The 138934-nt window shown below is 48.0% G+C and overlaps 6 protein-coding genes and 16 non-coding genes across 26 annotated transcripts; 15 read left to right on the top strand and 7 right to left on the bottom strand.

Moving 5' to 3' along the window:
* The first annotated feature begins 6938 nt into the window (after window positions 1–6938).
* LOC101556410 (butyrophilin subfamily 2 member A2-like) lies at window positions 6939–18782 on the top strand. Of its 4 annotated transcripts, XM_055128892.1 has the most exons (8): window positions 6939–7133; window positions 7539–7660; window positions 9498–9845; window positions 11628–11909; window positions 14100–14285; window positions 14675–14695; window positions 14791–14817; window positions 16924–18782. In XM_055128892.1, the coding sequence occupies exons 2-8, from the start codon at window positions 7582–7584 to the stop codon at window positions 17544–17546; spliced, it is 1566 nt and encodes a 521-aa protein (XP_054984867.1). In that variant the 5' UTR covers window positions 6939–7133; window positions 7539–7581; the 3' UTR covers window positions 17547–18782. The 4 variants fall into 4 exon arrangements, with proteins under 4 accessions (XP_054984867.1, XP_054984868.1, XP_054984866.1 ...); XM_055128893.1 differs by lacking the exons at window positions 6939–7133; window positions 7539–7660 and adding an exon at window positions 7756–7837; XM_055128891.1 differs by lacking the exons at window positions 6939–7133; window positions 7539–7660 and having other exon boundaries at window positions 9267–9845; window positions 14124–14285.
* A 13923-nt stretch (window positions 18783–32705) lies between these two features.
* Window positions 32706–38614, top strand: BTN1A1 (butyrophilin subfamily 1 member A1). The gene is made up of 7 exons (XM_004621879.3): window positions 32706–32781; window positions 33031–33378; window positions 34795–35076; window positions 36290–36439; window positions 36899–36919; window positions 37018–37044; window positions 37799–38614. Exons 1-7 carry the CDS (start codon window positions 32706–32708, stop codon window positions 38470–38472), a joined length of 1578 nt encoding a protein of 525 aa, XP_004621936.3. The 3' UTR covers window positions 38473–38614.
* Window positions 34189–34295, bottom strand: LOC129402875 (U6 spliceosomal RNA). The gene has a single exon (XR_008628908.1). It is a non-coding gene; the product is annotated as a U6 spliceosomal RNA (small nuclear RNA).
* Window positions 38615–40647: 2033 nt separating the features above from the next.
* On the top strand, window positions 40648–40730 carry TRNAL-CAG (transfer RNA leucine (anticodon CAG)). Its single transcript has one exon. It is a non-coding gene; the product is annotated as a tRNA-Leu (tRNA).
* A 2794-nt stretch (window positions 40731–43524) lies between these two features.
* On the bottom strand, window positions 43525–43598 carry TRNAT-AGU (transfer RNA threonine (anticodon AGU)). The gene has a single exon. It is a non-coding gene; the product is annotated as a tRNA-Thr (tRNA).
* A 4404-nt stretch (window positions 43599–48002) lies between these two features.
* Window positions 48003–48075, top strand: TRNAR-ACG (transfer RNA arginine (anticodon ACG)). Its single transcript has one exon. It is a non-coding gene; the product is annotated as a tRNA-Arg (tRNA).
* Window positions 48076–48664: 589 nt separating this feature from the next.
* Window positions 48665–48737, top strand: TRNAV-CAC (transfer RNA valine (anticodon CAC)). The gene has a single exon. It is a non-coding gene; the product is annotated as a tRNA-Val (tRNA).
* Window positions 48679–56754, top strand: LOC105943479 (high mobility group nucleosome-binding domain-containing protein 4-like). The gene is made up of 3 exons (XM_055128927.1): window positions 48679–49029; window positions 53900–53945; window positions 55479–56754. Exon 3 carries the CDS (start codon window positions 55540–55542, stop codon window positions 55807–55809), a length of 270 nt encoding a protein of 89 aa, XP_054984902.1. The 5' UTR covers window positions 48679–49029; window positions 53900–53945; window positions 55479–55539; the 3' UTR covers window positions 55810–56754.
* Window positions 56755–62568: 5814 nt separating this feature from the next.
* On the bottom strand, window positions 62569–62641 carry TRNAK-UUU (transfer RNA lysine (anticodon UUU)). Its single transcript has one exon. It is a non-coding gene; the product is annotated as a tRNA-Lys (tRNA).
* An 840-nt stretch (window positions 62642–63481) lies between these two features.
* TRNAA-CGC (transfer RNA alanine (anticodon CGC)) lies at window positions 63482–63553 on the top strand. Its single transcript has one exon. It is a non-coding gene; the product is annotated as a tRNA-Ala (tRNA).
* A 567-nt stretch (window positions 63554–64120) lies between these two features.
* On the top strand, window positions 64121–64194 carry TRNAI-AAU (transfer RNA isoleucine (anticodon AAU)). The gene has a single exon. It is a non-coding gene; the product is annotated as a tRNA-Ile (tRNA).
* A 1428-nt stretch (window positions 64195–65622) lies between these two features.
* TRNAP-AGG (transfer RNA proline (anticodon AGG)) lies at window positions 65623–65694 on the top strand. The gene has a single exon. It is a non-coding gene; the product is annotated as a tRNA-Pro (tRNA).
* Window positions 65695–66797: 1103 nt separating this feature from the next.
* Window positions 66798–66870, top strand: TRNAK-CUU (transfer RNA lysine (anticodon CUU)). Its single transcript has one exon. It is a non-coding gene; the product is annotated as a tRNA-Lys (tRNA).
* Window positions 66871–69843: 2973 nt separating this feature from the next.
* Window positions 69844–69931, top strand: TRNAY-GUA (transfer RNA tyrosine (anticodon GUA)). Its single transcript is given in 2 exon segments — window positions 69844–69880; window positions 69896–69931. It is a non-coding gene; the product is annotated as a tRNA-Tyr (tRNA).
* A 2380-nt stretch (window positions 69932–72311) lies between these two features.
* On the bottom strand, window positions 72312–72384 carry TRNAA-AGC (transfer RNA alanine (anticodon AGC)). Its single transcript has one exon. It is a non-coding gene; the product is annotated as a tRNA-Ala (tRNA).
* A 1328-nt stretch (window positions 72385–73712) lies between these two features.
* Window positions 73713–73802, top strand: TRNAY-GUA (transfer RNA tyrosine (anticodon GUA)). Its single transcript is given in 2 exon segments — window positions 73713–73749; window positions 73767–73802. It is a non-coding gene; the product is annotated as a tRNA-Tyr (tRNA).
* A 1472-nt stretch (window positions 73803–75274) lies between these two features.
* On the top strand, window positions 75275–83509 carry LOC101558661 (uncharacterized). Its single transcript, XM_055128928.1, has 2 exons — window positions 75275–75423; window positions 80945–83509. Exon 2 carries the CDS (start codon window positions 80950–80952, stop codon window positions 81550–81552), a length of 603 nt encoding a protein of 200 aa, XP_054984903.1. The 5' UTR covers window positions 75275–75423; window positions 80945–80949; the 3' UTR covers window positions 81553–83509.
* A 591-nt stretch (window positions 83510–84100) lies between these two features.
* On the top strand, window positions 84101–87055 carry ABT1 (activator of basal transcription 1). Its single transcript, XM_055128907.1, has 3 exons — window positions 84101–84379; window positions 84969–85174; window positions 85265–87055. Exons 1-3 carry the CDS (start codon window positions 84118–84120, stop codon window positions 85640–85642), a joined length of 846 nt encoding a protein of 281 aa, XP_054984882.1. The 5' UTR covers window positions 84101–84117; the 3' UTR covers window positions 85643–87055.
* Window positions 87056–90031: 2976 nt separating this feature from the next.
* Window positions 90032–105033, bottom strand: ZNF322 (zinc finger protein 322). 2 transcript variants are annotated; one of them, XM_055128896.1, is made up of 3 exons: window positions 104755–105033; window positions 96926–96981; window positions 90032–94262 (listed from the first exon to the last, which is right to left on the bottom strand). In XM_055128896.1, exon 3 carries the CDS (start codon window positions 94077–94079, stop codon window positions 92877–92879), a length of 1203 nt encoding a protein of 400 aa, XP_054984871.1. In that variant the 5' UTR covers window positions 94080–94262; window positions 96926–96981; window positions 104755–105033; the 3' UTR covers window positions 90032–92876. The 2 variants fall into 2 exon arrangements, with proteins under 2 accessions (XP_054984871.1, XP_054984872.1); XM_055128897.1 differs by lacking the exon at window positions 104755–105033 and adding an exon at window positions 104564–104685.
* Window positions 105034–112936: 7903 nt separating this feature from the next.
* On the top strand, window positions 112937–113009 carry TRNAM-CAU (transfer RNA methionine (anticodon CAU)). Its single transcript has one exon. It is a non-coding gene; the product is annotated as a tRNA-Met (tRNA).
* Window positions 113010–125618: 12609 nt separating this feature from the next.
* TRNAM-CAU (transfer RNA methionine (anticodon CAU)) lies at window positions 125619–125691 on the bottom strand. Its single transcript has one exon. It is a non-coding gene; the product is annotated as a tRNA-Met (tRNA).
* Window positions 125692–126065: 374 nt separating this feature from the next.
* On the bottom strand, window positions 126066–126138 carry TRNAA-AGC (transfer RNA alanine (anticodon AGC)). The gene has a single exon. It is a non-coding gene; the product is annotated as a tRNA-Ala (tRNA).
* Window positions 126139–138934: the final 12796 nt, after the last annotated feature.

Raw genomic sequence — 138934 nt, 5'->3', positions numbered from 1 at the left:
GCCTAGGAAAAGAGAAACAGGAAATTAACAAATCATCACAGGCAGTGGGTGACACAAGCGAGTTCCAGAGGGAGGGTGGGGAGAGGGACACATCTCACTAGCACCCCCGTCCCTGACCTCCGGATTTCAAGAATTGGAACCAACTGCAGGTCAAGTATTTGGAGCTCTGTTTTTTGGGGGTGTCACACCCAACAATGCACAGGGGTTACTCCTGGGAATTACTGAGGACCATATGAGATGCTGGGAATCGAACCTGGGTCAACCGCGTGCAAGGCAAATGCCCTACCCACTGTGCTATCGCTCCAGCCCCCAAAGGCTCTTTGGAGCATGCTCTTGGGGACATTTGGGGGGTTTCTTGTCGTGCCTATTCTTTTGGGCAGGAAGGAAAGGGACATCCTGGCCTAGCATTAACTTCTCCTCCTCCTTGAGACTCCGGCCACCGTCAGGGTCGTTTTCTTCTCCCCCTTCTTTCCACAGTCAGCGTGACTCTGGATCCAGACACAGCTCACTGTGAACTCTTCATCTCTGAGGATCAGAGGAGTGTGAGGCGCAAAGCCAGCCAGCAGAATCTCCCAAAAATTCCTGGCAGGTTTTTCCTCGACCCCTGCGTGCTGGGCCGGGAGGCCTTCTCTTCCGGGAGATGTTACTGGGAGGTAGACGCGGGCGACAGGACTTACTGGGAGCTGGGGGTTTGTGAGGAAAATATGGAAAGAACGTGGGCCATCAAAGGGTCACCCCAACATGGAGTCTGGTCCCTGGACAGGTACATTGATGAGTGCCATGCCCTCACTTCCCCTCGAACCCTCCTCCCCCTCAGCGAGCCCCCCCGCCGGGTGGGGATCTTCCTGGACTATGAGGCAGGGGAAGTCTCCTTCTTTAGTGTGCCAGATGGGTCCCACATCTACACTTTCCCCCAGGCTTCTTTCTCTGGGCGCCTGAGGCCTTTCTTCTGCCTCTGGCTCGATGACCCGACTCCTCTAACCATCTGCCACTGAGGCCACCAGCCTCCAGACTTGCTCTCAGCTGAACTTGAGGGGAGAACCGGGTACCGGGATTCGGAAATAGCTGCTTGTGGCAATTCCCTCAGAGGCCCCCCCCCCCCCAGAGTCTCAGAGCTGCAGTGTCCGTCCTCTGTCGCCTTCCTCCTCAGCACTAGACAAAGACTGGGGACCACTGGCGATGTTCCTAGACTGATTTGTGCGAAGGGTCAAGAAAGAACGATGTCCGGGGGCTGGAGCAACAACATAGGGGGTAGGGCGGTTGCCATGCACGGGACCCATATGGTCCCCCGAGCACCGCCTGGAGCAGTTCCTGAGTGCAGAGCCAGGAGTAACCCCTGTGCATCGCTGGGTGTGACCCCCCCCAAAAAATAGCCAAAAAAAAAAGAAACAACAGTGTCCTTTGAAGAGAGTGTGCCTGGTATTGACAACCCCGTTGGACATGGAAAAAGAAATCTCAAGAGAGGGGAAAGCTAAGAAGCACCGCGGGAGAGCGTCGCCTGTGGAGAGTGACCTCTGACCTGGATCTCTTTGAAATGTCAGGAGGAAAGGCTGACGGGGCAGCTGTCTGGGACACAGCTATTTTCAATCTTTTTCATGCAAGGGCTCTGCTGGCTCACCCCCAGGAGGTCCTGGGAGTAAGAAGCAAGTGCTGGGGGGACGCCCTGCTTCCGGCCGGGCCTGGACGCTCCACGGTCTTGACCATCCACCGTCTGACACCTCCCACCCCGTCGGAAGCCAGTCTCCCTTGCCCGGCAGTGGCCAAACCTCTTTCAATGACACTCTGACTAAACGGTTTTGAGGTTTCTTTTCCAGTTTGTGAATTTCTCCATTTCTTTCTCTAAATTTCTTGCCATCTTGAGATATGTTAAAGTATTTTAAAATATTTCTTTTATTTGTGGCTTTCAAGCTCAGAAGGCTCAGGCGTCAGTCTATATGTGGGTGATTAAAGGCCAGGGCACAAGAATGCACTGTCAGGGGTTACTGGGCATCCCAGGGATCTTGGGGTCTCCAGGCTCGAACCCGGGAAAGCTGTATTTCTCTGTCCACTTAAAATATTTTAAAGTATTTTAAATACTTCAAGTATTTAACAGATTTTACTTCATCAGCACTGGAGTGCATTTTCTTTTCCTTTACTTGTACAAATACAGTTTTTTCTAATGAAAATTGTACACATATACATAGATTTCTACAAAGCTTCCTTTGCTTATAGTAAACATTTTATGCACTGTCTTTGATTCATAATCAAAATGGCTTTCTTTTTCTCTCTCTCTTACAAATGATGTTGCCACAAGCATCTCTGTATAAAATAATTTTGAATACTTTTTGTTACTTCTCTTTTATCAATTTGTTGTTGTTGTTGTTGTTTGGGGGTCACATTCCAGGGCTTACTCCTGGGCTCAGGGAACCATATAATGTCCTGGAGATTGACCCTGGCTTGGCCGTGTGCAAAGCCCTACCCGCTATACTATCGCTCCAGCCCCTAGTTCTGGTCAGTTCTGTAAAATCAATTCTCAAGTTGCGTTTGTCATTTGAACAAATTGTCATCCTATTCACTACATGCCCATTTCTACGCACTGCTCGCCCCACAGCGGGGCTGGGGGTTACAGGGACATTGGAACAACTCTGGCTGGGCTCAGCGATTACTGCTGGTTCTGGGATCAGGGGTAACTTCTTGGCAATTCTGGGGGAGACCCTATGTGGTAATAGGTCAACTGCATGCAACAAGTGCTTTAACTCTTGTACTATCTCTCCAGCCGCCAGATTTCTGATTAGCCACAGCCCACAATCCCTGAAGAATCTTAATACTTTGCAAAGAAAAAAATGTGAAAAGTATCAGTGTTTGGGGGGGGGGAAAGGAAATATAAAAGCCACAGAATCTCAAAGAATCGATTCGCAGTGGGTCATTTCTTCCTTCTTCTTTCTTTCTTTCTTTCTTTCTTTCTTTCTTTCTTTCTTTCTTTCTTTCTTTCTTTCTTTCTTCCTTCCTTCCTTCCTTCCTTCCTTCCTTCCTTCTTTCCTTCCTTCCTTTCTTTCTTTCTTTCTTTCTTTCTTTCTTTCTTTCTTTCTTTCTTTCTTTCTTTCTTTCTTTCTTTCTTTCTTTCTTTCTTTCTTTCTTTCTTTCTTTCTTGTCACACCCAGTGATGTACAGAGGTTATTCCTGGATCATGCACTCAGGAATTACTCCTGGCGGTGCTCAGGGGACAAATGGGAAGCTGGAAATTGAATCCAGGTTGGCCGTGTGCAAGGCAAACACCCTACCCGCTGTGCTATTGCTCCAGCCCCAGCAGTGTGTAATTTTTATTTTTCTTGTCTGTTGAGGTGTAATGCAATTCACCACCTGATTTAAATCTTCAAAATCATGTTCCTTCTGCATTTTGAGTACAAAAAAATGCCTCAGGTGTACCACCGTTGGAAGAGAAATTGAACTCCCGTATTAGACAATAATACTGTCAAATGTCACCTGGACAGAAGACAAAATGTAGAAGAACTGAAATTATAAGATAGATAAAATTTCAGAAAACAAACATTAATGATTCCTAAAACTATTTTATTACGTTTTTAGGCTATACCTGGCAATGCTCACATATTATTCCAGGCTCTCAGTGCTCAGAGTTATCACTTTAACTAAAAAATCAACAAAACCCAGGATGCTAGCACACAAAACATGTGCTCCAGCCCTTGAAGCTATCTACTGACCCCCTGAAATATTCTTAACCTGAATGATATTTTATTTGATTCAAGTCATCTGGTCATGAATCATTCTCAATACAACAGTTGAGGTCTTTGGGGAAGACATAGACAGCTGCATTAGATCCTTGGATAACAAGTGGTAATCAGTTTTTTGTTTTTTTTTTTTAATCTGAGATGAGGACTTCATTTGGTTCAAAGGCCATGTGGCCTTTGAAATGCATTTTTGCCCTTCATATTTTAACAAACGGTTGTTTAAAGTACAGTTTGCATTGATAGCGATAGCTTGTGTCCAAACAAGCTCCGTGTTTATGCAACCAAAGCAAATTTGGATTTGGTTTCTGTATGAAAGGAAAACAGTGAGGAGGGGTCAGAAGACACCCTGTTTTTGCCAGAGGAGAGCTAAGAGCACAAGCAGTGATATCTGCAATCGGGGCCCAGAGGAATTTCAGAGAATCCTTGTAGAAAACTTGTTAAGAGGACAAGTGAGAGGAAATGAATCTGGCTGGCTCTCTGTCCTAATTATCATTTCAGAGAATGGAAGACTAGGGTGGAGGGGGGGACATGGGGCAAAGGATGGAAATGTAAAAGGAGACAATGAAGCAAGTTGATCTCACTTACAGCAAGTGCTAGAAATCAAAGACTTAAAAGAGACTAATGATGAATAATTTGGCCACTTTTATTCTTAGGTTAAACTTTAATTCTAGGGGCCGGAGCGATAGTACAGCAGGTAGGACATTTGGCTTGCACGTGGCCGACCCTGGTTCGATCTCTGGCATCCCATATGGCCGCCCCAGCACTGCTAGGAGTAATTCCTGAGTGCAGAGCCAGGAGTAACCCCCGTGTATTGCTGGGTGTGACCCAAAAAGCAAAAAAAAAAAAAAAAAAGAAAAGAAAAGAAAAAGACTTTAATTCTAAGATTAAAATTCTCCCCAAACCCCAATTTGGCCACTTTAATTTTTAGGTTAAACTTTTTTTTTCTTTTTGGGTCATACCCGGTGATGCACAGGGGTCACTCCTGGCTCATGCACTCAGGAATCACTCCTGGCAGTGCTCAGGGTACCATATGGGATTCTGGGAATCGAACCCGGGTTGACTGCGTGCAAGGTAAATGCCCTAACTATCACTCCAGCCCATCTTAGGTTAAACTTTAATTCTAAGATTAAAATTCCCCAAAAACCCAATTTGACTGTATTGCTTTGGTATGGTGAAAGAGTTAAAGAAAGAGCCTCAGGCCTACTTCATCCACATGCATTTTATGAATACCCATCCCTCAAAATGTCTTTTTTTAAAAATATATATGTATATATATTTTATACTGACTATCCATGAGATAGATCATTACAAAGGTGTTCATGATTGAGTTTCAGTCATACAATGATACAACACCCGTCCCTCTACCAGTGTGTCTTTCCACCCCAATGTCCCCGTTTCCCTCCCACCATCCCCCAACACCCCACCCCAGCCTGCCTCTATGTGACGCACTTTTCTTCTTTCTCTGTCTCTCTCCTTTTCCTTTTGTGCATTATGGTTTGCAATACAGACACTAAGAGGTATCAAGTTTGTTCAGGACACTCAATGCTTTTATCAGACAGTAAGACTGGAGTAGCTTTTTAACTGAGTGGCAGCTCTGGTTGTATGGATGTGACTGCCAAAGCTTCTGAAAGTACAGGAAGGTGTGGGGGAGATAGCCCATCCTGATACAGAGAAAGTTTGGAGATTTTAGTCACAAAATCCACCTACCCGAATTTTCAGAAGATTATATCTCAGTGAGGCCTGTTTGGAGATGGTGGAGTCTGGCAGCAGTATGGTGGTGATTTTGGATTGCTGAAGCAAGCAGCTGCCAGGGACAGGCACCAGGCTGACCCGCCCCCCTCCAATTTACCCTGCTATGTTCAGCCTTACACAAATCTGAGATTAACTATGACTTTTGATCTCTTTCAATATTTACTTATTTATTTATTTGCTTTTTGGGTCACACCCGGCGATGCACAGGGGTTACTCCTGGCTCTGTACTCAGGAATTACTCCTGGCGGTGCTCAGGGGACCATATGGGATGCTGGGAATCGAACCCGGGTCAACCGCATGCAAGGCAAACGCCCTACCCGCTGTGCTATCGCTCCAGCCCCTCAAGATTTATTTAAGGGTTTCAGATGCAAGACCAATAAATGAGCTTGTATAGTTGAGCCGGAGGTAGTTTGTAGGCATGGCTCCCACATACCTAACTTTTGGCCTTTTCATTTCTCAAAAACCTTGGTCCCAAGTTGTTGGGATCCGGCCAGAGGTAATTTTGTGGTATCAGGAAGTCTGAAGGTACCATCAGTCTGCTAATGCACTCCCCTGCAGGTATAGATTGACCTGCTGGCCGCACTGCAACCCTTACCTCAAGATGTTTGGAGGCAGAATTGGTTATCTCCTGCTTCTGTGAAGGTTCTGGGGCCATATGGGATACCAAGGATCAAATCCAGGTCAGCTGGGTAAGCAAACACCCTACCTTGCTGTACTATGGCTCCAGCCCCATATGCTTTCTTACTAAGTATAAAAAGTGCCTGGATGTCTTGGCACCAGAAAACAAAAAACAAAAAACAAAAAAACAAACAAACAAACCCAACCACGTGGTGTGGGCTGCAAACCCAGGTTTACATGATGAAAGCAGCGACCGTGTGAGACGAGTTAAGACTGTATGATCTGTGGCTTTTGGTTCTTGACCAGATACCGCAGCCATCAAGAAGTTTCTCTGAGTCTCCAGAATCCCTGCAAGACCCGCAGGCTGAACTGCAATCAGCAGAGGGATGCGGCCTGTTGCCTCCCGCGGTCCTGGCTGCCCTCTTCCACCGGCACCGTGGAACCAGCCCTGGGATTGACAGAACTGTATCTAAATTTTGCGAATTGTGCTAAGGTCCCACCAGCCAGACTGAGCCGCGGTTAGGGACCCGTCGCCGGGAAATTCTGTTGGCAACTGGGCGTCTCTGGATGCACCAAATTGGAATGAGAACTCAGGGCTCGGTGGAGCTGCGGAAGATGAGGCGTCTCGAGCTCCAGGGATTCCCGGGAGGTTGCGCGGGGAGGAGGCCCGCGTGGGTCTGGTGGAAGAGGGTCGGGTCGCCGGGCAGTTTCCTCGACGTTGAGCCTGCGACGGGCGTTTTCTGCCAGTAACTGATGAGGAAGCCAGCTCAGGGCTCCTATTGGCTGGGTCACCTGCCGCCGGCCAGTCCCGGCTCTCACCCAGGCATCGACAATCTGGGGACTTCGGGGTCAGGGAGGCGCCGCGGTCCCGCGTCTCTGACATCCATGGGAGGCGAGGACAAGTTCCTTCTGCCGGTTCGGGACGGCTGCGACCGCGCCCCGGGCAGGTTGGAGGAAAAAAGGGGCAGCATCAAAGTCCGCAGCGGCGCGTGGGAGGCGGGGAGCAAGCCGAGAGCGGGCAGAGGGGAATCCTCGCAGGTAGGAAAGCGGAGGTGCAAAGGGACTGCAGCCCCCGGGGGACCCAGACGGGTCGGGGGGTGGGGGCGGCGGGGGCGAGGCCTATACAAGACGGGGTGCCCGGGGGAGAGGGTCTGCGGGATGGGCAGGCGCCTCCCGACAGGCTTCCTCGGGGCGCACCGCTTGTTCGAGGGGAGGAGGGAGAGAACGGAGGGAGGCGATGGAAAAAATATCGGGTGACAAAGCGGAGAAACTCAACGCTGACCTGAGCACTGAGCCAACGAGGGCGGAAAGCGACCTCCCGGGTCTCCCCGAGGCTGGAACTGCCGACCTAAAAGCGGGCGGTCCAAGACAAAAGTTGGGGTCCTGACCTAGATGAGAAAGGCAAGCACTGGTCCGTAGTGACCGCCCGCGTCTGTCCCGTAGGAGTGCGGTCCCCGCCTCGGCCGGGAGCTTGACTTCGGTGCTGATGGAGCCCGCTGGTCCCCCGCGTGGCTACCCGCCACACTCCCTCCTCCTCCTCCTCTGCTCGCTCCTGCAGTCGTCAGGTAGGGGTGCATGCCCTGAACCCCGTCAGCTTCTCAGAAAGGACACTCACCCCTTCATTCCGCAGAGCAGAAGAGCGAAGAGAAGTGCCCTAAACGGGTGCTCGCCCTTTCACTCTGCCCGCGTGCATTGAAATAAGACCCCTGCGGTCCAGTAGGAAAACCCTGAGGGCCGCGCGGGTGAGTGCACTGGCTATTCTCAATATTCTCAGCACTTCTTATTACATTTTAGAAAAAAAGATAGAAGGAAATATTATAAATATATATTTTTTTCTTTTTGGGTCAGACCCGGCGTTGCACAGGGGTTACTCCTGGCTCAAGCACTCAGGAATCACTCCTGGCAGTGCTCGGGGGACCATATGGGATGCTGGAGATCGAACCTGGGTGGGCCACGTGCAAGGCAAACGCCCTACCCGCTATGCTATCACTCCAGCCCCACTTTTTTTTTTTTTTTTTGCTTTTTGGGTAACACCTGGTGATGCACAGGGGTTACTCCTGGCTGGCTCTGCACTCAGGAATTGCCCCTGGCCGTGCTCAGGGGACCATATGGGATGCTGGGGTTTGAACCCAGGTCAGCCGCGTGCAAGGCAAACGCCCTACCCGCTGTGCTATCTCTCCAGCCCCCCACATTTTGTTATTTTTTAAATTATTTTTATTTGAGGTTTTGGGTCATACCCGACTGTGCTCAGGGCTTACTCCTGGCTCTGTGCTCAGGGATCATTACTGCCCATGCTCCAGGAACTCTATGGGATTGAACCCTGGTGGACCATGTGCAAGGCAGCATGTGTGGTTGCTGTAATATTTCTCCAGCCCCAGAAGTAAATGTTGCTCGTACATTTTGTTTAACCTCCAATTACTATTATTTTATACTTTTAATCAGTGTAAAAGAATGCCAGAGAAACATTTAATATTTTTTCTTTGTTTGTTTGTTTGTTTTGGGGTCACACTCAATGATGGTCAGGAACTACTTCTGGCTCTGCATTCAAGAGTTACTCCTGGTTGGGGCCGGAGCGATAGCATAGCGGGTAGGGCGTTTGCCTTGCATGCGGCCGACCCGGGTTCGATCCCCGGCATCCCATATGGTCCCCCAAGCACTGCCAGGAGTAATTCCTGAGTGCAGAGCCAGGAGTAACCCCTGAGCATCGCTGGGTGTGACCCAAAACGCAAAAAAAAAAAAAAAAAAAAAAAAAAAGAGTTACTCCTGGCAGGCTCTGGGGACCATTTGGGATGCTGGGGATTGAACTCGGGTCAGCCACATGCAAGGCAAGCATGCTACCTGCTATGCTATTGTTCCGGCCCATATTTGATATTTAACATTATTTGTCCCCCAAAATTTCGAAATTGTGTGTGGGATCTGGAGAGATAGGACCTGGGTATGATCCCCAGCATCCCTTGTGCTTCCCTGAGCACAGCTAGGTGTGCCACAAACACACACACACATGCTTACACAAATTGTGTGTGTATCTTGAATTTGCAGCACCAGAAGTAGTTGGTGGCCACCATGTTGGACTGCTCGTGTTTATAGCACCTGTTAGGCCGTGTATTGATGGGGGAACTGATGAAAATGTTTCTAAACATAAGGCCCGTTGGAGGGCTCAGTGTGTGCGCCTCAGTGTTCCCTCCTGAAACAGCAGCAGCCTCAGTAGTTCATCATCAACAGCCTCAATAATTTCTTCCGAGCCTCTGTTTGTGCCAACCAATCACAGCTGCTGGTCCTTGATGCTCAGCGCACCAGCCTTTGTGACCTTAGGAAGACTAAGTCTGTCCCCTGGAAGAGCCACCTCTGTCCTGATACTTGGTGGCTGGGGTCCTTGTCTGATTCTACCACTCTGTCGAACAGCCCAGTTTACAGTGGTGGGACCCGCGGATCCAATCCTGGTCCTGGTGGGAGAAAACATCACATTACGCTGCCACCTGTTCCCAGAGAAAAATGCCCAGGACATGGAGGTGCGCTGGTTCCGGTCTCAGTTCTCCCCCGCAGTGCTGGTGTATAAGGGCGGGCAGGAGCGGAATGAGGAGCAGATGGCAGCGTACCGAGGGAGAACCACCTTCGTGAGCGAAGACATCCAGCGCGGCCGTGTGGCACTGGTCATACATAACGTCACTGCCCATGAGAACGGCATCTACCGCTGTTATTTCCAAGAAGGCAGATCCTATGATGAGGCCGTCATGCGGGTGACGGTGGCAGGTGCGTCGTCTTATCAGGTGGGGTTCTCGGGGATAGTGACTCTCCCAACTTCAGGCTCACTGTGGATTAGCACCTATCTGCCCAAACCACCACCCCCGCCTTTTAAATTTATTTTTAATTTAATTTGAAGCACCATGAGTTACAGTTATGTTAAAGTTTCATGTGTCCAGAGTTCCGACACCACACTCAGAAAACCTCAAACATTGTTCCAACCACCCTCCCCCACCTTGTTAAGTCTAGTTCTGTGGGGCTGGAGTGATAGTACAGCAGGTAGGGTGTTTGCCTTGCATGTGGCCAACCCGGGTTCAGCCCCTGGCATCCCATATGGTCCCCCAAGCACAGCCCTGGGTAATTCCTGAGCATCTCTGGGTGTGACCCAAAAAGCAAAAAAAAAAAAAAAAAAGAAGTCCAGTTCTGTAAGCCAGTTCTGTGGAACTCCCTTTAAAGAGGGATGTGGCTTCTTTCCACCCAGGAATCAAGGCATTTTTGCTCTGTGTTCATGGAGAAGCCAGTGGTGAAACCCAGACCTTCCATATGCAAAACACACACTCAGCCATTGACTGATCTCTCTGGTCTTCATTCAACACATTTGATAAGCATTTCAAGTCACTGTTTTAGGAACTGAGAATAAATCAGTGAGTGAAATGTATCCCGTGGGGTGCTCACATTCTGGAAAGGCAGAATATCAGCAAATATCACCTTAAGGAAACTGACTTGTGTGTCAGTGTAGAGTACTATAGGGGAGACACAGCAGGAGAGGGCTGGAGGGAGCTTGGAGGGGGGGCTATGATAAATAGAATGGGAAGGAAGGCTTCTTGGAAAAGATGGCGGTTGATCAAAAACCAGGATGAGGGTATGCGTGAACCTTGTACCTCTGGGCACACTGAGGATCTAGAGGGAAATCCCATCTGACATGGGGCCTGGCATATGGGTACTTGAGAGGGCACCATGTACTTTCTCGTTCAAACTGTCCAATATGAGAGAGAAGGGCATGGTCAAGCATTGCAGAAGGCCAGCTGGAATAAATAAGGGTTGCCCAGCATAGTACAGCAGCGGCATCTTATTTCTCGATAAGCATTAATTTTACCTTTTTTTTCCAATCCCTAAATACTGATTATAGTGACAGTGACTCACTTGAATAGATAATTTCATTAAAGCATCAAGATTTTTCTAATACATTATGTTGTCAAGAGAGTACCAGGGCTGGAGCAAAAGTCCGGCAGGTAGGGCACTAGCTTGGACATGGCCAACCCAGGTTTGATCCCCTGATCCCTGCCAGTAGTCATCTTGAATGCAGAAGAACCAGGAGTAAATCTTGAGCATCGCTGGGTTTGGCCCAATCATCAGCAACTTAGGATGGTCAGAGAGCTGTGGTGTGAAACTCTAAACAGGATCCAGCATCTGGAGGTCAGAAGTTTCTTAAGATCTTGCCAGCCTGACAGGTTTCTGTCTTGGTTATTAACCCTAGAGCTTCAGGAAACTAAAGCAACTCTCTTCCCTTGGGGTGACCCTTTAAGAATGAGTTTTCTGGGGCCAGAGAGATATCACAGGGGTTAAGGGACTTGCCTTGCATTTGTCAACCCCAGCTTGAACACAGTCCTCTGAGTACCTCCAGGGCTCAGTCAGTCCTGAGTTAAGAGCCAAAAATAGTCCCTGACCATCTGTGGTCAGGCCCAGCCCCTCCTCCCGCCACCACACACACAGAGAGAACGGTTTCTGCAAGATCCTTTGGCTAAGACACCATTGCTGTTCCTTCTAACTCAGCCCTGGTCTCTGCTGCAGGGCTGGGCTCCCCGCCCCTCATTGAGATGCAGGTGCTGGAGGATGGGGGCATCTGGCTGGAGTGCACATCTGGAGGCTGGTACCCGGAGCCCCGCGCAGTGTGGCGGGACCCCTATGGGGAAGTCGTGCAGGCCCTGGAGGAGGCTTACGTTGTGGACACAGATGGCCTCTTCACCGTCACCCTGGCCGTGATCATCAGAGACTGCACTGTGAGGAACATGTCCTGCGCGGTCAACAACACCCTGCTCGGCCAGGAGGAGGAAAGTGTGATCTTCATTCCCGGTGAGTTCTCTGTGCTCCGGAGCCTCCTGTGTGGGGTTGGTCCTCGGCAGGTACCAGAACTGGAGTGAGAACGAGGAGGAAGGGGTGTGGGTGGAAGGGTCCCAGACTCAGCAGAGCTGAAGCTTCTATCCTGTCACTGGAGAAATCAAATGCACTTGACCCAGGACCATGGACCCCTGAGCTGCTGAAAATCTGCAGCCCCACCCACACTACATCCAGTGGCCATACAAATCCCCAGATGTACAGATTATAGCTGACCCTGTCTCTGAGGGTGGTACCAGTTGACTAGCCAACAGTGGATTCAACAGACACCCATGGTTGGTTAAATCCATGACTATGAAATAAATTGGAATCAGATCCAGAATCCACATATAGGAAACCTAAAGCTTTGCCTGTAAGTGGAACTTCTCAGTGCTTCAAACTCATGTTCAAAGGATAAATTACAGCCCAGAACACACAATAAGCCTGGAGTAATAGTACAGCGTCTGCTTTGGAGCAAGTAGAGCGCGTGTCTTGCGTGCAGCTGACCTGGGTTCAATCCCCGGCATCCCATAAGGTCCTCTGAGCACCTCCAGGAGTATTTATTGAGTGCAGAGCCAGGAGTAACCCCCAAGCACTGCCTGGTCATGGCCCTGACCACTGCTGGGTGTGACCTAAAAACAAAAAACAAAACAAACAAAAAACCAACTCCAAACCTAGTAGGCACCTATTCTTTGAGGGTGAATCTGATAGTTTTTCCTCCCCCACTCCCCCTATGGGTCTTACCCTGTAGCAATTCTTAAGCATTTAGAATATTCATAAAACGTGAAGTGTGGTACGGATGAGTGACTTTCCACACCCCCGGTGCTCCCTCTGAAGCCTGTTCCTACCCCGGGACCTTCCAAGGGGCTCAACTGTGGCAGTTTCTTTCCATTGACTCTCATCAATTCATTGAACAGACACTGAACAAGCATCGCCTAGGTCCAAGGCACCATTGCAGAAACCAAAGGCAAATGGCTAAGCAAAGTACCCAAGGGACCCCCCCTTCCTGGGGCTTCTGTTCTAGAGTGACCAGAGCCATCGATGAAGGAATGAAAATGAAGAGTGATTAATGACATGGCAGAGTAGATTCATGGGGATGAGCACTATGGAAATGATTGATGAGGGGAGGAGAGAGGAAGAACCAGTGGCCTGGAGGGGTTGAACAGGTGTTGGGGAACAGTTTTCCCCAACATGCCCAGACACATTGCACGCCGGGTTTGGGCAGACGCAGGGCGAAGGATGCCAAGTGCACAGAGAAACTTCTGAAGACGGCTGATGGCCACTCACTTCATTGCCAACTAGACACCTGTATTATAGAGGATGGTCTTAAGAGGTTAAGAGGGCTTAAGAGGATGGTCCAATCACATAAAGTTTAGCATCACTGACCTATCACCTTTCCCACTCTGCCCCTGCCCAATCCCAATTAAGGCTAGATGCTGCAGTTAGGAATGCAGTTAGGTGACAGTTCTTGGGGGATGAGACCAAACATCAGATTCCTGGTGCTTGTAAAATGCGCTACTGGGTCACTGTGCAGGGACAGGTCTTATCTGCTATGCAGGGACAGATCTTATCAGCTCTGGTGCCTGTTGCATGCTCCACAAACAGGAGGGTCAGGGAAGGACTCACTAAAAAGATGGGGATGAGGGAGCAGGCTGGGGAGCAGGAGCAGCACGTGCAAAGGGCCTGCAGAGGAGCGTGTCTGGCAGTTTCACGGAACCCCAAGAGGCAGGGACGGCTGGGATGGATGGAGTGCGGGAAGAGTGGAGGAAATAAGTTCTGAGAGCGTGGGTCCGTTCAGAAGGGCACTGTTGCCCCTTGGCTGTGCTTCTGAGTGAGGCAGAAGACACTGAGGGTTTGGAGCCAACGCCATGGTCTGGTGTAGGCAGCTCTGCTGAGCGTCTGGGCAGAAAGACTTGCAGGCGGAGCGGTGACAGCTGTGCTGTGGTGACTGCAGCTAACCGGCGAGCTTTCCTCCCCCCCATTCCTCTCCAGGCGGATTCCAGTGTTTCTGCTTTTCTCTCTCCCGGGCCTCCATCCCGCCCCCAACCTGGACAATCTCTGTGAGGCACACCAGGTAGAAGCAAACTCTTTTGCTCTACTAGGGGCTTCTGGGGGAGAAGCGGAGAGGACCCCCAGAGCTCTTCATTCTGACTCAGTTCCTCCCTCAAGGGGCTTCCCTGGCTCCCCTTCCAGAGCCTGTGGTTCCCAGCACCTCCTCCTGGACGCCCGCCCTGCTGGCCGCCCTACCGGCTCTGCTGCTGCTCAGCGCCGCCAGCATCTGCCTCATCAAGAAACTCCACAAGGACAAAGAGCCCATGGAAAAGGAGGGGGAAAGTGAAGAGACGGATGATGCAGGTAAGGACCCGAGGGGGCGACGGTGTGGAGAGAAAGAGAGAACAAACATCAAGGCAGAAGAGTAGGACAGTTCCCTGTCATCCCAGGGGACACAGCTGGGACAGCTGGAAGCCTGGAAGCAGCAGCCAGGCCCTGGCCCCCTCCTGGCTTAGCAGCTCTGCCTGGGGGCTTGCCTTCAGAGCAACCCAGACAAGGACTGAGCGTCCCAGCCGCTGGCCACTTGTCACTCCTGGTATCATGACAGTTCCCTAGACGCAGGGGAGAGGGGTGGGCTTCACAGGAAAGGCCAGGTCTTCATCCTCTGATACAAGCTCAGGTTCTCTGCTATTGAGGACATTCATTCATTTCTGGGTTTTAGTTTTTGTCTTTTTTTTTTTTTTTCCCTGCAGAGCAACTTCAAGAGGAACTGCGTAAGTTGACCGTTTCCTGAGTGAGTCCACGCACAGTTTGTGCCCTGCTCCGCTGGCCGTTTTCTGACGAAGCCCCCCTCTCTGTCTCATTGCAGGCTGGAGAAGAACCCTCTTAAACGCTGGTGAGTGCCCCCGACACGCCCTCAGTCCTGAGCTTTCTCCCTAGCCAGCCAACGGGACTATTAGCATGGATGGCAAAGGGTGCCAGCTGGCAGGGGGCCGCAAGGGATGGTTCATCCGCAGAAACTTTCCCAGTGGTGAATCTTAGCGCTTCAGGCAGGGAATCGCTGAGGCTTCCAGTCAGCTGAGAGGCTTCCTTTCCACCAGCCTTTCGTTTCTCAGAATAATTGAATCTCAGGTCTACCTTACACAGTGACTTCTCCCAAAGGTCACATTTTTGTAGTTGTTGCTCTTGGGATCCTGGATTATTTGAAAGAAGACAATAAAGGCTTGGCTGTTTGTGACCTGGGAGATGTTAGACCCCACACAGCTGAAGAGCCTAGTGCAGGGAGAAGCAAGTAGCTTCCCGAAGGCTGTCTCGGGATGTCCCGCTAGGTGAGGGGAACTGCACTGACCTGACAGGATCACAAGTATACTCTGTGTCTGAGCCAGAACCGGAAGGGCTTGTGCAAACAGGAGAGCACAGGAGCCTCTGGTCTCTCCTGCTAAGCACATTCTAGCATCAGATTCATCATCTATCATCAGGGCTGGAGCAATAGGACAGTGGGTAGGGCATTTGCCTTGCATGTGGCCGACCCAGGTTCGATCCACAGCATCCCATATAGTCCCCCCCATAATTCCTGAGTGCAGAGCCAGGAGTAACCCCTGAGCATCACTGGGTGTGACCCCAAAAGAAAAAGAATATGATTTCAACACAATACAATGTAGATTGGGTAGTAATAACTGCAGCGGAAAGGGGTTCGAGCAGCATACCCTCTGCAGGGAGCCCAGGGCTGTGGGTGCTAGACTAGGTTGTTGAGGCAAACCCAGATGGAGATGGTTCTTTCCACCTTGTTCCCGGAAATCCTCTCTCACATCAGGTTGGCTTTAGGGGACAACTATCCTTTTTATATTTTTTAGATTTATTTTTATATTAATTATAATAGGACCTACTTATGCAACCTTCATTGTGTCACAGGAACTAGAAATTTTGCACTGATTATTTCAATATTCTTTTTAAACATTTTTACAGTTGAATCACTATAAGATACGCAGTTACAAAGTTGGTCATGTTTGGGGTTCAGTCATAAGATGTTCCGATACCTGTCCTTTCACCAGTGTACATTTCCCACCACCAATGTCCAGTTTCTCCCCCACTACCATGACAACTGTCCTTTTAATATTAAAACAATTTTTATTTGGTTGGTTTGGGGACGGACTGGAGCGATAGCACAGCAGGTAGGGTATTTATTTGCCTTGCACATGGCTGGCCCAGGTTCGATTCCTCTGTCCCTCTCGGAGAGCCCGGCAAGCTACTGAGAGTATCCCGCCCACACGGCAGAGCCTGGCAAGCTACCCGTGGCGTATTCAACATGCCCAAAACAGTAACAACAAGTCTCATAATGGAGATGTTACTGGTGCCCGCTCGAACAAATAAATGAACAACGGGATGACAGTGCTACAGTGCTACAGTGGTTTGGGGACCACACCTGGCTTGCTGAGGGCTTACTCCTGATTCTGCTTGGGGGCCATTCCTGAAAATGTTCAGGGCACCACATCAAACAGGGGTCAGCTGCATGCAAGGCAAGCACCTTAACCCCTGTCCTATCTCTTTGGCCCTGTGCTTTTAAAAGATCTTTTGAAGAGTGCCCTTAGTTATTTAAGCCCATTGTCACCTGGTTCAAGCAGAGCCCAGAGGACCAGTGAAAGTAACCTGGAATCTGGAAAATGAGCAATTAGCCTTCATGCTTCCTTGGGAGAATAGGAAGCTTAAACCAAACTTAGTGTGTTTCTAACTAAAAAAGAGAAAAAAGAGAAGGTGGGAAGAAAATTGAGAGAAAGTGGGAGCCATTTATTTCAGCTCATTTGCTAAGCTGGCTCCGTCCCCTAGAACCTGGCTTATCCCGACCTGCGACCACGCTCTTGGCACACAGTGTAGCCTCGGTGATTCTGACGGGCCTGCCGGGGATCTGTGGAAAGGTCACCCCGCTGGTGTTCCGGGGCCTCTGCGGGCACTGGAATGGCACTTTCTCCCGAGACTCCAGTCTAAACCCGAGACTTCTCCGCAGCTGATGTGCTCCTGGACCCAGACACGGCGCACCCCGAGCTCTTCCTGTCAGAGGACCGGAGAAGCGTGAGACGGGGCCCCGGCAGGCAGAGCGTCCCTGACAACCCGGAGAGATTCGACTGCAGGCCTTGCGTCCTGGGCCGGGAGAGCTTCTCCTCAGGGAGGCATTACTGGGAGGTGGAGGTGGAGAATGTGATGGTGTGGGCCGTGGGGGTTTGCAGAGACGGCGTCGAGAGGAAAGGAGAGGCCCTGCTGGTCCCTCAGAACGGCTTCTGGACCCTGGAGATGTTCGAAGGTCAGTACCGGGTCCTGTCCTCTCCCGAGAGGATTCTCCCGCTGAGAGAGCGCCTCCGCCGGGTGGCCGTCTTCCTCGACTACGAGTCTGGAGATGTCTCCTTCTACAACATGCGGGACCGGTCGCACCTCTACACGTGTCCCCGCGCGCGCTTCTCTGGGCCCCTGAGGCCCTTCTTCCGGCTGGGGTCTGATGACAGTCCCCTCTTCATCTGTCCGGCCTTCACTGGGGCCCAGGGCGTCACCGTGCCGGAGACGGGCCTGATCCTTTATAGAACTGGGACTCAGCACGAATCTCAGGCCCAGTTCCTCAGTCCGAGAGTCCGGTAGGGTCTCCCCGACGGCGGCACGACAGGGCACAGCACCCCTGGAAGCAACCGGCCCTCCCCTCTGGTCACATCAGAGACCCTCCCCCAGAGGTCTCCCCGATGCGGGCGCCAGCCCCGGTCTCCCTCATTAGGCTGCTGTGAGTCTGTCATTTGCCTGAGCTGGGGGCAGGATCGGGACCCGGGAACAAGAGGGCGGCCACCCACCGCCAGCCTTGAGGAAAGTGTGAGAAGTGACACAGTCAACCTGACGTCAGAGAGATGGCAACAGGAAACACTGGTATGGATGGAGGGGTGGGAAGATGGAAGTCGGCGGGATAAGCACAGTGGAGGTCAGAGATAGAAGCAGCTAGAATAGTGGGCAAGGCTACGGCTGTGGTCAAGCTCCTTCTTGACTGAGCCACGTGGGGGTCCCGGGAGCTGAGGATCATTTCTAGTCACCACCCCGGGATTTGCAGGCCACAGGCAAGCTTCCAGACTGAGAACTGAGCTGGAGAAAGGGCGAGGACGGAGCTGGGCCTGGTGGGGCCCATCTGGACCCACAACCAAGCATCAGGCAAGGCCAAACTCAGGTACTGGGCTTCACGTGGGGTTAAGGTCCCAGCTGGGCAGTGAGTCCTCAACCACGTGGACTCCCCAAGGTTGGGGTTCAGTGGGAACAACAGCAGTTCCCAGCTTTGGGGACTTAGGATGCCCTTAGATACTTAAGGAGTTAAATATCCTAAGTGAAATGCTGGGATACTATTATAAGTATTATATTCTTATACTGTTATAAGCTGAGGACCCAGAGACCTTTTGTTTCTTTGGGTCATATCTGTCAATATTTATGCTCTAGGAGATTAAGAGGGAGATATTTAGATTTTACTATATTTATATTTAAATAAATAATATACCATTTACAGATATATTCATAATATATATTATATATTATATGTTTTGTGAAAAATCACCATTGTTTTCACATGCAAAATAAATCTTGTGAAGAACTGGGACATTTTAAACATTTAGATCCTCATTGCTACCTCCACGTGTCATGCTAGTGTGCATGCTTTGGTGCAGGAAGACCAGGTTCAATCCTTGATTCAAAATCCCACCCCTCACCTCCACCACCCCTGCCATCCTCCACTCCCACCCCGTCCCCGATGTCCCTAAGCGATGAACCGAGAGTAGTATCACTGGGTTAGCCTCCAAAACAAACTGAAAATCCAAAGTTTTGTTACCATAGGGTATGGAAGAACACATTCTGCAAAGCTTTAGGACACTGAAGTAGTTTATTTAATAGTATGGGAGGTCAGGTTTTGTTTTGTTTTTTTTTTTTTTTGCTTTTTGGGTCACACCCAGCGATGCTCAGGGGTTACTCCTGGCTTTGCACTCAGGAACTACTCCTGGCGGTGCTTGGGGGACCATATGGGATGCCGGGGATCGAACCCGGGTCGGCCGCGTGCAAGGCAAACGCCCTACCCGCTGTGCTATCGCTCCGGCCCAGGTCAGGTTTTGAGTGTGTGTGTGTGTGTGTGTGTGTGTGTGTGTGTGTGTGTGCGCTTGTGTCTGTGTCTGTGTCTGTGCGTGTGTGCGCGTGTGGGGGGGTGTATGTGTATGTGCTGTTGTTTTTGGAACTGTTGTTAGGATATGATTTGGCTGGCTCTTAATGAAAAGCACCAGACAGCAAGTGACAAAGCAGTGTGTCCAGCTTTGACAAGTGGCAACTCCAGTGTTTCAGAGAATTCCATCAATGCTTGAGTTTGTCTTTTAATTTCCAAAAACACTTTCACGTAAAGCGGAAATGAATGGATTCAAGTACCATGAAGAGGCCCCTGCATTCAGAGCAAAATTGGGGAATGGACAGGCAGGAGACCTACGTGGGAGCCGGTCAGCCCGGACAGCGTATCACAGTACTGAGACTCAACAGGAACCAGGAACCAACCTTACTGAAAACCAAGCTCCAATGAGCAAAAAGTCACAAGTATGCGTGTGTGTGTGTGTGTGTGTGTGTGTGTGTTTATGTTAATTCCGTCTTCACAGAAGTATTTCTCATTAGCATTGAAAACTATTTAGTTTTTACTTTATTTATTTGGTGCAGGAAGTTGGACCACACCTGATAGTGCTCAGGGGCTACTCCTTGCTCTGTGCTGGGGACTGAACTGGAATCAGTCACATGCATGACAAGCACATTAATTTCTGTACCTTCTCTCAGGCCCATAAAAATTTAATTCGGGGGGGCTGGAGCGATAGCACAGCGGGTAAGGCGTTTGCCTTGCATACGGCCGACCAGAGTTTGATTCCCAACATCCCACATGGTCCCCCAAGCACCTCCAGGGGTAATTCTTGAGTGCAGAGCCAGGAGTGACCCCTGTGCATTGGCAGGAGTGACCCAAAAAGCAAAAAAAAAATTAATTTGATTTCCCAGGGTTTCTTTCTCTTTTCTGCCCTTAGAAGCTGAAGCGTGAGGAGGAGCACAGTGAGAAGAAAGGGAATCCAAACCTAGGAACTCCTCTCCCTTTCTTTGGGGTCACTCTTAGGTTTGGAATAGTGATCCCAGCTATCATGTTAGCAATCCCATTTTTGCTCTGACTGTGCCTTCCTTACAGCCACTCCAACAGGAGAAAATCCAGAATCAAGGTCTTCTATGGAGGGGCCATAGTACCGTGGGTAGGCACTTGCCTTGCACGCCGCCAATGCAGGTTTGTTCCCTGCTATCCCATATGATGTTCCAAGCACTGCCAGGAGTGATTGCTGAGTTCAGAGCCAGGAGTAACCCCTGAGCATCGCCGATCCCAAAACAACAACAGCAACAACAAAAAGACCTTCCATGGAAGTTTATCTAATTCTAGGAATTCTGAATAAAAATGATACTTAATTTTTCACTTTGGATGGGCGGAAGTTGCTGGACATGGCTTTCTTGATGACTCACCTCGTCACCCCTGTGTGTGAGAGCAGGCAGGGCAAGAATGGGAGGTAGGTTTCTTGGCACATTCTACCATAAGAACAAGTTTTCCCAAGTGAGGGAAAGTGAGATGAACCTCTTCATGGACTCCCAAAGGCCCTTCCCTCATCACACGCCCATTTTATTGACTTGACAGGGAACAGTTAAGCTCATTTTTGGGAGACGGGTCTACAGAGTCATTTTTTCTGCCCAACCTCCATAATGCTTTGCCTCAAACCAACCCTTTGCTACCACCAGGCTCAAGACACATGCCTAAGTATCCCAGACATTTCAATTTACCATGCTTCAATCTTATGAGCTATTGGTTTCCAGTGTAGAGGTTGAGAGAAAATTTCCCCCTCCCTCTCTGCAATCAAGCAACCAAATTACTACCACTCAGAGTCGGGAAGACGTATATATACCCTGAGTCTAGAAATGCAGCAGGGGCCGAGGGCTTCAAAGAGAGAAGAAAACTTGCATGACAAGGAGAATGACTCATAAGACCTGGTGATGTGTAGTGAAATATTTGCCTTGCCATTTAACTTTCTCTGACTGAAAGTAATTTCTGATTTAAAAAAAATCCCAATTCTGAAGTATATCCCCAGTTTTTATTATTTTCAGTAGTAAAGGAGCAGCAAAAATAAAAAATAAAAAAATATATTTTCATGATTCTGCAATGTGTCTTTGACCTCATCTCCAAAAATTTTACTTTCCAAAGGGATATTAGAATTTAGGAATTTAGGATATTAGAATTTAGGAATTTAGGGGCCGGAGCGATAGCATAGCGGGTAGGGCGTTTGCCTTGCACGCGGCCGACCCGGGTTCGATCCCCGGCATCCCATATGGTCCCCCAAGCACCGCCAGGAGTAATTCCTGAGTGCAAAGCCAGGAATAACCCCTGAGCATCGCTGGGTGTGACCCAAAAAGAAAAAAAAAAGAATTTAGGAATTTAGATATTAAATTCCAAAGGGATATTAGAGTTTAGGATGACTTGTTCTGGACATCGTGGGCGAGATTTAACCTTCAATGTAAACAGACAATGTCATTCTGTAATTGGAGTGAAGTTAGATCAAGAACATTCTGTAACCATATCAGTGTTCATACAAAATAAATTTTGACACTGTTCAAAGTACAGAATGACTAGTTCTGTCTCTCTCACAAAAATTGTCCCTTCAGTACAATTTCAGTCCATCTCTGCCACCACTTCCTAGCAAAAAATGTTGGAATATCCGGTCATCCTTCCTTCTCTGAATCTGCAAATTACCCAATACAATTCCTCTTCCATTCCCTCCCTGAGCCATATCCCATCTCCCACCCTCCCACTACATAGAAAAATCACGCTATAGTGACAAGTGTGAAAATTCATACTACTGGACAAATTCAACTGGGCTTGACTACAGGTGACCTTCAGCCTGGTCAGATGAGTCAGAACCTCACCTGTAGCCTCTAATACTCTCTCCCACCCACCCCCAACTTGCCAAACAGACTTTTAGTTACCCAGATACAGGAAAAATGCCTTGGTATCTACAGCCAAAAGGAATTTCCTACAGATTTCTAAGAACAAGAAATGAAACAAAAGGCATCTTTATTTATTGCTTTAGTGATCAGTTTTCAGTAATCACATATTCACAGAAAGTAACACTCACCCCATTGTGTGCTCCATGAACGCATTCCAACTCCTGCCCACACTTTTAACTCAAAAATCTTCATTGGTTTACTTCTGTTTATTTTTCATTGAAATTTGTAAAGGGCTCGGAGAATTCTGGGATTCTCTCCTGGTGTTCTACCAAGGTTTTTGCATCAATTATAAAACTTCTGTTTGTGCTGAGTGGAAAAAAACCAGTCATGTACTGATTAGTGACCCTTCAATTCTTTGCTACTCTGAGCTCATACCACCAATGGATTGAAAACCTTGAGATACCAAAAATGAAAACATGTTTTCATGATAAGTTGGAGAGAAGAGAGACAATGGTAAGTTGCCTCAAGATTTCCCTTGGAAGACATACAGGCCTATTGGAAATGACTAAAATTTTTGTTAACCCATTTCTCCTCTCCCAAGTAACTGGAAGACATAGGAATCTGTGTCTGATAATTAGAAAAGTCAGTGCAGGATGGAATGGGAAGAAAAGGAGTGAGAGCTAGGAGTGGAGTCCAGTGAATGATTGGAAGGGTTTTCTGATAGCACCTGACATCCTTTGGAGAAAAAGAGATGCCGTCTAAATTTCTCAATACACTGTCTCTGTCTCTCTTCCTCCTTCCTCCCCTCCCTCTCCCACACTTCCTTTTTTTATGTGTGTGTGTGTGTGTGTGTGTGTGTGTCCATTTTGATGTTCTCAAATGCTCTCTCGCTCTCTCTCTCTCTCTCTCTCTCTCATTCTCTTTGTCTCTGTCTCTCTGTCTCTCTCTTTCTGCAAACACTTCTTGTTGATATTCATCCTAGAAGATTCTTTGCCAAGGTGGATCTGGGTTGTGTATAAATTCTGGTTTCCCATCTCTCATGACAATTCTGAAAATTGGATCATTTCAAGTTCCACTCAATTGCTCAGATTGTGAGACTGAGAGCAGGTGCTCAGAGACAACCCAGGTTCAATCAAACCCCTTATTGGCTCTTCCCTCTTCACTTTGTAACTTCCCCCACGGTGTTTTTGGCGATCACTTCCCAAATATGTTGCTTGCATCCAAATCTAGGTTTCAAGGTCTCCTTTGGGGGCAAGACTTGAGCAAGACTTGGGGACACAGAGTAATAGGGCAAGAGGGAAACAACAGGAAGTCAAGCCAATAATAAATGGATGCATTACTCCTAAAACCTTCAGTGTTTTCATGTTTTCTGTAGCCTGTTGTCCAGAAGGTGAATGCATTACTCAAGTTAACCGGAACAATGTGTAATGGGGTGGATTCTGCAGTGGTCCACACAACCCTTTCTGAATCCTTCTATCCCTCCCTCAATCCACCCTCACATTGGCTCCATTAAGGTCCCTTTTCATTGCTCTCTTTTATTCTAGGAACAAAAAAGCACTCCCTTTTAAATACACTTCCAGGAATGTGACTCAGAGATGTTACTAGGCAACCAGGCCTCACTCTCCTGCTCCCTGGATCACATTTAACTCCCTTTCGCCCCCACTAAGCCTCCCTCCACTCAGACATCAGTGCTTTGACTTAGCAAAGTTTGACCACATGCAAACGCAGCAAGTTCAAGAATCTGAGCCAGAGCCAGCCTTCAGAAGAGTCTCCAGAGGTCATGGCAAGCCTGCGGCTGACCCTTCACTCAGAGCTTCTGAGCCTCCTAAGGACCAACAAGGAGAGAGCTGGTCCTGCTTCATTCTGCTGACTCGGAATATGTATATGGACACATATATCTGCACTGTAGCACTATCGTCCCGTTATTCATCAATTTGTTTGAGCAAGCACCAGTAATGTCTCCATTGTGAGACTTGTTGTTACTGTTTTTGGCATATCGAATATGCCACGGGTAGCTTACCAGGCTCTGCCATGCGGGCAGGATACTCTCGGTAGCTTGCCGGGCTCCCTGAGAGGGACAGAGAAATCAAACCCGGGTTGGCTGAGTGTAAGGCAAATGCTCTACCTGCTGTGTGCTATCGCTCCATCTCTCTCTCTCTCTCTCTATATATATATATATATATGTATATATATGTATGTATATATATATCCATATACCGTGCTGAGGATTGAACTCAGGGCCTCACATGCACGCACAAGAACTCTATTGCTGATCTACATGCTTGCCCTACATGCAACCAACCCTGGTTCGATCCCCAGCATCCTATATGGCCCCTTGAGCACTGCCAGGAATAATTCCTGATTATTCCTGAGCCATGATATAATTGCTGAGCTATGAATAACCACTGAGCATTGCTGGGTGTGTCCCAATCCCTGCCTCCAGCGACATCCTCAATAAAGTATATGCACTCTTGTTTCATAAGTGCTGGTATGGTAGGGGAAGGAATTGTGCCAGCAAGTTTATCTAATGTTTGACTATGGAGACTGTGCTTGGAGGTTTGGGTGAAATAAGAACATCTGATCCTTTCCCTCTCTGACCTCTGAAAAATGAGACTGTACAGAAAAAAAAACATCCTATATGATACTTGGTTCCATAAAATTGGACTACAAAGAAAGAGTAAAGGGGTAAATGAGCTTGTCTTATCTGTGGACAAGCCCAGTTTCTAGCACAACATATGGTTCCCTCAGCACTGCCAAGAGTGATCCCTGAGCACAGAGCAGGAATAAACTTTGAACACTGTCGAATGTGATAGTAATAATAGAATTATGGTCATATACCTATAGGATATTGGAAATACTGCACAAAAGTGATATGTTACTATTGATGACATGAGAATTATATTAGTTCCTTTCAAAGGAGCAGAACCATAGGACACATACCGTATAGGATATTGGAAATACTGCACAAAAGTGATATGTTGCTATTGATGACATGAGAATTATATTAGTTCCTTTCAAAGGAGCAGAACCATAGGACACATACCGTATAGGATATTGGAAATACTGCACAAAAGTGATATGTTGCTATTGATGACATGAGAATTATATTAGTTCCTTTCAAAGGAGCAGAACCATAGGACACATACCGTATAGGATATTGGAAATACTGCACAAAAGTGATATGTTGCTATTGATGACATGAGAATTATATTAGTTCCTTTCAAAGGAGCAGAACCATAGGACACAGACCAATACATAGAAAGACATGGTTTATGATGGATTGGTTTATGTGATCACAGGAGCTGAGAAGTCCCACAATCTGCCCTCTGTAAGCTGGAGGCCCAGGAAAAGTGATGGCACAGTTTCAATTCAAATGTAAAGGTCTGAGAACAAGGGAAGCTAATGGTAGAAGTCCTGGTGAGCGTCTAAACTATGCAGAACCAGGAGCATCAATGAGTGAGGGGAGAAAATGGGTGTCCCGGATCAGGCAGAAAGCAAATGTGGCCACCTCCAATTTCATTCTAGTCAGACCCTCAACAGATGGTAGTGCCTACCAGCATCATTATCTTCTTTACTCAGTCTACCAAGTCAAATATCATTTGGAAACATCTTCACGGCACCACCCAGAAATAATCTTTTGCCAGCTATCTGGATATCCCTTGACCCAGTCAAACTGACATATAAAGTTAATAGTCACAAAATCATCACTGATCAGAACTAGGCATCTATGAGAAAGGGCTATATCAAGAAAAAGACACATAAGGGCTGGAGTGATAGTTCCATAGGTGGGGTGCTTGCCTTGCACACGGCTGACTCAAATTCTATCCCCAACATCCCATATGGGCTCTTGAGCACCGCCAGGAGTAATTCCTGTAGTGCCAGGAGTAAGCCCTGAGTTTGCTGGGTATGACCCCAAACCAAAAAGAAATGGCCACATAAACAGAAAAGAGTGATTTTGGAGAATTACAGGAAGGCTAGGGTGGAAGTAGGATTGATGTTATCCTGGTGGTTCTCAGCCAACCGGGCAGGCAGTTCAGAGCAAGGCCAGAGGATGTGATGCTGTCAGGCTCTGCACATCTGGGATTCCCTGAGCCACCCAAGATGTTCTTTGAGGCTGGACCAATAGACAGCACTTGCCTTGCATGCAGGTTTGATCACTGGCACCCCATATAGTCCCCTGAGCCCTTCCAGTAGTGATCCCTGAGCTCAGAGCCAGGAATAAGGTCTGAGAATCATTTGATATGGCCAAAAAAAGAAAAAATATATCAGGTTATATATCAAGTTATGCTCTGGGGGCCTCCACAACTTTAGCCAACAGTATTCAGTACTCAGGGTTTCTCCAGGGCCCACCCGACAATGCTGGGTTACTCTGCAGTATTAGGAATAAAACCAGGTACTAGGTTGGCTATCTGCACCTTAACCCCCATATTATCTCACCAAATCCCCCAAAATAATTTTATTTTATTTATATTTTTGATTATTTGCCGCATCCACAGTGCTCATGGCTTACTTCTGATTCTGTACCCAGTGATCACTCCTGGCAGGCCCATGGGACCCTATGGGGTACCAGAGAGAAAATTCAGGTTGGCTGCATGCAAGGCAAACGCCCTATCCACCGTACTATCACTTCAGCCCCTACCAAAACTAATTTGAAAGAAGAATATGTTGCCGACTCAATAAAACAAATATCACATAAAATGAGAACAAGAGCATACTTGCCTCCAGTACTAGAAATTAAATTAAATTGAGGGGGCTGGAGTGATAGCACAGCGGGTAGGGCGTTTGCCTTGCACGAGGCCGACCTGGGTTCTAATCCCAGCATCCCATATGGTCCCCTGAGCAACGCCAGGGGTAATTCCTGAGTGAAGAGCCAGGAGTAACCCCTGTGCATCGCTGGGTGTGACCCAAAAACAAAACAAAACAAAAAAACAAATAAATTAAATTGAGTGCAGTGGAAAGGGAGAGAGGGATCCCTGATATTTTGCCATTAGATTTGCTCTCATTCAGAGCACATCATGTTCCTCTGACCAAATGGCTTTCAAGTCTAAGAAGAAAATGGAAGAAAATGTGTGCGCTTTTACTCTCCTATGGCCCAGGAATAATAGCAGGAATACAGGCCCACATCACAAAGGCATCACACAGAGTGCCGGGCAGGAGTGGTATCTAGAGGCTCTGCTCTTGATTGAATTGAAAACTTTCTGCTTTTGGGGTCCAAGACTGTTGGTTCTGTAGAAGTGGCTCATGTGTTGGTCAATCATAGCCATGGCTGCCATGTAAGAGCCTGAATCCTACATACCCTTCAGGTGCCTGCCACTCAAAAGCCAACTCTTCAGGAGACAAGGGTTGATATGAGTCAAATGAAGCTTATTCAAGGCAAGCAACTTGAGAACATGATGTACTTCTTGTCAAAAAAAAAAAATTACTTTTTTTTAGGTTAGAGTTTTCATAGCACAGCGGGTAGGGCGTTTGCCTTGCATGCGACCCAGGTTTGATTCCTCCATCCCTCTTGGAGAGCCCGGCAAGCTACCAAGAGTATCCCGCCCGCAGAGCAGAGCCTGGCAAGCAACCCGTGGCATATTCGATACGCCAAAAACAGTAACAAGAAGTCTCACAATGGAGACATTACTGGTGCCCGCTTGAGCAAATCGATGAACAATAGGATGACAGTGATACAGTGATACAGAGTTTTCAATAGGTCTGTTTGGGAAAGGAAGTTAGAGAGATGTATGGATGCTGCTCAGAGGGCCATGTCTCAAGCCCCTCAAGCTGGATCAGTGCTTAAGGGATGCTTGGAAGATGGCAGCCTCTCCTTCGACACAGTCAGGCTCTCCTCCTTCTCCAGCATCTGTACAGTAATCTGGAAGGGTCTTTCCAGAGGGCCCCTGGCTGCCTTTCCTCTAAGGGAGAGAGGAGTCGTTGGGCATATTAAGACTATCATGTTCTCAGAGGATCTTTGGTTTCCTCTCCCTGCCTCCATTTATAACTAAACCTGGTTCAAGGTCAGACACAGCGAACATGAGAACATCTCCTCGACTGAGAGATAAAGACCAAGTGGGAAGGAGGATCTAAGAAATTACGTATGTGAGGAGTGAGAGGGAGTCTCCCATGCTTGCTCGCTCACAATATACTATTTGCTCTTGTTTCTCTGTCCCTTCTCTTTTTCCATACTACTCCCTTGGTACAAATAAAGTTTCTCCACCAAATGATTGATTTTACCTGTGACACTTTTTTTTTTTTTTTTGCCAATGACAGAGCAGGAGTCAGAAGAAATATTTCAAAATTTAGAGATGACATGGGGCTGGAGTTATAGCACAGCAGGTAGGGCGTTTGCTTTGCACGTGGCCAACCCGGGTTCGATTCCCAGCACCCCATATGGTCACCTGAGCACCGCCAGGAGTAATTCCTGAGTGCAAAGCCAGGAGTAACCCCTGAGGATTGCTGGGTGTGACCCAAAAAGCAAAAAAAAAAAAAAAAAAAAAAAAGGTTAGAGATGACATAAAGCTGAGTATGTGACAAGAGCTTTTCAATATAAGAAGACCAAGGACCATTGATGTAAGCTACAAATTCTACTCTGGTTTCTACAAGGGGAAGACGTTGAAGCTTAAAGCTTCCATTTGGGAGAGGCTAATAGACTTGGAAACAGAAGACAGAAAAGAAATCCCTCTGTTTCTGGAAGTAGGGCTCAGGCAAGTATATGCCAGCAAAGAGGGACCAGGAAGTAGTTCAAGTCACAGGACATACCCGTCCCAGCTTCCTGGAGAGATCATTTCATTTGGAGGGCAAAGGTTATCTAAGGTCATACTTATACTTATCTCACATATAGTGAAATGAAGTGCCCTTTTTTTGATGGGAGCACACCTGTCTGCTCAGGAGTCACTTCTGGCAGTGTGGGGGGACCATATGTGGTGTCTGGAATTGAACTGGGATTGCCACATGCTTGACAAGTGCCTTTATCTCCTATACGTCTCCAGCCCAAATGCCTTCATTACTTTACTGTAGCACTGCACTGTCGTCCCATCCTGTTGTTCATTGATTTGCTGGAACGGGCACCAGTAATATCTCTATTGTGAAACTTGTTGTTACTGTTTTTGGCATATTGAATACGCCACATGTAGCTTGCCAGGCTCTCCGAGAGGGAAGGAGAAATCAAACCCGGGTCAGCCACATGCAAGGCAAATGCCCTACCTGCTTGACAGTTTTTCCATATGCATCAGACAGCACTAGTGGCCCCTTCTTACAGCACCCCTAGTCTGGGCATTTGAATGGGGTGACGGTGAGTGGGAGAAGTTGAACCAAGAGAACCTCTGGAATTGAGGTGGTGTCTGCTCACTTCTGGAAGAGGCTGCTCTTAAATGAGCTTTGGCCGAAAGAACAGGAATTTGTCTTACAGAAAAGACGAAACAGACTCTTCTAGGAAGAGGGAATCGTTCTACTACCAGGAGACCCGAAGGGGTCTGTGAAAGGAAGCCACCATCTCTCCTTCCACATTCTGCCAGTGGGGAGGGAAGAGGGACCGGAGAAAGCAGAGACCACTAGATTCTTACCGCATTTTTTCAGCAGATTGAGGGGTTTGAACTTAGTGCTGGGGTCACTGTCCTGTGACATGCCAGAGGTTTTAAGCCAAAAGCACCATCACGCTTGCACTTAAGAAAAGTCATTTTTTTTTTTTAACAGTCTGTGGAGTCAACTGCATTGCTGACCTTTTGTGGGTCTTAATAATAGTCCCAGTCAAAAGGTGAAGAACGAAATGGAGTCAGTGAAGGACTTTTGTCAAAATAATAATGAAGGTTGAAAATTTAAATTTATAAATAAGAAGTTATCATAAGAATGCTAAGAAACAGTACCCGGATCTGTCTCGGGGACAAAACCTGAGGAGTAATTAATTAACAAGGAAATTACACTGAATGATAAACATAAAAAAAAGGAATAGTCTGAACTTTCATCTAAATTAAGGGGAAGACAATGATTTGGTCAATTTCCTCTATTCTATTAGTGACACTGAGAGACAGAATCTCTTAGCGCTGGCAGGCATTAGGAGAGAGAACATTTCCATTGATGGAGTGATAATTTTGACATTCCAGGAAGAAACACTGGCAGTGTACTCCAACCCTTTAACCTGATGACTATACTTATCAGGAAATTATCAACAATGTGGGCTTAGACGTAAAGTGCACTGTTTATAATGGCAAGACTCACAGTTCTGTGCTTCTGGTTTGCTCCAGGTGATAACTGCAAAAACATGAGATGTCAGGGATGAGCCCAGGTCTCCCTCATGCAAAGTCTGTGTTCAACTCATTGAGCTATCTCTCTGTTCCTGATGTATATAAGCACAGAATAAACACCGGAAGAACTCTGCTAAAATGTGAATAGATGGCAACAATTGCTGATGACTTTATTGGTGATTTCTAGTTCTCAAAAATGTTTTTCTCTATTTTAAAGACATTTTCCCATAACAATAAGATGGTAGCCCAAAATAACAGACTATAGATCTAATGAACTGGTTTTGCGGGTGGAGTTCTGACAGGGAAGCAGCTTTGAGACCCTGGAAACCTTTATACACATTGCCAGACTCCCTGTCCATTTTTGTTTTATTTTGTTTTTTAACCCCCAGAAGTGCAAATTAAATACCAATTTTCTCTCTTCTAAATTCCTACGATACTCTAAGTTCTGGTCATGTTCAATCTCATTTAATCCTCCTAGCACCTCCCTGAAGAAGATATAATTAACAATCGCCGCCTTCCACCTAGACGAGACCCGAGCGGCCGCACATGAATGGCTCCTCCGTTCCTGAGTGACCATGATCCCAGAGGCCCAATGACTACTTTCAGCACCCAGCGGCTTCTTGCAGAAATGCCTCTAGACTGTGAACTAAGCTACAGCCCCATGCTGCCCTGGGAGGGGAAAGGTTTTTCTCTGCCTTTCCTTTCGGCAGCAGCGTGGCGACCACCATCTTGTAGACCCCACTAAACAGAGGTACGAATGCAGTGATGCAACTTCTGGCAGAAACTTCTCTGGACTTAATTACTAAAATACCAGAAATCCAAAGCTGCGTGGCTGTTGTTGTGGCCGCGCAACCTCATATGCTCTTCATTCTCAGCAATGGAAAACATATTATCAAATGATGCCTTTTCGGCAGGTCTGATTATTGAGGGGAAATTCCAAATAATCATAGCGAGTTTTCTGTTGAAGTATTGAATGTAATCAAAGTAAAGAGAGATTAAAGTGAAAATCATCAGCTACACAGGCAGGGGGGTGGGGTGGGATGGAAGGTATACTGGGGTTCTTGGTGGTGGAACATGTGCACTGGTGAAGGGATGGGTGTTTAATCATTGTATGACTGAGACTTAAACCTGAAAGCTTTGTAACTTTTCTCACGGTGATTCAATTAAAAAATAGAGGAAAAAAAGAAGATATAATTAACAAGACTCCATCTTATTTGATTTTATCTATCTTGTTAGATACTATAATTCCCAAAGCTGTTGAGAACAGAGCTTCAGGCATTCAGTGTTCCAGCTCCAAACCCAGCACCAATGGCAATATCCATGCACCATAGGCCAAGATTCCCTTCCTCTCCCCATCCGCCTCCTTAGCAAACTCATTTTCATTTTCAATTTTCCCACGATGGTCTGAGTCACATGCTTCCCCTGCGTTGACTCCTCATGGTTTTGCTGTATGTAGTTACACCCGTTTTAGAGTCAGACTGAGGCATCTGAGAGGTGGATGAACTGCCCCTGGGTTACGCCAGTCTTCTCTTGAGCAGCTTCCTTTTTGGCTTTGTCCCTTTTGATTGATGTGGAGCCTGATCTGGACCTGAAAGCCACCAAGTGACAGGCCTCTCTGGGAGACTTTTTCAAACTGGTGGCTGGGGGCAGGCTTTCGGGGAGTGCTTCCTCCTTCCTTCTCTGGGTTTAACTTTTGCCCCTGGGGCCACCAGCAGCTTTCTCACTTGGTAGCAGGGGCTCCTGGGCACCTTGTCCTCCAAGAACAGAGGTCAGTGTCCGCGCCTACTCTCACCCCCCAGAGGGAACTGGCAGCCAGGACGGTGAGCTTTCTCCCCGGACCCCTGCCTCCCAACGCCAGGCCTTCTGTTTTGCAAACCCTCCAGCTCTCTCCAGTCCCCTTTCTGTTCCCTGTCTCTGAACTTCAGACCTTTCTCTTGTTCCACCTCTCTCCTCCAGCTCACGCGCGGACAGCCATTTCTGTTTTCATTGCTTTATCTTGCTTATGATTATTAAAAGCCAATGACTGTCTTTGAAAGAAGACTACTTTCTTTCTTTCTGGGCAGGGAAGATATCATAGCAGGTACAGATGCTTGTTTGCCTTGCATGCTGCTGACCCGGCTTTGATCTCTGGCACCACCCTGGGGGCCCTTGAGCCCCACAGGAGTCATCCCTGAGCCAGGAGTAAGCCCTGAGCACAGCCAGGTGTGACCCTCCAAGCTTCCCCAAAAAACTGCTTTTAATGGGGGTAGTTTCTAAGCTGTGTTTCCAATGTGCAGCTCGCTAGAGAGTGCTACGCTTCCCAACTCCCTTCTTTCTAGTCTCTTTGGGACTTGGGGGCCAACTTTGTTCATTTTGCCCAAATGTATTCTCATGGGCGCTAGGAGGTGCTGCTGGCAGATAGCTGAAGCGCAGAGGGGGAAGTTCAGGTGCAAAAACCCAGCACCCATTGGGCAGAACAGTAGAGAAATTGGGGAACAGTTTAGGGAATCCAGTTCTCTCCCAACCATTCATCTCCCAGGCTGGAGTGCTCGGACCCCGTCAGTGTCTCGGGGCAGTGAGGATGAAGATGGTGAGCTCCCGCCTCCCCACATGTCTCCTCACCCTCATCCTCCTTCAGCTGCCCAAGCTGGATTCTGGTAAGTTCCTGCTCCTTCTGTCTGTCTGTCTGTCTGTCTCTGACCTACAGCGATGAAATCACTCAGTTAATGCCAACACCCCGATTGGGTTCTCCCAATGGACCCCTGCTAGAGTCCCCCACTCTCCTTCCGGCTGTCCTAGGAAGGAGAGAAAGAGGGGGACCACTCTGTCCTTTGCGGGTGGGATCCCTGCCCACCTCCACTCCCCTGGCCACATCTGGTGCCCCCCCACCCCCGGTGTGTTGGCAGCTCACTTTGATGTGGTGGGACCCGAGGAGCCCATCCTGGCCATGGTGGGCGAAGACGTCGAGCTGCCCTGCCACCTGTCCCCAAACATGAGCGCCAGGAACATGGAACTGCGCTGGTTCCGGAAGAAGGTCTCGGAGGCTGTGTTGGTGCATCGGGACGGGCAACTGCAGGACAAGGACCAGGTGGCCGAGTACCGGGGCAGAGCCACGCTGGTGCGGGACAACCTCAGCCAGGGCCGCATGGCTGTCAGGATCCACGGGATCAAGGCCAAGGATGCCGGGGAGTACCGGTGCTTCTTCAGGGAGAAGGAAGACTTCGAGGAGGCGGTGGTGCAGCTGCAGGTGGCTGGTAGGTAGAAAGGTTTGGATGCTCGCCCGTGACACCCAGGAGGTCCCTCTTTCCCCACCCTGGCTCTGTTTCTTGGGAAACCATCATATTCCTTCTGCCCCAGTCCCTTTTCCTTTAGAAGGTGTGCAAGATGCATGGGGAATGGTTTGAAAAGAGTATGGCCAGAGGGCAGCAAATAGTCATTTCTAGGGAATGTGCCTTCTCGCCTCTCCTGCCTGGTCCTGCAGTCAGGGGCAAGTGTCGCCCACTAGTGTTCATGAAGTGAAGGCACCACTGTGGCTGTCCATTCTTTTGTACTTGCGGAGTCAAGTTCCAGAGTTGAGCATGTAAATTGTAAATTGTGACTGGTTTTCCTCCTTCCAGTGAGGCTGACTTGGAAGCTGGCTGATTCTTTAAGATTTAGGGTATGGGGGCTGGAGCAATAGCACAGCGGGTAGGGCGTTTACCTTGCACGCGGCCGACCCGGGTTCGAATCCCAGCATCCCATATGGTCCCCTAGCACTGCCAGGGATAATTCCTGAGTGCAAAGCCAGGAGTAACCCCTGTGCATCGCCAGGTGTGATGATGCAAGATTTAGGGTATGCTTGCTCCTTGGCATCAGATGGAACTTTTATTTATTTATTTAATTATTTATTTATTTATTTATTTATTTATTTTCTGTGTGTTCTTTGGGTCACACCCAGCGATGCACAGGTCTGGCTCTGCACTCAGGAATTACTCTTGGTGGTGCTCAGGGGACCATACAAGATGCTGGGAATTGAACCCCAGTCAGCCGCAAACACCCTACCCGCTGTGCTATCGCTCCAGCCCCCTCAGATGAAATATTTCACAGATGTTCATGTCATCTTTGTGCGGGGGCCATCCTAATCTTCTCTGGAACCTTCCAATGTCAGTGTATGTGCTTCCGAAGTGAGCACTCCTTAGCATTCTTGGTCGACCTAGAATAGGCTTGGTGTTTGTTTCCATTTGGTTTTATGCCAATGTTCTGGAAGGACCAGTAATAGTAGCAACTTTCAGAAGGAAAGAGAGCTCAGACCTGGTTTTCTTAGAAGTCAATGGCCTCAAGCAAGTCTTTTCTTAGTTTTTTTTTTTGTGGTGATGGTTTTGGTTTTGGGGTCAGACCCAGTGCTGCTGGGGTTTACTCCTGACTCTGAGATCACTCCTGGTGGGACTCAGGGGGACCATATGGGGTGCTGGGGATTGAAACCTGGTCATCTGTGCTCAAGGCAAGCACCTTACCCACTGGATTATCCCTCTGGTCCCAATATCCTGTTTCTGTGGGTGAGGCAATATGGAGGTGGGTCTTCCTCATCCCAGCTGCCTTGCGCCTCTGTTTCTCCAATGCCACGACCCTAGGATTATAAGGCTCTCAGGAGCATGTCCACCAGGGTGTAAGGCTCGCTTCTCTCTCCATAGCTCTGGGCTCTGATCCTCATGTCCACATGGAAGTGCAAGAGAATGGAGAGATCCGGCTGAAGTGTACCTCCGAGGGATGGTACCCGGAGCCGCAGGTGCAGTGGAGAACTGCCGGGGGACAGAAGTTTCCATCCATGACAGAATCCAGGACTCCTGATGAAGAAGGCCTGTTCACTGTGGCAGCTTCAGTGACCATCAGGAACGCCAGTCCAGTGAATGTGTCTTGCAGCATCCAGAATCCCCTTCTTGGCCAGGAAAAGGAAGTCGAGATTTCCATACCGGGTCAGTGAACTTGGTGCTGGGTTCCGGTGCCGGCCCGGCTTCAGGCCACGCCACCTGAAACATCGACCCACCTATCATCTCGTGGCACTTTTGTCCACTTTTCCCGAATGCCCTCTTTCCCAGAAACCTCAGGGAGCCCTACCAACTTTACTGTAAGGATTCTGGCTTTTTTGGCAGGGGGTCATAACCAGCGACGCTCAGGGATTAATCCTGGCTCTGCACTCAGGAATTATTCCTGGCAGTGCTTGGGGGACCCTATGGGATGCCGGGGATGAAACCAGGGTTTAACACATGCAAGACAAATGCCCTCCCCACTGTACTATCGCTCCAGTTCCACTGTAAGGATTCTGAAGGCATACATCCTACCTCAGAGAAATTTCATATTTACCACTTTACATATTAGGTAGGTAAGCTGTATCCCTGGGGGTCTTCCTTATGCAGAGCTCTTTCCCCTGGAGTAAATAAGGAGACTAAATTCGGGCCGGAGCGATAGCACAGCGGGTAGGGCGTTTGCCTTGCACGCGGCTGACCTGGGTTCAATCCCCGGCATCCCATATGGTCCCCCAAGCACTGCCAGGAGTAATTTCTGAGTGCAAAGCCAGGAGTAACCCCTGAGCATCGCTGGGTGTGACCCAAAAAGCAAAAAAAAAAAAAAAAAAAAAAGAAGACTAAATTCTTTTTCTGCTGTTATTGCTTCTCCCTTTGCCCCCTCTCTCATTCCCATTCTACCCTAGAACTGACCAGGTTTCAGGATTTTCCAGGAAGCAAACTCATGATTCCCCTGACAATCCTGAAAGGTTCAGACAGGAACATTGACTTATCTGGTGGTCAGTGAGTCGCATTCTATTGCACAAGGAATGACCTATCTGGTTCCTTGTTCACATCCGTCATCCTTTCGCCTCTCATATTGCACTGAGAGTTAAGGAGGAATTCTCTTATTAACAGGCATTGATCCATTATATTCTTTATGTCCCAGGTCCTGCTCCCAAAAGGCTCTTCTTATTTTCATTCCTCTCATTCTCTGCTCGTCCACCTAAGAGAGAAATTTCTTTTCTGAAAAGTTTAGAAGGGCTCTGGGCGGGGTGATGCCTTTTGCCTTCTCTGTGAGGAATGGGAACAGTGTAGGTGCGTTTCCAATTCCTTAGAATCAGGAGAAGAGCCTAGACTTGCTCAGGGTCTCTTAACACATGTTGTTTTGGGGGCTTTGTTTTAGCTCCCTTATTCCCAAGGCTGACTTCCTGGATGGTGGTCACAATTGTGGTCGTCACCGTTCTTGGACTTCTTTCCATCGCCTCCATATTTTTCACTTGGAGACTCTACAAGGAAAGATGCAGAGAAAGGAAGGAAAAATTTAGCTCTAAAGGTAAGTCACAGAATCCCAGGCCATTATTTATCTAAGCCCAATTCCAAGTGTCTTTTGGGAAGATGGCCAATGGGGAGGTAGGATTTGAATTCAGAAGGAATGGTCAGACTCCCAACGTCGCTGATACCCAATATGAATAAAACAGGGGCATGGGGTACACGAGGCATAAAAGCCAATTCTAAGTAAGATATGAGACCCAGTGTTCACTCCCCACTTGTACTCAGATGCTGTTGTCACTTTTAACTCCATTTCCCAGTAAGAACTAGAAAAGATCTGTTCCCAAGCCAGTAGGAACTTCCTGTATATTTCTTAGAAGCCAAACCAAAGCAATATCCTTGTTCTTCATTTACTGATAACATTCAAGTAAGCCAGTAGCCATGGTGAATTCAACAAGTTCTCTTTGAAGTGGTGTGTGACCCAGGACAGAAAGTCACTAAAGTGTTTCTCTTTGCTTTCTAGAGAACCTCCTGGAGGATCTCAGTAAGTTCTAACTTCTTGCTCTTATTTCCCCCATAAGGTTTTCTCTCTGTTATCATATAAGGCTTATCGTGACTCTCTCTGTCTCTCTTTCACTGCAGAATGGAAGAAGGCCTCACTGCATGCAGGTGAGTGTTGGTGAACTTCTCCAAGGCTCCAAGGCTTACCACACCCCTCACCCACCCCAGGGATTTAAAGCCCTACAACACTTGGAAATAAAAACCCACCGAGGGGCTGGAGTGATAGCACAGCGGGTAGGGCGTTTGCCTTGCGCGTAGCCAACCCGGGTTTGAATCCCAGCATCCCATATGGTCCCCTGAGCACCGTCAGGAGTAATTCCTGAGTGCAGAGCCAGGAGTAACCCCTGTGCATTGTCAGGTGTGACCGAAAAAAACACCACCAAGTGATAAGATTAGATAGATTAGAGAGGGAAGGTTTGATAGCAAATATCTGCCCGATATCTTCCTTGAGGCACATTTGATGACTGACCCCTGGAACATGATCAGGACAATCATCCCTCTGAGGGCCCCAGGGGCACGGGACAGTTAGCTCATACATTAGTCTTTTGGGGTCACACCTGGCAATGCTCAGGGGTTATTCAGGAATCACTCCTGGCAGTGCTGGGGACCATATAGGATGCTGGGGATTGAACCTGGGTCGGCCACGTGCAAGGCAAACACCCTACCCCTGTACCATCGCTCTGGCCCCTAGCCTGCGGATCTTGATGGGAGAAATAAAAGCAGCTGAACAGGCCAACATCTCCCCCAAACACACAGACCCCAACCCATCACATTCTAGAACAGTGCTCTCTGTTTCTTGAGGGACAGATGGCATTACCTCCAGCATTCACAGACGCTCATGATCTGCTCTCTCTGTCTCTAGTCGATGTGACTCTGGACCCGGACACGGCCCACCCGCACCTCTTCCTGTACGAGGACTCCAAATCTGTCCGACTGGAGGATTCACGTCAGAAAGCTCTTGAGAAACCAGAGAGATTCGATTCCTGGCCTTGCGTGCTGGGCCGGGAGACCTTCACGTCAGGGAAACATTACTGGGAGGTTGAAGTGGGGGACAGGACCGACTGGGCTATCGGGGTGTGCAAGGAGAATGTGATGAAGAAAGGTTTTGACCCCATGACTCCCGAAAACGGGTTCTGGGCTGTGGAGTTGTACGGAAACGGCTACTGGGCCCTCACCTCAGTCCGGACCCCTCTCCCATTGCCAGGACCCCCCCGCCGGGTTGGAATTTTCCTGGACTATGAGTCAGGAGACGTCTCCTTCTACAATATGACGGACGGGTCCCTAATCTACTCTTTCCCCAAGACCTCCTTCTCCGGCCCCCTCCGGCCCTTCTTCTGCTTGTGGACCTGTGGGAACAGGCCCCTGTCTATCTGCCCCGTCACAGATGGACCTGACGGAGTGACAGTCCTTGCCGATACCAAGGACATGTCTAAGGAGATCCCACTGTCCCCCCTGGGCGACGATCCGGCCACTGGGGATGCAGACACCCCCCACTCTAAACTCATTCCCACCCAGCCCGGCCAAGCGGCCTCTTAAGGGGTCCCAGCTCCACTTTCCTCCTGCCCCCCGCGCCCCCTCTGTTGCTGCACCCTCAGCTCTGCTTCTTCTGCTGGGTGGGAATTCATCTCGAGAAGGTTGTGTTGCTGCGGCTCCAGAGCGTGGTGTCCGCGGCCTAGCTGGCCCGTTTCTGTGCCAATTCTCAGGGGGCAGGGAGGTGACCCCGGCAGAACGACTAGTAATTTCCTATTCCTTGAAGCCAAAACCTCTAGGGAGAGACTGGGAACCAACTCAAAGGGCAGCTGGGCTGGGGAGGGTGTTCAGTAGGCGCTGCGGAGCGTTGCTGCTGACGCCTCTGTGACTAGGGCCAGGATAGGGAGAGGAACGGGTTTGAGGCCCGCAAGAGACGCAGGGGACTCTAGGAAGGGGAAATCGAGGCAGAAATCTATAAAGGCGCTTGAAGGGAACTGCTTGGTAGAAGGAAGGGAGGTGAAGCGAGGACAGTGACGAATATCTGCCCAGCTTACAGTTCCAACTTCCCCCGTCACGCCCCGTGGGTTAAAAGCGTTGGGCCATATTCTGTGGGGTCACAGCAATTGGCCCCGGGAGGTTCAGAGAAGAGCGGAAATGAGGTCGTCGGACTAGTGGGAGAGAGGAGAGAATTTAGACATGGTTCAAAGGTGGCGTGCACAGCTGTGGCCTGAAGCCCTACCCCCTCTCTGCCCCCCTCCCCCCTTGCTTGAGAATCCCGACTCCACCAGTTTCCAGCTTTTTCCCTCCTTCTGATTCTGAGTCTCCACTTCAGGAACAAGTCCAGGAATCCTCCCGCAGAGGCCGCACCCCTTTATCAGCTCCTCTTGCTACCACTTGCCCCCATAGCCCCCAAACAGGGTGGGGTACTTTCTACCCCAAAGTAGAAACCCCACTGTGCATGCATGGACTTCAGCTGCTATTTAGTTTCCACAAGCGTCAGCCCCTGACTGTGCCCGCACCCCCCACCCCCTCCCCCTGCTAATGTGCCCCCCCTGCTGGCACTTACATTTCCCTGGAAGCAGCCCAGGCTTGTCTTGCGGGTGGGCTGCCGTGTCCCTTGTACGTTTCCCCGTTTCTGGAATAGGGGTTGCTCATGCTCTTAACCTAATAAACCTGACTGCTGAAAGCCGCACTCAACGCCTGCTCTGCTTTCACCCAAGTGGAACTGACGCAAAACCACAGGAAAGAAACCCCGCGGGTCAGCAGCTGGCCAAAGCAGCACGGTTCCGTAGCTACGGGCCCTCAGACATTGCCACAGCAGCAAGAAACGAAACTCAACTTCATACATACGCATGTGCCCACAGACACAGAAGCCTGAGCACGGCTGAAAAGACAGTCCGCTTGCCTTGCACGTGGATCCTCTGCCCCATATATGAGCACAGAAACAGGAGTAACCTGGTGCCTAGATTTAATAATAATAATAATAATAATAATAATAATAATAATAATAATAATACAGCTAAACCCTAAAACAATGATTTGAGTCTGGCTGCACATTCGAGTCACCCAAGGGAAAGGGGCAAACTTAGCAAACACAGTTCCCTGCAGGACCCCCAGTTTCTGGGGGGTCCGGGCGCGGGCGAGGACTCGCTTCTCATTGGCTTCCTGGGCGTAACGTGATCCTCAAGTTGAGGCGTGATGACTCGGACTCAGGGTGACCCCGGAAGGGGCCTAGGAAAGCGGTTTCTCGGGACGACAGGGGACATTTGGCATCTAAACCCCTGCAGGCACCCGAGCAGTGTTTGAAACGTGGCGACAAACTCTGAAGGTTCCATCTGATCTTTAAGTAAATGTGGAAAACTTGGCTGCCGGGGAGGCCTGATGCCAGGTGTTCCCTAGACCGACTTAGTTGACCGATACAGAAACGGCCGTTTTCGTGCAGAGTAACCCACGAACCCTCCGTTTATAGCGATTAAGCTGCAAAGAGCCCTCCTCCTGGGCCCTGATTCCCGGGGGGCACATCGCGGCCCGAACCCGCAGGGGGAACGGGATCCGAGGTCCCCGGGCGACGCCGCCTTGCGCCGGGTCGTGCGGGCCACCGGAGTCGGTTTGCGAGCCGACGGTTTCACTTTTCAGCCAAAAGGTTCTCAGCTCCTGAAAAAAGAAGGAACAAGGGAGAAAGGAAGGTAGCGTCGAGATAGACCCTAGAAATAAGTTTAGAACAACTACAGCACTCAGCAAGTCAGGATGGCCGAGCGGTCTAAGGCGCTGCGTTCAGGTCGCAGTCTCCCCTGGAGGCGTGGGTTCGAATCCCACTCCTGACAGCTAACTTATTTTGCTTGAAAAGTCCACTTTTTTCCCCCTGTTTTATTGATCGCTTTTTTGTTTTTTATGTTTTTTTAAAAGGGAAAGTAAATTCCTTCCATTTCCTTCCGTTGATCTCTCCTTTCTATTATCTACCCCCATGAGAAATCATTGGAAAAGGGCATCCTTTCTCTTCCCTGTGATATTGTAGAACAGGTATATTTGCTTTGAGTGAAAGTGTCTTTTTTAATTTATTCAAATGACTCCACATCAGATATCTCATTCTATTTTCCTTTTATTCCTTTCAACCATGGTTTTTAGATTTCACCGTGCAGGCCACGTCTTGACCTACACAGGTCTTTGCTATTCTCCACGAGATGACATGTTAAGAATTGCTATGTTTTAACATGAGGCTGACACTTAAGGACAGTAGATAGATACAAGGGCCAGGACAATTGTCCTTTAGTTGGAAGCCTGCTTCATGACCGGAAGGGAGAAGGCAGATGGAATAGAGAAGGGATCACTAAGAAAATGATGGCTGGAGGAATCAGTCAGGATGGGAGATGTGTGCTGAAAGTAGATAATGGACCAAACATGATGACCTCTCAGTGTCTGTGTTGCAAGTCATAATGCCCAAAAGTAGAGAGAGAGTATGGGGAATATTGTCTGCCACGGAGGCAGGGGGAGGGTGGGAAAAGGGGGTATACCGGGGATATTGGTGGTGGGGAATGTGCAATGGTGGAGGGATGGGTGTTTGATCATTGTGTGATTGTAACCCAACCATGAAAGCTTGTAACTATCTTACGGTGATTCAATAAAATGTTTAAAAAATTGTTATGTTTTAGAAAGATTGTCATCACACACAGCTGAGAAAAAAGAATCAAAGGAGGTTTCCTTGTATTGCCCAAGAGATCCCATCATCAATCTATTTCTGCCTAATTGAAATCTCCACTTGAGCTCTGGTAATCTAGACCACGAGGGAAATGGAAAATAGGTCTGATCCCTCGACTCATAGAACTACTTAGAGATGCTTGGAAATACAAATACTGATGCAACATCATTTAGGCGACTAGGGCTTACTCCCCATTCTGCCCAAGTAGGCGAGTGACTATCTTTCCTTGTGCCTTCGTGTCTTCCACTTCAAAATGGAGGACATAATTTAATTTTATCTGCTAAGTATGTTTTGAGAATTACCAGACTTGGCAAATAACAAACACCCAGGAAAGGCGTGGGAAAGAGTAATTGGCTCTGGTAAATGGTATTATTTATTGTAATGAGGCACTTGCTATTTGTTGGAGCCTGTGCCGGACTCTGGAGATCCAACAGGAGACAGATTTCCTTCTAGCTCAGTCACTTCATAACAGAACCTCAGCCAACCCACGAGAGACCCAGCGTCATCCCCAACTTGCAAATAAAATGCTACTGCTATTGTCCTCTGAAAAGACATTTAGGTATTTAGAAGACACAAAAGACACAGTAAGTCTCCCCAGCTGGAATATTCGATCACTTCACGAGCCAGTCTGACTGCCTCAGAGGGACAGATCAGGCATCCTGGGAAGGGCCACTTGCTGGAAAGCTCCTTCTAAAGTGTTTCTGGTGTCGCTGGAGCAGGAAGATTGGAGTTATGGTACTTTTGGCAACGAATAATATAACGGTCTAATCTGTGTAGTAACTAGCATCACCAATACAGGCAGGTCTCTGGGCCTAGGGAAAAAGTTGGGCAGAAGCTAGAAAGATACAGCGAAGGAGAAGGTCTGCATTTCCATTGAGACCCAGGGCCTACAAACAAAAAAATGAAGAATTCAGCCTCCTCAACACTAAAGCTGCTCTCGAACTTAAAGCATCTGGGATCTCTTGCAGAGTAGCCGAGAGATCATATTTCAACCCTTGACCACCTACACAAAATAATGACCTCTGAAGAAACCAGGCTGAAAGAACTTTCTGCACCAGGTGGTTGGGGCAGGGCCTGGGGCACAGATAGGATACAGGCACAGAGAATGTCTATTTATTTTTCCTGGTGATGTGTTTCAAAGGCCAGCTAAGAGACAAACAACAGACTTCAACACTTTGGGTTTTCTCTTCCTCCTTGGAAAGTTTAGGAAAGGGACCTTAAGCCCTTCTAACCCTTCCTCAAATCCGTGTGGCTGCTACCAGCGGCAGCCTGTACTAATAGACCCTGCTCTCTGGAATGGACAAGCAGAGGGACTTTTGTCCCTCACAGCTTCTTTCTGAAGTCATGGTAATAGAAACTTGTTGGCTCTTAGATTTTCTTACTCAGAAATCTCTGCGCCCAAGACTATCTGTTTCACTCGTTAATTATAGCTTGTATATATGGTTGGATTTTAGTAACTGCTATGAATTGAGAAGTAGCAATGACTCATCATTTCTCAATCATCTCAGAGGCTGACCTTTCTGAAAAATCTTGCCCACAGATTGTGGAGTGCATCTGTTTGGGATGCTCTGGGAAGGAGAATAGGTCCACCAAACACCCTAATATTGCTTGTAATTTCAATTTGGCCAGTTCGGGTAGCTGTCTTCTGTTCTCCCTGATTTATTTTATACCGGGGTGGGATGTGTGTGTGGGGGGGAAGGGGGGGTGTTGGGGTGGTAGTGAGGAATAAAATCACATGTGGAATAAAAAAGCTACAATTTTTTTCTTCTGAGAGGTGAATTACTTTTTTTATCTGTAAAGTTATGAGTCCTCACGTTCGTTGCCATATAAAACACTCACGGTATTTTCCTGGTGAAAATTCACCCCAGGGATCACTCTTTGACCACCCATCTCTTCATTTGGAGCAAGAAAGAAACCTCAAAAGGCCCCGCTGGGATTCGAACCCAGGATCTCCTGTTTACTAGACAGGCGCTTTAACCAGCTAAGCCACGGAGCCACCACGCATGCTAGGATTCGAATCGACAAGGAAAAGGAATGATGTGCTTTTCCGTTCTGTGCGTTTTCAAATGCTTTTGTTCCTGAGGGTCAGCAAAACACCAGATGCTTCCACCGCGCCTAAAATGAACCTCAACTCCACCCCCAACTCCCGCAAGCCGGAAGGAATCCAGCAGCTGTGGGAAAACGGAGTCCGCTTCCCTGGGGGATGGAGAAAGGAAAATGCAGGCACTGGCCTGAGCCCTCGGGGCGCGCCGGAGGCGCCCGTTGGGAGAATCCGCCCCGGAAGGCAAGAATTGAGCCGCTCGTGCATCTTGGGTGAAAAAGGATCTGGGGTGCTGGGGTGCCGGGTGGAAAGGGAGGAGGAGAGGGACGGGCCACAGTCCCCCGAATCGTGTGATGATACGTATCTTCCAGAAAACTTGCAGCATCAAGAATTGGTCCTTACAGGATGCAAGCTAGAGGCTTTCCTCGCGACACTTTTATTTTATTGCGATTTTTCATGACAAGTCCAGTCATTCTTGATCCCATGGCATGATCATGCTGATGTCAGAGTTGCCCCTTAATTAAGGGCTCAAGCCTACTTGCCTCAGCCTTATCCAGAGGACCTGGCTTTGATGAGATTGTCCAGTGTATTAACCAGAATTTCTGTTACCGTGTGTGTGTGTGGGGGGGGGGGGGTTGTGGGAGTATTTCTGAGTATCCCCAATTTCTTGTGTTTTCTGGGAAAGAAATCTTTGGGAATATACTTTAAGTCGTTGGGAATATATTTTGAATCGTATATATTTACTTGAGAGGTTTTTATTCGCAAAATCATTATTGCCTTCATTGTGAAAGTGAAGTTCTCACCGTCCCAAATGAAACCTGCAATTATGATCAGTTCTCGGGCTTGAAGTTTGGGGTGTGTTGGGGACGGGCCTAGGCACCCCCTGCCTCTGTCCCTGTAAACAGGGACTGGGTGAGGAGGGGGCCTAGGCACCCCCTACCTTAGTTCCTGTAAATGGGAATGAGTATGGAGAAACGTGGCATGAGGGCGAGTCATCCCCTGACAGCTGACCTTGACAGGCGGCCGAAGGGCCACCATGCTCTGGCGGCCAGCCTGGAAAGGGGGTGGAAGGGCCACCATGCTCTGGAGGCCAGCCTGGAAAGGGCGTCGAAGGGCCACCATGCTCTGGCGACCTGCCTCATGAGAAAAGTTGAAGGGCCACCATGCTCTGGCAGCTGGACTCAAGAGGAGGCTGAAGGGAGGATTGGCTCCTGTCTGCCATGGCCATGCTCAAGGCCACATCTGCTTTCCCGTGTTTCTCAAGGCTGAGAGAAGGAACCGAAAAACAAGTAAGATTGGCAAAAATAAAGATGCTCTCACCACTTAATAATGTTTATGCCACTTCTGTAACCTGCTGATCGTTGCTAAAATAAGACTATATAAACCCGCTTGGATTTCAATAAACTTGCTGTATGCCGCATATTGCATGCAGTCCTCCCTAGCCCACTCAACTCTCATTCCCTCTCTCCGGCCGAGGTTCAAGTTGGCCGCGCAGGCTGCGGCAGGGGTGATGGTTATGATGCTGAAAACAAATTTTCTTATTTCTAACTGTACCAATATGTGGCACTCTAGAAGACCATTCCTTCTTATTTTCTACTGCAGACAAGATAGGGTGAGGATTGGAATAAAGAGCTCACACACTTGAAATGACACTCTATGAAAACACCCTTCCTTAGTACTGTAAGATTATATACAGCATTATCATATTCGTGTGTTTGGAGGCAGTATACTCGCGAACAGCAGGTCACAGCTAGTATTGCTTGATCAAACTGGCAGGTACCCAACAGAGCAGAAGAGCCTAAGACAACTGAATTTTTCCTTAGACTGTGAAAATCCTCACTGAAGTTCCAGGCAGTCCAAGACGATGTTAAGTTAGTCAGAGACAAGACTTGAAAGAGAAATAGCAGCCGCAAACAATCATTTCCAGAATGCACAGTGTAACCAAGAATCCTGGAAAGCCTTCTCACGGTGGCTCTGTTCCAGTCAAGGAGAAATGGGAAAGGTGTACATGGCGCTGCCAACAGGCTAAACAAACAGGGGAGTTTCTCAGCAAACAATACTGGTTCTCAAATTCCTAAAAGAGAAATTGAAAGAGCGGAGAATAAATAGTGGATCATTGTGATGGAGGGTTTGCTGTGCCAGCTTCTCCTGGCTATGGTACCCAGTAATTCAGCAATACCCCCTTGTAATTCAGTAATACCTTCTTGACGGGAGGTGTTTTGTAGATGCGGCTAACTCTATTGGCTATAAGGAAAGATGATCTTTCCTTAAGTACAATCTTCCTTATAAGTGATCTTCAGTTACAAAGGTGGGTTTTATCCATCCCTTATCTGCAAGGATTGTCCTGATCCAACCGGTGGCAAAGTGTTCAGAGCAAAATGGAGGCTTTCCTGAGGAAAGAAGAAATTCTGTCTCAAGGGGCTGTAGAGATACTACAAAGGGGAGGGTTTGTCTTGCACAAGGTGGACCTGGGATTGATCTCCGGCACCCCATAGGGTCCTCTGAGCATTACCTGGTGAGGCACAAAAACTGGAAAAAAAAAAATCCTGCAGCATCAAGGCCTGCCTGAGAGTTCCCTGCCTGCCTGCTGGCCTCAGATTTCAGACTCCTCAGCTTCACATATCCTCGAGGCGTTTTCCTCCTTTCTAAACTCTGCTTGGAGCTGCTACAGCCACAGAGAAAAAGATTAGAAGCTAGAAACAGAAAGTCAGAAAAGAAGACTGTCCAGGGGAATGTCCAAAAGGTGCCTCGGCTCCTGTCAGGTGCTGAACAAGGCAGAGACAGAGCAGCCTGCAAAACAAGAGACAAATCCTGGGGAGAGCCAAGGTCGACAGGGCATCTAGCTTGCCTAGCTGAAGCCCATTTTTGAGTGACTTCAAGGAACACTCTGGAAACTGTCCTGCCTCTCTGGCACATATGATAAAGATAAAATAGAACCACGAAGCAACCCAATTTGCTTCATTCCTGAAAATTCAGGCATAACTCATGTTTCAGACTCCTCTTCAGAATATAGATATAATTTTAAAATTATAATACGTGGTACAGAATAGGACTTTCTCATTTTTGACAGAGTGAGTAGTTTGTGATCTCAGATAGGAAAAACCACTTGTTTCCTTTTGACTAACTTATTGATAAATGTTTTTATCCCGTTATGTGAGCAACAAAAGTCGTATTTCAGCCCTTTTGACTTTAATCATTGTTGAAAATCACAATTTTATATCAAATTATAGTTGCTGCTAGTTTCTTAAAATATCATTTGTGCTCATTACTGTTTTGAAATCAGAGTATTCGATAGCGACTGCTGGGTTTTGTCTTTTTTGTGCATTAATATAGTACAATAGTACTATATTGTACATTCTTAGTATTTTGATAAAATATTTCAGCTACTGGTTTCCTCTGAAATACCATATATTTGTTTTTTTTTTAAAAAGTATTCTGTGATGACTCCCATAACCACCAAAGTCCCCGTGAGGGACATAGAACAAAACCTGATCAGAAAAATCCTATTATTCTGTTTGGGGAGGCATCCATACTACATCTACCTCTGTGTTTAGGCCAAAAAAGAGCAGGAACCGTGCATTTTTTAAAAGAGCTATTGCAACGTTTTGAATGGAAAACAAATGCATTAATCTCAACGCCAGGCGAATTGTGTTTGACGCCTTCTCTTTTCCCACAATTGCCATCTCTGGTAATCCTGTGTACAGTGCTCACTGAACTGCAGAATCCGAGGGGCCGAAACAGACCTAGGAAACTGTCGCTTCCGGAGAAAGCGGGGAGGGTTCCTGCCCGCGCTTTCAGGGGTGTCAAATTCTGCCCTGGGGGCCTCAGGGAGGCGCCGCGGGCGTTAAGGATGCTTAGCACAGTCTGGCTTAGGAAATATCTTGAAAATCAAGTATGAAAGAACCCAAGGGGAGACCAGCAGGGGAGGCCGAGTCGGCCGCCTCCATCCTGCCACCCTCGGATAACTGACTTTCCCCCGGCGCTCGGCGCCGTCACTGCATTCAAGTGCTTCTGTCATCTCCGGCCAGCTCATCTTCCGGAGCGCGGGAGTCGCATCTTCTTTTTCACGCTTGCATTTCCGGGGTTCACTCGGTTCAGTGGATCCAAGCGTGATTGCAGAGGTGGGGGTGGGGGGCGCGACAACGGCCTTCTAGCGTTTTCGGCGTGGAGCGTGCACACAGACCGAGAAGCGGGCACGGACGCGCGGCGTGTGCACAAGCGGCCACTAGGGTGTTGCTGCAAACGGGCCCTGGCCCGGCACAGCGGCTTTCGGGTTCGGGTAGAAACACTCCGAGGAAGACCGCGGCCGCCGCCTGCTTTCGGATGAAGGCCTGTTCGCCGCCTACCCTCCTACGTGCAGGGCCAGTGGCGCAATGGATAACGCGTCTGACTACGGATCAGAAGATTCCAGGTTCGACTCCTGGCTGGCTCGGTGTGCGCGCTGTGTTTTCTCTTTTTTCAAAGTCCGCCGACCACCAGAATACTCGATGGCAGCCGAACATTCGCGGCAGAGGCAGCTGGCCTGGCTCTTTGGAGCGAGGAAGCGCCTCTTTGGACCACAACGAGGGTCATCGCTCCTCCACCGTGTAATTCCACATCCGGCCGGGGGGGGCGCTAATCAAAGCGCGCTCACTAGGAGGCGCTCAGCCCCCCACCCCTCATCCCCCCTACCGCAGGCACAGCCCCCCCAGGTCACGCCCAGCTTCCTGGATCCTTTCCGACCGAAAGATGGATTAGAAGCAAAAGGGAAAGATGAGAAGCTGGAAATTCAGAGAGTCAGGGAGGACTAGCCACAAAGAGTAAAGCCTTTCTTTTGCTCTACTCCTTCCGTCCATATCTAGAATTAAATTCCTAGAATGAGATTCGCCTTCTCGTCTTTAAGTGGCAGGGCTTTGTCGGGGTCGCGGCGTTGGGAAGAAAGGGACCCGTGGGCCTGTCCATGGCGCACGTTCCAGGGCTGGGCCGGTAGGGGGCGTGTCCTGCAGCAAGAACAGGCGGCTGCGGCGAACGGCTCGCACGGCGTTTCCGTAGTGTAGTGGTTATCACGTTCGCCTCACACGCGAAAGGTCCCCGGTTCGAAACCGGGCGGAAACAAGACGCTTCTTTTCCTCCCCGTTCTTTTGGACGCGCTTGTCACGCCCTCCGAAATTACAGTCCCCTCCTCTCCTTCCCCGCTGTCCCGGGGGCCGTGCTGCGGCTCTCCAGCCCGGGCCCGCAGCCGGGGGTGGCCGCCACACGTCTCGCGAGGGGACCGCGGGCCTGGGGCGCCCGCAGCCCCGGAAGCGCATCCTCGCCTCCCCGCGGCCTTCCTGTTCGCGCCGTGCCCGCCGCACAGCTCGTCTCGGGCCCGGGGTCCGCGCGCCCCCGGACGGCGCCGGCGACTCGAGTAAGTAAGGGGGAGGCCGGGCCGGGGGGACCACCCGGGACCCGCCTGCCGGCCGGCCTGCTGGGGATGTGCGCGGCCGCCCCCGCGCCCCCCGACGGCCGCGCTCTGCAGCCCGCCCTCTGCAGCGTCCCCGAGACCCCCCGGGAAGGCGGGATCGAGGCGGGTGGGGGACCCCGACCCGAGGCCCGGGGGTGGGGGGGCAGCAGGAAATTGGGGATCGATTGAACAGGCCCGGGGGGTGGGGCGGGGAGGGGGCGGGGGAGGCCCTGGGTACCCCCCTCCCCGCTTCCCTCCTTCCCGTCGACGCGGGCATCCTCCGGGGCGTCATCCCCGCCGGGCCCCGCGGGACCCCTAAGCCCCGAGCCCTCCCCCGAGCCCTCCCCCGCCCCCCACTTTGGCCCTGCGCTCTCCGCGTGGAAAAGAACATTCCCAAGTTCAGAGGCATTAAGGACGGAACCAACTGTGGATTCGGCCGCGGTGCCTGGGAACCTGAGCAAAGTCCCTGCGGCTCTTTGCAATCAGGACGGGGGACCCCCCCCCCCCGCTGTCCGCCCCCCCATCGCCCCCCACCCCCCGGCCTCAGGCCCGCCACGGCCCCGGGGCAATTGATGCATTGCCACGTTTGGGTGGCAGAGTAGTCGCGTCACGTCAGGTGCCGGCGTCCAGTGCATCCTCCGTGGGGCCCCCCGGGAGCCATTCCTGTGTCTCGGCTTGGCGTGACCATTGGGAGGCCTCCGAAGGAGCCAGATCTGGAGCTTTCGCTGCTCCTGATTAATTGCAGTGGCCGATGTGGGTGGGATGTGCTGGGGGCCGGGGAGAGGAGAGCGGCCCTTTTCCCCCTCGGAGCTGTTTCCTTCTTTGTTTTCCCTCCTGGCCTTGTGCACGCCTCCCCTTTGCTCTCCCCTCCCGAAAGCCGAGTGTTTCCACCGCCACGGTGCCCCGAGGGCTGGGAATGTGCTACCTCTGGCCTTTGGCGCAGACATGTGCCTTTCAGGCCCCTCCATAGCGCTCGGAGCTACAGTGAAGGTGGTGCCCCCCCCCCCAGGAATAGGGGAGGGGGGATTGGGGGTTTGCTCTCCCATCGTGCTCTGTGAGTGGGAGCTGAGGATGCCCAGAGCTCACCACCAGTGGCAGATGAGTGACGTTTTGTCTGGAAGCCAGTGCCCATCTCCTGCAACCCAGAACATTCTGGCAAGATGCGGCAGTGCCGGGTCCTGGGCAACTCTGCCTTTCTCATCTTCCCTTCCTTCCTCTCTCACCCGGCAAGGAGACCCCGGTTCCCCGGATACTTCCTCTGGGAGGAGAAGAGCAAAGTAGTCCCTGGAGGATGCCGGGGGCTGGTGGCCTCATCCGCCCTCCAGTCTTTCATGGGTTAACTGTGCCCTTTGATCCCGTTTCCCTAAACCCGGGATTAGGAGCAACTTTCCCCCAGAGCCCTTTCCAAGGCACTTGCAAGGAGGAGGCCCTCTGACTTAGGGGTGGGGGTGAGGACCAAACAAGAGCTGTTGCCTAGGGAGCACAGGAAGATTCTAGAATGTGCCTCTGTGTCTGTGTGTGTGTGTGGGGGGGTTGGTATTGGATGAGGTGGGATTGGGTTTGTGCACAATGGAGACGGCCACTATGAAAAGGAGGTGGGCTGGAAACGGAAAATTGAAGAGATTCCTGTTTGAGCATGGGTAAAACGTCAAAATTAAATTCAAGCAGTGGCACTCGACACTAAGGTCTTTACCCTCTCCTGCCAAGTCCTTGGCTTACTGGCTTAGCAGAACAAAACAGCGCAGGCCGAGTGTGTCTTCAGTACAGAGATTCCAGGACCACGGTGGGAGGCAGGTTTGCTTGCTTCCGGGGCCTCTGATTTCCCCACCCGGGTTGTCAGTATACTAATCCCTTCTACTAACCCAGCATTTGGGGGTGGGGCGGCACCTCCAGCACTATTCAGGGGTTACTCCCAGCTCTTCACTCAGGAATGACTCCTGGCAGTGCTCCGGAGAGGTTATGGGATGCCGGGATAGAACCCCGGTGGGCATGCGCAAGGCAAGCTCCCTTCTCCAGCCCTTAGCCCCTCATATACGTTGCATGAAGACCCACCTAAGTATCTCTTTCCCCTTAACTATCTCCTGAGAGTCCTTATCTCCACACTCAGGCACAGTCTGAGCTGCTGGAACTTAGGGTTTTAACCTGTGAGTTTGGAAGGGACCAAAATTCAGCCCATAACACCTTCCTGTTTCCAGAGACAGAAATGGATGAGTCGGGCCAGAGCGATAGTGCAGTGGGTAGAGTGTTTGCCTTGCACGTGGTTGACCCGGGTTCCATTACTGGCATCTTTTATGATCCCCCCCAAGCACCGCCAGGAGTAATTCCTGAGTGTAGAGCCAGGAGTAACCCCTGAGCATCACTGGGTATAACCCAAAAAGCCAAGAGGTAAAAACAACCAAAAAAAAAAAAAAGACCCAGAAATGGATGTTTCATGTACATGACTAACATGGTTTGGGGAATTCCCACGAAGTTGATTCCCAAATTTTGTTCTGCTAACTTCACCCACAATGTAACACACCCGCATCTCCCCATCCTTACTCATTGTAAGCATATTGCCGTGGGAATAGATTATTTTCTTCAGATTTCACCATTCATCTTTGTTTTGAATAAGGAAAAGGCTGTTTCTCTCCTTTAATGTAAGCTTCTAAGAAGCCCCAGAAGAAAGACTCACGTTTTCACAGCTCTCAAGAATTGTAAGCAAAGGCTAGAGCACAAGGTCCCTCTTACCTGCGGCTGCCAAAGGAGCAATCCCATCAGACCAGTGCGTTTCAAGCTTTTTCACCAGCCCCTTGGCTCCAACCTCTGTCCTGGAACTGAAAAATCAAACATGCGAACAAGCCCTGTTGATTCACGGTGGTGACATGGCGCGGACCACCAGTGGCTTGCTCTTGGATGCGGCTTAATTAACTAGTACAAATTGCAGCACTGACGTCACTGTGTTAAATGAGTTGAGAACAGCCACAAGTATTTTGTTCTAAGAAAATGAGTAATTCAAAAGCTCACTAATTTGTTCTCTGGTAATGTGATTTTTCTCCTTAGAAGATTTATCTTAACAAAGGGGAATTGTTAAAGCTCCAAGTTAAAGATTGTTGCCATGTCTTGGGAAAATGACCTCAGTATCTATCTTAATTTTTCTCTCTGATAGTGATAATACTGAAAATGTTATCTCTGGAGCACCAAAAGTTATAGCATTTCTAAAAGTTTTATTTGAGGGCCAGTAGTGATAATTTCAAGTGGATAGGGCTCTTGCCTTGCCCGTGACTGAGCTGGATTTGATTCCTGGTACCTCATACGGTTCCCCGAGCCTGCCAGGACTGATCCCTGAGCATAGAACCAGGAGTAAGTCCTGAGCACTGCTGGGTGTAACCTCCCACCCCCAGATTAAAAAAAAAAAAATTGCCAACTCATAAGTTTTTCTTTAACATGCATGATGGAGTATTACTAATTCTGTGATGTCTGTATCTTCTTAATTAACATTATTACTATTTTTTTTTTCAGAACAAAATGTTTGGGAATGGAGCAATAGCTCAGCGGGTAGGGCTTTTGCCTTGCATATGGCTGACCCGGGTTCGATTCTCAGCATCCCGTATGATCCCCTGAGCACCGCCAGGGGTGATTCCTGAGTGCAAAGCCAGGAGGTATAACCCCTGTGCATTGCCGGGTGTGACCAAAAAGCCAAAAAAAAAAAAAAGAAAGAATAAAATGTTTGTGGGCAGAGAGAGCTAGTACAGGACACTTGCTTTGCACGTGGCTGTCCTGGGTTTAATCTCTGGCACCCCATGGGTGTCACAGCCCTGCCAGGAGTGATTCCTGAACACAGAACCAGGAGTAAGTCCATAGTTTCCTAGAGGCCAGACCTGTGTGGGCAGTGCCCGGGATGGAACTCAAGGCCTTACATATGCCTAGCATGTCCTCTGCCACTGAGCTATACCCTAACCCTCTTGAATTATTTTAATATTTTTGAGTTTTAATTTTTTAAGTTTAATTTTATTGACTTATTTATTTTTGGCTGTGGGGGCCACAGTCAGCCGTGCTCAGGGTCATGGGATCCTATGGGATGCCAGGTAACAGTCAAACCTGAGTCAAATGCAAGCAAGGCAAGAATCATATCCTCTGTACTATCCAGCCCTACTTCTTTTTTAAAATTTAAAAAAAAATTAATTTTTTAATTTTTAAAATTTTTTATTAGTGAATCACTGTGAGGTACAGTTCCAAACTTATGAACTTTTGTGTTTGCATTTCAATCATACAGTGATTGTTTACCCATCCCTACCAGTGCCCATTCTCCTCCACCAATGTTCCCAGTATCCCTCCCACCACCCCAACCCCATCCCACACTCCATCCCTAATTCTGAAATAAAAAAAAAAAATTACTTTGGTAGACATAAATATTTTAGGGTAATTTTAGGTTTGTAGAAAAATTAAAGAAATGCAGGGATTTTTCTATGCAGTTTATATACTTTTCCTCCCCTGCCTCAGTCTCTCCTATTATTAACAATTTACGTTGGTATGGTACATTTATTACCTTGATGAACTAATTTATACATTGTTACTAACTAAAGCCCATCATTTCCATTAGGGATCACAGTTTGAACACAGTCCTCTAGATTTTCCCAAATGCTATTTTCATGGATCCACTCTAACAAACAGCTTTCAGAATAATTTCATTGCCTTAAAAATAGCCCCTCTCCTCCTCAAATAATTTCTGTAAAGTTAACAGCAGCATGTGGCAAGAACTCCTCCCTCCAAAATTCTCTTTGGCCTTCAAGGATACAAAATGACTTTCTATCCCACTGACCCTTTCTTATACCTGTCCATCTGTCTCCTCTGTAAGGTCTCTGGAGAGTCAGCCGCCCCGACTCCTGAGAAGATTCTTCAAGGTGAGTTTCGAGGAATATATTTCTATTTCCTTTGTCAGGTGCAGCATCCAGCTGGTGGCATGGTCTCCTTGAAATGACCTTTGTTGCCACCTGCTGTGTTCTGTCCTTTCACGTGTGGCCGTCATGGGGTCACTGCTTGGGATGGCCCGCAGGGATCGAACACGAAGAAGACGGCACCCAGGAAACACACTGTGTCATTCCCACTCCGGGGTGGGCCAAGAACCACAGTTTCAGAGTGAGATGGGAGGCCGGTGGGGTGCCATGTCCATTCTTGAGGGTAGTGCGGCCAAGAACGGAAGCTCACCTGTTTCTGTTGACTTCCTCTCTCATCTTCTAGTAGAAAAAAGTGGGGCCAGGGGCTGGAGTGATAGCACAGCGGGTAGGGCGTTTGCCTTGCACTCGGCCAACGCGGGTTCGAGTCCCAGGATCTCATATGGTCCCCTGAGCACCGCCAGGAGTAATTCCTGAGTGCAGAGCCAGGAGTAACCCCTGTGCATCGCTGGGTGTGACCTAAAAAGAAAAAAAAAAAGTGGGGCCAGTAGAGATGCTTCCGGACCCCATGCCAGGTTGAGTAATCTGGGGCACCCAAAGTCACCATCCAGTTAAAAATTTAATTTCATTTGCATCACCCCATTCAAATTTTTTTTTCTTTTTGGGTCAAAAAAAATCAATCAAAAAAATAAATCAAAGTTGGATTTTTTTTAAGAGTTTTTTTTTTTTTTGCTTTTTGGGTCACACTCCTGGCGGTGCTCAGGGGACCATATGGGATGCTGGGAATTGAACCCGGGTCGGCCGCGTGCAAGGCAAACGCCCTACCCGCTGTGCTATTGCTCCAGCCCCTTTAAGAGTTTTTGTCCCTCTATAACTTGTCCAGACTTTTCCTTGGTTTGGGGGCTATACCACATGCGCCCAGGGAGCTCTCCTGGCAGTGCTCAGGGACCAAACTCAGATGAATGCATGCAAGGCAGATGTCCTACCGGCCATGCTATCTCTAGCCTAGAACCCTTCATAGTTTGTATTTAGTTATGATCTATTCATTGCTGCTGCTGAATCAGATTCTAGGCACAGTTCCTAACAGGTGTATCTCTTCTATGGAAGGAAATTGGGGGCTAAAAGATACCGCGCAGTGGGGAGAGCATTTGCCTTGCACACAGCCAGCACGGGGTCCCTCCTGGGTACCCCCAAAATGATCCCCCCGGAGCCCACCAGGAGTGATCCCTGAGTGCAGGGTCAGGAGTAAGCCCTGAGCATCACCGGGTGTGGTTCCCACTTGAAAGAAAAAGACTAAGAAAGAAAAACTGTGGGTGAGGTTTAGTTCTTTGAAAATACGTGGTTTGCAATAACCATTCCTGTGGGGGTCCTGTGTGTAGGCCCTCCCCCTCCCCCAAGGTTCCCTGGAAAACACCCATCAGTGAAAGTGCTTTGGATAATCTCCCGCCTTTGCCCGAAGTGAATGCGTTTGTCTTCCGCGCGCACACCGCGGGTCCCTGTGTGTGCCCGTCTCCTCATCCCCACGCTTTGTGTGTCGTTCAGGAGCCGTTTCCCCAGCAGCGTGAGGCCCGCGGAGGCGCCCTCGGGACTGGCCGCTGCCACCATGCCCAAGAGGAAGGCCAAAGGCGACGCCAAAGGGGACAAGGCCAAGGTCAAGGAGGAGCCGCAGCGGAGGTCGGCGCGGTTGTCGGCCAAGCCCGCGCCCCCGAAGGCAGAGCCCCGGCCCAAGAAGACCCCCGCCAAGAAGGGGGAGAAACCGGCCAAGGGGAGGAAGGGCAAGGCCGAGGCGGCCAAGGAGGGGAACAACCCCGCCAAGGGCCGCGACGCCGCCGCCGCGTCGCAGAGAGCCGAGGGCGCCGGCGACGCCAAGTGAGGGGACCGCGGGCGCGCCCGCTGTGGGACTCGGCCGTGCGAGGGGCTTTTCTTTTCCAATCAGTTTTCTAAAAATGTAGGGGTCTCGGTTGGTTTGTTTTCCTGTTTCCCTCTTTAAGTTATGTTGCTAGCACACAGCACACTTCGTCGTTGTCCTTTGTGGGAAGGGCCAGTGCCACTAGGAGAAGGGCCCAGAAGCCGGGTCGCAACGGGCCGGAGTTTGTGTGGCTTTGCTAGATGCGACCGTCCGGCGGACACCCCCGTCCCCCACGGGGGCGCAAGGCCCCCACCTGGGTGCAGGAGACACGTCCCGTCCTCTCGGCCGGCAGCGTAGACGATGCCAAGACCCAGAGCCCTGCAGTGGCCTTGGCACCCCCCGGCCTTGGCTCCGTCTGGCCCAGCGCCCGGGCCCGCCGGGGGGTCCGCAGAGGGGGCTGCTGGCCAGAGTGTCCCGGGCACCGTCGGGCAGCGGACGCTGCGGTTGTCACGGCCTCGGCTCCAGCTCAGAGTGGACCTGAGCAAAGCAGTTTGAGGCCGGGCACGGGCCGCCCCGTCGGAAAACGCCTGCGTTTCCGCAGTAGCAGAGACTGTGGCTCCGGCAGGGGAGGGAGTCTGGAAGGTGTGAACTGTCGGGGTTCGTCGCGTCGCCCGTGTCCTGTGGGAATTCAGTGCTTTTGAAAAGGAGCTTCGTTAAGCTGGTTACAAGGCGGTTTGGCAATGGGAGCAGAGGCCTTATTTTCTGCCCAAAGTTCTAAAGATATTCTTTATTGCATTGTAAAAGTTTTATAGTTTTGCTTATCACATTTGTGGAAAATGTGAGCTAGACGTTCAATATATATTTTTTTTCTGTATGGGTTAATGGTTGTTCAGCACTGTTTGCTGAAAAGTTCCTTCCACCTACTAATCCCTAACACTGATTTATAAATTGGGCCGGTGGGGGTTGCTCACTGTCGGTGTGTCTCGCCCTGAGGCAGTACTGCACAATTCTGTGTGCTCCAGTTGCAGAAAAAAAAGAAAGGCCCCGCTGGGTCAGGAGAAATCCCACTGCCCTCAACTTTTCTTTCTTGGATGTTTCTTGGCTATTCTTAGGCCTTCGCCTTTCCATACAACTTCTGGAATTAAACCCACAAGTTTTCAAAAGAATGTTCGCATTGTATTGGATTTGTATTGAACTTATTAGATCATCACATCGCAGCTTCCGGTCCATGAGTGAGGTAGAGCTTTCCATCTAGGTATTTTCAATGGCTTTCAATAAACTTTTATAATTTTATCCACAAATGCCTTCTTTCGTTATGTTGTCTAGGGACTTTATACTTTTTTTTTTTGAGGGGTGCATACCTGACCGTGCTCAGGGTTACTCCTGGCAGTGCTCTGGGGACCATATGGGATTCCGGGGATCCAGGTCAACACGTGCCAGGCCACACTGTCCCTGCTGTGCTATCTCCAGCCACACTCTACTTTTCGATACTCTTTTGTATCGTATAGTTTGTAGTTACTGCATTTTCTATTTTTAGCTAAGTTTTTATATTCAGCAACTTTTACAAAATGTTAAATTTCCATATCTGTACTATCTGGGGTTTTCTACATAGCAACTATCTATTCTCTATGAAAACAACTATTCTTGATAGTCCTTATGTGTTTTTTTGTGGGGGGAGGGAGGGCGGCTGTTAAGTACTGCCCAGGCACCAGGAATCTAGTGAACAATTAAGGAAAGTCTGACCTCACTAAGCTGATTCTTGTGACAAATTTCTGTGACAGGGGACTGTAAATAAACAAGTTGTGGGTGATAGAATGTGAGGAGATCTCTGATGAAACAGAGGAAATACAAGGAGCACGGGAAGGATCAAGAGAGAAGAGTAGCACTGTAGCACTGTTGTCCCATTGTTCATTGATGATTTGCTCAAGCGGGCACCAGTAACGTCTCCATGGTGAGACTTGTTACTGGTTTTGGCATATTGAATATACCACGGGGAGCTTGGCCAGGCTCTGCCGTGCGGGCGGGATACTCTCGGTAGCTTGCCGGGCTCTCCGAGAGGCAAAAACACTGCACAAAGGGGAAAACTGCAGAGTGAGGGGGAGAGCGATTGGATTCGGGAAGCTGCAGAACAATGAGAGCTGGAGAGCTGCACAGCAGGCAGGGCACTTTCCTTGACTGTGGCCAATCCCAGTTCTATCCCTGGGCCCACATACAGTCCGTGAGCACCACCAGGAGTGCTCCCAGCTCAGAGCCTGGAGTAATCCTGATGCTCCTGGACATAAACCAAAACCAAGACACACACACACACACACAGCAATGAAAGCACAGTCTATTCCCGGGCACGCAGGCCTATTGAATTTAAAATTTTAGTGTGTCTAGCAACATCTGTTACTGTTTCTTACAAGGGTGCTAAGTTTTTGGACAAATATTGTTGAAATGGAACTGGAACGGCCGCAGAGTGGGGAAGGCACTTGCCTTGTATGTGGCCTTGTGTGTGTCCTGCCCAGCTTCCATCCCTATCACATACGTGTCCCTGAGCATTCCCAGGACGATCCCTGAGCTCAGAACCAGGAATAAGCCCTCAGCACAGACCTGACAAACAGAACATGCTTGGAAATCAGGCTTTAAACCATTGGCTCACAGCCGGCAATGCTCGGGGTTTACTCCTGGCTCTGCACTCAGGATTGACTCCTGGGGGACCATATGCGATGCCAGGGAACGAGCCCACGTCAGCCGTGTGCAAGGCAAACAGCCTCCCAGCCGCACCATTGCTCTGTCCCCTTGCCTACTTTTGATTCACTGGGCCGTGACATTCAGTATCTAGGAACCCATCAATTAGCATCGAGTTAATAAATAGCTTGAAAGTGGGTTCCTGATACGAAGCAGCCGCAGTGCTGGTGAATTTGTAAGATGTGAGGATTAAAGGTGCCGTGTTGGTCTGGGTGGGCTGGACAGGAAGAGGAAGGAAGGGCCTGGACTTTGCCCTCAGTCCTCTTTGTTGAGTTCTCAGCAGGTCACAGAATTTCCAGTGTCTTCCACACCAGCTCCTGAAAATGACCCTGAAACACCTTGATACTCCACCTCGCTTTCTTTTTTCTTTTTTCTTTTTGGGCCACACCGGGCAATGCTCAGGGGTTACTCCTGGCTCTGTTCTCAGGAATTACTCCCAGTGGTGCAGAGGGATGCCGGGGCTCGAACCCTAGACGACCACGTGCAAGGCAAACACCCTACCTCCTGTAGTATCTGGCACCCAATATGCCACCTCTTTTTTTTTTCTTTTTAATCGAATCACCATGAGAACAGTTACAAAGCTTTCAGGATTAAGTCTCAGTCACACAACGATCAAACACCCACCCCTTCACCAGTACACTTGTTCCACCACCAAGAACCCCAGTACACCCCCCTCCCCACTCCCCAATATGCCACCTCTTGAGCCCTACAACTGTGAAGCTGTCAACTCTTGCAGGACACTTAGGGCCTCCGTCCTTGGTGTCACCTCACCCCTGCAGTGCACACCCCCCGCCCTTGGTGGGTCAGGAAGGCTGAGACCTGGGGCCAGGTAGTTCTATTCCTACATCACAAAACTCTCACAGAACCAGAATGGAGTGGCTCAGGAGCACTGTGATAAACCTGAGCTCCCTGTGGCAAGGGAAACAGGACATAACCAATGTTGTCCTAAAACGTTTAGAGCTACATTCCAATAAACACAGAGGAATGGAAGAGCTTCAGGAGCACTGTGATGGGTATCACCCGAAAAACCTAAGCTCCCGGTAGCAAGGGAGAGAGGACAAACCAGTGTTATCCTACACCTGGCATCCCATATGTTCCCCCAAGCACCATCAAGAAGGATTCCTGAGCACAGAGCCAGGAGTAAAGCAGGTGTGTGTCCCGCCCCAACACAGTTTGCTGGCTAGTACTATCTGTACTTTGTAATTAATTGAACAGTGAACATTGACACTTGTCTTCTGATTACTTTTATTTATTTATTTTTCAGCAGGGAGGGCCACACCCAGCAATGTCCAAAGATTATTATCTTTGGATAATATCTTTGGATAATATTGAATCTATCCAATGTCCAAAGATTATTATGGCTTTATACTTAGGAATTACCCCTGGGATGCTAGGAATTGACCCCTGATGAACTGCATGCAAAACAAGCACCCTACTTGCTGTAATATCACTCAGGCCCCTGATTTCAATATGTTAAGTATGAGACTCTGTCACTGTCATCCCGTTGTTCATTGATTTGCTCCAGCGGGCACCAGTAACGTCTCCATTGTGAGACTTGTTACTGTTTTTGGCATATCGAATACGTCACGGGGAGCTTGCCAGGCTCTGCTGTGGGGGTGAGATACTCTTGGTAACTTGCCAGGCTCTCCAAGAGGGGCAAAGAAATCAAACCTGGGTTGACCGCGTGCAAGGCAAACGCCCTACCCGCTGTACTATCGCTCTAGCCCAAGTATGAGACAAGTATGAAACTACTGTGATTTTTTTTTAAATGTCTGATTTGGGGCTGGAACCATAATACAGAAGGTAGAACACTTTCTGGACATGGCCGACTGGGGTTCAATCCCCAGCATCCCATATGGTCCCCCAGTACCGCCTGGAAGAATTTCTGAGTACAGAGGCAGGAGAAAGCCCTGAGTGTCGCTGGGTGTGGCTCTAAAACAGACAAACAAACCAAAAAGGTCTGACTTTCTTGGTTGACACAGACACAAGAACTTCCTAATCTAGTCCTTCATATGTGAAAAATATGCTAAATTTCTGTATAAATCCCAGATGCAGCGAGAAAAATCTTCCCCTCAGGATAGAGGTGGGGAACAGTCCAAGCAAAAAAAAAAGCTGTGAGCTTTGATGTCATTACTACACTGTCCGTCATTACAAGGACAGACTGAAAGCGAACTTCACACAAAGGATTTAGCTCTGAGTATCCTTCTGATGGGAAGAACTCTTAGCACATCCTTTTTTTTTTGCCTTTTGGGTAACACCTGGCACATACAGGGATTGCTCCTGGCTCTGCACTCAGGAATTACTCCTGGCACATGCTTTTGAATTATTTTTATATATAAGTGGGGATCCACCTGGATCTCTGGTCTCATCATTGTTGAGCGTAATAAGGTTTCCACACATTTCATATGTGCTCTTTCCAGCAGTCACCATCACATTGAGTCCTTCTTCCTCAAACAGTTCTCTTACAGCAGAAAGCTTGACTTTCTCTGAGGCTGTCGCTCAAGGCCCTCACAGCGGGGCTGACCTGACTGACATTGGAACCAAAAGCAGCTGAAGTTTTTTTTTTTTCTTCTAGAGATTTTGTTGCTCCTTGGGAGATTTAAAAAAAAAAATTATTGAATCACTGTGAGATAGACTCTTACAAAACTGTTCATGATTCGGCTTCAGTCATACAGTGTCCCAACACCTATCCTGCCACCAGTGTACATTTCCCAGCGCCAGTGTCCTCAGTTTCCCTCCCATCACCCTCCAATCACCCTCCAACCCCCACCCAGTATCCCAGTATACTTCTATGACATGCTTTTCTTCTCTCTCTCTCTCTCTCTCTCTCTCTCCCCCCCCCCCCTTTTGGGCATTACGGTTTTACTGAAAAGTTATCAGGAATATCCCTTTACACCTACTTTTAACACTCAGTTCTTGTCCAGCGTGATCGTTTCCAGCAGGTACTGTCATACTGGGTCATACTGTTCCCTTCTCTATCTTACCTACCCTCCGCCCACACCCCACCCCTACCACACACGAATGCAGTCATTCTACATATGTCTGTCTCCTTCTGACTCATTTCACTCAGCAGGATACTCTCCATGTCTATCTCGGAGGAGTTTTTAATAGCAAGAGGGGGAAAAAATATCAAGTCAACTTTGTTATCTTTCCAGATCCATCAAGATGAAATTTCTGCTTTGGGCAAACTCCAAAGCTTTTCTCAGTGACCCCGCCCCACACCTGAGCTTGCATCTGGACCCATTTGTTCAGGTGACTCGAGCCTTTGGTTCTCTCTAGAGTTTAGGGAAAGGAGGGGAGTGCGTTAGTTATTCAGCCCAGCCCGTACTCAGCACCAACCTTCATCTTCATGGTCACCTCAAAGCCCAATATGTCCCCGAGGAGAAATCTATTTCCTGGTGCTAGCACCCGTGATCCTTAAGAATGCTCTAGACTCCACATATGCTCTGTGTATGATAAGGCAAGTAAGTGGTAATTCAAGCAACTTTTGTTCCCGAAACCTATGGATGTCTGGGTTCAGATGTAAGCTACACTCCAAGCTGAAGGTTATGGTTAGAAAAGGCCAAAGTCCCTGGGTGCTGGGTTCTGGGTGCTGACAACAGCACCCTCTTTATCTGGGTGTTCAGGGCTGAGCAAAGCACGGAATGGAAAGGAGAAAGAACAGCTGTATAGACCATCTGCGCGGTTATTTTTCAGCATTTGACCTCACATTGGTGTTACAGGAGCTGCAGAGGAAGCGTTCATAGTGGCTTCCTGTGTCATACTGAACAGATTATCCATTTCTCGATTGCTATGTACTTTGGACTCATTTTCAATTTTCAGAGAAATCAGTCTGAATGGGACTACCTTCCTCCCTGTTACTTTTTATTGGGATATAGACAAAGAACAGATCTTGTATTTCTAGACTTCTCTGTACTTGGGATTTGTTTCCAGCTTTCTCCCCTCGTTACTTTTTATTGGGATATATACAAAGAATGAATGGGATTTGTTTCCAGGTTTCTCCCCGTTACTTTTTGGGACCTATATACAAAGAAATGTCAAAGAAAAGAGGGACGCCCGAACAGGGACTTGAACCCTGGACCCTCAGATTAAAAGTCTGATGCTCTACCGACTGAGCTATCCGGGCTCACGTTGCTTTCTGCGCCCGTATCGTCTATAGTCAATGTATCGTTCGACTTGGCGCGGCATTGTACAGATTCCACCTGGGATTTCATTAAAAACAAAACAAGCAAACAAGCAAACAAACAAACAAAATTAGCAGAGAAACTGATTCACAACCAAAAGTCTTATGTTAGGTGGGGCTTCCCCCTCCTCACCTTCTTTTCTCTCCACCGTGTATGCTCTGGCGTATCGTGGATCTGCACCATATTTGCACGATTCAGAGCAGTCAGGAACTGCAGAGTGCTGACTTAGTCTGTTCCCAGGCTTCCCTAGAGAGAGATCTCAAGTAACCTACATTTGAGTGCAGACCAAAGGAAGCTGAATAGAGTGGATGCCGGAGTTTTTAGTGGGTAATCCGAGCCATCTTTATTATTATTATTATTATTATTATTATTATATTTTCATAAAGAGCCTCACTTGGACACCTGAATATAGGTCGCCGAAGAGGAGAGGTTTGGTCTTACGCGGGGTCTTTGCTGTCCTCGGAGAAACGGTTGGAGACGAAGCTTTTAAAAGCAAGAAGCTTTTAAGAAGAGGAGACCTTGCTCCTTTTCTGCTTGTCAGATCTAGGCAGGGAATTTCATCCTTGGGTATCTAGGAACATGTGACTGTGAGGTTTCCGCCCTTGGGACGTGGAGGTAAGATGCATCATGAGCAATTAAAGGTTCTTCTGCTTGTCCAGAATTTCCACGTTTACGAAGGCCTAGAGGAGCGTGAGGGAGGGCGGCGACAGGGGCCCGCGCCAGAGGGCGGAGATAAGGGCCAAGGAATTGGGGACAGTATTAAAGCAAAGGCTTTTAGGGCTGGGGATGTAGCTCAGTGGTAGAGCGCATGCTTCGCATGTATGAGGCCCCGGGTTCGATCCCCGGCATCTCCAAGCCGTTTTTCCTTTATGGTCGCTTGGTTCTTTAGTTGTCAGTGTTTGTCAATGCGTTTTCCAATTTACCTACCTCTTCACTCCTTTCCTCCCTATTTTGGACGTGGCATGTAGAGCAAATATATGCAAAAGGGAAATTGCTATTTTAGAATATTTTTTGATATCTCTGTTGAAACAAATGAAATTGGACAGGAAAACATTTTTTTTTTTTTAAATCGAAGAAAAGCAAAATCAAGAGGGAAATGGCCGAAAAGGAGCAAACTGGAAAACTGCTCAAAACCCGTCATTGAACCTCGGGCTTTTAAGGCATTAACAATCAAGACTAGGTACACGAAGGAGTTATATTAACACTCTGGGCTGCGTCGTGGCACGGGAAAAGAAAATTACATGAAAAATGTCAGAGAAAGAATGAAGCTCACTTGTGTGAGCTAATTCAGCCGTTAGGACGCGCCATGCTGCTTCCTATAATAAACAGCAATACAAGAAACAACAGTACAGAAATAAACAGCGAAACGAAAGAATGGCAGCATTTTCTTGTAACGATTTTCGGAGGCTTTCGACGCAGTTGGCCGGTTAGCTCAGTTGGTTAGAGCGTGGTGCTAATAACGCCAAGGTCGCGGGTTCGATCCCCGTACGGGCCACAGTTGCTTTTTAATTTTTTTTTTTTTCTGGTTGTCATCAGTAGTTAGAAGACGAGAGCATTGTCTTCAGGCTGCTTTACGGCGGTAATTTCCTGTGGCAGAGTTTCTAAATTTTTGCTCGGGGGGGGGGGGCGGTGGAAGCAGGAAGAGACCTTAGGAGTGATTCAATTCATGAGAAGGGAAAAAATGGTATCAATTTCTCTAGCAGCCAACAACGCTGGGAAAGTTCTCCGAGAACAGATTTCAGCTGAACTGCGGTTCCCAGGTTCTCACCTGGCGGTGCTCGGCCTGCTCTAGTGCTGATGACTCTTGTGGGGGGTGATCATCACTCATACCCATCGTGAGATTCTGTCTGACCCCCCCGTCACCCACCTGTGGGTCCAAGACAGCGGAGTCAGCAGTCGCGTTCTGTCCGTTTGCTGAGTTACATTTCTGAAATCAATCTCATTTCCCAGCAAACCCAGTGCCCCCCCGCCCCCGCCTAATTGGTTCCCCAGTGTCCCTGTACAATTCCCTTTCAGTATTCGCGACCTTATAGCTTCATCTCTTGTGAAATGAGCAACGTTGCGCTCGTTTTCGTGGAAAACGCCGAAATCTATTAATTCCACCAGGACTGTGGAAGCGTGCGAGCAGACGGTGTCGCGCTGATAAGTGAGTGCGGGAGCTCATCGACAGTGCTCGGGGGGAAGAGATCGGAGAGAATGCTCAGACCTCTGAGTGAGGGCACATGCCTTGTCAATTTCCTTCCTGCAAGTGGGCTAGGACCTCGAGGCCTTTTCTAGTCCCTGGAAGCACTTAGGGCTGCTGAAAAATCTGGAGAAGTTCTGAGAGCCACGTTCATCTGTTTAAAAATAGGAATGAAAACAAAAAACTGCAGGGGATCACGTATCTGTGGACCCCGAACTCACAGAAACAGCTTGACGGTTGCCAAAGATGGGGCTGAGGAGGGGGAAATGGGTGTGGGTGTTAAAAAGTTTCACCTTCACATTATACAATAAATGCTGGAGACGTAATGCACAGCAGAGAGTCTATAAATTAGCTAACAATTCTGGACTGTGTATTTGGAAGTTGCAGGAACAGATCGTAAAAGTTTTCAGCCAAGAAAAACTTTGTAACTGAGACAGGTATTAGGTAACAGATTACCTGAGCCTACTGAAGTAACATGTACAATATGTACTAAGTCAATATTGTACAACTTAAACTAATATGTTGCATGTCAATTACAAGTGAAAACGCAGGGAGGAATTAACACCAAGTTAAACTGTAAAACAAAATCACACTATAAAAAATAAAATAAAAACTGTAAGAAGTTGCAAAGACATTAAAGGAAGGGAAAAGGAGGAACTGGTGGAAAGGAAAAACAAATAATACGGATGCCATAAATTTGCTGAATGTTAATATATTTAAGAAAGACCCTACTAGGTATCTGGCTCGTTGGTCTAGGGGTATGATTCTCGCTTAGGGTGCGAGAGGTCCCGGGTTCAAATCCCGGACGAGCCCTGTTTTTATTTTCCCCCATCTAGTTTCTCGCAATCAATATTTAATTTTTCTTTCACTGAACGGAAAATGGTAAGTCACTATTAAATAAAACTACTAAACCTCCATACCGCGCCTTAGGTAGAAATATATACTTGATCCCAATAATTAATGAAAACTTCCAAATAATAAAAAGAGAAGTGTTTTTTTTAACTATTTTGACTTTTATTCAGTTTCTCATTAGGTCTAAAATGATCCATGCAAAGACATATCTCTGGTACTGCTAGAGGTTCTGGCTCCACCTTTGTAATCATATGAAATATGTAGAAGTACTACGATTACTTAACTCAGTGTTACTCATCCTTCAGTTTAATCCATTAGGGCAGTGGAAAATCCCTGGACCACGGAGACCAGTGGTTGGAAACCTACGTGGAAACAAGTTAGACTTTCCTTAGTAGTCGAGTTCAGTGTCTACTAAGTCCAATAAACATTCGTCGCCAGTGGTAAACGAAACTTACAAATGAAATTTACAAAACCCACTAAATCCTGTATTCCAGGGGTTCTTCTTCTTCCTCCTCTTCTCCTTTTTTTTTAAATTAAAATTGCACCACCTTTCTCCCATTGCGGGAGTGTGTAAAAGCCTTGGTGATGGTGGTAGAGGACAGCAAGCATGAACAAGCAAAGGGGGCTTGGAAAGTCCGGAAACCTTGAAGGTTTTCTCCCAGGTTACAGGCGGGGTGAGAGTTGACTCGCCGCGGGAACCGCGGAGGCAAGCAAGCCTCCAACACAACAGCAAGACCCAGCTGCGAGTGGAGACTGGGGTGCTCTGGGCCTTGCCTCTGAGCACGGGGGCAGGCTCTGGGAGCCCAAAGTTAGGAGTTAGGGTCTTGCTTACCGTCCAGATTCCCACTCTTGAATTCTAAAAAGTTTGTGATCTTGGTCAAAAATGGGGGAAAAGAGGGAAACCGTCTTGAAAGTGGCCGGAATGCATGCTAATAGTTCAGAGTGTGTTGCTATTCTTTGAATTTTAGAATCCTTTGCCTCTGAAATGTCATAACTTTAAACCCAAAACAAGATAAAGAATGTATGCATCCTCATAATACATTAGGGAGCACACTCACACAACCGCCCGGCTAGCTCAGTCGGTAGAGCATGAGACTCTTAATCTCAGGGTCGTGGGTTCGAGCCCCACGTTGGGCGAATGCCTTTTTTAAAAAAACATTTTATTTTTTTGTCTTTGTTTTTTCTTCCAACCTGATAAACGCACCCCTACTCCCCCAAGAAGCCATGGCACAGCAGTCCCGCAAAGGAATTCTCGCAGCCCACACGTGAAGTATGAAATGATTGAACTCTGAGGAGCACTCACTGTTAGGCGCTTTAACTTCTTTGACCTGTTTTGTGACTTTGTCAGAGTTTGATCGCGCGCCCCCTAGCGGGGACGCATTTCTTGGCCTAGTAGATTTTGTTGCAACCCGGGAGATGGAAAACTCAAGCAGAGGTTTTGTGTATTTGTCCTGTCGGATGACTCTGAAGCACAGTCCCCACCAAAAAGGTTCACAATGCAAGGGAGGAATTCAGAAATATTGAAGAAGGCAAGATAGAAGGTGAAGAAATGATCCGAAGGAAAACTTTGGTAGGCGGGACCTCAGACTTGTTCCTGGAAAGTTCTGATAATAGTTGGCTCCACTTTCTGACCCACGCCCCAGTTATTATGGAATAATAAAACAAATTTCCTATTGCCACTAAGATACACACCCTTCCAATTAGGAAAACAGCAATAAGCAAAATATTTGGGGTGAGATAAAACTTTAAAGGAAGATCAGACTTTACAAGAAGACCCGGGGCTTGTAATGTCCCCAGTGTGTGACTGGTAAATCACTGGTGAATATTCTTTCTAGTAAACAGAATATTCGTATCAAGCAGATATCAGATCTGACCACTACCCCATTCCTTAGTTTAGGATAAAACCCTACCTTAAAACTAATCTCATTTATTGTAGAGACTCCATAGTAATACAGTTAAATTTATCTTTCTTCTACTAGTCTCTCTGATAGTGAGTTGACCATTCTACCAACCCCAGAAAAACCCAGAGGGTTGTGGAAGCATTTTCCTGTGTCCCAGAGTGATGGGTGTGGTGGTCACAAGCTCAGACCAGGTGAGGAAAGGTTCAAAGAAAAGACAAAAGGAGTTGTGCATGGTGGGGTTTTTCACTAAGAAACAAGGACATAACATAAAATGTCTTGATTAATTTGATCCAAAAACTGATTTTCCTTTCTTTCTTTCTTTCTTTCTTTCTTTCTTTCTTTCTTTCTTTCTTTCTTTCTTTCTTTCTTTCTTTCTTTCTTTCTTTCTTTCTTTCTTCTTCCTTCCTTCCTTCCTTCCTTCCTTCCTTCCTTCCTTCCTTCCTTCCTTCCTTCCTTTCTTTCTTTCTTTCTTTCTTTCTTTCTTTCTTTCTTTCTTTCTTTCTTTCTTTCTTTCTTTCTTTCTTTCTTTCTTTCTTTCTTCCTTTCTTTCTTTCTTCCTTTCTTTCTTCCTTCCTTTCTTTCTTTCTTCTTAAAAGAAAGAAATGGGAGTCACACCACCCCAGTGCTCAGTGATTACATCCTGCTATTCACCGCTCCAGGGATGTAACCTGGGTTCCAACGTTCAAGGTAAATGTCTGAACTCCTGCACTCTCTCCCACCACCAAGGGGCTGATTTCTGAGTCCCTAAAATAATAATAATAAAAAAATCCACTCCTCTCTGGGATAATACTAGGAAGTACTGGGTTAAATTGACCTATCCTGCAACCAGCATGGATTTGCACACACAAAAAGAACATGGTAGAAATTAACAGTGGGCAGGACAGGGCAGTTTCTCTCTAGTGGGTAAAAATTCATAGGATTTGGAGGTAGAGATGTAGTTTGAACTGTGAAAAACAGACACAGATTTTTGATTTAATTTTGTTGGCAAATTGCAATCTATTGTGAGTTGGTTGGTTCTTTAATTTACCCTGTGCTGGATAAATTAACCTTCCAATTCCAATTTCCTGGGTATTAGGCAGACTACAGAAGGAGGGCCCAGAGAGAATAGCAATTGCTAGTAGTCATAGCCGCATCCTACTGTCAGTTTCTGATTTATAAATCTCTTGCATTGCATGAGACATAAGGCCTTTTCCGAAGCATGTGGCCCCTTGCTTATATTGTTAACAAATGTTGTTGAGTTGTCTTACTTAAGAATGCAACTTTAGAAGTAAAAATCTATGGCAACATTTCCAAGACCACCAGGAGAAACTGGGTATGGCTCCCAAACCAAAAATGAAAAAGGGGCATTGAAGGAAGTTTAAAGAAGTGTTGAGGGAAAGGTTTGTTTGTTTTGGAGATCAGAACCAAAGACCATCGACAGGATGTTTATACTAGGCACTATTCACACTCAAATTTACAGTTCGACCCCCTTTCATAAGAACCTTACCCCATCTAGGAGACCTTCCTTAATCTCACTCCAGCTGGATCTCAGATGATTAATTTCATGCAGTTGACTTTTGGAGCTATTGTTTTAAGCATTCAATTGTTCTCCACTAGTTAATATTCTAGCACTGTATATTCTTAAACTTTCCACCCTAATCTCCCCCAAAGATGCAGCCAAGGTTTCTGTATTATCTTTATTATCATCACCCTCCTGTTCCACATGGGAAGGGCACAAAGATCACTCAGCTAGTGACAGGATTCAAAACAGACCCGTGGGGCTCCAAGGCCCGCGTTCTTTCCATTTTATTACACATATGCTTATTTCCTATTTCCTCCTTTTTTTCTTCTATTAATGATCCTGTCTAAATTGCAGATTAAAATTTCAAATATTTCAAATCCTATTAATAAGTGGAGTGAAAACTGACTGTTCTAACGCATTCATCACAGGAAAAACTCTCCATAGCCAAACCCGTATTTGTTCCTTATGCCTCCTTTAAATTTAATTTTTTTATATATGTAAAAAATTTTAAAATACTGGGTGCTCCCGCTTTCTCCTTAGTCCTAGGTAGAGAGGATCTTTGTGTGTCAATTTCGAGGGGGAGTGTTGACCATAAAGGGATATAGAACAGCCAGAATGGATCAATAAATGACAAAATCCAGCAAGGCCGTACCCGCCCCTGGCAGCGCAGAGATGGCCTCCTCGGCGGGCCGGCCCAGTGGTGTGCTTCCTTCGATAGCTCAGTTGGTAGAGCGGAGGACTGTAGTGGAAGCTCCCAGGCATCCTTAGGTCGCTGGTTCGAATCCGGCTCGAAGGAACTCATGTTTTGCGTCCTCTTGCCACACTCTCAACACCCCCCCACGCCCCCTATAATACGCCTTTGACCTGTATGAAATTTGAAATATTCTTTTGACCCTTTTCTTCCTTGTTTGAAACAAATCCGTGCGTTACTTCGCAGGCTCCGAGCCCTGTGACGCGAGCTCCAGTATTTACTCTTCCTCCTTTTACGACCACCGAGTCCAGTGTTAAGATTCCATGGGAGGTGACCGCGACAGTTAATTTAAGCTATTCTTGTGCAGAGAATATTTCTGTCCTTTGCATGTCTGCTCGCGACATCTGCTTTAGGATAACGTGCCGCGATTTCTAATTTTTATGTTGGTCTTCGTAACAGTGAACACGCACGATCAGAGATTTCAGCTTCAAACTGCCGGGGCTGCCGAGAAATAAAGCCTGAGCCTGAGATGGATCAGAGACAGGCGGGTTTGGCTGTGGGTGCGGAGACGTCTCCCCGCCCAGGACCCAGATCCAAAATCAGAGGGGGAAGGAGCCTGCTGCAAGGAACGGGTAATAGGTGGGGCGGGCACGCCCCCTAGTGGCATGAAATTAGAATCCCCAGTCCCTGGCCTTGTGCTTCTTGGGAGGATGGGAAGTAAGGGAATATATATATATTGGCTGATTAATAGAGGCCTCGGGAGATATTGTAGGTGTGGGAAGAAATAAAGGATTTTGTTGCTAACCTCGATTTAATTAAGTGACGGTGATTCTCGGTCTTTCCGGGAAATGTTGAGATGCTCAGAACCACTCGGGGAGATTTTGCGAAAGAAAGGCCAGTGCTGGGTCTTTCTGGAAAAGGGACCCAAACATGGGTTGTATTTGAAGCTCCAAGGTTATTTTAATGCACTGCAAGATTGCAAACCACTGCTAGAAAATCCAAAATGGGCGGGGGGGGGGAATAAAAGAAGGAAATATATGGGGTTTGGGCTGGACGGATGGTACAGAGGCTGGGGACGGGTGTGTGTGGGGGGGGCGCTTGCCTCGCATGCAGCCAATCCGCGGTCTATCACTGGCATCCTATTTGGTTCTCTGGGCACTGCCAGGAATAATTCCTGAGCATATCCAGGAGTAACCCCTGAGCATCGCAGTGTAGCCCCCAGAAAACCCCATGAAATGAAAGGGGGGAAAAAAAGGAATGTATGGAGTTTCCTACCCACACTGGAATTAGCATAGTGATAGAAATCTCTTTTAACAATAGAATACATTTGTAAACTTTGTGCCAATGTCGGTTTCTTTTATGTCTGAGAAATAGGATTCTTAGGGAAGAAACCCCAGCTGCAAAGATAATAGATCAAAGAAGGAAAGAACTGTTTGAGGATTTCTTGCATGGGAATTTCTTGCATCTTTCTTCCACGCTCCATATTTTTTTCATCCTTAAGTAATGCTCAAACTTTGGTCTGTATCAGAAATATCTGGAGAGCTAAAAGAAACCCATCTATTCGATTCTTAGTGGTCTAGGATAAAACATTTTATCAAAATAATCCTGGACTGAATTTCTTGTCATAGATAAGGCGCTTGTCTTATCTGAATTTCTTGTCTCAGATAAGGCGCTCCAGGCTTTTCCCTGCATATGTAGACCATATAATGCCATATGCCAATATTGGGTAGCAGCAGAGGTGGCCCCTCACAGAGCCAGGAGGCTACAGGAGAGAGAGTGACCATTAAAGAACACTAAACTCCTGGGGAAAGAGAGCAAGAAAAAAAAAAAAAAGGTGCCTGTCAGAGTCAAGCCAGGAAGCAGGAAAAAAACCGGAGACTGTTAGAGCGAAGTGGACACTGGTGAAGGGATTGATGTTGCAACATTGTTCGCCTGAAACTCAATCATCAATAACCTTGTAATTCTGTAACTTACGGCGGTTCAATAAAAGAAAAAAAAAATACTAAACTCCAAAAGCATCTAGATTTTTTGGCTCTTCACCTTCTCGTTAAGAAGGCAATCATTTGTTCCTGTTGTATGAACTTGAATCAACAGATCGGACACGTGGGAACTCGATGGGGGGAGAATGTGGATGAATGCACAAATAATTGAAGCGGAGGCTTTGTCAACTCTCCTGCCCGGTGGGGCTGCAGGACGTGAGTGAAACGCCCCAAGGATTCACCTTTGCCCAACCCAGCGCTGTGCGAAGACGAAGGAATGTCGGGGGACCGGGATGCTCGTGGAAAGCGAGGTACCCTCAAGCTCGTGGCTTTTCCAGGAAAGGGCCTCTACTCCCGTGGGATGGGAGGCAGCTCGTGCTGTTTCGACTGGTAACGGATAGGCCAGGCTAACCGCTAGTGTTTGGGCTCGTGATCTTTTTAATGGGAGCAAGCTGAAAGCGTTTGCACTCGGAATCACTGGGAGTGAAAAAAAAGAGTCAAAAAAGTGGAGAATGCGGGCATCGATCCCGCTACCTCTCGCATGCTAAGCGAGCGCTCTACCATTTGAGCTAATTCCCCGCCACGCCGCGCCGCTCTTCCTCCCTTCCTCTTCTTAAGGTCGAGCCGCGCGCGGGCGGGACCAGGCGCCCGACGGCCGAGCCCCCGCGGCCACCCGGCCCGGAGACAATCCCGCCCCGCGGCGCCACCCGTTCCCCGTCCTGTAGCAGGTGGGGACGAGACCCCAGGGCGCGTGGGATTTCCCCGACGTGCGGCGAGAGCGGGACGCTGGAATCCTGAAGCCCCGGGAGCCGGAAGGGAACTGCAGGTACACCCGGGAGGAGAAATCAGATTTCTAAGAGGGTTGAGTTGGGCCTTTTGAACAGCACCTGCCATCCCGCACCCCCAGACGTGCCGGCAGTTGGTTCTACTGGGCCCCGGAACTGAAGACACACTTGGCCGCGAGGATTCTCTGGGATTTGCTTCCGTTTCGTTCAAGTCACCGCGTGTGGACATTTCGCCACGAGGGGGCGCTCGTCCCAGCTAGCGTCTCTGGCTTCTGTGAATTTCACTTGGCACCAACACTTTTTTTCTAGGCAACGGTAGTGAATGCGGTAGCCGGGTTAGATTCGGGTCCTTGCAAAACTTAAGGCAATAGTTGCTTCTTTTTCTCCCGGGAGTTTAGGTTTCCAGTGACGCTGGATTGGGTAGTCAAATTTTCAACTTAAGCAGAGTCCCCTCTGTTAAGAGGACTCATCTATTTTCTGCCTTGTGAAAGGAGGTAGGACTCCTAAAACAACTGTGAATTTTTAAAAAGTGTAAGGTTTAAACTTTTAATGACTTCAGTATGATTGTGCAATATAATAAAACATAATTTATCCACTAAGAAAATGTATACACACAAATACTGTAAGAAAATGTACTCAGGCAAAACCAATTACACAGTTTTCTTTATTGGTTATAATTTTCCCGTGGGACTTTTCGAAAAGAGAACTGTAATCTATCTATATGTTTTGAACACTGTTAAGTTTACAACTATGAGATCCTCTTAACCCAGTTGTTTGTATTAAATTCAACCAACTCATGTTTAGAGCAAACCTAGAAACTTCTGAGGGAAAGAGGAGTGAATCAGTCAGGACCAAGAGGCACTTACCATCCACCCTAGCTATAGTATACCTAGGGGAGACCATGTTTGATTTGAGATGTGCATAACTACCCTCATATCTAAAGTACAACATAATTATAAATTTCATGTTTTACATACAAACCCATGGAATTAGCACTCTAAGGAATCTGTGGAATGTTTAATACTTTTTTAAAAAGAACATGAACCTTATCACAAAAACCACCAGGACATTGAATCAGGGATTGTATAATAAATACTTCCGAGAGATAAGCCCTTGCAGAATCCTTCGATAGCTCAGTTGGTAGAGCGGAGGACTGTAGGTGCGTGACTAATAGTCATCCTTAGGTCGCTGGTTCGAATCCGGCTCGAAGGACGATGGTTTTTGAAAACAGGATCTGTACCTATTAGAGTAAAAATCCATTATGTATATAACTCAGATATTTTCCCAAAGAATGGGTCGGCATTTCACTTCTAAACTTTCAGGAGAGGCACAGTAAATTAGATTGCAGACGGAGGGCTCTTTCTGGGAGGTTGTTTTCACTTTTGATTTGTGAAATTCAAACTTTCCAACCTCCTTTTCCTCAATCACCCTTTCCTGTGAGTGCCAATCCCTTCTCCTGCGGGCTGAGGTTTCTCTATTCCACCCTTAAAAGATCCTTGGCCAATACTCAGGAAAGGCAGTTATTCTCCTCCAACCCAATCCGAGGGGGGCTTCCGCAGCGTCTACGCCCGGGCAATAAATTGGAGGACGTTCGGGAAAGGACATTCAGTCCGCAAAAGCTTCTGATTTCCATTGGGTAATCGGGTGAGCCGCGGCCTTTGAGGGAGATGGTGTTGGGTTCCGGGCCCCTGTCCTCTCGGAGGTTTAAAAATAAATTTTCTTTGTAATTGGGATCAATTTCAAACTACACTCCCCGGATTAGAGAATTTAAAATTTCAGCGTCCCCGTTACCCACAACCCCCAATTTACACTCCATCCCAGCGTCTTCATGGACACAGAGCGAACGGATATTCTCGTTTTACCCACTGATGTATTTAGACGAGAGAGAAATCGGGTGAATAAAGGGTCAATTCCTGCCCTCTACCCCTGATTATGTTGAGGACTACTAAACAAAAAGTCGGTTTTATTCCAATTAACACAGAAGGCGCAGGCGGGCGGGCGGAGAGCGCGGGTGGCGCCCCCTGGTGGGCACCCCGGGAATGGCCAGAGCCGGCCTCGGGGTGCGGAGAGCCCCGCCCGCGCCGCGCCGCGCGGAGCTTCGGTTCCCGCCGCGAAAGGAGTCGAGTGTGGCGCACTGGGGCTGAGTCCGGGCGGCGAGACGCGGAGTTCGAGTCTCTCCCGCTTCCCAAGAGGGTTAGGAAGCCGCGAGCCACCGGGTCTGGCAATGTAGACCCTCCCGGATGCGAAGTGAGTTCCCGTTACCCATCAGAACTGGGAGCCCGGTGACAGGCCCGCGAGCAGCAGGCGCGTGACTAACGGTCAGCAACACCCAGTTGGGTTGGGTTTTAGAACGTGGCCCGCCAGGTCCACTGGGCCCCGCGCTGGCGCCGAGCTCCCCCAGGCCCGGGCGAACCATCATCCGAGGTATTGGCCCATCATTTCTTCTCTTTCGAGTGTTTTGTCGTGGAAGAGCTTCCGGGACACTACTCAAGTATGCGCGTGTATTGTAGGGAGCCAGAGCACATGGGGCAAAGATGGCGCCGACATCCGGCTGCCCTAGGTGGTAAACGACCTCCAGAGCGCCCCCGGCATCGCCCCCCATGGGGTGATTGGAGGACAGCCAACTGGCGAGCAACACGTCAGAAGTGAGGGGTCTTCTCTATAAGAAGGATATCGCTCTGAGGGTCGGGGCCTTCCTCCCCCACTCGTGTATTTGTGGAGATCTCCAATAAACTTGCTGCAGAAGAACCCTCAACCGGTGTCGTCTCTCTTTGCTGGCGAAGGGAAACCGAGACAACGCGATTTACAACTGGTGCGAAACCCGGGACGCCGGGTAAGTTTCATTCGCACCCTGGGGAAGGCCCCTGCAGGACGGGGCGGCTCGGAGAGGCAGACTACGGCCTGATTTCGTTGCCAGAGGTCTGCCTGAGACCTAGGGGGTGGCAGCACTCTTTGTCCTCTTTCTGAGTATTGTGCTTTTGTTCTGCTTCTGCTGTTGGGACGCTGCCGCCGCACGTCAGCGTGACGTAGACAAGCAGCCGTGCTTGGCGGACTGAGGGCTCGGAATACGGTCCCAACCATCATGGGGACCGCGCAATCTGTGCAGGAGACGCTTAACGATCTCCTCCGTCAGAGGGACATCCGCATTGCCCGCCGGACACTGCACAGTTTGTTAAGGGAGTAGACCGTGTTGCTCCATGGTATGCGGTCTCCGGGTCCCTTACCCTCCGTTGTTGGAACAAGCTAGGGAAGGACCTAGATGCAGAACATAAGAAGGGCACGTTAAGAAATGGCACTAAGGCTATATGGAAGATGGTCAAAAACTGTCTAGAGGATGAGGCTTGTTCCCTGGTCGTCAGTGAGACTCGGCAAATTTTAGAAAGGGTCCAGGATAGTCTGTCAGAAACCGAGCGGTCGGAAAGATTAGGCGCGCATGAAAGGGTGCCCGATAGAGGCAAGGGCAAGGGAAGGGGGAGGGGAGAGTTCTCACCCCCCCCCCCCACTCGCAACCAAGGAAAGGGGACCGCCCGGAGGGGGCGAGAATGAGGCAGGAGAGGCGGAGGCCGCACCTCCCCCCACAGTTTGCACAACTTGCTCTAGACCGGGTGGGCCGAGGAAAATCTATCCCTGGGGGGATATGGCTGCAGCCAGCCTGAAACCCAAAGAGAGCTCTTCAGAAGACTCCCTTTCGAGCTCTGAAGAAGAGCAAATTCTAGACCAGGAAGCGGCACGCTACGAAGCGGGACACCGCTACGAAGCGGCATGCTATCGCCCCCCTGACCTCCGTAATCGAAACCGAAACAGCAGAGCGCACTTACCGCGCCCTATGCCTTCGGCTCCCCCGCCCCCGCCATAGGCGCGGGGGACGGAAGGAGTCCATGCATCCCGAACATCTTTATTTTCTGCTGACCTGCATAAGCAGATGAGACTAGCCTTTCCTGTCTTTGAGGGAGATGGGAATGGAAGAGTTCATGCTCAGGTAGAATTCAATCAGATTAAAGAGTTGGCAGAAGCGGTCAGAAAATATGGGGCCAATGCCAATTATACCATTTCCCTACTTGAAAGACTGGCCCGGGATAGGATGACCCCCCGAGACTGGCAAGATGTGGCCAAGGCCACGCTCCCCAGTAATGGGAAATTTTTAGAATGGAAAGCCCTCTGGTACGATGCGGCCCAAGACCAAGCCCGTGCAAATCGCAACTCCCAGGAGGTTCACAACATGCATGGACTGCTGACATGCTTACCGGACAGGGAGTGCATGCTGATGATCAAATAAATTTCCCTTGGGGGGTATACACGCAAATCTCCTCCTTGGCCATCAAGGCCTGGAAGGGACTCTCAGCGAAAGGGGAGTCGGGCAACGAACTCACTAAGATTGTTCAGGGCCCCCAGGAACCCTTCTCAGACTTTGTAGCTCGGATGACTGATGCAGCGGCCCGTATTTTTGGAGACTCTGATATGGCCGCCCCCCTCCTTGAACAATTGATTTTCGAGCAGGCCACTAAGGAATGCAGGAGTGCTATCGCCCCACGGAAAGGCAAGGGGCTCCAAGATTGGCTAAAAATTTGTCGAGAGATTGGAGGCCCTCTCTCAAATGAGGGTTTGGCCGCTGCTATTCTTCGTGCGCAGCGCCCCCCTACCTCCGGTCCGCTTAAGGAGAGGACCTGTTTCAATTGTGGAAAACCGGGTCACTTTAAAAGGGACTGTCGAGCCCCTAGGGCCCCCCTCCAGATTATGCTCCCGCTGTGGAAAAGGGAATCACCCTGCAGAACAATGCCGCTCCGTTAGGAACTTCCGGGGCCAATTACTTCCTCCCTTGCACCCCACTGAGTCAAAAAACGGCTTCAGGGGCCCTCGGACCCAGGGCCCGAACAAATATGGGACCAGGTTCGTCAAGGAAGGGCCCACTCTCCAGCCCCCCCCCCCCCCCCGAGTCACCCAACTGGACCTCCGTGCCACCGCCGCCGTCACCATAACCCCAGAGTCTGGGGTGCAGGCTGTTCCGGCTACTCTGTCAGCCAAGGCTCCTCCCGGCTGCCTTGGCATTCTAGTGGGACGAAACACCCTAACCAAACTTGGGTTTATTGTTTTCCCAGGGGTGCTGGATTTGGGTCAGGCCGATTTCACTATTCTCTGCTCTTGCCCCACGGGAACCTTTGTCATCAAAGCAGGCGATAGGATAGCCCAGGTTATCCTTTTCCCAGCTGCTTTTCAGGACCCCAGGCAGACCCGTCCGATGAGAACATCGACGATGAGCCCAGAGCAGGCCTTCTTGGTAGTAGATCTGACTGAGAGGCCTAAGTTAACGCTCACCATCCATGGGAGGCGCTTTGAAGGCATCTTAGACACCGGCGCCGACCGCAGTATCATCTCCTCTCATTGGTGGCCGAAGGGCTGGCCACTGGTGAAGACGGACCATGCGCTCCAGGGCCTAGGTTATGCACAGAGCCCTGATGTGAGTACGCAGCTGCTCCCTTGGCGTAGTGAGGAAGGGAAGGAAGGGACTTTCACACCTTATGTGTTGCCGCTCCCCGTGAACCTATGGGGTAGAGACGTGCTAGTAGCGATGGGCATGGTCTTAACAACCGACTACTCCCTAAAGGCTCAGCAGATGATGCATAAGATGGGATATCATCTTGGCGAGGGTCTAGGTAGGAAATCGAACGGCATAACAACACCTTTACAAGTGGAGGGGCAGACCGATAGGAAGGGGCTGGGTTTTTAGTCAGGGCCACTGGGGAGGAGCTGCCTATTCCCTGGACCACGACATCCCCGGTCTGGGTGCCTCAGTGGCCCCTGCCTATGGATAAGCTCCAAGCCTTGAAGACTCTTGTAGCAGAACAATTAAAGAGGGGATGTGTTGAGCCTTCTACCTCCCCATGGAATACACCGGTTTTTGTCATCAAAAAACGATCGGGTAGCTGGAGGCTTTTACACGACCTCCGTGCTATTAATGCCCAAATGGAACTGCTAGGCCCTGTGCAGCGAGGCCTTCCCCTGCTCTCTGCAATACCCGCTAATTGGTATTTATATATCATTGATATTAAAGATTGTTTCTTTTCCATCCCCTTACACCCTGCGGATCACCCTCGCTTCGCGTTTACCATCCCGGAAATCAATCATAAGGGCCCTGATTCTAGATATCAATGGAAAGTCTTACCCCAAGGCATGGCTAATAGTCCCGCCATATGTCAATTATATGTACACCGTGCCTTGCAGCCACTTAAGATACAGTTTCCTCAGCTCTATGTTATACATTATATGGATGATGTTTTAATGGCCTTTCATGATAAGAACATTCTACAGGAGGCATTCAGAGTCTTACAGGACTCCTTTGAAATATGGAACTTGCAATTGGCCCCCGAAAAAATTCAGTTCTCGGATACTGGGTCCTTCTTAGGAGCTAAAATATTTCCAAAATGTATTACCCCTCAGCGGGTCCATATACAACTGCGGAATCTCCGCACATTAAATGACTTTCAAAAGCTTTTGGGAGACATCAATTGGCTGCGCCCCTCCCTGGGGATCCCCTCGAGTGAAATGGCTCCTCTATTTAAAACTCTGGAAGGGGATCCCGCTCTAGATTCTCCGAGGGAACTCACGATGGAAGGGAGAGCAGTACTGCAAAAGATTGAACAGGCCATAGGCAAGGCGCAGCTAACAAGGATAGATTACAACCTGCCCTGGCAGTTGTGTGTTTTCCCTACAGAGGGCGTCCCCACCGCCGCGCTGTGGCAGGAGGGGCCCCTTCTTTGGATTCATCCCCATGCCTCCCCCTCTAGGAGTATCGTGTCATACCCCGCTGCAGTTGCTGAATTGGCTCTGAAGGGCCTTCAACGTTCTCTTGAACATTTTGGACTCCATCCAGCAAAATTGATTGTTCCTTACACCTCACAACAGCGCCAGATATTGATGGCTGAGCAGGATTCCTGGTCAATCTTAGCCACAGTTTTTATGGGAGAAATGGATAACCATTTCCCCCAGCACCCTCTAGCCCGTTTTGCTGCCTTACATTCATTGATCTTTCCCGTGGTTACTGTAAAACACCCCATACCTGGGGCGACCACCGTTTACACAGATGGCTCCAAATCAGGCATAGGGACCTATTCAGTTAATGGACAGGTGGTCCGTAGGAATTATGGTCCACGCTCCCCACAAATAGTGGAATGTAAAATAGTGCTTGAAGTTCTTGCCCGCTTCCCTGAACCCCTGAATTTGGTATCTGATTCCGTGTATGTAGTGAATGCCCTGAAGGTCCTAGAAACTGCTGGGCTCATCAAGGATCGGAGCCCTGTGTCCCAGATTTTTAGGAAAATACAAAGCTGCCTTTTACTGCGGTGTAATCCCATTTTTATCACACACATTCGTGCACATTCATCTCTCCCTGGCCCCATGGCAATGGGTAACGCCTTAGCAGATGCTGCCACCCGCCCTTTGGTCATGTTGGTAGAATCAAATGAGCAGGCCCGCGCTTTCCATGAGAAATTCCACGTTACTGCTGGAACTCTAGTCCATAGATTCAAAATTACCCGAGAACAAGCTCGGGAAATTGTGACCAGCTGTAAGGATTGTGTTCGGTACCTCCCTGTCAGGAACGTGGGCGTTAACCCTCGGGGCCTTAGGCCTTTACACATGTGGCAAATGGATGTCACCCACGTCCCTAGCTTTGGCAAGACCCAATTTGTACATGTCTCAGTAGACACCTGTTCCGGTGTGATTGTGGCCACCCCGTTAGGGGGAGAGAAAGCCACCCATGTCATCCAACACTGCCTGGAGGCCTGGAGCGCCTGGGGTAAACCTCGGGTGCTGAAGACTGATAATGGCCCTGCGTATACTTCCCAGAAATTCCGCCTGTTTTGTGCACATATGCAAGTCGCTCACGTGACGGGCATCCCTTATAACCCTCAGGGCCAAGCCATGGTGGAGCGGGCACATAGAACACTCAAAACCTACTTGAATAAACTAAAAGGGGGATGGGATCATATAGGGTCCCCCAGAAGCACCCTTGCCTTGGCCTCGTTTGTACTTAATTTTTTGAATTTGGACGATGCTGGCGAGTCCGCTGCTGACAGGCATGTGACACCCCCAAGGGCCTCACCCGCCCTGGCCAAATGGAAGGATGTCCTGGATAACACTTGGAAGGGCCCAGACCCTGTCCTTATAAAATCCAGAGGCGCGGTTTGTATATTTCCACAAGAGGCAGCCCAGCCTTTTTGGATCCCTGAGCGCCTAACCCGCCCCTTGAGGCAACCATCCCCCAATGCCCCTCCCTCTGAGGAGTCAGGCGAAGCGTTGGGAAATGATGGCTCCAGGGTCGATCCCTGAGAGGGACTCTCTTTTCCCTTTTTTCTCAGACACCATGAAGCAGATGACCCGGTCCTTACCTCGGTGGCTGCCCATTCTTCACCTTCTGACCATCATGAGACCAGCTTTGGCCGGCCTGGACGCGCCCGTGGACCCGTCCCGACTTCTGCAGAAGCTGTATGGAGCCCCGTGCGAGTGCCGTGGAGGACATCAGAGGGCACGCCCAGAAAGATTCTCACAATCAGTGGACTGTGGGACTCGGACTGCATACTTAGCCATGCTCACTAGCACACGGGGCGGGTTTACACAGTCCTGGCAATGTGTGGATAAGCCCAGGCTCACTAAACAGGGGGATCCCTGTCCTACAAACTGTGTAATAGTAGACCAGATGAATGCTATGTGTTATACCAGCTATTCTGAATGTACCCTAGGAGGAGCGAGGTATTTTACTGCAAAGCCCCATATGTCTTACGAGGGAACGTTCGGGGGTGACTGGTCAGTCGTCCCCTCCAGCAGAGGGAACCCTAAGTATGCTGCTGCCTCATGCACGGCTCCAGTGGGAAGAGATGCATGCTGGCCCATGCGAGCCCCCTTACACGTTTCCGATGGAGGGCCTACAGATATGGTCCGGGAGGTGGCAGTGGGGCAGCAAATTTAACAGCTGATTCTTACCCAATTTCCTCGGATTGAATATCATCCCCTGCTACTCCCGAAACCCCGGGGCATGGATTTGGATCCAAGTACTGAGAACATTTTGGCCGCCACACATTCGGCACTGAATGTTACTAACCCCACCCTGGCCGAGGACTGCTGGCTATGCCTTCCATATGGTGACTCCTGGCCTTTGGCAGTGCCCTCTTTAGCTTATGACTTCACCTCTCCTGCCAACTGCTCTGACACCCTTCCCAACCTTCCCTTTAAGGTACAGCCTCTTGGCTTTAATTTCAGTCATTGCTCCTATAAGGTTGCTAATAATGATTCTTATGACATTGATGTAGGTGCGCTGTCTACCTCTGGGTGCGACCAGATTATTAATACCACTGGCCCGCTGTGTGCAGGGACCAGCCACATTTTTGTGTGCGGCAGCAATCAGGCCTATACCCTTCTCCCGCAGAACTGGACTGGCTTCTGTGGGCTAGCTATGCTACTCCCTGATATTGATTTCCTCAAAGGTGATGAGCCAGTCCCCATCCCATCTATAGATCACATTGTCCCTCGCCATAAGCGAGCGGTGCAGTTCATTCCATTGCTACTGGGCCTGGGTGTCTCCGCGGCCGTGGGCACGGGTTCGGCGGGATTGGCCACAGCCCTTTCCTCCTACTCCAAGCTGTCCCAACAACTAGCAGACGATGTTACTAAAGTTTATCAATCCATTAAGGATCTCCAAGACCAAATAGATTCCTTGGCAGAAGTGGTACTCCAAAATAGGAGAGGTCTGGACCTCCTCACTGCGGACAGAGGGGGAATTTGCCTGACACTTCAGGAGAAATGCTGTTTTTATGCCAACAAGTCGGGTATAGTGAGGGACCGGGTTAGAAAACACCAGGAAGAATTAGAAAAAAGAAGACATGAATTTTATGAGCGCCCATTTTGGTCGGCTTGGGGGGGGTGTTGCCCTATCTCCTCCCCCTTTTAGGGCCCCTGGTTGGAGTATTAATGCTGATCTCTTTTGGTCCTTGGGCATTCCAGCGCCTAACTCAGTTCATAAAAGATCAGGTGAATGCCTTGACCTCACGCAAGGTGGAAGTGTACTATCACCGCCTGGTGCAAGCCTACCCAGGGGAAGACTCTGTATGATACTTGTACAATATTCTGTTCTGCACCTCCGTATAATACCGTGCCTTGTTTTTGATTGAATCTTAGCAGAGTGTAAGCTGGCGTAGGTGATGATGCTTAGTCTTTTTAGATCGTTTAGTCCCAATGGTTGCTCAGCCTAGGTGGTCTGTCCCCCCGCCGGAGGCATCGCCGCTTTAAATCAAGCTGCTCCGTGCTTTCTTTTATGCTGAGTGTAGCCCCTGCACACTTGGGATCTGTGGATCCATTGCACGAGTTTGGATGCACCGGCAATGGTCTCAGGGAAGGGTGTCAGACTAGATGGTACTGCACTAGGTCTCTCTCCTCCCTGACCCAGGGCGACGAGCCGCTTGCATAGGGCCGCCATCAAAACTTTGCCCTGCCTGGAAAAGCGGACGGCGGGACAGGAGGAGCCTCATCGGATCCTGAAGAGGGACCCGTTGAGGCCACCTCAGTCCCTGGTATCTATACAGGCAGTGGTGTCCGTCGCCCCCTTTCTCGCAGAGACCGGCTCCTTAGTAAAGAGATAAGGGGGAGTTGTAGGGAGCCAGAGCACATGGGGCAAAGATGGCGCCGACATCCGGCTGCCCTAGGTGGTAAACAACCTCCAGAGCGCGGGCCCCGGCATCGCCCCACATGGGGTGATTGGAGGACAGCCAACTGGCGAGCAACACGTCAGAAGTGAGGGGTCTTCTCTATAAGAAGGATATCGCTCTGAGGGTCGGGGCCTTCCTCCCCCCACTGGTGTATTTGTGGAGATCTCCAATAAACTTGCTGCAGAAGAACTCTCAACCGGTGTCGTCTCTCTTTGCTGGCGAAGGGAAACTGCGACAACGCGATTTACAGTGTATACTAATCACTAATCATGTATATTCGCGGTTACCCATGATGGTCGCAGGACATGTCCAAACCCTTAGGGAAACTGCCAGGCTGACCCTCCGTCTCATCAGTGCGAGACCGTTAAAGTCGATATTTAAATGTAGGTAGGTGGGACCCTCCTATTCCCTTCGGTAGTTCACGTTTCAAAAGTCACAATACACGAGAACTTTGTGGCAGGAGGAGTCCCTAAGCACAGAGGCACCCGGTCCTCGGGTAAAATGCGAATCCGCCGGCCGGGACAGCTGCCACCGGTCCCCAAGTAGCTTCTCCAAAATTTTCGCGAGAGCCGGCCCCGTCCGGCCTCTTCCCCGTTCGACGAGTTGCTGGAAATCCCGTCAGATGCCAGTTGTAGCGCGACCAGCCCTGCTCTCTCCGTTGGCTCTCAGGTCAGCCAGGATGTCCAGCCCGGAGACCGCCCCCCGCGACCCACTTCCGCCCACTCCGGGCGACCGCACGGGCCCCGCCCCTCGCAGCGGCCGGTCGCGCGCGGATGACGTCACAGAGCGCGCGGCGTTTTTTCCGGCTCGTCGTGCTTCCGGCACTGGCAAGCATGGCGGCCGCGGAGCCCGGCAGCGCGGCCGGGGACTCGGAAGAAGCAGCCGCGGAGCAGGATCCTGTGGAGGGCGGAGAGCAGGAGGCAGAGGCGGAGGAGGAGCAGGAGGAGTGTGAGGAGGCGTCTGGCGGCGGCCGGAAGCGGGTGGTGCCCGGGATTGTGTACCTGGGCCACCTCCCGCCTCGCTTTCGGCCTTTGCACGTCCGGAACCTTCTTAGCGCCTATGGCGAGGTCGGGCGCGTGTTTTTCCAGCCCGAGGGTAAGTGCTGGGGCCCCGGCGGCGGCCTGGGGACGGGCGGCTCGCGGCCCTGCTGAGAAGCTTCTCGCAGCCGGGCGCTGCGGGGGCAGGGGACGGTGGAGCGGAGCACCCCGCCGAGCCCCGAATCTCCGGATACACCTGCGGATCTTCCCCGGCCCCGCCCCCCTTTTCATTGACCCGAGTCGACTTTGATAGACGGGGCGAGCCTGGATAGCTGGCTAAAGAAATAGCCTCTTAGAAACGGCGCGCGTCACGTCTCGTTATCGTGTCCCAGCTCGAGACGGTCCCTGATCGGCGCCCCCCCCCGCCCCCGTGATCAGCGCCCCCGCCCCTCCCCCGCACTGATGGGAGTTGGGGTGGGAGGGCATTGCGGGTCTGAAATAAGGGCTCGAGCTTTAGCCTGGCGGAGTTGAGAGGGGCCCAGGGGGACCGAGATCGAGTGGGAAGGTGGTCTCGCAGCCCTCCCCCTCTGGGCCAAGACCTGGTGGGGGGATCCTGGCCCGGCCTGGAGACGGGGTGGGGGAGTGAGCGGTGCCGTCGAGTGCGCGCAGCGGGGCCCCCTTGACGCTTGCTGTGTTTGGGCACGTAGACGGGTTCGTGAAGCGCAAGAAGAAGAAGGCGGCGGCGGCGGCGGCGGGCGGGAAGAAGCGGTCCAAGTACAGCAAGGACTACACCGAGGGCTGGGTGGAGTTCCGGGACAAGCGAGTTGCCAAGCGCGTGGCTGCCAGTCTGCACAACACGCCCATGGGCGCCCGGAGGCGCAGCCCCTTCCGTTACGACCTGTGGAACCTCAAGGTGAGGCACCTCTGTCCTGTCATTGCCCCCCCCCCCACGCCCCGTTTCAGAGCCGCCCCCCGTGCAAGCTGTTTGTTTTCCCGCCCGCAGTACCTGCACCGTTTCACCTGGGCTCACCTGAGCGAGCACCTGGCGTTTGAGCGCCAAGTGCGGCGGCAGCGCCTGAGGGCCGAGGTGGCCCAGGCCAAGCGGGAGACTGACTTCTACCTGCAGAGCGTGGAGCGGGGCAAGCGCTTCCTCGCCGCCGACGGGGACGCCACCCGCCCCAACGGCTCCTGGGCTTTCGCCCAGCGCCCCACGGAGCAGGAGCTCAGGGCCCGGAAGGCAGCACGGCCGGGGGGCCGGGAACGTGCCCGCCTGGCCAGCGTCCAGGAACAGGCCCGCTCCAACCGCGGGCTCCTCGCCAGGATCTTCGGGGCCCAGCCTCCCCCGGAGAAGCCGCGCGCCGCCGACTCCGCCGCCTCCTAGCCCAGCGCCGCTTCCTGTCTGGCTGCTGCGAACCGTCCAGGCCGGCGTGGTTTGGGGGCTACACGCAGGGGTGTGAGGGGTTGCGGGATCACCCCTGGCTGTACTCGGGACCAGGGTCCGGCACATGCGAGCGCGTCCTCGCACTGGCCGCCACCGACCCCCTGCCCGCTCTCGCTGGTCCCCACTTTACTCTCTGTCCTGTCTGTCTGTCTGGCCTTCACCTCGCCCCCGCTCTCTCTGGCCCCCTCACTCACCCCCTGTTCCCTCTCGGGCCCCAGGCCAGCTGCTGCTCTGGTGAGTGCCGAGCCTAGATCAGGGGTTTTTAACTCCGGGATGTGCTTGCCGGAGGTGCCTTACCTGTGTGGCCTGAGCATTTGGAGTGAACTTTTCTGTAGGGATATTGGGTGGCAGGAAATAACAGACGACCCTTGGTATGGGTCTTCCATACCACCAGCATGCGACAGCAGCTAGACCCAGGGCTGCAGAGACCATTTGCGGACTGCACATATGCACGTGTGGGCGAGTGGGGTCTCGTCCCCTGCACTGAGTGGCCTAGAGCACGGAGTAGGGAGCAGACCCTGAGCGCGCCCAGGTGTGACCCCGAAACAAGCCTGCAGAGGTTGCTGGAGACCTCCCGGTAGGTGTGTGGGAGGGACAGGATGCGCTGAGGAAGGTGGTTGGCTCTGGAGAGCAGGACCTTCAGTGTATCAGCGTATCCTTTCCTGGTCACCAGAACATTCCGGAGGAGTGAACGAAAGTTCCAGAAGAGCTTGTGTACTCCAGTTGCAAACACTTGGCGCGGGTAGAGTGTTGGGCTCAAACCATGTCAGGGCGGAGGAGGTGGGAGGGCCCAAAGGATGCCCTCCAGGCCCATTTCTTGTGGGGACTTTGCAACATGCATTTCCACAGGAGGAGCTGAAAATTGGGGTGTCTCTGTAAGAGATCTACGGTCTCAATATGGATTAAAACTGGTCCATCTGGAGGTGGTGAAACTTGAAGTGGTACTGTGATGTTTGTGCTGTTCCCCTCACAGTCATCAGTATGATAACCACGTGTTCCTTTGTGAAGTGGATTCATCTACTTTGACTCATCTTGTTAAGATCTTGCTTAAGCACACAAGTGGCCAGACAGTAAAAAATTACAGATAGTACTGCAAATAGGGTGCTGGCCTCGCACCCTGCCAGCCGGGCTCACTGCACCTGGGTTTAGTCCTCGGCACCTGATATACACTCCTTGGTGACTCCTGAAGTCTCCAGCCTTTATTTTTATATTTTAATAGATTATGTAGGATTAGAATTTGACGTTTAGATGATAATCAATTGATTACTGAGAATTAGTTGTTTCTTAGATTCTACCAGCCTGATTCAATAACTAAGTCACAGTGAAAAGAAAATACAATCTTTCATGCTCTGACTGCAAGGCTAACTAGTATATTTTCTGTGTATAATAGCCTGGGCTTATCAGAAAGTTTTTGATTTCAGATACACATAAATTTGAGGAATATGACTTTGACTTTATAGAATTAGAATTCGTGGAGACAACACATTTTAAAGGATTAAACACATTCTTTACTAATCAAATTAATTATGATGAAATGGTTATATGTTAACTTTTGCCACATCATTTTGGTGGATGTATATTTACCCGATTAAACCTATTTTCTCTCAGATGTCACTAGGGTAACCAAAGAGCTTTGTCCTCTGAGCTTACTAATGACAATTCCTCCCCCTTTTTTTCAGATAGTACCTTGAGGCCCCAAGAAACCACATAAAATTACCCTTTTCAAACTCCGTAGTTTAACTAGACTCCATTGGTATTCAACCCTGCAATGCTGATTAAATAACTTTTCAGCTCCCACAAAACACCTCTTTAAAAAAGTTCCGGAGGGGCCAGAGCCATAGTACAGCGGGGAAAGTGCTTGCTGTGTCCGCCGCTAAACTGGGTTCGGTCCCTGGCTGGTTCCCTAGCATGAACAAAACAAAAAGCTGCTAAATACTGTCCTACATAATATCTCTATTATGTCTCACTTATGTTTGAAGCAAGAGATTTGAATTTTCAGAGATCATCTGTCAGATGGCAATCATCTTAACCAGAACAGGGGAAAATACAAGGCTTAGAATACACTTTAGCTCACAGCTTGAATTACAGACTTGTTGAAACCTAAAAATACATCAATATACAGTTTCCTTTAATGGACAAGTTAAAATATGAAAAAAATAAACGGTTTGGCAAGGTAGCTCCATGGGGCCGGGCAGAGGCTTTCTATACGGGAGACTGAGTCGGTTCCCCACACTGCAGAGTCCCCTGAGGACTGCCAGGGGTGACCCTCAAGCATGGCCAAGAGGTCCCTGAGAAACCACAGTGTGCCTCAGACATTAAAAGTCTGAATCAGAAAAGGAATGTGTGTGAGAGAGAGAAAGGGGGGGAGAGGGAGGAGGAGAGACAGAACTTGAAACAGCAATAATGGGTTTATAGAACAAAAACTGAGCAAGGTGCTCGCCTTGCACAGCTGACTTGGATTCGATCCGCAAGCAGCATCAGGAGAGATTCCTGGGTGCAGAGCTGGAAGTAACCCGAGTACTGTGAGGTGTGGGAACCCCCAAAAGAAAACAGTTGAGCAGTTGAGCTAAATACTAGAGGGTAGTAAACAGAAAGTGAGTTGGGGAGTACAGAGGTGAAAGACATATGAACAGTTATAAAATATGCCAAGTGTTGAGCCCGACGGGGATCTACCCAGAACAACACCCTCATCAAAGAGGCCCCAGGAGAGAGGAGAATGGAACAGAAACCTTAGTTGAATGCTCAAGAACTTTACTAATTTGGGTAAGGAAATAAATACCCAAATGGCAAAAAAAAAAAAAAAAAAAAATCCTAAAGTGGCAGTTGGGCCGCCACCCACCCAAACAGCCAGAAACCTCCGCACTCCAGTCTGCCATGCCCACGGCCGCACTCCACAGCTTGGGATGAAACTTGTCCAGAAACTGTTGAAAAACTCAGGTACCCGGGTTTTGTGACTGAAATCTCCAGGTTCTCTCAGAGTTGGGGGTGGGTGACATCCCCCAGTCCCCTTGTTCTTCCGGAAGCCTGGTAGTCATGCCCATGAACTGCCTCTCGGCTAAATAAACTCATTAACAAGCCATGATCCAGAGACCCATAAATAAATTTCAAAAGACATCAACAAGCTGCACCAGATGCTTCCAAACCCAAAGCCACCAACTAGTTAAAGATTTTAACTCCAGCTGTATTACCCCACTCAAAAAATTTGAATTTCTGGAGTACCACTTCCAACTGTACACCACTGATAAATCCGGAGTAGCACACCACATTGGATGGGATGGAAAGCAGAAGGCAACCAATCCGGAGTAACAAAATATAAACACACAAGGCTTAATCAGTAACAATATATTAGTAATCTCTTATTCAAGGGTTTGATGGTTTCATGGTGAGATATGACAATATATGCATACCTTTTAGGAAATATTTTTTGATCATTTTCAGAAAATTATAACAAGCAATATGAAATAAATTATTCAGGGCTTGCTAGAGGGGCAGGCTTGAGGGGTGGTTGGGAACATTGGGAATAATGGTGGTGGGAATGTAATGTGAACTGGTGGTGGGGTTGGTGTCGGATTACTGAATCATGAACAACTTCATAAAACAAATATTTAAAAAAATCTCAAATCCAAGCACATTCTAGAACACCGTAAAGTGCTAAAATCCAAAGAATAGAAAGCTGTAGGTATCTAGGGAATAAATAATTGCATATAAGGAAATCCTCATAAGACTATTCATGGGCTTTTCTGCAGAAGCCATACAAGACCGAAAGAGCACAGATACTGAAAAAAAGCAAAGGCACAAGTTCTAAAGAAAAATGATTTTTAGCTGGCAATACTCTAGCCTACTAGACTACCACTCAGGGTAGAGAAAGGATAAAGTGTTTTATAGATAAAAATTAAAAAAAAAAATTTACAAAAAAATTACAATTCAAGGAAACACTTAAAAACAAAGTATTAAAGACATTAAATACTTTCAATAATCACCTTTAGTAATCCAAAATTTCTGAACTGACCAATTAAAATGCATAAAATGGCAGAATGGATTAAAGACAATGAATCATAAATGCAAATGTCAACATTCTGCTGCCTACAGTAAACATATCTGGTCCTCAGAATAAAGGTATAAAACTAAAGTTTGGAAAACAATCCTACAAACGAACATCCATTTTTTTCAGTTTTAATAAAATAAGACAAAACTACTAATAGAGTATATTGTGATAGCTTCAACATATGCATACACTGCATAACCCTTGAATAATGCTTCTTGAATAATGCTTCATCCTAATATAAGTGTGGAGAATTTATTAATATTTTAATACAGTAGAGACAGAAATGAAAATTTTCCAGAGAAATATTTATTCAGAATTACGGGAAAACAAAACATTAAAGCATAGAAATACATTGAACACAAGTATCTTGTTCGGAAATCTTGGAAAAAAAAAACAACTTGTTTCTACTTACCTGAGGTAGATTTAGGTTGGCACTGTTTCAGGGAACCTCCATCCTTCCCAGAAGTGACCTTCTAGTTTTGGTGACAGGCTCCCTAGCGGGCCTGCCAACCTCAGGCTATGCTGTCTGAACACTGACACCTTCCCTCCATGCTGGAAGTCTTCATTTATTTTATATCCTAAGCTCTGTTTGAGGGATGGACCATTCTCAATTTAAAGATCAGAGACAACATGAAAACTCGTAACTATATCTCACGGTGATTCAATAATAAAAAATTAAAAATAAGATTGGAGACAATTTCCAGACAGATTAATTTTATCATCATTCTTCCAGTAGTACCAACTGTTTCTTTCCCCATATCGTAGGAAGTAGCCACATACTTATTTCCAGTGTCACTGTGCCATACACCCAATACTATTTTAAGTTACGGCAGTCAAACACACTAGTGACAGGCATTGATTTTCAAAGAGAAAACTGTGTTCTGTCACACTCAACATGGTATGAAAACTATAAAAACTACTGAAATGCATCATATAAATTTCCAGGTGGTTTTCTAAATGAAAAGAAAAAAAAATACTCTAGAATCGATTCCTTCTTATGAGCTATATTCATGGACCAAAAGATGATTAAAATCACCCACCAGCCACTGGCATCAAAGCGAAGGGTCATGAGCACAGTTACCTCTTGTGAGTCTGAGTACCAAATTCTCGGAGGTTCAGTGATTTGCTAAGATCAACCAGATGATTCAGACTAGCACCAACATACTCCAATAACCTAGAAATCAAATGTGCGAATCATATATTCATATTGCCTTTTACGGGAAGAGAAAAATCCCAGAAATGTCCATTTATAAATCCCTGGGTTAATCATAGTATTTCTAGAGGATGTTACTAATAGTCATATTACCCTGTTAAATAGGATAAATTGAAAAACAAGTGTTTATCCTTAAACCTCTGATGAATCAGTTAACTACCCTTCTAGTATTCCAACTTCTGCATTTCCAGCATTATATATATACCTTCTGTCGTGACTGCACACCTGAGAATAAAAAGGATCCTCATTTTCACTAGCAGAACTGAAGTGAATAAAAGGCATAGCACTGCGGGCCCTAATCTGTTATTATCTACAGGATGGTGGAATGAAAAGATGCCAGCTTTGGAGTCAAGATACTTAAAAATACAATCTAGTCCCTCCATTAACTGCGTTCTTGTGTCCTTTGCTATTCAGGCTTTTTAACCTTATCTTTCCTTGACCAATTTGTGAGGAGCAAATGAGAGGATTACGTTCAAGGAAACAAGATAAACGAAGAACTAGAATTTGCACTTCTGAGTTGAGTATCTAAAGCTGAAATCTCAATTACTAGTGATAACCTGCAAGGCGTTTTAAGACAAACTTTTGAAGGTATTCCTCAACTCACACTAAGGAACAAGCTAAATACATGCCTCTTCATGATGCAGGTGCTCCAGAGGCGTTTTGGGGAGTTTTGATACAGGATAGCTCCTCCTTAGCTGCTTGGTTCTCACTGCAAGCAGAAGTTTCCATGCTACTGTCAACACACTAACCCCCATCTAGCCCAGAATAAAAAATATCAACAGAGGCCAAGTCGATACACTCCTTTCCCCAATAGTAACACATGCCACACCTCTAGTATAAGGTTACAGTCCTTTCCTTTATTGGATTGCCAAATTTAAAAACTGGAAAGTAAAGCAATCATTAAGTGGTTCAGGTAAAGGAAAACATCTTGACCTGAGCGACCCATTTATTTGGTCTACTCTGACTTGCCCTAAAATTCCTCCCAGGAAAAGCTTCCGGGTATTTAAAAATGTTTCCATCCTGACTCTATTAACACCATCTTGACCATATGGGTCCGCCACCTATGAGCACAGCTCTTTGCAAACTATTATTATGTACATTGTTCACAGTTTGATCTCGCACTACAGCAGATTTTTCTGCAGAGGCGACATTCTCGGGGCCCGTTAAGGTAGGCGTTTCAAGCAAGGCGTTTCTTTTTTTTTTTTTTTTTTTTTCAGATTTGGTATTAGTCTGAACTTATCCGAGTTCCCTGGGGTACCACCACAAGAGCTGGTCACTGATAGAAATTTTGTCATTCACTTTGGAAGGTCTTTCCTTAGAACAGGCCATTTTTGTTGAGAACCCTAGAAGGTGCTCCAAGCTCCTGTTTTTGCCACGTTCAGGAGAAACATACAAACTTTCCCAAGTCTGGCTTCACTGATCGCCAAGTCAGAGTTCTGTTGGTTTGTTTCGCTCTTGCCGAGCTTTCTCCTCACTGTGGGTTTTCTGGAGTCCAGAGAGCGGTGCAAACGGCCTGGGGCACCACTGACCTTGAGGACCTGGAACAGCAGTCCTCGGTATGAATTCCCTTAGAACGGGGAGGGGGACGCACTGGCAGAAAGCTCACACTCATTGCCTTGTAAGGTTTCTCATCTCGGAATCCTGAGCGCCCTTGCAGGTGCTCATGGATGAACTCAACTAACGCTTTCCCCAAACTCAGGGCGTCTGTAAGGTTTCTCACTGCAGTGACGAGGAAGGGGTCCTGCCAGGGCAGCTCTGTGCGAACCATCTCACTTCGTCTGACTGCAGATTCTCTGGTCCCCACTGAAGTCTGAGGAAAGTCTGAGATTGACCTAAGAGTTTTCTTTCCACCTTAATGAGTCTGAAACATGTACGTTAAAAAAAACCCAAAAAAACAAATTAACATTTCTGTCTGGTCAAGACATTTGTGAGGCGTCTGCTGCCCGAGGAGGGCTGAGCTCCAGGCCTTTGTCACCCGCACGACACAGATAAGGCTTGTCACCGCCTGCTGGATGCGGAGCGAGCGCTGGGCTCTGGTGGTGGCCTCTGTCGCACACGCCGTACTTGTGGCGCAGCTCCTCCGTCTGAGTTCTCATTTTCTGCGGCGCCACGAAGTCCATGCCCAGGAGGAAGCCGTTCTCACAGGCCGCCCACTGGCGTGGCTTCTCGTCCATGTGGATCCTCTGGTGCACGATGAGGTCCGAGCCGCAGCCGAAGGTCTTGTCGTACTCCAGGCACCGGAAGGTGTGCGTGTGCGTGGCCTGGTGCCGGATGAGGTTGGCGCTGCGGGTGAAGCTGCGCATGCACTCCAGGCACTTGTAGGGCTTCTCCCCCGTGTGCACCCGCTGGTGCACGATCAGGTCTGACTTCTGCCCGAAGCACTTGTCGCACGCGCCGCACTTGTAGGGCTTCTCCCCCGTGTGCACCCTCTTGTGCACGATGAAGGCGGAGCGGTGCCGGTAGCTCTTGTCACACTTGGTGCACTTGTAGGGCCTCTCGCCGGTGTGAGTCCTCTGGTGGCTGATGAGGTCCGACTTCCCGCTGAACGCTTTCTCGCACTCCAGACACTTAAACGGCTTCTCTCCCGTGTGCGTCCGCCGGTGCCGGATGAGGTTGGTGCTGCGACTGAAGCACTTGTCGCACTCGCTGCACAGATACGGCTTCTCGCCCGTGTGGCTCCGCTGGTGCACCAGCAGGTCCGAGCTCTGGCCGAAGTTCTTGCCGCAGATGTCACACGTGTAGTACTTCTTCCCTGCGTGTGTTCTCTGGTGCCCGGAAAGGGCCAAGTGGTGCCAGAAGCTCTTCTCGCATTTGCTGCACTTATAAGGTTTCTCATAGCCGTGGAGCCTCTGATGCGACACGAGATCTGCGCTTTGGGGAAAGGTCTTCTCACACATATCACATCGATAAGCTTTCTCCCCAGCGTGGGCTCGTTCGCACATAATAAGAGCTAAGTTTTCACAGAGGTCTTGCTCACGTTCAAGGCACTGGTATATCTGATCATCTATTTGAGTAATCTCGTGTACATGAATAAAAATCTTTTTACCCTTCTGAGGGCACACATGATAGATTTTCTTTTTCTGAGTTCTCCGATTATACCTTTCTTTGGAAGCGTACATTTTCTAGGGCTCTCTCCTAGGGAGTTTCCCACTGGTCTTCCTGACCCATCGTTCTCTTCAAAGTCATTTTCTTGATGCAAAACTTGAAGGAGACATCTATTATAGACCTTCCAGTCATGAGCAGTCTGTCTCCAGAGGTTTCGAGCATCATATACATTAATTCCTTATTTGGTACTGCCAATCCTATGAGACAAAGCAGTAATATTATTCATATGTCTACGATTAAGAGACACTCAAAATTAAAATCACTGCACAAGAGATAGAAATTGAGCCTCGGATTTTAGGTTTTACAGCTCTCCTCTTCGTTAACACAAGACCAAAGTCACATATACTGTTAAAGTACCAGGAAGATTTTTTTTTGTATGTGACACCCTGCAGTGCTCAGGAACTGCTCTTGGCTCTGTGCCCAGGGGTCACTCCTGGTGGGGCTCAGGGGACTATCCAAAGTGCCAGGTTAAATGTGCAGGTGTGTGCAAGGCAAACACCCCCCCCACACTGTACTGTTTCTCTAACCCCAGGAACTGTTTCTTTTATGAATCTGGGTGGTCTCAAAATTAGGGCTCTTCATCTTCCTCTTGTTTCAGCTGGTAATCAAGAGTGTCTAAGCTATTGTATGCTATTAGAAAGAAAACAGATGAAAAGAGGCTGTGAATATCTACGAAATCTTTTTTTTTTTTTAATTTTTTATTGAGTCACCATGTGCGAAATCTTTTTTTTTCCCTGAGAAGTTTGGAGAGAATGGCTAGTGATCATTAAAATTCTAGTGCCAAGCAGATAAAGATGACGCCTATGAAAATTATCCTTGAGACTCACAAATGGAACTTGAAAGAGAGCTACACGCTGTGGAAATGTCTCCTCACCCTGCGGCAGGCTGACTTCAACTGGACACATCGGCAGGGGGCAAGTGTGTCCTTCCGCCTGTCCCCAAAGAACTCTGGCAGTGGCAAACTCCAGGACCCAATTGCAACCACACTCAGGGTGGACCTTCACAGGCTTGCCCCGAGCCCCCCACGCATGGGAATGAATCTGCTGACAAACTCAGGTACGCAGACTTGTGACTAGAATCTCCAGGCTCGCACCGATTTGGGAATGGGCCATTCCTCCCATCTCCAGTGCTTCCGGTTTCTGGCAGTCACGTTTAAGAACTGCCTTTGGGTGCCATTTAAGCGCATTAGTGACCCAGAGACTCAAATGAATCTCAGAAAACATAACATGCTGCAGAGATGCCTCCGGACCCCAAAATCACCATCCAACATGTTAGTGATCTCTAAGGCAGGGGCTCAAAGACACCCAAGATGATATACAACATTTTTCACACACATTCCTTTAAGGAAACCTTTCTGAATCATTTTTAGTCAATTCATAAGAAGCAATACAAAATAAATTATTTAGCATCTGCTTTGGGGGAAGGCTTGGATAGTGGTGAGAAAATCTGAAACAATGGTAGTGGGAAGGTTTAATGGTGGTGGGATTGGTGTTGAAATATTGAAGGTAATCAATTACTGTGAATAACTCTGAAAATTTTTTTGAAAAAAAAGAAAGAAAAATAGCCTAGCTGTGTGATGTTAGGTAAGCTACTTTAGCATTCTGTTCCTAGTTTCTTCAGGCAAAATGGATTAGTAATAGACACTGCCTACTCGTCTGCGATAAACAGCAGGTTAACTACTGCAGAGCTCCTAGTAAGCCTCCTGTGCTAATTCTTACACTTATGATTAAGATGATAACATAAGATTCTTCTTTGGTATCACCATATGATCACAAACCTTCATAAAAAAAAATACTGGGGCTGGAGCGATAGCACAGCAGGTAGGGCGTTTGCCTTGCACGCGCTCGACCTGGGTTCAATTCCCAGCATCCCATATGGTCCCCTGAGAACAGCCAGGAGTGATTCCTGAGTGCAGAGCCAGGAGTGATCCCTGTGCATCGCCAGGTGTGACCCAAAAAGCAAAAAGAAAAAAAAAAGAAAAAAGAAAAATACTCTCTCAAACAAATTCACCACCCTTCCATTCACTCTCCATTCTGCAGCCAGTGTAAGAATGTTGAAACCTAAGCCAGATTATGTTCTCCGTTCCCATCAATGGCTTCCTCTTGTCACAGACCCCTAAGAAGTTCCACTCTGGCCCACGTGCCAAGCCCTGTCGCTGCCCCTCTGCCCCGTCGTCCTAGTCTTCTCTGCGGTTCCCATCCAGGCCCAGCAATTCCCCGCGGGCTCCCACTCAGACCTGCCCTCGTTTCCCATGAGCTTCCTCCAGCGATGTGCAACTCTCTGACTTTGCTGAACAGCTTTATAGATTCATTTCTGTTTTGGAGAGGGGGAGACCACAGCTGGTGGTTCAATGCAAGGGTCAGGTCTGATGACATTCTGTGGACCAGGTGACACTGGCGACTGAACTGGGGTCTGCAGCCTGTAAGGCAAATACCTTAACCTCAGTCTTACTGCTCCAGCCCCTAAATGTCACTTCTTAGTGACATTTTCTGTCAATCCTATTTAAAATTGATTGGTCTGCATGTCCCAGCATTCCTTATTCCCCGTTTCTGCCTTGTTTTACTCCATGATACATCACTTTCTAAACATACTGTGTCATTTACTCACTGGTTTATTGCTTCTTGCTAAAATGTGGCATGGATATCTGTCGAGTTTGCTGTCCTTTCTTTAGTACACAGAGTAGCACCAGGCACAAAAATGGTCCTCAATAAACATCTACTAAGTGCATGACTGGATCCTGGAAATTCTCTGGTATACTTATGTAGTGAAGAAAAAGGACTAAAGGCCACAATGAATGGGAGCTACTCTGCTCAGACACAATCTAGAAAGAGAACCTCAAAAGACTGAAGAAATCACTTACCCAGAACTTAAGATGGATAAAAAGCAGTCTTCACTTCCTGGCCCTGAGAAATCATTCTGCAAAACAAAAGGATAAGTAAAGGAATAGTTACAGATGAAGAAAAAATAAATCCAGAATGGATTAAAGAATTGATCATCCAAGAAAAAAACACAGGGGTTGAGATCAAGTCAAAACTTCTACACAGCAAACATTTGAGAATAGATCAAATTACAAAAAGCATTTACAATTTACACAAAACTACCAGAAGAATAAAAAAATTAACCAGGAACTAGAAGAAGATATTTGCATGACAGATATCTGATAATATCCAAATATAAAAAGAACTCTCCCAATTCAAGAACAACTCTATCCAAAACTGGGCTTAAAGACCTGAAAAAACACAGCCAAAGACATAGACATGGGCCACATACATGAAAATGATGTGTAATTAAAATACAAATCAAACCCACAATATGTTACTACCTCACACCGGTGAACATAGTAAAAAATATTAGAAAAAAATAAAGTGTTGGTAAGAAAAAAGAACACTACCAGAGGGGATGCAAATGGATGAAACATCTTTGGAAAATGGTATGGAGATTCTTGGTGAAAAAAATTCTAAACCACCTACTACCATTATTCCTGGGCATTTATCTGAAGACTATGAAAATGCTCGCTCAGAGGGATGGATATTCTCAGCAGTGCCTGGATATTCTCAGCAGCTCCCATCACACAGCCAAAGCATGCAATCCGCCTAAGTGCCCATCACAGAAGACTGCTAAGAGCTCAGCTGCCATTAAAAAGTTGAAATTGTGGCCAGGGATGGCTCGGTGGTAAAGCACAGGTCTTACATAAGTGATCCCTGGAACCACGAAAGACAAAACCAAAATCATGAAATCATGCCTTTTGGTACAGAATGAATGGAACCTGAAGTGCTTACGCTAAGCGAAATAAGAGTGGATGTGAGGGATTCTGTGAAGTAGTTTTGCTCACATGGAATACAAGTAATGGAGCAACAAAACTTGCAGAAAGACAACAAACCCTGAGAGGTCATTGTGAAAGGGAAGGGGCGGGGAGGAGGTGGACAGGGCGCCCTCTGGCGGCGGGATGACTCTGGAACTGAGCCGTGGGCATGGGGCTTATTCTCCGATTACACAGGCACTAACCCTGATATTTCATGAACCCTGATATGTCACAACGTAACTTAATTTTTTAATTAATTTAAATGAAAAAAAATTAAATTATAGTAACAAATGTTTTTAAGTTAATGAGGGGGTCAGGAAGAGAGCTGAAAAGGGCAAGAGCACATGTGAGGCCCAGCTGGATCGCCTGCTGGGAGTAGCCCCTGAGCGCTGCTGTCTGCAGCAAAAGACAAGAAACAACAAACAACTTACAGGAAGCAAGACTGTATCTTTACATACAGTTTTAACATAAAGGTTATGTATTTTGCACATAAAAAGAAAGTAGTTTCTAACATTTTAAATATTTATCACTGTATTACATAATTGAGGCCATGTAATAAAATATTTCAGGTGTAATGATAAATTTACAGCAGTGATAAAGAGATTATTAACATAAAGTGGTATGATAAGAATTTTTGAAAAGTAGGAAACGAATCTAAAAAGTGCTAAAAAGTGCTAGCATTAGCACTTAACTACAAAAGCAGCAATAATAAAAGTCAACTTTTTTTTAATGAATCTTCCAAAAACAAGATTATTAACAGCCTTACTACTTATTTTTGTGGGAGGAGGGATTTGGGGTCACACCCTGCAGTGCTCAGGGGTAATTCTTGGCTCTGCACTCAGGGATCACTGTTGGTGGGCTCGGGGGACCATATGTAATGCCACAGATTGAACCTGGGTTGGCCCTGTGCAAGACAAGCATCTTACCAGCTGTACTATGACTACAGTCCAGCCTTACCACTGCTTATCTACCTAATAAATGAACAAACTAAGTTCTTAAATCATCATCATCATCCCGTTGATCATCGATTTTCTTGATTTGATTGAGTGGTATCAGTAACGTCTCCATTCGTCCTAGCCCTGAGATTTTAGCAGCCTCTCTTTCCTCGTCTTTCCTAAAGGTGACGAATTGGAGGCTCTTTCAGGGTCAGGGGAATGAGACCCATCATTGTTACTGGTTTTTGGCATGTGAATACATCACGGGGAGTTTGCCAGGCTCTCCCATGGGGGCAGGAAACTCTCGGTAGCTTACAAGGTTCTCTGAGAGGGAGAACTAGGCTATAAGATGTCACACGGCTGCTTTGCAGCCGCACGCTTCCAGAAGCTTAGTTTTACAGTCTTAAATCATAAACTAAGAAAAGTAAAGTTAAAAAGTAGAAAAGTGAAAATGCACCCAAAAAAACCCCAACAACCTAACCATCAATTAAAATCCTATTTCAGGGCTAGAGAGGTAATTCAGGTGTTATGGTGCTCACCTTGCTCGCAGCCAATTCCAGGTAACTCTCACACCACATAGCGACTGTGGCACACGAGGAGTTGATCCCTAAGCACAGAGCTGGGAGGAAGTCCACTGGGTGTCACCCACCCCTCCAACCCCAGTATTTTTTGGGTTACAGCCGGTGGTGCTCAGGAGTTACTCATGGTTACTGGCAGTGCCACATGGGATGCCAGGGATCGAACCTAGGTTGGCTGCGTGCAAGGTAAACGCCCTATCAGCTATACCATTGCTCCGGCCCCCCATGCTTCTTTTGAAAAACTTACATAAACAACTAGTTAATAAATTAACAATGAAGAAAGGGGAGAAAGCATAGACTTATAAAACAAGAATAAGAGGAGCGACAGCACAGTGGGGAGGGGGTTTGCCTTGCACCTACAGGAGAAATTCCTGAGTGCAGAACCAGGTGTTCAGCCTCCAGCACCCCAGGTGGTCCTCGGAACAAGTCTGGAGTAATCCCTGATCACCTTTGGGCCAACAATGAGGTAAGGCGCAAAATCAAAACCAGCAAGAAAGGGAAAGGAACACAGCATGACTGCATAAGAGTTATTCGAGGAATGCCAAGTTGGCTCAACAGTAGAAAACAAATTCATCGGCTACTGCAAGGCAGCAGCTCCAGGGAGAAAGTCCCACGACTAGATGCTGAGCGCTCCAACAGAAGCCAACATCCACTGCCAATGGAAACTCAAGAAAGAAATTAAGTTTTACTTCCTTTATGACAATACTACACACATATGTCATACGTCACTAAGGGCAGGCTACAGTCTATGAAGTGTGTTGTTAGGTGGTAACTTTGTCTTCCGAATGTCACAGACTCATGCACCTCGAGGGCAGTGCTTACTACAGTTCATATGAACGTTTGTGGTATCTTGCCAAACTAGGTATGATGTGATCTCATGACAAAACATCAGACTAAACTGAGAGAAATTCTACCGAATAAATGGCTTAAAATTCTTTTACATTAAAAAAAAAGTAAAAAAAATAAATAAATTAAAAAAAAATAAAAAGCCACGATTAAGAAAGACAAAGTCTGAGGAAATGTTTCACAATAAAGAAGACATGACAATAAAACAGCTGATGAAGGTTTAGAGTTTGGACCACAATTTACTTTCTTTTCCTAAAAACCATACTTCTTAATGGCACAACTGGCTAAATTTGAATAAGAAAGACCCAAAAGTTAGATAATATGAAACTTGCCTGCCTATGATGATTGTAGATAATGGAAGAGAACAGAGACTTGCTTTGTTTTGTTTTCTTTTCATGGCCTCCCAAGCTGTGTCCAACAATAGCTGCACCCAGGCCAGGGGCTCGGTGCGAGGGACCAAGGCTACGGTGCTGGGTTCAATCTCTGGCACCTCGGCTGGTCCCCTGAGCACCACCAGGAGTGATCCCCCTGCACAGAGCCAGCAGTGAGCCCTGAGCACTGCTGGGTGTGACCCAAACAAAGCAAAATGAAAGGTTGTTAATGGTAGGTGCTCCCAGCTCCATGTCTGGGAAAGAATACGGTTCTACAGAAAATCATCCGAGTGACCACTTTTTCCAATTCTTTTTAGGACAGCATGTAACTTTCTCATGGCAGCATGAGAAAGAGAAGCAATTCATTACATATTCAAGGAATTTGGGGCTTCATTACTTTAAGACTTTGGACTTCACGTCTTAGGACTTTTGAACTTAACACTCAATTAAATAGGCAGGATGTCTGTAATTTACTCTCAAAAGATTCAGGAAAAAAAAAAAGGAGCCATATACGTGTATTGTGTTGGTATATAGTAAAACATGTAGACAAAATGATAGAGCAAACATGGCAAAAATTGGGGCTGGAGCGATAGCACAGCGGGTAGGGTGTTTGCCTTGCATGTGGCCGGCCTGGGTTCGAATCCCAGCATCCCATATGGTCCCCTGTAGAACCAGGAGAAACCCCTGTGTATCGCCGGGTGTGACCCAAAAAGAAAAAAAAAAACATGGCAAAAATGTTTGCTTTTTTTTTACATTAGGGATTATAAGCATTTCTGTACCATTTTGTCTCATTTTACAAGTGAAATTACTCCAAAATTAAAAGATCTTTTGTCTTTAAAGAATATACTGAGAACTGGTATACTGTGTGACCTAAAACTTCAAATTCTGGAATCAAATTTGAGCTCAAATTTCCACTACTCCTTTATAGTTGTGAGAACATGGGTAAATTACTGAACTTCCTTTAGCTCCAATTTCTTTCTTTCACAACCAGTAAGATAGTATTACTGTCCTCATAGCTGCTACAGGTCTGCGACACTGTCCGTAAAAGGCTCAGCTCAGTGTCTAGGTCTCGACAGATGTTAAACCAATGGTAGATTTACTGGTTTCTTTCTCTTTTTTTTTTTGTTTGTGCTTGGCACGGCACCAAGATCTCATGCACATAAGGAATGCGCTTTACCTGTGACCCACATCCCGTCTTTCTATTTCCACCCTCACAAAATCCCTAATATTTACTGAGTCTGTTCCCTGTGCCTACCTTTTATATAAAGCCCTGATAAATCAATTTAAAATAATTAATGAATAAAAAACAGCGATTAGTAGGAAGACCATGTAGAAATTATGGAGAAATGCAGGAAAGTGAAGAATTGAGAATCACAACTAGGTAAAGATACACAGACCTTCAGAGAAAGCACAATTATCAGATGATGAGCCTGTGGGACTTTTGTCTTATAAAATTTACATTTAGGGGCCAGAGGGATAATACAGTGGGTAGGGCGCCTGCCTTGCACACGGCCACCCTGGCATCCCATATGGCCCCCCGAGCACTGTCAGGAGTCTAACTCCTGAATGCCAAGTCAGGAGTGAGTCCTAAGCAACACAGGGTGCGACCCAAAAAGTAGCACTGTAGCAATGTCGCAGTGTCGTCCGGTTGTTCATCGACTTGCTTGAGTGGGCACCAGTAATGTCTCCACTGTGAGACTTGTTACTGTTTTTAGTATATCAAATACACCAGGGTAGTTTGCCAGGCTCTGCCGTGCAGGTGGGATACTCTTGGTAGCTTGCTGGGCTCTCAAGGAGGGTGGAGGAATCGAACCTGGGTCGGCCATGCGAACCTGGGTCGGCCATGTGTAAGGCAAACGCCCTACCCGCTGTGCTATCTTCAGATCGAACCCTAGAGTACTTCAGCTAAAATGGCAGACTTCTATTATTCACTTTATTTATCTCCGTAGCCCTTAACATCTTCCTACTTTGCAGTGATATTTGTTTCTGTGGATTGGTCTCTAAATAGAATACAGCGTCCATTAGGGTTAGGACTCAGTCTTTGTTCACCACAATACCCCTAGTATCTAGAACACACTTAGGGAATGAATAAAAAATATCAATAAGGGGCAGGAGCGATAGTACAGTGGGTAGGGTGTTTGCCTTGCATGCGGCCTACCCAGGTTTGATCCCCAGCATCCCATAGGTCCCCCACAACACCGCCAAGAGTAATTCCTGAGTGCAGAGCCAGGAGTAACCCCTGAGCACTGCTGGGTGTGACCCAAAAAGCCAAAAACAAAAAAACCCAAATAAATAAACTCCCCCCTCCACAAAGAACCACCATCATCCCTGGTGTTGCTTGATCCCTGGCTGGTCACGTGCCAAACTCAAAGGGATCCTTTAAGGAGGTTGGATAGATAGTACAGCAGGTAGGGTGCCTGCTTGCTATGGTCCCCCGAAGCACTGCCAGGAGTTAATTCCTGAGTGCAGAGTCAGGAGAAACCCCTGAGCACCACCAGTATGGCCCAAAAACCCAAATTAAAGATACCCTTTAATTTTGAGCTCAGTGTTCTTGCCTCTAAGAGATCTCTCTTATGTCGTCAGACAGGCTGATTTTCCTTGGCCAGGGTCAGAGTGCATAGAATAAGCAGGCAAGGCAATAAAAAGCCCAAGCGGAAAGGCTGAGTATAAACCCTCCAAGATCAAGGTTACCGTTCCAGCTGAAAGCATGTCGGAGCCAAAGCAAAGTCACTAACATATTATCTGAAGAAGAAATGCTTATTGCACTGGGCCCCGGGCTAGGGAATTATCTCATCTACTCTTTCCAAGAACTCATAAGACAGCTACAGGTGTTAATGTTTGCACCTTACAGATAACGGAGCCCTATACTTAGGGCAGTCAAGAGAAAGATCTTGCAGAGATTAATTCCGTAGCTGAGCCAGGGCTTCGCTCTCCCACTGACTTCACCGGGAACGCTGCCCTCCTAGACCTCCCATCAAGAACCAACTTCTGCAAACCTGCCTTGACCAGGCACATCGGACAGGAGACGTTTCACCCGGGAGACTCAGACCTCATTTCCGCGCCCTGTTTGGGGATCTAAGTGTCGGTCCCTTTCCCCACATACCTTCTTCCTTTCCTTCTTGCCCTCCAATTCTCATCATCCCAACTTCCCTCCCCCTCCGTTCGCACCTTCATACCGAAAGGGGCACTGAAGACTCCCAACACGCCTAAAGAAAAACAACCGTCTGTAAGATATCTGTGAAATTTAACATTTTTTTTTCCTGGGGCACGATGGCCATAGAAACCTTGTTCCCATTTACTGGCTAGTCCGATGTGCCTCCTCGGAGCTGTGTATCTTGGAGCTGTCCCCTCCGTTATGTCCCCAAATCCTTCAGGACGACGACTGATGTCCCAATCAAGTCCCGAGCCCTGTCTAGTTTGCTGGAGCCCTTCTCCTACCCAACTGCTTTGGCTTTTTGCTTTGGGCTACCCCCGGCAATGCTCGGGGGTTACTCCAGGCTCTGCGCTCAGGAACTAGCCCTGGCGGTGCTCCAGAGGAGCGCAGGGGACGAATCCAGGTCGGCTGCGTGCAAGGCAAAGGTCCTACGCGCCGTCTAAGCCCGCGGCCCCGTTAACTGCTTCGGGTTAGAGTCACCTTAGTTCAGTTCTTTGCTCAAGATCTACTTGATCGCAAGGGTTTAGTCCTCTAAATCCGGACCCTCCCGGGACCTATTCTCCGATCGCTCTAAGCTCCAAGACCAACACCGTAACGTGCACAGCTTACAAAGTTGCGTGGGATGCGGCATTCCCACCTCCCGCTCGGGAAGGACTGAACCCGCCCGGTTCTCCTGCACTCAGACCCGACGGCAACAGCCCAGATCTACTAGCGACGGGGGGGTGGAGGGAGGGAGAGCCACACAACGTCCTTGGTTCCTCTCTGCCCCCGTGAAAGCTCCCGATCGCCCGCAACAGCCCGGGCACTGTTACCTCCAGGAGCGACCATCCTAAGCTGCTCCCAACTTTTCTCTGCCGGCCCTGCGGTCCGCGTTCCGCCTTCAGGGTCGGCGGCGGGGAGATGGGGGCGGCTGGCGGGGGGGGGGGATGCCTCGGGTGCCCCCGCGTCCCGCCCGCCGCCTCCGAGGGACGTGCCCCTCCGAGGCCCCGCGGGTCGCGCTTACCCAGCAGCCGCCGGCGCCGCCCCGCGGCCTGGGCCGGCACTTCCGGTTACTCTCCGGACACTTGGAACGGGGCTTCCGAGCGGCCGTGGGCGCTGCGGCGGAGGACCTCCGGGGCCCGAAGGGAAGGGACGCCGGGGCGGGGGCGGGACGAGGGCCAGGCCCAGCTCCTGGGGCGCAGCAGCTCCGGGGCGCGCGGGCCCGGCCGCCCCCGGCGCGCGCAGGCCGACAGGGCCGGCTCCCCGAGCCCTCCCAGCCCCGCAGGGACGCGGCCGGCGCAGCCCCGCCCCCGCCACGTGACCGCTCCCGCGACCGGGGCTCCACCCCCCGGCCTGGGAGCCAATGAGGGGCCGAGTCTCTAGGACGGGGCGGGGCCTCGGGCGCCTGCGTTCCGGGGGGTTGGGGGGCCCGAGTGTTTCGGGCTGGAGCGGGTTAGGAATCGGGGAGCCCTTTCTGCACGCAGCAGAAGGAGGCTCTTCCCCGCCGACCTGCCTCAGAAGGAGCAGCCCCCTGAGCCCCGCTCTTGATCCGACAGTTCCCACTTCGGGTCTCTTTCTTCAAGGCTTCCACGCCAGGACTGGAGCCGGGAGGGGCGTGCGGAGATGGTTGCCGCCGACCCCGGGAGAAACACCCCCCAGAAAGATCTGGAAGAAATGGAGGGAGCCGGAGCACGGCGGAAGCACTCAGTCACCGAGGAAGTGGCCGGGGACATGGATGGAATGCTCACAGGGGGGAGGGGGCGCTAGCGGCTCGCGGGGGTGGAGACAGCTGCGACCCAGGGCAGGACCGCTAGGCGCAGGCGGGTTCTCAGCCCTTTCTGTTTCTGGGCTGTAATCGATGAAGCGTCATTAATCATTTACGTTTGTGCTGGGGCGGATAGGAGATTCCATGGTGTATTTTTATAGCAACATCTGTCGTCGATCAGGATGTGTTCTCTGTTCAGTTTAACGGCACAGTGTTAATAAAACTCACAAAGGAGGGTACGAATTTAGAGGACGAAACCCTTGCGATCAAGTAGATCCTGAGCAAAGAACTGAACTCAGGGAGCTGCGAGAGCGAGCACCGACAGGCTTTTAAGAATAATGTGTTTCAGAAGAACTAGGCATATTTCTAATTCTGAATTTTTTCCCCTGGAGAAGCTGTAGCTCGTTTAAATTTTGTTAATGAAAACTTAAAATTAGCACTAGATTCAGAGTTGTCTTAATATTTGAAAAATCTTTTTTGCGGGGAAGAAACAACACGGAGTGGGCTCAGGGCTTACTCCTGACTCTGCACTTAGGGATCACTTTTGGCGGTGCTCCAGGACCATCCGGGATGCCGAGGATCGAACTAGTCAGCCGGGTGCAAGGCAAACTCCCTACACGCTGCACTATCGCTGGATCCCTACTATTTTAATAATTCGTGCAATGTTACTTTTGACTATGTAATTTGTTCCAGACTCTCTTCTCATCCTTATACATGTGAACTGGTAACAAAAATAGCACATGATGTTATTTTTATTTTTAGGAGACAACTGGGGCAGGGAGAGTTTTAAGTAAATTGCCCGAGATTAGACATTTGGTTAACTTGAGATGCTGAAACATGAGCAGTGTGGACACCTGTGCTTGCAATCTCTTATTTGTATAGTTACCTCAATAGTGGTGAGTGTATTGTAAAAATAATACTGGAATAAGGAACAAGTGAACTGAATTCTGATCCCTGTAATTGCATATGTGAAGGTTTCAGCAAGTGTTGAGCTCTTCACTATTTTCTTTTAGGACTTTGGCCTGGCCAAAGTGCTCCTGTTGTAAGGAACACTTGCGATGCACTTGCCACCTTCGTAAATATTTGAAATTTATAAGCAGTGAGACTTTGTCCCATTCCTCTACTGGGTCACAGCAAAGCTCGGAGATAAGAGATGTTCTAGGAGGTCTAATAAAGATAATCACTAAAAGTAGGCTAGGAGAATATGGAAGGAACATTTAGGTAACACTTTGAGAAAGGATCAGAAATGACCTCCTAAAGGAAAGGAGGCACGAAATGAGACCTGAAGGTACAGAAGCAAGAAGTCACACGAGGCTGGAATGGAATGAGTCAGACATTTGTTATTTCAACGAGTGCGTTTTCACTTGTTAGGAAATAGGTCATTTATGGAATAGTTCTATTATGCCCAAACTGAAAATGTTTAAAGAATCATTTTATTTCAGTTTTCAATATAGAGAGAAGCAAAACAGAAAGCCAGTAGACAAAGATAAAGAATAAGGAAAATAAATGGATCACAGCAAGCTGGTAAGAGTTTCAATGAAAAGGTGTTGGATGCCAAACACCAAATCTATGAGGATCAGATGGGACAAAAACCATAGTATATGGACTGGTGTTTCTGTAATAACTGCTGTGCATTAGGCTCTTTGGGACACTGTTATTTTATTTTATTTATACATTTATTTTTTTGGCATTTTGGGTCACACCCGAGGATGCACAGGGATTATTCCTGGCTTCGAACTCAGGAATTATTCTTGGCAGTGCTCAGGGGACCCTATGGGATACTGGGAATTGAACCTGGGTTGGCCGCGTGCAAGGCAAGTGCCCTACCCGCTGTGCTATCGCTCCAGCCCCCAGGATACTGTTATTTTATTTATTTAGGTTTTTTGGGTCACACCCAGCAATGCTCAGAGGTTCTCCTGGCTCTACACTCAGAAATTACTCCTGGCGGTGCTTGGGGAACCATATGGGATGCTGGGGATCAAACCTGGTTGGCTGCATGCAGGGCAAACGCCCCTACCTGCTATAATATCACTAGGAAGCTTATATGAATTAACTCAAGCATCTGTTAACCTTATGCAGTATGTCACAGAAACCCAATCTTACATGTGAGAAAAATGAAGTGGGAGGAGGTTAAGTATTTTGGGCAGAGTCACGCAGCTGATAATCAGCAGGATGGGAATTTAATTCTTGCTTCTGTGTCTCTGCTTCTTGTCACTATGTCACACTGCTTTTCTGCAGTTGACCTGTGGAATTTCAAGAATCAAAAGGGTTTTCATCTTTAGTAAGAGCAGCTTCTTTGGTTTGTGACTGATATAGAGGTGATATGAGTGACGGCATCTGTTCTTTCCAGAGCTTGGTGATGAAGATGAACAATGACATTGCCTCGAATCTTCTAGAATGTCCTAGAATAGAGGACTCAACTTTCTGTAGAGGGCTCATGCTCCTTGTCCAGGAATCATGGAAGAAACATGTCCTAAGGTTCAGGATGAGTCAGTTTGGAATATGTCGCTAGAGAGACTGAGACTCAGGAAAGGGTACTCAATAGAGTGGTCACTCCAGAGGTAAGAGAAATAAGAGAAAAGATAAGAGAAATTAGTGTCTTAATACTGAGTTTTGAGTGGAAGAATGAATGTGAAACCGGAGGAAGGGAAATGTATCTGTATTAAGGACCTTTCAGAAACCTTTTTAGAATTTGAAGGAGGTCCCCCAACCAGGCAAAGGTACCATATTCTTTAGGCTCCCCGTCTGTTCTATTAATCATACAGCCCTCACGCAGAGGCGTTACGGTCTAAAAGTCAGGGCCAGAGGCGGGAGCGATAGCACAGTGGGTAGGGCATTTGCCTTGCACACGGCCACCCGGGGTTCGATTCCCAGCATCCCATCTGGTCCCCCAAACACCGCCAGGAGTAATTCCTGAGTGCCGAGCCAGGAATAACCCCTGTGCATCGCCTGGTGTGATGCAGGAACAACAACGACAAAAAAAATCAGGGCAGGTGGCGTGCTTGCCTTGCATGTGGCTGGCCCACTACTTTCTCTGAAGTGATGTGTGGATCTCTTTGATTTTTGAGAAGAATGCCCAAATAAACCATAGCTTTGTTATTTTTCTTTCCAATAAAAAAATATGTTTTGTAGAAAAAACAAACAATTAAAAACTCAGCTAGAATTATAGTGCCTCTAGTAAAGAAAAAAAAAAAAAGCCCAGCTAGATCAGTTTGCAAATCGAAAGTCACCCAAATGCTTTTCCTAGACACAGGGATCAAGGATCTAACATTGGGGTGTAATGGAAATGTGTTATGTTCGCTTTCAGGGACCTTCCCTAGAGCCTCTCTCTGCAGTGCTCAAAAGGCTGCATGGAGGAACATGGTTTCCAAGGTAGCTTAATTCTGTGCTGCCAGAGCCCACAAGACAAGTGCCTTAGCCTCTGTGCTATCACTCAGACTCCCAATTTGTCTATTTTTAAGTAAAATGCTTCTTTTGATCTCTGAGTCTGTGGCCATCCCGCACTCAATGTCTGCCAGTAGCTCCCAGTGTCCTGGTCTGATTTGTCCGATGAGGTTCTAGTGGTTTTTCCCACTATATATTTGCACCATTGGCTGTTTTCATAGCAAATTAAAGCCTCTTAGTATTGATGTTCCTGGGTCAGGGTCACCGGCCTGCCTGTGGTGACCCATGAGTCCCTATGGTGCATTTGGGGTTGATCACCATCCCCCCCATCTCCCCCCCCCCCCCCCGCCCCCAGTCATTTGATGAGGACAGACAATGAAGGAATGGGGCCGACCAGGCTGGTTGGTAATCTGTGGCTGATTATTCAAGTCTCACAGCATTAGTTATAGAGAAATCGTGAAGGGTTGGGGGTCGCAGTTGCACATAGATGTGGTAGAACATTATCATCAACAATGAACTAGATGTAAAGCCCTTACTTCAGGGGAAGTTCTTCTAGGAGATTTATTTACTCAAGGACAAAATCTCATATAAGAGCTCAACACTCTCGATTCCTGCCGGGAGATTAACCAAGGATAGAATTCCATCTAAGGGTGTATTCACAGTCATCTTAAGTTTACTTCTTAATAATATTTCTAGTCATTTTGTATGGCCACAGTAAGAGATGTATTAAGCTTAAAGGGTGGCTCTTCCTGGGACATCTCGATACAGACACCAGATGAGAGTCCTCAGGCCATGTTAGTCATTCCTTACCCCAGCAAGATCCTTATTTAGTCACTTGTTTTGGGGTCATGTCAGAGTTTGTCCCATGACTGTGCTCTTAACTTAATATACTTCTTCAGGCATTTGGCTTTTCCTTTTTCCGTGCCAGGGTAGCTTACAGCTTGCCCTGGTCCATCCTTGTCTCTCGCTGGGGCCTCCCCTTCCCTTCCCCCCTACACACACTTTGGGGTTGTTAGGAACAAAGGGCAACTAAGGCTTCAGTCAAGTAAATATGATGGATGCCCAGGAGTAAATATAATTTGAAGTCAATTAACTTCTGAGTTACAAAAGCATAGTATTAACTGTCTTCCTGTGTCTAGACAAAAAGGACACTGCACTAAAATAAACTGTGCAAGGGACATAAGGGAAAGAGAAATGCAATATTTCACTTACAGATACAAAATCCAGAGCCCTCAGGAAAATTTGACCTTACAAGTTATAGGGCCTGATGTGGGGATAATTGTGATTAACAGATAGGGGAAGAAGAACACAAAGAAGAGGTTAAAGATAAATACAAGGGCTGGAGTGATAGCACAGCGGGTAGGGTAGGGCGTTTGCCTTGCATGTGGCAGACCCAGGTTTGATTCCCAGCATCCCATATGGTCCCCTGAGCACCGCCAGGAGTAACTCCTGAGAGCAGAGCCAGGAGTAACCCCTGTGCATCGCCAGGTGTGACCCAAAAAGCAAAAAAAAAAAAAAAAAAAAAAGGCAAATAAAAGGAGAAAAATACAGAGGATTGGGAGTGCCTGATGGAGTTGAGTGTGCCATGAGAGCACTGTGGTGGGAGTAACTCAATAAACCTACGCTCCCTGCAGGGGTGGGGGGAGAAAGGACAAACCAATGTTACTTCTTAAAATACTTAGCACTGTGATTCAACATCTTAGTGTGATTATTAAGATGTAGTTGCCTACCAGATGTCTGAAGAGCCTCAGGACCTCTCTGGTCTGGACAGCGCACTCTGAGAAGCGATGTGCTAATGTTTGAGTGGGAAACTGAGGAGCGTGGGGTCCAGTTGCCTTGGAAGTTCTGAATCCAGGGACCAGGCACATGACAGGATGTCAAGGGATGGCTGTGAATGGCCTAAACAGTTCAGAATTCCACAGGTGTGGGAAAGAGTACATTAAGAAATGAAAACACAGGGGCAGAAAACACTTTTTAGGATCGGCAAAATGTCTTCAAGGTCTAGCTTTGCTGAGGATTTAATTTTGCATTGCCTCAGTTTCATCAATAAAATGGGATGATGCCATGCTGATTTATGGTCATAAAATGAAACTGAACTAAATGAGATTATCTGGGTAGCACTGTAGCACTGTCCCATTGTTCATTGATTTGCTCGAGTGGGCACCTGTAACGTCTCCATTATGAGACTTGTTGTTACTGTTTTTGGCATATCGAATACACCATGGGGAGCTTGCCAGGCTCTGCCGTGTGGGCAAGTGGGATACTCTTGGTAGCTTGCCGGGCTCTCCGAGAGGGACGAAGGAATCGAACCTGGGTTGGCCGCGTGAAAGGCAAACGCCCTACCTGACAGGTGAAGAAAATGTGGAGTCAAGTCAGTGTATAAAAATAAAAAGAAAAGGCTCAGGCGAGGGAAGGGACGCCTCACCGCACTGAGCCAGGCACAGGGCCTAGGGCAGCCGCTGTCTCTCCCGCCACCTGAGTTCGGTAGCCTCCGGCCACTTCCCCCACCCCGGGGAGGTTGATGGTGATGATGTGGCAGGCGAAGGAAGGAACAGAGCCATGATGGTTGGTCTCACTTGCAGTTTATTCCAATCTTCCCTCTATACACTCTCCCCACCTCACCTTCTCTCCGAACCCCTTTGATTGATCATGGCCCTTCCAAAGGGCACAATACATTGACGTCACCAAAGGCACCAAAAGATCTTACAGGAAGAACATTGAGGCAACATAATTCTCTTGTATCTGCAGGCCGTTAATCTAGGCCCCCCGGAAAGGAGATACAAAACCAAAACCGAAGCTTTCATTGGGCTGAAAGCACTCGGATTTACATCCCAAAGATCAGGCTAGGCCAGAGCCTGGAATCTACAATGTCAAGTCAGGCCTGGCTAGCACCTAAAATCTGCATGTCAAAGATCAGCTAGGCTTCTGTGACAAAAGGGAAACTGCCTCTGAAATTAACTCCAGAAGGCAGCTGGAAAAGGGGAAATATTCCAACAGTCAGTTTGTGAATTGTATTAAACTTAAACATTTATTATAGCTTGAATTATGTGTTTACAGCAGTGTTGACATTTAAGATCGTGGTGTGGTTATCTTTCCACTTCCAAACCCCACCCTTCTCCTATTTCACCTCCAGATTAACTCATCATCAACCCTTCTCACTCATCCCCTAATCTGGTCTAAATTCTGTGCTCCAGTTCCCACGGTTAGTTACCAATTGCTTTTGTTTATTTCCGGTTTCATGACAGATGAGTGAGACTATCTGTTGCTTGTCCTTTTGCCTCTGACTTATTTCACCCATCATTATACTCTCCAGTTCTATCCAAATTGCAGGGAGCTGCATGATTTTGATTTTGTTTGTGGCTGCGTAACGTCTCTCCTCATTTAGCTGCAGCTAGATATTTGGATTGTTTCCATATTCTGACTATTGTCCTAAGTGCTATGATGACATAGGTGTGTGTCTTTTCTGATTAGCATTTTTGTGTTTCTGGAGTAGATGCCAAGAAATGGAATCTTTGAGTCATATGGGAGTGCTATTTTTAGGTTTTTTTTTTTTAGAAATCTTCATACTGTTTTGTCATAGAGGCTGACAACACTTCTGCCAGCAGTTTGTGGTATTTTGAGGAAAATATGGCAACATGATAGAAATGTAGATTTTTTTCACTATAAAATGCAGATTTACACTATAAAAGATAAGTGTAGGCTGAAGACATGTTTGGGAGTTACTCATTCAACTACAATTTACTGATAATTCCAATAGAGGAGCTACAGACGGTTAAAAAATGAACAGTATTTCTAGGGAAATGATAATCTAGAGTAATTGAAAATAAGAGAGAAAATACTGAACATTTTCAAGTGAGAAGGTCTTTCAAACAAACATCAGTCTACAAGGGATTCATCCAGAATTTTGGATCTTAAAGCCTTAGTTCTGGATTACGAACAAAACAAAAACCCCAATGATAAGAAAGAGAAAAACACAAAAAAAACCCTTAAAATTTGAATAACTTGCCTAGGGAAAAAAATAATTCCTTTAGAGCTTGATCAAGGTGGAGGTTCCATCGCCTTCTTAGCGCAGTAGGCAGCGCGTCAGTCTCATAATCTGAAGGTCCTGAGTTCGAGCCTCAGAGAGGGCAGTTGTTTTGTCGCCTTCCACTGCCAACCCGGGGGAGTTGGAAGCTTGATAATCCTGGCACCACCGCTGATTTGCCGCGGGATGTAGCCTTTTCCATCCTGCAGTGTTCGGATGGTATCCCAAACAATCCGCACCGACACCGAACCGGGTCCCCAGCTGTCACTCGTTCCCCGCGCGACAGAAAGGCGGTTTCCCCCGGGGTGCTGGAACCTCAGTCCGGTGCCGGGGTGGCCCCGGAACTCCCAAAAGTTCGGAGGAATCAGGCGGGGCCCCAAACAAGCAGAGATCGACTAACAACAGCCCCCAAAGCTTGCAGCCCTCTGCGGGGGTGCGGGGGGCGCGTTGCGCGTGTGTGCGCGCTTGCGGGGTGCAGGGTGCGGGGTGCGGGGTGCGGGGTGCGGGGTGCGGGGTGCGGGTGGGCGGCATTGGAGAGCACCTTTCATTCAACCTCGCAATCCGCTCTCCGAGCCTGCAGTGTCTACACCGCATTCCCCGCAGGCGGGTAACCGCAGGCCCCCGGTGACCTCACGACCTCACTCACTCCAGTGCAGGGACTGAAAAGGCTTCTTTGGGGAAGTGGGCGGGGCTGTTTTGAATTTTCTGGGTGCTTAGAAAACAGGGAAATCCTGGGTGTTTTGAAACGTGCATTGCATCTTTCTGCACCCGCTCCCCCCACCTCCCCGCCCCGTCCCGGAATTTTAGAGGATTTCAAGACTTTTTTATTTTGCTTTTTCGGTCACACCCGGCAATGCACAGGGGGTTACCTCCAGGCTTTGCACTCTGGAATTACTCCTGGCGGTACTCAGGGGACCATATGGGATGCTGGGAATCGAACCCGGGTCGGCCTACTCGCTGTGCTATTGCTCCAGCCCCCGGATTTCAAGACTCTTGATGTTACTGCAACAGTTTTTCTCATAAATGCATTTCTTTTGCACATATTTTGGTGTCTGAGGATGAATTTCTATAAGTACAATTTGTGATTTCAAAAGACACCCGTTAGGCCTATACACAAGATGGCTTGGAAAGAGAAGAAAGTATTATAGTCGGAAGGTCAAGAGAACGGGTTGGGTATTACCTTGATGGATCTGGCAGAGATATTGACGGACCCAAAGTTGGCAACTGCCACTCAAAGGTCAAGACATAAGAGACAAGAGTTGATGTGAGAAGAAGAGGTTTATCAGTGCTACCAACCTGGAAAGGTGTTGGACTTGTCCCCAAACCAACTAACTCTCTGGACTTAGGGACATATAAGTGGACGGTGGAGAAAATTGCAAAAACATGAAAGGGTAGTGGGTTGTGGGGGGAGGCGGGGAGAAGGGATGGTTTTTGTTATTTCCAAAAAGATATTTTGGTTCTTGCCAATACGTTTGTACCAAACTCCAGATGCAGTTGAATGTGAACGTATGAGTACAGAAGGACGTGAGGGATTGCTGAGCTCCATGCAGATTAGGATGACTCTGGAGAGCTACTTGACAGGGTTTTAGCAGGCTTTTAGTATTGACAAACTCAAGGTTAATCACTCCAAGTGTCTGCTTGGAGCTGGGCTGGAGAGACCCCCGGTATCTGCAGTGCTAGGTTTCTGTTAGACAATCCAGGCTGAGGCATTTGGGAGCTTAGTCATCGTTAGAACCGAACTGGACACTCAATGAGGCCTTGGGACATGGATGGAAGCAGCTAGAAAGGGCTCTGGATTGAGTCTGATGTGATAAGGAAGTGATCAGATTGCTAGAAGAGCAATACTCTTGAACTCGAAAGCTTATTTGTTCCCTCTAGCCTTCTTGCAGGATTTTTGCAGAAACCTGCTGAGAATAATGTTGCTTCTTGTTCATACAAAGCCATCTTATTTTTCACGGTGGAATCTAGAACCATTCCTATTTTCTAAAGTTTCAATGGAGATAGAAAAATATGGAAACATGGCTAGTGGACATGTTTTATTACAAGCAAAAATTACTCTGATGTTCCTGAAAACAATAACAGAGAATTGACTGATGAAAATGATGTGTTCAGTGATTTATACAAAATACTTCCTTTGATTTCCAAAGATGAGCAAATTCTCATTTATCTGTTCATGATTCATGTTGAAACTGGGACTGCACAATACTGAAGCAGGTAGAGCACTTGCCTGGCACGCAACCAACCCAGCTTTGAACTTGAGCATCCCACATGGTCCCCTGAGGCCACCAGGAGTGATCCCTGAGAGCAGAGCCAGGAGTAAGTTCTGAGCACGGCTGGGTGTGGTCTCAAAGCAAACAGACAAACAAATTTAGATTTATATAGACACTTATGAAAAGATATAGAAAAACTCCGTATCTGAGTTTAGCCTTCAGTAACAGAAAATTATATTAGCTAAATATTGAGAATCATTGAAGCATGTGTGATATAGAAGCTCTTTATACTATGATTCCTTTAGACATCTCCCTTTAGACTCCAAATGCTTGAAGATTTACATAATAAACCAGAAATAGCAGTGGGAAAGATAAGATGAAAGTGGGAGAAAGGCAGCACTTTGGAAAACATCCATCTCACGTCATGAACATAAAGCAGAGCATCTCTTAACACTGAATTCCACCGGGTGGCAAAGACTAACCCCTCCCCCCCCCTCCGCGTGGCACAGATGGCCTCCTCTCCTTGAATATGACTGACTGACTTAATGAAGTGAATTCTATTCAAAACAAGGGGTAGAAAACTTTTCACTAAAATCATTTACAGATTGAACAGAGAAGAGGCCAGGCAGTTTGGTGAGCAACGAAGGCCGGAGAAATGCTCCGGACCGGAATCTGGGCCAACAACACCAGGGATCCAGATGGAGGAGGTACAGCTGGGACGCCTTCTCCAAATGGAGCCCTGGCGACACTGAGCAGCAAGTAACACGGCTCCGGGTTGCGGGACTGGAACACATCCGAACTGCTAGCGCGGTCTCGTGACCTTTTCTAAAAACTGAAAACATACAATCTTTTAACGGAAAACCAATTATCAAATGCTTCCTTAGTAAGGCTGTCTTTCTTGGGGGGAAACTCCAACAACAATAGTGAGTTTTGTTTTGCAATATGGAACGTAATCAAGGTAAAGAGAAAATGAAGTGAAATTCATCAGTTATACAGTGGGGGGTGGGGGGCGGGGGGTATACTGGGGATTCTGGTGGTGGAATATGGCACTGGTGAGGGGATGGTGTTTGAATATTGTATAACTGATACATAAACCTAAAAACTGTGTATCTTTCCACATGGTGATATAATAAAAATTTAAAAAAATCATTTACATATTCCACTACTGGCTTATGCCAATGAAGCTTATTCAGGTTCAACAACAGGGCTAGTGGCACATCAGCAGACAAAGGTTCCTTCTTTTCCTGTTGCTGGAATCCCTGAATAGACTTGGTACCTAGTATCAGGATGCTTCTGACACAGTAAAAATGAAATCGATTTGTAAAAGCTTTGACTCACTGAAAAAGCTGACACATGAATCCTAAGTGGAGCCCCCAAATGAACAGATCCTTAGTTCACAGAGGAGTCAGGACATGGAGAAATTCCACCGCTGGTCAGTGAGTGACCTTTGGTCACTCAAACATATCTGATGAGCAGCACGAAGGGACTGAGACAAGCATAACCAATTATTAAAAAGGGCTTAACATTTGTAATTAGGTCATTCTTTGAAAAGAAGGTGCCAATGTACACGGAGGAAATGAAATCTGCCCAGTAAAAGAAAAGGAAACAGGCCATGAGGATGAGGATGCTGTTGGCAGCTCTCAGCTCCGGGCTGAGCTTTGCTTGGATCCTGGCCTTCCGCAGGGAAAGGGCGCGTCGATGGTGCGTGTGCAGACGGACAGCCATGTACCCACTGCTCCAGCCCATGAGGCCCTGGAAGAAGATGTCCCGCACAGCCATGAGGGCGACGAAGAGCCACTGGATTACTGGCCCAGCTTCCCGCATGCGGCAATATCCAATAAGTGGATAGATTTCAGATGTGTTCATGCTGTAGACTGACGTCATGAAGAAGAGCAAGTTGGAGCTTATGAGGAAGTTAATGACCCAGATCAGGAGGAGACAGGGGAGCATTTGCCGTGGGGTTCTCGGTTTGAGCTTTTGCCATGAGGCGCTCCTGGGACTGATGGTGACGGCCTGCACCATGGAGAGCAGACAGGTGGTGCAGATGGAGAGGCCTCGCGCCACTCGAACCAGATACAGCATGAGCTTGCAGCCAAGGTCCCCTAGGAAACCCCCCAGATGAAAAATGGTGGCTAGGTCATTGCTTGCTTTGGTACAAATAATGATTGCGTTTGCTAAAACCAGATGGATGATAAGAAGGTCTATGGGATTTTTTTTAGGACCCCTCACCACAATATAGATATGTCTCACAAATACAAGGGCATTCCCCACAATTCCGTGTGCAATCAGAGAAAGGAAGAGGATTCCCTGCACAAAGATAGCCCAGACCATCTTCTTCATGAAGGGAACTAAGAAAAATTTAAGAAACAAAAGTGAGTAAAAATAGCACATTTTAAGGTTGTGGGTTTTTTGCTGTCAAGTGAAAGGAAGAACAATTTCAATGCTGAAACCTATACATGTAAATGTACTTGGTTCTGTCACTTGAATATTCTTGAGCTGATTTTTGTTTTGTTTTGTTTTGGGTCACACCTGGCAGTGCTCAGGGGTTACTCCTGACTGCATTCAGGAATCACTCCTGGTGTGTTCGGGGGACCCTGTGGAATGTTGGAGATTGAACTCGGATGGGCTGTGCGCAAGGCAAGTGCCTTACCCACTGTCCTATCACTCTGGCTCTGATAATTCTAGACTCTCCTTCAACACGTCTTTGCTTCAGCTGACGAAGATGTGGACATCACTAGCGTAACAGCCCATCTCTCCTGTCTCATCTCTCGTATGTCCCACGCTAGGCCTCCCGCCTGGCTTACCAAGAGACCCTTCTGTGTATCCCTTTCGCCAAAAATTCTAAAACAATATCCTTTCTTTCCAGACCAGCCCAGCAAAACACAATACCATATGGCTACTTTCCAAGCTCTCAGGCTGAGAATCAACTCAGATACCTCCCCTTTTACTTCCCAGAACCAGCGAATGACCGCATGCAGTGGATACTCTAGGGGCCCACCCTGGTCCTCTTCGTTCCTTTATATGCAACCACCCTCCGAGAGGTCAAATATAGGGACAATGAAGAGTTGTACATTCCCCAGAGATCTGTACTCGACAAACAGAAGAGTTTCACTTAGGAGGTGATAGGGCCGAATCCTCTCCCCAAGGTGAAGTAGCGGAGAGCGGCGATCATGCGTGGCGGTGGGACTAAGCCGGTTAAAGTTGTGTTCCTGGGCGCTGGAGCTATAGCACAGCGGGTAGGGCGTTTGCCTTGCACGCGGCCCACCTGGGTTCTAATCCCAGCATCCCATATGGTCCCCTGAGCACCGCCAGGGGTAATTCCTGAGTGAAGAGCCAGGAGTAACCCCTGTGCATCACCGGGTGTGACCCAAAAAAACCAAAAAAAAAAAAAAAAAGTTATGTTCCTGCTCTTCCCGAACAGGGATGGGGACAGTTCCAAGCTAAACCCCCACCCTCCTGCGCCCCCCCCCCGCCTCCACCATTGCCTGTCCTAGTCTCATTTTTCGTCTCCCTGAGATCAGTCAGAAGGGTTCCAACCCCCTGCCATAAAAAGTTCCTCCATATCTCACATTGAGATTTCTTTAAGTATGCCTGACATACATATAAAATAATCAATACGTAGTTCATTAGAATTCACAATCTGGTTTTTCTTCTTTTGGCAGAGGCAAGAGAGAAGCTCTCCCAAGCGTCACCCAGAGGCCAGTCACCAGACCAGGGCGCTGTGGTGCCCTAGTGTTGGTCAGAGTCCTCGGGGCCACACCCAGAGTTGTTCAGAGAAGCGTGTGGCAAATGCCTTAAGGCGTACCCCATTTGGCTTCTTGGGTCACACCAGCAATGCTCAGGGCTTAGTCCTGGCTCTGCACTCAGGAATCACTCCTGGCGGTGCTCAAGGGACCATACAGGATATCTGCCGTACTGTTACTCCGCCCCCTTCTCTCTTTCTTTTTTTTTAAACAAACAAACAAACCAAACAAACAAACAAGCAAACAAACAGTATGCGGGAGTGATCCCTGATGGCAGAGTTAGTAAGCGCTGTGTATTCAAAAAATAAATACTAAGGCTGCAGTGCTCTCTCGCTCTCTCGCTGCCTGCGTTCCATAGTTTCAGGCCACTTCCTCCACCCTGGTGCGCTGAGGCCATGGGCAGTGAAGGAGGCAATGAGGGCCAGGCTGGTTGGTGATCGGTTGCAGTTTATTCCCATCTCGTCTCCATTCTCTAATTCTCCTTCATCCTTCCTCTCCGGATCATGCTCCTTTGTTCTTCTCCTGGATTCAGCTTGATTCTCTTCCCCTCCCCCACCCCAGCCTTTTCCTGTTCCTACAGTCTTAGTTATCTCCCAAACCGAGGGGTTGGGGTAGCAACTATACATAGGTGTCCTTATATAATCAACAGATGTAAGGTCCCTCTCTCAGGGGCAGCTTCTTCCAGGACAAACTCTCATTCAGCAAGAAGACCTGCCTAAGGGTGAAATACCATCTATAGATGCATTTCTCCTTTCCTTAGTCCCAACAACCGTTTAAACATTCATCTTAATTCTACTTCTTAATAATATTCGTCATTTTGTATGGACACTGAAAGAGATATATTAAGCTTATAGGATGGCGCTCCTGGGGGCATCTCGCTATAGATCTCAGACTACGGTACTCAGACCAGATTAGTCTTTCCTAACCCTAACAGGGCCCTAATCCAGTTGTTACTTTTTGGATCATGACAGAATTTGTTCATGATCGTGCTCTTAACTTATAGTTAAGAATTATGGTGCTTGGCGTGGCCCATTTTGATTCCAGATTATTGATTCCAGGTATTCCTTGCCCTGGGTCCATCCAGTCCATCATTGGGACCCTGCTTTGGGGTGCTAGGAACTAAGGGCATCTGAGGCTTAAGTAGAGGAAACAGATGCCCAGAAGTGAATATTATTCGAAATCAATTAACTCCCAAGTTACAAAAGCGTAGCATTAACTGTCTTCCTGTGTCTATACAAAAGGACATTGCTCTCAAGTAACTATGCAAAGGACATAAGGAGGAGAGAAAAGCAATATTTCACTTTACACGTCACAGGTACCACTTAGGGGAAAAAGGTGATAGACCAGTTGGGACAGCAAAGCACAGAGAAGGAATTTACAGATAAACACAGAAAAACGGGAGTGCCTCAGGAGCACTGTGATAACTCTAAGCTGCCTGTGGCAAGGGAGACAGCACACACCAGTGTTATCCTACAAGCCCGAGCACAACCTCCTGTGCTCTCCACCCCATCCCTCACATCCCCCCTTGAAAAGAAAAGGATCATGTGTCTCTTCTAGTTTGGGGTGAGTCACACCCAGTGGACACAGCAGTTTCAGAGCCCACTCCTGGCAGTGCCGGGAGCAGCTTGCAGTCCCCCGGCTTGGAGCCCGGCCTCCCCTGGGCACAGCCCTCCAGCCCGCTGAGCTCTCTCTCTGGGCCCTGCGTATACTTTCAGATAAGCTTCCGGAATTCTCCTTTCCAGCACGGGAGAATCCCAGAAATGCTTTGGGTCCCTATGGTCAAGTCAGGTTTCCTTTAGAAAACCGTGAGAGGGGCTGACACATTCCTGAGCTGGGACGAGGGGCTGTGGTATAGCCGGGCACACGCAGCTGAAGCCACACACGCTGGGCACATGCGCAGTACACAGAACAAACACTCAGGTTTCCTCACACCTGCAAGTCCCCAGCTCCTGTTCCTCTGTCCTCTGTGAAAGGGGCACCTTGGGCACAGTGCAACCAACACTGGTGCCTGTCAGCGCGCCTGCAGCACGGAGAGATACAGGTGTGTCTCTCCGGCCGACGGGGGGTAACTGTCCTCTCCCTGCGTCCTGGCACCTTCCTCGCCCACAGGTGACAGGCATGCTCAGACTCCTTTCTCCTGGCCTGGCCCTGACCGGTCCTCCCCAACTCTTTCCGCACCCACAGAACTCACCCACAGAAGCTCCAAGCCTGGGTAGTTGGTGGGGGTGGGGGGTACTCACGACGGCTCTGCCCAGCACAGCTCCGAGCGGTCTCCTGCAGGGCAGCCCCTGCCAGGCCCTGTTTATCCTTCCCCAAAGCCCAGAGCTCAGGCCAAGTCTCCCTGTGGTCTCGATGTCAGTGTCATAAGTTCTGGGTCCCCTGGGATGGAGGGTTTGTCTGCTCCTTGTCCATCCCTGGGGTCCATCTCTACCCTTTCCCTCATGCTCGGTAATTAGCTGGGTCAAAAATACTCCTGAGCCCAGTGATAGGAAATGTGGCGTAATTAGTTAGAAGCGGGATTGGGGTGCAGGAAATTGTACAGTTGCCAAAGATGGATCCGCAAGTGGTCCCGGTTACCCAGACTTTATTCCGACTCTCCCCCCCCACCCCCACCCCTTTATCTTCAAAACTCAGGGATAATTTGTAAGAAATACCTCAGGGTCCAATCATTTCTCAGATTCCTTCCAGACTACATTACATTTTTATTATACAAGATATTTGAGTGCTAGAATCATTCTGGTGACCTTTGAAGTGAGGTGCATTGTCCAGAAAACATGAAAAATGGGCCTTTTAGGGCTTTAGCATCATATACGGATCTGGGTCTGGTCACTTGCATCTGAAGCAGTTCATTCAGTTCCTGGAGATGTTCGCTTATACTTGCATTTCTTTGCATGTGTATTTTTTTTTTTCCAGGTTCAATGCAACACAATGGCTCTGGCTCAAGAAACTCGAGACCTGTAGCCATGGCCCAGAATTAGCTTGAGTCAGATGCGTGTAGGCCCTGACCATCAGACTTGTACAGGTGCCTTCACAGTTTCCACAAATGGTTCCTTTCTCACTGTGACAATAGTAAAGTCAGGCAGAGGAGGAGAAACTGATTCTGACATTCTTCACCACCCGCCAGATTAGATTTGTTTCAGTAATACCTTTGTGATCTCTGCCTTCTCTATTGAGGCCAGTCCAGTCACTGGTATTGATTCTGTGGAGTGATAAGACCTAAAGTTCAGATAACATTGGGTTTAGAGCTCAAGTACCAAACAAATCCAGTAGTCTTAAGGAAAAGTTGATAAAAATAAATGATTGAATGAAGCCATAAAATGCATGATGGAACAAATATTTATTCTGGGTTTGGGGGCCATACCCAGAGGAACTCATGCCTTTCTCCTGGCTCTGCACTCAGGGGTAACTCCAAGTGGTACTCAGGGTACCATATGTGGTTTTAGGGATTAAACCAAGTGGTACTCAGGGTATCATACCTGGTTTCAGGGATTAAACCAGGGCCAACCATTTGGAAGGCAAGTGCCTTAGTCACTGTTTGATCTTTCCGGCCCAATTGAACAAATATTTACCAGATTATTACAAATAATTGAAACCCACTAGCGAGGTGGGTTTTATTTATTCTCCTCACTACACACCATCACCCTCTATGTCAGAGTTAAACCTAACGACTTGATTCCATAGAATGGAATATAAAAGAATAAAGCAGAGTGGGCCCGAGGAATAGTACAGTGGATTAGGCTCTTGCTTTGCACGGGGTCAAGCCCAGTTCAATCCCCAGCATCTGGCCCTCTGAGCACCACCAGGAGTGATTCCTGAGTGCAGAGTTAGGAGTAACCCCTGAGTACTGCTGGGTGTGCCGCCCTCCAAAAAAAAAAAAAAAGGAAGAAGAAGAAAGCATAGTAACTTTACAGAGGAGATGACCAACCCCATCTTGCCTGCTACCCAGTTTCACATTATCATGATAAATTTACCATATAGTCTGGTAAATTGTGAGAGAAGGACACTTAATTTTGCATATACTGATTGTTTCTAGAAATTTCCTTAAAATTTTGTTCTTTGGTAGAACACCCAAACTTATCCAGGGTAGGAAAGAACAATTTCTCAGTATTTCCTTGTGTCTCATTACCTCAAGTTTTGAGCACAGTTAGGTATCTTGTAAAGCTCTCAAAATTTGGGTTTAGTTAATGTAAGTGGAGGATATTTGCTTTAAAATACCCAATAAGAAATAAGGCTAGAGAGTAAATGTTGATTCAGTCAGCTTAGTGGGTTAGATTTTTTTTTTTTCTTTTTGGGTCACATCCGGCGATGCACAGGGGTTACTCCTGGTTCTATACTCAGGAATTACTCCTGGCGGTGCTCAGGGGACCATATGGGATGTTGGGATTCGAACCAGGGTTGGCCGCGAGCAAGGCAAAGGCCCTACCCCCTGTGCTATTGCTCCAGCCCTGGCTTAGTGGGTTAGAGCGTGGTGCTATTAATGAAAGGATAGCAGGTCCAGGCCCCTAAAGGGCCAGATATGTTTTTGTGTTGTGAAAAGAACTTAAAACTCGGACTTGTATTTGTTTATTTATTTACTTTAATATAGGAGTACTGCTATTTATTCAGCCATTGATTAAGCTGATTGAATTGCGCCTAAACTCCATATTATTAAAAAAAAAGTTTTTAAATTGAATATTCATGAGATAGACCATTATAAAGCGGTTCATACTGGGTTTCAATCATACAATGATCCAGCACCCATCCCTCCACCAGTGTACATTTCCCACCAACAATGTCCCATGTTTCCCTACCACCATCCCCCAATACCCTCCCTCCCAGCCTCCCTCTGTGGGATACACTTTCCTTCTTCCTCTCTCTCTCCTTCTGTTTTTGTGCATCATGGTTTGCAATACAGGTGCAAAGAGGTCATGGTGTTTGTTCAGGGCACTTGGCATTTTTATCCGGACAGTAAGATTGGAGTAGCTTTTCAATTGGGTGGCCACTTTGGGGTGCAAATGTAACTGTTGAGGCTTTCAGAAGTACAGGGAGGTGGGGGGAGGTAGCTCATCCTGAGCCCTGAGAAAGCCTGGAGATTTCAATCACAAAACCCACATACTGGAATTTTCAGCAGATTATATCTTAGTGAGTTCTGTCCTGAGACTATGGAGTCAGGCTGGGGGTATGGCAGTGATTTTGGATTATGGAAGCAAGCGGCTGCCAGGGGCTCTGCTTGGGCCAAGCCAACCCGCCTCCCTCTGATTTATTCTCCTCTGTTCAGCCGTGCTTGGGTCCAAGATTAAACAACAGCTTTTGATCTCCCTAGAGACCAGTTATGGGTTTCTGAAATAAGACCAAGAAATGAGCTTGTATAGCTGAACCGGAAATGGTTTGTGGGTGTGGCTCACTCCCACCTAACTTTTGGCAATTTAATTTCTTGGTAAAGTTGGCTGCAAGTTGTTGGCGTCTGGCCAAGGCACAGCAGCAATTTTGGGGTATCAGGAAGCCTGAGGGCACGATCAGACTGCTGATGTACTTGCCCTGCAGGTACAGGCTGACCTGCTGGTGGCACCTTACAGGCACATGTATTTAATCTTGGTGGGTAAAGAGCTGCAAATGATGATTTTGTCCTGTAAATCCACCAAGAGGATCCCCTTGAAGCCAAAAGAAGTAAAGCAGAAGGTTTTCCTGACTCCTTCCTTGAAGACTAAAGGTTTTCCTACCCTTCTTAATTAGCTATTATCATGCATTTTTATTTATTCATCTCTACCCCCATCTCCTGCAATGAAATGTTGCTTTGCCTGGGAGGGAATTCTGAACTCTTCCCACCCCCCCATACACACCATTTAAAATTTTTTGAATCACTGAACTTAGAAAAGTCCCAAACTACACTATAAATGCTCAAGAAATATGTTAACTGGAAAGTGCATGGATATTGCCACACTGCTGTCACCCCATGGTGTAATTAGGTGATCATCAAATCATTTCTCTTTATTCTTCCATCCTATGGACAGAAGTATCAATGATCTACTAAAGCTTGTAGTTTTCCTTATATTACATTCTTCACCCCCTATTTCCTTAAACCACTGGAAAGTGATTTGACCATTCCCTGCCGGCATTGGGTCAAACAGCAAAGGGTACTAATGGTAGGTTTATTATTTATTTTGGCAGTATTTACTCCTTGTTCCACTTCCAGTTCTTCAGTTTTAATATAATACATGAACCAAAATAAGTTAGACCAAGGTATAAAAGAAAGAAAACTACTCTCTCCAACATATGAGCTTCAGGTTTTTAGGGGCTAAGACAGAAGGACTGCTTGCTAACTACCCCGACTGAGCAAGGTAAGTTCCGATCTGCCCACTTTTCAAAGCAAGATCAAATCTTATTCACCAAGCACAGCTGACTTAACAACTTCCAGCTTTTAGCGAACACAATCAATGCAGCTTGCAAATCAATCATTTCATCTAAGTCATTGCTACACCTGAAGGATGCATGAAATAGTCCTGTTGAGTTTTGTTTGTAGTTTCCCGTGTAATAATGGGAAGTTCACCATTCATTTCATTCAAACTGGTGAGAAACCAAATAAAGACAGCAACGTCCTCAGCCAACGCCGATTACCATTTTCCAATTGATATATAGCAAGCAGCCTGCTCAGTTACTTCATAAACCTTGGCTCTTTCTTTGTGCATTGTTTTTATGTTTAGCAAAACGTCTTGGCTGATTTTTGTCTAGATGACCTCAAAGGGTTCCAAATGTTTTGCTGACGGTAACCATCCAACAAAACTCTGCCCTCTCTGAGGCTCGAACTCAGGACCTTCAGATTATGAGACTGACGCGCTGCCTACTGCGCTAAGAGGGCTACTGAGCTACAAGTCTTGCATTTAAAGTAAAACTGCAAATATACTTTCCCAAACCGTGCTCTTTTATGTTTCCCACTTAAAACTGCACAGCTGCTACTACTTGAAAATCATTCCATTCAGTGCTGCACCAAAAAGAGTTCACTCCAGGAATAGAACTCCGGGAATAATGGAGCCTCTGCCTTCCTGGTGCTCACTCAAGGGGTACACCTGCCTGCGGTACTAGGGGACCTTTGCTGGTCTCCTGTTACTCTTTTTCCAAATCTACCTTGTGAGGTCCTTCACCCGATTTTGAGTTACTGCAAAATAAGCAACTTCTACACTCCCCCCTTCTACCAGAACTAAGTTTGCCAACAAGGATCAGAACAGTAAAACTTGGAGAATGTGGGCATCGATCCCACCACCTCTCGCATGCTAAGCGAGCGCTCTACCACCTGAGCTAATTCCCCACCACTCTCACTTTCTCCTTTCACCCATTCTTTCAAGATTAAATGCATCAGCTCTCCATTATTTTATTTGTGATTATTTCGAACCCAAGGAAAATAAAGTAATGCAGAACCTTGTCCCAGAACGCTTTTCCCATCTTCTTAAAATTGATGTGGGGCAAAAGCTCGCCTGCCCCCTAAGGTCCATTTAGGGAGAGAGAGGGCAAAGCCAGAGGAACCCAAGTGTGCATGGGATAAAATTCCGGAAATGGAGGTGTAGAATAATAATGGCTCTCCTCTCTAATGATTTTGGATGTTGGGACAGTGAATTTGGACACTGTAAGCAAAAATTGGTGGTGAATAAATTTAGGCTGAACTATAACTGAATCTGCTTTCTAGTAACATTCCAACAGAGACCAGGAAGAGAGGCTGATCCTTAAAGGTCCCGAGAAACTGTACATAGTTAAGAAAGACAGTGAGTTAGACACTTTCTATTCACTCACTAAATCTTCATGACTTTCTGCGGAGACTTTGCTCTGGTGGGGCGCGCTGCCATAAGGTGGCCACTAGATGGCACTGTTCTACGGCCTATGGACACGAAGCTTTCAAAACCTGATCCCGGGCCAAGAAATGTCTAAGTCCCAAAAGGTCCACCTCTTCTGATCATGGAGGAAAAAATATCTAATCAAGTAGCATGGCACAGGAGAGGATAAGTTAGGTTTTCATTTTATTTAACAACCTTATATGTCAGGGTGATTTTTAGTGTGAAAATTCTAATATTGGTGTTTAAAGTGACTGTTTTTCTATGTACCAGATGCTAACACATACCTGTTTCAAGAAGAAAATTAATCCAGCCAACAAAGACTCCCAGAAAACATGTATTGTAGCCGTCCCTCTTACAAAGAGCAGGCTTGGTGTGGCTATCAGGAGCAGCACACATTATTGGAGAATCCAAATATTTCTGTTTTGGAAAAGTGAGTGGTGAGAAGATTTTGGGAATGGGACAAGATTTCAGGAGCAGAGGATTTGAATGTTTAGTTGTTTGTTACTCATCGACTTGGCTGTATGGGAGAGAAAGCAGAGCAAAGTTTGTTTACACGCCTCTGAGGGTCGTCCCGGAACTGGGAGGTATCTGAGGGGATCATATCAAGCATCTGACATCGGAAATGCCCGCCACGGAGTTTCAGAATGACAGTTTCAGGCTTCAATGAAAGAGACGACAAAGTCTTCTAGTCTCCTAATGAGTTTGGGGGGGAAGTTGGATAACTCTGTGGCAATTATTAGTCATGTCCCCGGAAACACTAGACAGAACAGACTAAGAGACTGGTTTCTGGCAATTCTGCGGGTTCCAAGGTGGCTGCATACAATGCAGCGATATTAGTCAGTACTTAGCTGCAATCACCTTGCTAGAAATCTGGATAATTTGGATAGTGAAAACTAACTATGAAAGGGGAGAGAAGAATCAATTCAACAGTGGGAATGGCACTGCAATTTTGGTGGTGAACCTATTGATGAATCACTGTAAGGGGAGCTCCTGAAGACAGACTTACGCACTGTAGGAGCATGTGGGGGAAAGATGATCACACTTATTTTTTTAAAAATTGAATCACCAGGAGTGATTTCCATGTTTGAGTTTTAATCATACAATGATCAAACACCCATCCCTCCACCAGTGCACATTCTCCACCACCAATGTTCCCAGGATACCTCCCCTTCCCAATCCTTTCCCTGCCTCCATGGCAGACAATTTCCCTCCTACTCCCTTTCTACTTTTGGGCATCATGGTTTGTAAGACAGATACTGAGAGGTTATCATGTTTGATCTTTTATCTACTTTCGGCACATAGATGGTCACACTTTATTCTTCTCTCAGCGTCTTCTTTCTGAAATAATTGATCACATGGAATCCAGCCTTACAGTCTTTACAGAAATATGTTGAGGGTGAGAATGTGTTTCTGTTGGAGATAAGAACATTCCTCAGTCCATAGTGCATCAGAGGCTGCCACGAGGTGTGATAAGCCCATGCGTTCATATTTTGTGAAGATTTCTGGAAATGTTTTGTGAGAGAGACACAAAGAAAGAGATTTGTGAGGGGGAAGAGGGGAACTCCAGGCAGTGCTCAGGTCTTGTTCCTGGCTCCAAACTCAGGGATTACTCCTGGCGGTGCTTGGGGGACATGCAGGGAACTGGGCTACCCACACGCAAGGCATGTGACTGACCCTCTGTGCTATCTGGTCCGGAGATCTTTTTTACCTTGCCACTTCTCCTTCTCCTTCCTTTGTGTCACAGTGATTCAATAAAATAAAATAAAATAAAACCCAAACAAACAAAAACACCAGAAAAACAAAAAACAAGTAAATAGTGGAGTAGAGCAAGGATTGGCAAAGCAAGCATACATATTAGGGAGAATGAAAAGACACGTTGGAAAGATTACTTCTTAACCATTGTCTAGAGCTCATGAAAAGCCCTAGGACTCACAAATAAACCTTGAAAGAGAGCAAAAAGCTGCAAGGATGCCTCCACACCCCGCCTGAGCGACGTCTCATACTCTATGCCAAGGAGGTACCAAGAGTAGCACACCACATTGGAGAGGGTGTAAAGTAGAGGGCAACTGATCTCCATTAAAAAAAATATATATATATATGTATATATATATATATATATATATAAAAGCACACAAGGCTCAAACTGTAATAACATGTTAGTAGTAATCTCTTATACAAGGATTTAATGGCTCCAAGGTGAGATACAACAATCTTAGAGGAAAGCGCAAAGCACTTTCCTCTAAGAAAACCTTTCTGAATCATTTTTAGCGGATTACTCTTAACAAGCAACACAAAATAAATTATTTAGAATCTGCCTTTAGGGCAGGCTTGGATGGTGGTGGGAAAGTTTTAAATAATGGTGGTAGCAAGGTATAATTGTAATGGGTTTGGTGTTAGAATGCTGAATGTAATCAATTATTGTGACCATCTTATAAAATAAAAAATAAATTAAAAAATTTAAAAAAGAAAATACTTAGAATAGCAGGTATGAGGACTCTCCTGAAAAATTAAAGCTGAGTTTTATATATATATATTTTTTCTTTTTGGTTCACACCCGGCGAAGCACAGGGGTTACTCCTGGCTCTGCACTCAGGAATTACTCCTGGCGGTGCTCAGGGGACCATATGGAATGCTGGGAATCGAACTCGGGTGGGCCACGTGCAAAGCAAACGCCCTACCGGCTGTACTATCACTCCAGCCCCTGAGTTCATTTTTAAAAGCTTTTATTAACAGCAAAGCTGATACATGTATCTTAAATGTAATATTAAACCCACTATTCCCTCGGTGCCCAAAGAAATCCGTACTCAAAGAAATGTTTCCACTTCTCAGTGATCACTTCAGACCTTAGCCACACAAGCGTTCCTGCTGATCAATACCACGGCGCTGAGGACAGCGTAACCAATTGTCAGAAACATTTTAATAGTCAAAATGACATAATTGGCAGGCAACCAGGAGGCAATGTAAAAAGAGAAAAGAAAATCTAACCAGTAAAAGAAAAGGAAACAGGCCATGAGGATGAGGATGCTGTTGGCAGCTCTCAACTCCGGGCTGAGCTTTGCTTGGATCCTGGCCTTCCGCAGGGAAAGGGCGCGTCGATGGTGCGTGTGCAGACGGACAGCCATGTACCCACTGCTCCAGCCCATGAGGCCCTGGAAGAAGATGTCCCGCACAGCCATGAGGGCGACGAAGAGCCACTGGATTACTGGCCCAGCTTCCCGCATGCGGCAATATCCAATAAGTGGATAGATTTCAGATGTGTTCATGCTGTAGACTGACGTCATGAAGAAGAGCAAGTTGGAGCTTATGAGGAAGTTAATGACCCAGATCAGGAGGAGACAGGGGAGCATTTGCCGTGGGGTTCTCGGTTTGAGCTTTTGCCATGAGGCGCTCCTGGGACTGATGGTGACGGCCTGCACCATGGAGAGCAGACAGGTGGTGCAGATGGAGAGGCCTCGCGCCACTCGAACCAGATACAGCACGAGCTTGCAGCCAAGGTCCCCTAGGAAACCCCCCAGATGAAAAATGGTGGCTAGGTCATTGCTTGCTTTGGTACAAATAATGATTGCGTTTGCAGAAACCAGATGGATGATGAGAAGGTCTATGGGTTTTCTCTCAGGACCCTTTACAAATGTACTTATATGTGCTACAAATACAAGCACATTGGCAACAACTCCAAGTCCAAAGAGAGGAAGAAAGAGGATTCCCTGGGCAATCTCACCCCAAATTGTCTTCATGAAGAGAGCTAGGAAAAAACTTAAGAAACACAAGAGAAAAAAGACATCGTTTAGGCTTCTGGCTTTTTGCTGCACAGCAAATTGTTTTCATTCTGAAACACATAAATGTGCTTGATTCTATGTTGGAGCTAATGATTTGACTTCCTTTCCTGTGTCTTTGCTTTGGCTGAGGACATGGAAATCACTACAGTTTAACAGGCTACCTCTCCCGTGTCCTCTCTCCCACACCCCACACCAGGCCATCCTCCTCGTTTACCAGGAGGCCCTTCTGTGTAATTTCATCAAAAAATTACAGGGTATTGTATTCCTCAGACCAGCTCAGCAAAACACAATCACGTTGGGAGGAGCCGGCCTTTCTCCCGCTGCTCAGGCCCGGGTATGACCTCACTCAGCGCATTGTGTTGGTGGCCACTCAGCTCCTGCATACCAGCCACTGCACACGCCACCCCCAGATGGACCCAGTCTGGGGACAGTGAAGAGCTGGGGGTTCTCCAAGGATACGGGGCGGACTAACTGAGCGCCGTCTGACAAAGGAGTTCACAGGACAGTGGCCTCGCCCGGGTGCCTCGCAGGCGGAGGGACTGAAGCTGTGGTAAGCGTCAGTTGAGATTGCAGCGGAGTTTCCCTGCTGCCTTTCCTGCTCATTCTTCACTCCCCAGACACTCCCTGGGCAATTCCCAGAGTCTGTAGCCCACCTTCATTCCAGGGGCCCCGACAATCAGATCCTGTCTTTTCACTTTGGGGAGGTCTAGTGATTTCCTAAAGCCGCAGTGTCCCCCTAGGCACAGAACCCCGAAGGTCTCATGCTGTTTCCACACCTACTTTCAGGAGTTTCTTCTGCGTTTTCATCAGAATAAACCCTTACAACAGCCTGGCTTTTTCTTTTCTTTTCTTTTCTTTTCTTTTCTTTTCTTTTCTTTTCTTTTCTTTTCTTTTCTTTTCTTTTCTTTTCTTTTCTTTTCTTTTCTTTTCTTTTCTTTTCTTTTCTTTTCTTTTCTTTTCTTTTCTTTTCTTTTCTTTTCTTTTCTCTTCTTTCTTTCTCTCTTTCTTTCTTTCTTTCTTTCTTTCTTTCTTTCTTTCTTTCTTTCTTTCTTTCTTTCTTTCTTTCTTTCTTTCTTTCTTTCTTTCTTTCTTTCTTTCTTTCCTTCCTCCCTTCCCTCCCTCCCTCCCTCCCTCCCTCCCTCCCTCCCTCCCTCCCTCCCTCCCTCCCTCCCTCCCTCCCTCTCTCCCTTCCTTCCTCCCTCCCTCCCTCCCTCCCTCCCTCCCTCCCTCTCTCCCTTCCTTCCTTCCTTCCTTCCTTCCTTCCTTCCTTCCTTCCTTCCTTCCTTCCTTCCTTCCTTCCTTCCTTCCTTCCTTCCTTCCTTCCTTCCTTCCTTCCTTCCTTCCTTCTTTTTTGTGGGAAGCTGTGAGGGGTCCCGGGCACCCTTTTTGGAGATTCTTAGCTAACAGCGATAATGGTTTAAGCAAGGATGTGAAGTCCTGGGGATTTCCTGGGATTTCTCTTCCTTCTCAGGCCTCTCCAGAGCCACACTCAGCAGTCTCGAGTGTGCCACGGGGAGCGTGCAAGGCCAGTGCCTGATCCCCAGTAATCTCTCTCTCTCTCTCTCTCTCTCTGTCTCTCTTTCTCACACACACACTCACACACCACTGAATCAATCTATCTTTGTGCCTCATCTTTTTAAAAAAAAATCTTTTAAAATTTGTATTTTTTAATTGAGCCACCGTGAAATACACTTACAAAGATGATTAAGATCAGGTTCTGGTCAAACAACAATCCAACACCCGTCCCCCCACCAGCGTCCATTTCCCACCACCAATGACCCCCATTTCCCTCCTGCCACCCCCAAGCCTGCCTCTAATGGCAGGCACTTTCCTTCTCTTTCTCTCTCCCTCCCTCTCTCCCTCTGTCTCTGTCTGTCTCTCAGCCCTGAATCAGTCTGTCTCTGTGTCTCAGTTTTTACAAACCATTTCCTACTTCACGTGTCTGTTCTGAACCCACGCGTGTTTCCGCCCACAAGGTGGCCTCGTTCCTGAGTTCCTCCAGCTCTCTCCACTGTGTTCGCTCCTGAGGCACAGCTGTCGTTGCTCCCAGCTGTCCCTATTTCCAGAGGGACTCTCTGTCTCATCTTTCACAAGTCAGTTTAGAATTTTGAGGAGGCCTGGTGACTTTCCCTGAACTCGGGGTTCTGTTGCTGGGTTTCCTTGTTCCTTCCTCCACCGATGTAGAACCTTCAAGAGACGCTCTCCTCTCTAAGGTCTCAATTGCCTGGCTAGTGTCTGCTTACAAATAATAAATTCTCCAATGAGACTTGGGTCTGTAAAACTGCATAATTTCAGAGAACACTTTACCTTTTTTTTTTTTAGGTCACACCCGGCAATGCACAGGGGTTACTCCTGGCTCTGCACTCAGGAATTATACCTGGCAATGCTCAGGGGACCATATGGGATGCTGAGAATCGAACCCGGGTCGGCCACGTGCAAGGCAAACGCCCTACCCGCTGTGCTGTCGCTCCAGCCCCCTCAGAGAACACTTTAGAAGCCTTTTCTTTTTTTTCTTTTTGGGTCACACCAGGGATGCACAGGGATTTTTCCTGACTTTGCACTCAGGAATTACTCCTGGCAGTGCTCAGGGGACCATATAGGATGCTGGGAACTGGACCTGGGTCCCGGCGTGTAAGGCAAACACCCTACCCACTGTGCTATCGCTCCAACCCATAGTATACTTTTAAATCTAGAAAGATATTTGGGTTGGTGTGGTTCCTTATAGATGTGCAAACTGGACACTTGAAGATGTCAACCCACCCTGGCTGGCACTCTCAGCAGGAATTTTAGTGATTTCTTATCTCATAGGCAAGTTAACTCTCAAAGTCTCCTTTCATTTAACAATGACATTCCTTAGACAGTGAGTAATTGGAACGAGAGAGATAGCACAGAGGGTAGGACGCTTGCCAAACCCACAGCTGACCTGGGTTCGATCCTGGCACTACATATGGTCCCCCTGAGCCTACCAGGAGTGATCCCTAAGTACAGAGCCACGAGCAAGCCCTGGGCCCAGGCAGGAGTGGCTCAAAAACAAAAAAAATGGGGACGTAATTTAGATGTAATTTATGTAATAAATTGCAGCAGTATTTTGGTTTTCACACTTCTGTGTTTACCTGCTTGTGATTTGATTTTTTTCACCCAGCTCTCTCTCTATTATGAAATACCATAAATAATTTGATTTGTGTAAAAAAATAAACAGAAAAACCAGAACACTGAAACTGGAAAAGTTCCGTATTCATGCACCATCTGAGGGGTTTAGAAGGAAGGACGATGCATAGCTTTGATTTGGGGGTGGCACCCTGGATTGCTCAGGGGGTTGGGGGTTTGCTATTCACAGTACTTGGGGACCATGCGGTGCCAGGAATGGAAGCCGGGATCCCCCTGCATCTGAGGAATGCCTCTGGTTGCTGAGCTGTCTTTCATTTAATATATATTTGGATGAGCTTTCAGAAGCTTCTCATGTGGAGCATTTAAGGAACCGCAAATACATTTTGTATAAATTTAGTCAAGTCTGGTCCTCTTTAGAAACTGATGGAAAGTAGCATTATTTTCTATTTTTTTTTTTTTTTTTTTTGCTTTTTGGGTCACACCTGGCGATGCACAGGGGTTACTACTGGCTCTGCATTATTTTCTAAAGAAAATGCGCATCATCCCTGTCCTGGGATGCTTCACTGTGAGCATAGCAGTGCGCACGCGCCGCCTAGCCTTTTCTTCCCACTGGCCAGAGGGGAACTCGCACAGCAGAGAGAGCACAAGGAATCGGGGTTCCTCCCACCCTGCGTGCCTCCATGCCCGGCCCTTATCCTCTCGGTTTGATGCGTGAAGGCCCGTGTGAAAGTGCAGCTCGGGCCTTCACGCATCAAACCCTCTGCTGGACAGAGGCACGGAGCGAAGCAGATGTGTCTGCTTGTCGGATGGCAGGTAACTGTCCTCTCCCTGCGTCCTGGCACCTTCCTCGCCCACAGTGACACACTTGTTCAGACTCCTTTCTCCCGGCCTGGCCCTGACCAGTCCTCCCCAACTCTTTCCTGTCACCCACAGAAGCTCCAAGCCTGGGTAGTTGGTGGGGGTGGGGGGTACTCTCGACGGCTCTGCCCAGCACAGCTCCGAGCGGTCTCCTGCAGGGCAACCCCTGCCAGGCCCTGTTTATCCTTCCCCAAAGCCCAGAGCTCAGGCCAAGTCTCCCTGTGGTCTCGATGTCAGTGTCATAAGTTCTGGGTCCCTGGGGATGGAGGGTTTGTCTGCTCCTTGTCCATCCCTGGGGCCCATCTCTGCCCTCTCCCTCATGCTCGGTAATTAGCTGGGTCAAAAATACTCCTGAGCCCAGTGACAGGAACTGTGGCGAAATAGGAGCCTGGAGAGCGGGGAAGGTCCAGTCCTGTATCAAAGCGTCGGCCTGGAGTCCTCACTCGGTTCCGACCCCTCATCGCACAAGCTCAGAACAGTTTACTTGCAGATCATCTCCAAATGATATGACACACTTACCATCCAAGATGTGTGACTGTTCGAATTATGATTCTGATAACCTTTGGGGTGAGGCAAGTGTCTCGAGATCATGAGAAATGGGGCTTTCGGGGGGCTGGGTTGGCATTGTCTCTGGATTAGGTCTGGTCACCTGCATCCAAATCAGTTTGTGCAGTCCAGGGAGATGCTCTCTTATATTTCTTTTCTTTCTTTTTTTTTTTTTTTGCTTTTTGGGTCACACCCAGTGATGCTCAGGGGTTACTCCTGGCTTTACACTCAGGAATTTCTCCTGGCGGTGCTTGGGGGACCATATGGGGTGCCGGGGATTGAACCCGGGTCGGCCGCGTGCAAGGCAAACGCCCTACCCGCTGTGCTATCACTCCGGCCCCTGCTCTCTTATATTTCTTGCATTTTTCCTGTATGTGCTTTTCTTTCCAAGTTAGTGCAAGACTACTGTCCCTGACTCATGGGACTCGTGACCTGGGCCTTGACCCAAATCTACCTGTGTAGCCCTGATCAACAGACTTGTTCCACTGCTCTAATATTTTGTTGTGATTCGGGGCCATACTCCTGGCTCTGCAGCTCAGGGATCACACCTGTGCAAGGTAAACATCCTTCCCGCTGTTTGATCTCCCTGGCCTTCATAATACTTTTTACGGAAGTGGTTCCTTTCTCCCCGTTCTGTCAACAAGAGGGAGTCAAGCAGAGGAGCGAAGCTGATTTTGACATTCCTCACTACCCAGCAGTGTGTTTAAATAATACCTCCCTGGTCTCTACCCGCAGCCTTTTCTACTAGTTCAGTCCAGTTACTAGTGTTAAGAAGTGTGCAGAGAGAGCGGTATCACCTAAGACAGGTAGTATTGGACTTAGAGCTCAAGTATAACATATGTTCATGGTTGAGTACAGATAATGACCGAATGGGGAGGATGGAACAAATCTTTAGGAGGATTTCAAATCATTGAACTCCCTCCAGAGGGGGATGTTAGTTTTTCTCCTCATGCCCCCAACCATATGTGAAGGTTATATCTAGTGATTAACCTTCTATTCCAAAGAATAGAATATATTGCAGGTTCGGCTTTATATCAGGTATAGCTGCCAAAAATAACAGAAATGTCAGGAGTGTGGAAATGGAAATACTATACTGTCTAAATTTCTTTTATGATATGTGAAATAATATATCATTTAGAGGTAGTTGTGCTAAGTTTAAAATGCATACTAGGGGCTGGAGTGATAGTACAGCGGGTAGGGCGTTTCCCTTGCATGCAGCTGACCTGACTTCAATTCCCAGCATCCCACATGGTCCTACAAGCAGCGCCAAGAGTTATTCCTGAGTGCAGAGCCAGGAGTTAACCCCTATGCATCACCGGGTGTGATCCAAAAAGCAAAAAAAAAAAAAAAAAAAAAAAAGTTAAAATCAATACTAAATACCACAAAGAAGGAAGAGAGTTGAGAGGGCAGGAGGGAAAGAAAGGAAGAAAGAAGAGAGAGATGGAGAAAGAGGGTGAGAGGGATACAGGAAGGAGAAAGAAGGAAAGAACAGCAAAGAAAAGAAAGAAAAGGAATGAAAGAAAAGAAATGAAAGGAAAGAAAGGAACAAAAGGAAAAAGAGATGGAGGAAGGGAGGAAGGAAAAGTCTCTCCCTATACAAATGGATTCACTGTAGAATCAGGAGTTCCATGTCTAGGATGTAGAGATATTTTCCATACGAGAATTACAGTACAGGTGTTTGTGGTAGGCTTAGTTTAAGTATACAGCCAAAACAGACAGCAAAAGAACTATCCTGTTGGTCTCATGAAAAGATCCTACACTTGAAAGACTTCTTAAAGTTTTTCTAATGTAATATCAAGACATAAATATGTTCTTGAAAATTTCTGTGTATATGGTACACATCCAAAGGGAAACTTACTAAAGAATAATAGAAGAAATAAACTTCAAATGTTAACAAAAGCCAAAAAAAAAAAAAGAGCTTTAACAGAGTCAATTTGAAGCAGGAGAAGGGCAAGAGTAAATGTGGTGTCCAGCTGATCTAGAACGCAAAGGAACCAGAAAGCTTTGCCTCTCTGGGAAAAACAGCTGAATAACTTTGCACACATCTCTGAGGATGGGTGAGGACTGGTGACTATTGTAACTCATCCTTCAATAACTACTCTCCTATTTCCTTTCTACAGATAAACCCGTTTCCGGGAACTGCAGGTTTCAGATGCCAGCGCAGGACCATGACTCAGTGCAAACATGGACACTCAAGAACGACAAGAAAAGGGTGTAAAAGTGGTCCTCTCTGAAACAGCGGAACCCTCAGGGGCTGTGTAAGTTTATTCACCCCCTGGAGTGGGAGCAGGATTGTCACCTACCACTGGTGTCTAATCAATAGATGGTGAACAGAAAAGGAAAGAAAATGTATATTCTTGAGAGGGTGCACAAAATGTAGTAGGAGACACACGTCAGTCAAATCTTTTCCTTTATGCATAGTTAAAACCATATTATCTAGAGCTTCTTCCTGGGCTGCAGGATGCAAGGGGGTTGGAATCGGGGCTGGGAAACGGGCCACTAGCCAGCACTTGGCGACGGCCCATCCCCGAGGGGCCTCCTCAGTGCTGCACATTTGCTCTAATTGGGATCAGGATGTTTTCCTCTGGGTAATTATGGAGCATCAGGGACAGAGCAGAGACGGGACCCAGGGGTTCACATGGTCCAGAGGAATCCTCTATTGCAGGAGAAGCCAGAAACGGATGACACTGACGTCTTGATAACGGAGCCATTAGAGCTGAGCACTGGGATTTGGGGGAGTTATAACGCGGCTTGGCAGAGCCTGGCAAGGTATTTGTGACATATTTGATATGCCCAAAACAGTTACAACAGTGTGCTCTTCGTGTTCCTGGAGCAAGCAGATGCCATTGGGCTACACTAGCATGCGACGGGGGCAAATGAAGACGTTACTGGCAGTGACAGTGACAGTGATAACACCGCCTGAGGGGCTGTTCTGTTGAGACCTCGTTGCCCAACAGCAGAGTTGATGAGGACCTGACTGGGGCTGCTGAGTGCCTGACTGGCCCAGACTGAGGCAGCCCTTGGTTTGTGGAGACATTGTTGAGGCAAGACTGGTGAGCAGCAGGTCTGAGAGAGGAGTCTGAGTCTCTTGTTCCAGAGGAAAGTGCCAGAACCCAGGGAGATTGTAAGAGCAGGTGGAGGTTCAGGTTCTCGGCCCCAAGAAATCCCGATTAAAAGCAAGGCCCTGGAGGGGCTGGAGCGATATCACAGTGGGTAGATCATTTGCCTTGCACGTGGCCGACCCAGGTTCGATTCCCAGCATGCCATGTGATCCCCTGAGCACCGCCAGGAGTTAATTCCTGAGTGCAGAGCCAGAAGTAACCCCTGTGCATCGCTGGGTGTAAGCCAAAAAAAAAAAAAAAAAAAGCAAACAAAAAGCAAGGGCCTGGAGGTGGAATGGACAAGCTCAGAAAAAGGCTGATTTGGAGGGAAGGGAAAGGAAGGGAAAGGTAGACAGGGAAGCTCCCTGATTCCGGGAGGGCTCTTTGGCAGAGTCCAGACAGCAGTAGAAACCTCTCCACAGGGGAAGCCCTGGGTTCAATCTCTGGTGCAGCCGTGAACGCAAACAAACAGGATTGTTGAAACGAAATATCACAGTAGTGAGGAAATAGAAATGTTCTTGTCTTTGCTTATACTTTCAAATGAAAGGAAAGTTAAAACTTTTTCCAAATACTGTTATAGAGGAAGGACAAGGATGTAGGAAAGCGGCAAAGATCCAGGCTTTGTGATCATCTTTGTTTTAGAGTAATAGTTTCAAAATCATGTGCTTTATTGAGCCAGAGAAATGGAACAGAGATTAAGGTACTTGCCTTCCACGCTGCCCACCCAAATCTGATCCCTGGCACCCCCTCCTCCTGTCCCCCTAGCACGGCCAGAAGTAACCTCTGAGCACAGAACCAGAAAACTGCTGGGTGTAGCCAAAAAAAGAAATCATGTACTACTTTTAACAACAACAACAGCAATATATCTAAAATTAAAAAGGAGGAAC

The sequence above is a fragment of the Sorex araneus genome, chromosome 2 (assembly GCF_027595985.1).
Source record: "Sorex araneus isolate mSorAra2 chromosome 2, mSorAra2.pri, whole genome shotgun sequence".
In the NCBI taxonomy this organism is placed as follows: domain Eukaryota; kingdom Metazoa; phylum Chordata; class Mammalia; order Eulipotyphla; family Soricidae; genus Sorex; species Sorex araneus.
Note: the sequence above shows the minus strand (reverse complement) of the source record. Positions and strands in the feature narration are given on the sequence as shown.

What these genes read in the sequence shown, in the direction of transcription:
- LOC105943479 (XM_055128927.1), top strand. Translation starts at nt 55,540, where the DNA reads ATGCCCAAGAGGAAGGCCAAAGGCGACGCCAAAGGGGACAAGGCCAAG.
- ZNF322 (XM_055128896.1), bottom strand. Translation starts at nt 94,079, where the DNA reads ATGTACGCTTCCAAAGAAAGGTATAATCGGAGAACTCAGAAAAAGAAA.
- BTN1A1 (XM_004621879.3), top strand. Translation starts at nt 32,706, where the DNA reads ATGAAGATGGTGAGCTCCCGCCTCCCCACATGTCTCCTCACCCTCATC. An exon ending in AGTCGAGATTTCCATACCGG is followed by an intron (nt 35,077 to 36,289) that starts GTCAGTGAACTT and finishes GCTTTGTTTTAG; the next exon opens with CTCCCTTATTCCCAAGGCTG. An exon ending in GAAGGCCTCACTGCATGCAG is followed by an intron (nt 37,045 to 37,798) that starts GTGAGTGTTGGT and finishes CTCTGTCTCTAG; the next exon opens with TCGATGTGACTCTGGACCCG.
- LOC101558661 (XM_055128928.1), top strand. Translation starts at nt 80,950, where the DNA reads ATGAAGCAGATGACCCGGTCCTTACCTCGGTGGCTGCCCATTCTTCAC.
- LOC101556410 (XM_055128890.1), top strand. Translation starts at nt 9,377, where the DNA reads ATGCTCAGCGCACCAGCCTTTGTGACCTTAGGAAGACTAAGTCTGTCC. An exon ending in CATGCGGGTGACGGTGGCAG is followed by an intron (nt 9,846 to 11,627) that starts GTGCGTCGTCTT and finishes TCTCTGCTGCAG; the next exon opens with GGCTGGGCTCCCCGCCCCTC. An exon ending in TGAAGAGACGGATGATGCAG is followed by an intron (nt 14,286 to 14,674) that starts GTAAGGACCCGA and finishes TTTTCCCTGCAG; the next exon opens with AGCAACTTCAAGAGGAACTG.
- ABT1 (XM_055128907.1), top strand. Translation starts at nt 84,118, where the DNA reads ATGGCGGCCGCGGAGCCCGGCAGCGCGGCCGGGGACTCGGAAGAAGCA. An exon ending in CGTGTTTTTCCAGCCCGAGG is followed by an intron (nt 84,380 to 84,968) that starts GTAAGTGCTGGG and finishes TTGGGCACGTAG; the next exon opens with ACGGGTTCGTGAAGCGCAAG. An exon ending in ACGACCTGTGGAACCTCAAG is followed by an intron (nt 85,175 to 85,264) that starts GTGAGGCACCTC and finishes TCCCGCCCGCAG; the next exon opens with TACCTGCACCGTTTCACCTG.